Below are 138,707 nucleotides of genomic sequence, written 5' to 3' on the forward strand. Positions count from 1 at the left end.
CCCAACATCTCTGCTGGGGAATTCCTAAGTTTCACCGTAACTGGGACAAAATAGTGAAAAGCACAAAAAGGAGAGCGGAGAGCTCTCAAATTTGGATATTTTCCCACTTTTCCACACCAATTCGGTATTTTCTCCCTTGAAAAAATCACTTCAAACGTGGAAATCGATGTGAAAGTCATCTTGTTGGGTTGCACTTCTAGCACAGGGGCTGTCTCGGTGCCAGGCTGGGCTTTATGAATTCCCCATTCGCCAGAGAGCCCTGCTTCAGAGGCAGATGCTTTCCCGAAAACAACAGATGCCAGTCGAGAAAACCACCCCGTCTTGTGCTTCAACCGACCCCCGCGTCCCAGCCTCAAGGTGGATTGTGCCTTAGAGATGCAAACTCATCCCGCGCCCCAGCCCTCCTCCGTGGCACCCCGCTTGCATCCCTCCCTCCACGGGGCGACATCCCCTTTGCTCTGCCCCCGTGGCGGCGCCTGCATCCCACCATCCGCTGCGTTTTGGGCTGGCCTTGATGGCGCGCTGGTTTAACTGTCGCTACGGCACACGGCAAACCACCCCGTGCGTGGGAAGCCCTCGCTCCTGCCCTGCTTCCCGCCTTTGCACAGAGAGAAGGCGCCGGGAAGACGCAGGTTGCGGGTCCCTTCATCCCGGCCGTGCTGCTCATTGGTGCTCTGGGAGCCAAAAATCTGGCTCCCTGCTCCCCGTGGCCATGGGAAAGGCTTCAGTACCCACAGGCATCCCGCACCCAACCCTGGGCGTGGAGCCCCAGCAGCACTCAGCCTTGGGGAGAAGGGGTCGAGAGTGGGGTCCCTGCCAGCATTTCAGCCGTGATGGGCTCCCAGTGCTTTCCCCTCCACAGCAGGGAAACCACGTCCCAGCGTTACAACTTGCTGTGGCATGTCCAAACGTCGGTGGCAGAGGCAGGATTCGTCCTATGTCCCCATCCCCACCTCCTTCTTGCAAAGGGCTCTGGGGAGCGGCTGCCCCGGTGCCCCCGCTGCTGCCCCTGAGCATCACGTCTTGCCGTCCAGCCGCGGGACGGGGACCAGGACTTCGTCCCTGCAGAGTTTCTTCCCACCCTGTTCCCACCAGCGTCCATCACCATCACCCCGTGCTGCCCACCAAGGGGCTGCTCTATTTCTGGCTTCCCCTAAAAACAAGCCACTGGGAGAAAACATCCCCAGGGGCAGCACTGGGAGGGAGCCGGCTGTTTTGGCACCGAGCGCCGCAAACGGGCTGTGCCCAAAAGCAGGGACACGTAGGGACGTGCCATTGAGCTCTGGCCACAAGACGTAGGGACGTGCCAGCCCATCACCTGTCCCTTTGCTCCCGGGGGGGGATGGTTTTGCCACCCGCCTTTTGCCCCATAGCATCTGGGGGGGTGGGAAGGATGGAGGGGGGGGGCAGAGGGATTTTGTGCGCGCACTACTTATTTATTTTTTTAAAAAAATGCTTTTAAGTGGTTTTAGGTTCTTTTGAATAAATAATAATTATATATTAAAAAAAAAAAAGGTGCACATCTTGCTGCTGTAGGGTTCTCAGAGGGTTAATTTCTTTATAAATATATATATATATATCTCACAGTAAATATTTGTATAAAAACAAAAGAGAACTAGAGATGTCTTTAAGTAAATTATTGCTTTTAAAGAAACTTCTATGACTGTACAGTGTTACCTGGGAGAATAGAATAATATATACAGATGTATTTTTAAACTGGTGCGTAGGAGGATGTGAACCGGGCTGCGGAGTGCCCGTGGCCAGCATGGCAGGGGGTTGGGGGGTTCGGACCCTCCTCGGCCCCTGTTCACGCACCCCCTTCCCCGAACCCCGCTAGCGAGGATCTAGCTCTGGCGAGTTGTCGTATATATACTGTATAGTCCTTGTCCTGGCCATGGACCACGCTGGTACATAGTGTATAAATATTATTTTTGCCTACCTGTGAGTGCTCCGAGCTACTGGTCTTTTTTCCTGCCGTCAGGGAGCATTGGGAAAGCTGCCCAGCAGTGGTTTTGATCACAGGAATTGTCAAAGAAAGGGGGGAAAAAAAGAAAAAAAATGGTGAAAAAAGCCAGAAAAGTGGTGTTTGTTCGGCACTCGGGTTCCCCAGGGGGGCTGGAAAGGCACAGGGCTGCCTCTCAGGGTGCGGGTTTTGGTGTCAGTCATGGCAGGGATGGAGCAGGATCCCGGTGGGAAGAGGATTGGAGCTGAGCGAGGGGACACGTCCCCCCCAAAAGAGCCACCGGCCATTTCCTCGGAGCCGAGGGAGCTCCATCCATGGAGTTAACGCCAGCGTTACACTTGATCCTTGGAGGATGGCAGGAGACCGAGAAAGGAAAGAGCCTCTAATCCTCTTGGGCAGCATCCCGTAGGGACTGCCCTCGGCCGGGGCTCCGGGCAGCCTCCAGCAGCAGCAGCCATCCTGCCTGGGGACCGGGGGCCGGACCCGCTGCTGCTCCCACTTGGCTTCACCCCAAAAAACCCCACGCCGGTGACAGCAGAAAGCGGCCGCAGTCCCGCGCCCCAAAACCGCCGGTTGGAAAGAGCATCCTCCCGCGCTGTCCCCGCTCGGACGGGCAGTGGGTCCCCGGGGCCGGGCGCCGTCGGGATGAGCCTTAGCTTCTCATAACCGAATTTAGTGCACTTAGTCTTTTAGGGCTGGGACAATCACTTAGCGCTTAACCTTTCGCGATTCGGTGCCTGCTTGACCTTCAAACCTTTTGTAGGAGATGAATTCAGAGCCACCTTTTCTATCTTTAATAAGGCAGAACAAATACCTTTATTTTTAAACCCTCCTGCTCTTTCCTTTCCTCTCGTGCTGACAACCAAAACAGTCCCCTGTGTGTGTGTCCCCCCCTGCCATTTCTCGCGCGCCGAAACGAGGGTGTGGCAGCCGGGCCTGGCGCTCCGGCCGGATCCCTCTCTCCCACCCCCCCCAATTCAGGAATGCTGCCATGGGGGGGCTGGTGCAGGGCAGGATCTGGTCGCCTTCTGAGCAGGGAGGAGACATGGGATGGTGCCCAACCCGATGCCACCCGTCACCTTGCTGAGCTCCAGCGCCTGCCAGCTGTGCACATCTGTCCTGCTGCCCCCTCCCAGGGGCACCATCCTTCCTCCATCCACCCCCCTCCATCCAAAACACATCCCGGTGCTCCCCCAGGCTTGGTCCCACAAGTTTGGGGACTAAGACCAGGCACCAGTTCACACGGGCAGGTTGGAAACTGGGAGCACTGGTTTCCCAGGGGTAAAACGCCGAGTCCGTTCGCTGGGGCGATGGTGACGTGCAGCAATAGAGAAGATGATGGATGCAATGAAAGTATCTGTACCTTTTCCACCTCCAGTGTTTCTCTGTCTCATTGCACATATATTTGAGATATATGTGACAATGTATATATATATTTGTAAAATGTATTTCAGATGACAAAACTGGCCAATTTTATGTTATTTTAAATATATTATATATATTATATATAAGAGTCTCCAAAAGATATAAATAGACTAGAGAAAATAATATAAATATGTAATAAATGTATTTTGATCTATTTAAAATACCTCGCGTCATGCTGTATATTTTAAAGATCATAGGGAAGTGGCTGCCTGGAGCAAACTTCAAATGTGGTTTCAGCTCTGTCAGTTGTCACACATACAGTATGTATGTGCAGCAAACTTTGAGCAAGACGGGGGGGCCAGTGGGACAAACATAGATTTATTTTTTTTAGGGGCCTTGTAGCAAATGTCCATCCTGCTGCCTCTAGGTAGGAGCTGAAACCCCACAGCTGAATTGTCCCTATTGTCCTGCAGGAGAGGATGATTTTTCCTCTCTGCCGGGGAAGGGGCTGCAGGGATGCTCAGTGGGGCGTGGGGCTCTGCAGGGTCCCCCCCGCGCTCCCCGCGCAGCCCCGTGTGTGGGTACTCTGCTGCACTGCCCTCATGGGCTTTCTCCAGGGGAGCGCATCGCAACGGCTCAGCCATGCGGGGAGCCCGGAGATGGGAAAATGTGTCTGGAACCCAGGCAGGAAGAGCCCAGTCATCCAAGACTGGCCCAACAAATCTTCCCAGAACGACCTTGGTCGCCCTTGGGCTCCACGAGGATCTATTTCCTACGGGCATCGCCTCCTCCGGGGAACTCAGGGGATACTGCGCCGCGGCCAAGTGACAGTTTAAATGTCTTTAATGGTACGTCACGGCTGAAGGAAAGCAGAACGAGCGTGTGGGATGCTATTTACGGAGAGGTTAATGGCCTGGTAGACGCAGAGCCCCTGGATTCACCATCCTGGATTTTCCCGCTGGCTTTTGCACCTGGCTGCTGCAGGCAACGGGGCTCGTGTACCAAGATAACCTGGAGAAATGATTCATCATCACTTCTCAGGCTGGTCACGGGTCTGAATCCAGGTTGGGTGACCAGCAGCTTCTACCCACTGATGATGGTCAGCTGGGTCCCACCGGCTCCATCCCTTTCCCCATAACGGAGGTTTTTTTTACTCATGAAAAGAAAATCACCGCCAGCCACTCACTCTAATCACCAAAGATAGGGCCGGGGCTAAGCATGATTTAAGAGTGCAGCGAGTTTAATTTATCAAAGGGGAAGACTGAGAGGTGACTTGCTCACAGCATTTGTCATGAGGAGAATACACTGGTACAAAGGCGTAACTTAATCTACCAGGGAAAGGCATAATAACCACCTCTTCCTGGAAGCTGAAGCCAGACAGATCTATCTTGGAAATAAGGAGCGATCTTTTAATAATGATTAGCTATTAGAACAAGCCACCAATCTCTGTCTGTTAATGCCTTTAAATCTGGACCAGATGTTTTTCTGGAAGCTTTTCTCTCGCTGAGGATAGGAGCGGGGGTTATTGGGGAAGGTAATGACTTGTTACAGGCAGGCAGGAGGTGAGATGGGAAAAACCTCCCTGCTCTCCTCCAAAACATGGGCTGGATCTTGGAAAGGAAAATGCCAGGGAGGGCGTGGGGGATGCTTTTGCAGGGCCCTGCCAGCATCTCTCCTGGGGACAAGCACCAGCCCGTGCAGCAGCTTCCCAAATCTCTTGTGCCTCCGCTCCCGGGGTTTGCTTTGCCATGTGGCAGTGACTCCTCGCGCAGCAGCTTGCACTACGAAACCCATCGCTTCATTTGTGGAAGCATTTAATGATTCAGGAGCCGGCAGCTCCCTGGGGACAGTTTCCACTGCCTCCAGAATTCCTCCCTCGGTGGCTGCTTGTAGCAGAAATCCCCGGGGAGCCGAGCTGACGCTGGCACCGCGGGAAATGTGCTACCAGGACGTTCGGTCCTTGCTTTATTTCCACTCCTACCATCCTCCTCTTCGGGGGTTAGAGCTAAACTAACGGGCTGCGGCGGCAGCCAGGAGTGGCAGAGATGGGAAGGTAGAGGCTGCCTCTGCAGGGAAGGACCCGGCTCACGCCCCAACAGGGTGTTTTCGGCAGGGATGCCAGCTGATGGGCTGAGGTTGGGGTTGTTTCTTAGCTGACAACCTCCACTTTTAGTACTCAAGATGTCTTTAAATGCTAAAACGCTCTCTAAACTCAGCGTTACACCAGCCCTCGCTGACTGCTCTCTTGCCTTTTTCCCTTTGGCTTCAGGGGCCTGGGGCATCTCCCTTTGCCCTTGCAGAGGTTTCTGGCCTCCCCAAAAGCAGGATGTCTTCTCATCAGCTTGGATGGGTTTGGCTCAAACACATCACCGCTGAAATCTAGGTGGGCTGATCCCTCTTGATCAGGCAGAGGGTGGGCAGAGGGGCTGTGAGCTCTGGATTCGCACCAGGACGGAGCCGACGTGGGTTTGTGGGCTGTGCCACCCATCCCGGCTGCGTGCCCTGGGCCAGGGCTTGCTGTGTCTCGCTGGCCAAAACCGCGGTGCCACGTGGGGAAGGCACCACATTGGTCTGACTCGTGAACAGGTGTGGATCGATGCCAGGGGGAAATTCTCCGAACCGAATCCCCAACATTTCCTAACGAACCCTCCGACGCCGTGCTAAGGCGATGCACCACGTCTCAGAGGGGTGGAGGCAGGAGCTTTGCCCCAGCCCCACTGGACATGCTGCTTCTCCACCCAGCCTGGATGCATCATCTCTCCTGGCTGCTTCGAGAAGCTCAGACCCTACAAACCCCTCCAAATTTGTTCCCTTGCCCACCTGAACTGCCCCAGTGCCATTCCGGGTGGCTGGGAGCAGCTCAGGTACCGCAGGGCGATACCCAGGGATGATGCTTGGTTGTCTCTAGGGGTAACCATAGTAACGGAGCAGCATCTCTGCTCTCCTGCTGGCAATTTGCTTTTTCATTCTGCATTAAGGTGGACCCTCTCCGACTCCTTTCTCCCCCTCTGCCCACCCTCAACAGCAATGCCAAGAGCTCTCCCACCGAGGGGCCAGCTCTCCAGCTCCTCGTGTCACATCCCACCCCATCCCACCCCAGGTTTCACGGGATACTGCCGGGGAACCAGCCCCCAGCATCCTGCGGGGAGACTGGGAAGGCGGCAGCTGGAGCTTCTCCTTAACACAGATTTGTAAGTGTGAGTGGGACAAAATTAGGGGTTTCCTTACACTTGTTAAAAGGTCACTTGCCAAGGTTAAAAACCTTAAATACTTCTTTTTTTTTTTTTAAATTATAAAAGGCCTCCATCAGTAATAACATGCTGGCTTATTAATATGGATTGAATTTTTCAGCGCTGAATGTAATTATCACCTGTTAAGTACTTTGTTCACCTTTCACATTTCTCCCCACTCGGGGAAGGCAAACACATGAGTCAGCATCCCTTTTTCTGTCGGTTTTAGGCAGTTTTGGTGACAAGCCGTCGTGAATCAGCACAACGCTGCAAAGTTCAGGTCGCAAGCGCTCACCACGATGCTGCTCCTGGAGAAAAACGGTGATTTAAAGGAGGCGAAGGAGAGCCCCGTCCTGACCCTAGGCTTTGGGGACAAAACCCCAAATGAACAAAGTTGGAGCCAAACTGGGCACGGTGGTGCTGCTTTAAGGGAAGATGCGCAGAAGGGTTTCCGATGGGATATCAGGGTTGTGGATGGAGAGGGGAGATGCTGACGAGCTGGCAGACCAACACCCCTTCCCCAGCCAGTCGATGCTTCCCCTCCTCTTCCCCTGCAGCTGGCACATTTATTTTGGCAAGACCTCATTAGCGTGTAATTAAGCCTTCCCCTCTTTACCAGCACCGCCCGAGGACCCCAAGCATCTCCAGGATCCCTGCTCACTGGGCTGCAGCAGTCACGCAGGGCGCCGGACACTCAGGGATGGAATTGAGGGTGGGGGGGTGACCCCAGAAGGCTGTTATCCGGGGGCTGGCATCCCCACCTCGTGGGCTTGCTGTCCGTTCGGGTTCGTGGCTGACTCAGCCCCAGATGGTTGCTGCGAGCGCTTATATAACGGCGTGTTTTGGTGGGGGCCGGGGATGCTGTGCGCGGCGAGGAGGTGGGCGCGGGGGCGAGGGAGGGAACAGAGCTAAAGATAAGCCTGGCAGCTCTGGCAATGCTTCGCCAGGCCCCGCGGGAGCCGGCAGGGAAAAGGCTGCTGGGGATCGGGCACCGAGCTCGCAGCCACCGCAGTCGCAGGGGCACGGCCCTGCTCGCCAGCCCGACTGCCCGGTGTGAGGCCGGGGAGGAACAGCTTTGCCTCCTGTTTCCAGGCTGCTTTCTCCTCCCCGGTACCCACCGGGCACCGCCGGTGCTCAGCCACAACTCGCCCTTTCCAGGTTCACCTCCCTGCAGTCTCAAAACACACCCCAAACCACCCCTGTTCCTTAAAACAGTTAGTTTTCCCCCATTTTTTTGTGACCTGGGGGCAGGGAAGCAATTTTGCCTGGTTGCAGGACTGAACCAAACCGCCTAGAGCCTCCCCGCATCCTTCACCCCCATCACTCCCCTCCCTGTCCCGTACCCTCTGCTTCACTGGTGACTGCCGACCAGCACCAAAGCTCACGATTGGAACAGAAAACTGATGTTATCTCTCTTAAAGGGATGTTTTGGGTGACCTTTGACCTCTGTAGAAGTCTTCCTCTTTTGCTCAGTTTACGAATTCAACGTGAACACAAAGATGACCCTTGTTTTATGGGAGTTTTATTTTAATGCTCTGGAGATTTGCTAAATAAAAATGATTCTAATACGAAGGATGCGCTGGGTGTGATGGCTTTTCTCAGGCGGGGCAGCCCATGGGTTTGGGCCAGGTAATTTATAACTTGGCACCCTGCTCCATGCCTGGGTGGGTGCTGCACATCCCTCAGCACCGTGAACACCCGGGATGGCTTTCACTTGGCGGGAGCTGCCTTCCAGAGGAGCCTTCCCCAACCCCAGCGGTGTTGAAACTGGATTTCACCCCCAAACTCCTTCTTTGCCTTGCGTCAGGCCAAACACACGGGTGCGGGGGCAACCCCAAGAAGCCTCAGAGGCTACCTGCAAGCCCTGGAGCAAGGCAGTTCCCCGTGCCCTGGTGCGAGGTCCTGGATGGCCGAGGGTCCCCGCTGCAGGAGGGGTGGAGAAGGTCCCCGGCCGTGCCCTGGCGAGCGAGGCATCGTCTGCTGAGCGCTCCATACGGTAGCACCGTCATGACACCGGGTGTGGGGGCGACGGCGAGAACAGGCGCTCGGTGTCGGCAGGAGGAGCGCTGCGGGCTGGTAACAGCGCTCAGATGGTAGGGGGATGTCCGCAGCTCCTGATAATTAGGAGAAAGACGAAATAAATCCCTTTGAAAAAGACAATGGGAGGGGGGGGGGGGGTTGGAGAAGCTTGGGCCTGGGCTCCCGCCAGCGATGGATTTACAGAGCACTGCCGCCCACGCTGGATGGGAGCAGAGAGGGGCATCGTCCCCACAAGGTCAGGGTGGTAAGGCTGCGGGGACAGCCGGCACACGGAGGGCTAGCGGTGGCCGTGGTGCTGGCAGCAGGGTCGGGTCGTTGCCAGCCCAGGGGGTAGGTGGCTGGGTGTCCCCTCCCATGCAGGTCTCCGCATGCCCCCCTCCCGCCCAGGGCAGGTCTCCATCCCACAGCCCCCCAGCGCAGAGAAGACTGGATTGATGGGGAGCAAGAATCTGGGGATTACGCCGCCGGAGTTTGGCCAGCCAAAAATTGTTAAAAATCAGAATATCCGTAGCTCAAATCCAGCTTAAAAGTCAAACCAATCATCCAAACCATCTGCCTCGCCATTGAAGATAATACTACTTTTATTGTTTCCATAAGCTGCTAAGCAGCTTTTCAGCAAGAAAAACCTCCTCTGCTGGGACATTTGCTGTGGTGGGACGGCACGGTGGCCTGCCCGGTGGCAGCCAGGTCCTGCTGGGGTGGGGAAGCAGGGCACGAGGCAGTGACATGGAGGATGCAGTGCAGGGACAGGAGAGCAGGGACTGGTGCTGGGGTTTATCGCATCGCTCCATGCCACGGTGGGGACAACCGCTCACGGTCGGCTGCCGTTGCCTCCCCTGGAAACCTGCTGATGGAGGAGGGGTTGCAGTACCAGGTCTCCTCCAAGACATCTCAAAACTTTTCGGGAGGCTCTGGCAGCCAAGGGTGCTGTGTGACAGCCTGTAACGGGAGCTGCCCTTGCTGCTGCCCACCTGACCTTCTCCCAGAGGTATTATTAGCCCTCCCCTGCTACGGGCCAAGGAGAAGAGCTGTGCACGATCCTCCCCATTTCCCCAGGGAGATGACCCACGCTGAAGGCTTCAAGCCCCTCTCCAAAGTCTGCTCTCCGATACCTGGGGGATGTCCATGCCCAGCAGAGAGACCAGCCTGTCCTGCCTCTTCTAGACCCTCCCTGTAGTGTCCCATAGAAGCAGCTGCCACACAGCTCACCCTCTCCCAAACCATCACCCCTCTCCCAAGACCTTGCTCAAGAAGCCTCTAAGGTGATAGAAGCTGATGTCTCTATTCCCATCTCCAGCTTCTTCAGGTGACGAAAGCATCATCTATCACGCCCTTAACTGGCATCCTTCCCACCATATAAACACCCCCTTGGCCCAGGGATTTCAAACCAGGACATGTACAGGTATGAAAAAGTCTAAGTTATGTTATTTGCCCCAGCCTGAGAGAGCAGGACACATGCTTGGGTTGAAGATGTGTCTGGGGTGAAAATTCACTGTTTTCTGTGAGTTTAAGAGCACAAGCCCTTCTTAATGAAATCACCCCAGAGTCACTTACATCATACATTTGTGCTGGCATCTGGGTGCTCCTGCTGGCTCCACTCAGGATGAGTTTGCTGGGAGAGGTTGTTATCTCATGGGAAGACATACCTGAACCAAAACTGAGTTGTCCTCACGTGGAAATAAGGAAGGAGAGAGAGCTGCTAGATCAGCAACCAACAAGTCAACAGGAAACTGCCCTTCTAAAGATCATCTAGCTTTTACTTTGTCTTATTTTAAGCGGCTGGCAGCGAGCTGGCCATTCTTTCCCCCTGGGAGAGGCAGAGCCTTGCCAGCTCACACAAGTCTGTCGTGGGACTTGCTACCTCTGCTGCAGAGCCCCGGCTCCCAGCGCCGTGTGGTTAGAGGAGACTCACCATTGCCACCTCACTCCAGCTCAACACAACAACTGAGGGGCTGGGGCACCCCTTGGCTGCCCCACGTCTCTGGCAAGGTTGGCTCTGATCTCATTCCTCCTTTTGAGGACTCTCCTGGATGCCTGGCTCCTCCGCAGTACCAGACCATGGCTCCGCAGGGAGCATGTCGGGCTCCAGGGATGACCCCATCCTTCCCCGCTGCCCAGCCTCTGCCCAGGGCTCACCCGGGGGACCTGGCTTACAGACGCCAGAGCCACGTCACTGACATTTCATTAGGGAGAGCTGCAATTAGTGGAACACCAGCACAGTGAGAGGAGAAGCCCTGGCCTGCCAGTCTTGGCTGCTTTAATGCTCGGCTGTAAGGTCTCTGACACTTTCCCTAATCAGACACGTTGCCTTGACGGTGACAGTCCAGTGACTGGGGGATGTGTTGGACCCCCAGTACAAATCCTACCTGGACACACCTTGTATGCATTGCACCCAGCTCCTGTGGGCTGAACGTCCACAGAACTTCATCCAGCAGAGCAGCCCAGCCATCTTCCCCGCGGGAAGACTGATGGGTGATCGCCACAATTTTACTTCTCTATGTGGTTCTGTGTCCCTTCTCTGCACAGCAACGTCAGGGGTACACTGAGAGCGCAGAAGAGGACGGTACTTTGTGCCTGCACCCCTTCCACTGGGTGTTTCTAGTCCTGTGGGTAAACACAGGCTCTTTGATCTCAACATCAGAGATATCCAAACACGGTGATCCAGGGAAATGCAGCTGGGAGGCATCGGCAGGGTCAGCCCCTTGGAGCTGTGTTAGACTCAGTGCAGCTGTTGCCAGAGGGGTCCATAGGTTTCCATATGCCACAAGCCATAAAGCGTTCGTCATACACCCAGCGTCAACGTAAATCATCTGTCGCACACATGACAACAAGCCACAGAAACCTCCGGGAGCAGCAGTCGAGGCCGGGATCGTCACGCCCCTGCTGCACACGGGAACTCAGTCACGAGTTCCCACCACGGGAGCGGGTACTGCTGCCTCCTGCTCAGCGAGGAAGGTGCCAGGCTGGCAGAGGTTGCTGCTCCCATGCCGGTCATCCTCATCCTCCTGCTGCAAGAGGGATTTGCCTCTCCGAGCTGCAGAGAGCAGGTCCTTGACTGACAGCGCTGTGCCCGGGCTGCAGATTCCACCGGTGCCATTTCCGAGATGCTGGCAAGCCTCCCCTCAAGAGGAAAGCAGCTCAGCCAAGCCTGAAATGACCTGCTGGGGCAGGGTAGGCTCCTTCCACTCTCGCATCATGTGCTGGGATTTATATAAAAGGGGATGCTTTGTAGGATGGCCTGACCCATGGAGGGTGACGTTCGCAGTGTTCTGCTCACAGACCGTAGCTTGGATACCTCCGGAATCAGGGTGAGCCCCAGCCTCTGCCATAGAGCGCTTGGCTCCCTTCGAGGTCAGGCTGGACCCATGCGTGGACTCACAGGAGAGGGGTCTGGGCTACACAGGCCTCTAGCACTGTCTGGCCCCCCCCAGTTGTGGCACAGCACCCCGGTCCCTCTCCTCATCCCACACCTGAAAAATTGAGGTCTTGTTCCTCATGTTCCCACGGCGCCACTCGCTGAACGGACCCCCGGCCCTCCGCACACCCCGTCTCCCCAGATGCCAGTGCAGCTCTGCCCCCTCTCCAGCACAGAAGCCTGTGAGCTTCCTCCAGCCATGGCTGCCTCTGTGCACTCTCCCGACTTTGATTAACTCCAGGCTCCTCTCTCTTCACAGCCCCCTGGGAAATAAAAACCTCCAGCGATGCAGATGGTTTCCAGCTGATGGAGAAAGCAGGGCGTGAACCTGCCGGGGGTGGCCATGCTCACCTCCAAGAAGGGGCTCGGCTGAGGCTGGGGATGGAGCTGGGTTCGTTTCTTCTGCTCAAGGTGTCCCCGTGTGGCCAAGGATGCTGGCAGCCAGCAGGGCATACCTGAAACCCCACAGGTGCTTTCACGTCGCTTCTGGAGAACCGAGCCCAAGCCATGTTGCTGGGGGACGTTTTCATTTAGGGCATTGCAGATGCCACAGCCTGAGGTTGGCTCCTCGCTGTAGCTTCACCAGGTCCCTTTGGAAGAAGATATTTGGGGGTCAGGGGGAAGTAGGCTCCAAAAAGCCCTGCTCAGTGCCATGGCCAGTCTGGGATTGGTTCATCCTCACAGATGGCTCTGATACAGGCTTTGAACATGTCACAGTCCAGGGCTGGCATGACCTAGATTTTGGGTTGATTTATAGCAAAGGTTGGGAGGTTCAGCTCCAAAAGGCTTGGTTGCTAGCTTGGTCTGCATGGCACAGCTGACCACTGTGCACTGGGAATGCACCCCATGGCAGTGAGAAGGAGAAGGGGAGGAATACCCCACCCCAGTTTCCCTCAGACTGGGAGGGACTGTGAACCCAGCTTCTGACCCAAGCCCCTGTGTCCTGATGCTTTCTAGAGTCACCAAGAAGTTCAGGTTTCCTTAATGTGCCCCAGGAAACCTCAGTACTCTACTGTTGTGTCCAAGACTGCAGAGATTTGGCTACCTTGCCAAACTAGCCAACTCAGTGGTTATCTCAGCCACATCTGCCGGGCTGACTGCTCTTCTGGGACAGCATGAGGCCACCGGGGACAAACTGGGTTCTCAATCACTGCTCACACACAACCCAGTATGGAAACCGTACGGAAACGAGGCAAGCTCAGAGACGGAAGCATCGCACTGGTCCTTGGGAAGCTGGGCTTCCTCGGCTCTGCCACAGCCCTTTATGGGTCTCCTTGGTCACCTCCCTTAACGCCCATGACACAATTCCATCAGAAACTGGTTTCCAGGTCCTAATTCCAGTGCCAAAGAACAGGCACTGGTTTTGACTCCCTAGATTGAGTGGCAAAGCTACGAGCCAGGCCAAGTGGGAGCATCAGCGGCCCCCGCACTGTGAGAGAGCATCTCTTCTCCCACGAGCTGGTCACCAGAGCGGGCTCAGCCAAGAGAAAAGGATCCAGTAACGAGAGTGCAGCCACCCTGCCTGACGAGCCCCGCTCCATCATCCCGGCCTCATTACTCCCACGGACATGTGCACACACGGCGGCAGGACAGGCGATGCCAAGCACTCCTCGGGCACCGTCACCTGATCTCCGCAACCCGCTCCAAGCCCGGACAAAAATAAATCCGGGAGCGAGCGCTGCAGCGAAGCCGCTCTGGCAAGGCGGGCTTGGGCTGAGCCCATTGTTCCAGTGATAATGCTAGTTCCAGTGACTGATCGGGGAGAAATGCAGATATTCCCCTCGCGCCTCTCCAGCCTCCTGCTGCAGAGAAACCGTGGCTCAGCGTCCAGGAGCGGGTGGAAGCATTTGCTGCTGAGCAGAAAAGGACATGGTTTTTTTTCCTGACCATGTGAATTTTCTTGTTGATAGAAGGTTCCTTCCTTGTGGTTGAGACTAAAGTTTCCACACGGATTATTTTTTCCTCAGAAGTTTTTATTTGTTTAAGTAGAAGGGCAAAAAAACCCTCACCTTGTATCCTGAAAATTAAAAGCCTGAAGCTCTGGCTCCCCCCGTTCTGGCAGCATGCTGTGCAGCATCCTTTTCCTACGTAAAATTGGCACCTCCTTGCAGCTACCATGGTGTTTCCAAGCACGTAAAGAAATATCCATGGAAGGGCTCGCTGAGGCCTGCCAAACGCATTTCAGTCGTGACCTAAGTCGGTGCTGGGTTGCAAGGGTTCAAAGCCGATGCAGTAGCTGTGGCTCTGGCAGGAGCAGAGCTAGAGCTGTGTCGTGACCAAGGGGACACCACAGAGTCCCATTGCAATGTCTTCTTCAGCACTCAACCAAGACACACCTGACACGAGCCAGCCCTGCCATGGGGACTCACCACTTCCTCATACACGCTGGCCTTTCACATTCCCTTTGGGGGCTGTAAAGTTGCCATCACATCCCTAATTTCTCCTGTGATGCAGAAATACCACAGAGACCCTGCCCCGGAGGATCTTCACCTGCAGCCGCCCCCGCACAGAGCCTGGCCAAGCTCAGGACGCTCCCCAACCCTGCACGAAAAGCCCCATGAAGGCTTTGCTACAGGAGCCCCCCCACCAGCAGAACTGAGATGTGGGCATCAGCTGCATCTCCTCATGCTCCAGGTGGCCAAGCAACTTCCAGGGCCCTTGCCCTCAGCAGGAGACATCAAAGTCTCTCACATGCACACTCCTGCCAAAGAGCCCAGCGTGCTCACAGCCTGGCACGGTGAGAAAACAGGAGAAAAAGCCAGATTTGAGCAGAAAACTAAGAGAGGAGGCTGCAGCAATATGGCCTTGGAGAAGGCAAGAGCACAACCCCTCGGCTTCCCCTCCCTGCCCCTACCCTTGCTTTCCAGTGTGCCTCAAGCTCCGACTGTCTCGGCTTCGCAAAGAGCTGATCCCCTGGTGTTTGCTGGGCCACAGCCCCGTCCACATCACGTGAACGACAGCTTGAACTCTGGTGCATCCACCAAAGAGTCTCCTGCCTTTCCCAGCAACACGCCGGGGAAACCACAAGGCACCGGGGGAAGCAGATCTCCTTGTCCCAGCACGGTCCTGGGATAAAAACCCTGCTTGTCCCCACCATGCTGGCTTTTTGTCCCTCTCCCCCAAGGCTGACTTCACTCACCCTCTCTCCCCGGGCCATACCTGGTTCTTCTTCTGAAGGCGTCATGACTTCACTGTCTATTTTTATCCAGCCCACTGCTAAGTAAAAGCAGAGTTGACACTGGCTTTTGTAAAAAAAAAGAAAAAAAAAAGAAAAAAAAAAGAAAAAAAAGAGACATTTTTCTTATTGTGTGGGAAAAGATCCACGGGTTGGGTTTTCTTTTTCTTCCCCCTTAACTTGGAGATCTCCCAAAGCAAACAAGTGCGGTTAACTGGAAAATAGGATGATTCACCAGTCCCCTGGGCAGATGGTACCCGGGTCCTCTATTCTCCAGCTCCTGGCAAGGGAAAATGCCCCCTATAAAACTTAAAATAGACGATCCTGTATCCATCACGGGATCTGTTTTGCAAAGCCGACGTGTCTTCCACGGCCTCCTGCAGAGGTGCTCAGACCACTTGGTTCATTCTATCTCGGTGTCCTGCACCAGAGGGGCAGTTTGGGGTGTGCAGGGACAGATCAGGGGCACGGGAGGTTTCCAAAGGTTGCAGCCTGCCTGTGGATGCTGGAAGCCGAGCAATGTGCTGGGTTACATCCCTGAGTGAAGGGATGGAGCAGTGTTGGGCTGCCCCAGGAGCCGGAGCAGAGCTGTTGCTGTGTGACAAGGTGTCTCCTCCTCTGTGGAGCATCTGCCACACGATGCCCTTGCTCTGGGGTGGTGAGAAGATGCTGACACATGGAAAAGCTGGTCAGAAGATCCCCATGGGTAAGAAAACAGTGAGGCCAGAGCAATGAAGCAACATTCATCTCCCCTGCAGCCTCTGACATGTGCCACGGAGCCATTTTCTTTGCGGTGTGACGCAAATTCCATCTGGGTAGTGTAGGAATCTGCTGTCCGTTCCAGACACAAGGAAGGCTTGTTTTTAACTGTCCCAAACTCCTCCCTCCTGTGGGAAATGGGACTGTTCACGCTTATCCATCCTTATTACATGCCCCTTACAGATACCCAAATTCTGGCCTCAGCAGCAGCAGGGCTGTCACTGCAAGGTGGCCTCATCTCAGGGGCATCCTGAGCCAGCAATGTAGCAGTGAAGGGCTCTTGAGGGACGCTGGGGCATCATAAGCCCTGAAGCACATCCCACAGAGGAAGTGCTGTCCATCACCAGCATCCTTTCAAGGCAGGAGCTGTGACGGGGACAGCGGAAGAAAAGAGACTGGGGTGAAAACAGGAGCTGAGCAGGTCTTGGGGTGACCCGGGAGTGAACTGTTCCCTGCTGAGATGCCGGTTCCTGGACATCAGGAGCACGGCTGTGTTCAGGGTCCGCCCTTCCCTGCATGGGACATTAGGACACTAGAGGAGCCCAAAGCACAGGCTGAGAGGCCAAATTCCCAGCACTTTAAAATTCCCCCTCGGTAGCTTTTTGGCTGCTGGAGGCCTGGGTTATTTCTGTCCGAGCTCGGCAGGAGTGTTTTTCTCTTGCTTCGTAGCAGGGCAGGGATGAAGAAAGAGCTCAGCTCTCTGCCTCCGCAGGGACAGCCCCGCTGCCCTGGCAGCACCGACATGAGCTGTGCGCCTTCTCCCTGCTCCCCAGGCCAGGGATGAGCTCCCAGGGGTGGGGATCTGCCCATGAACTGCTCCCTCCATCAGCCAGAAACACACACAAGTTTCTTCCTCCCTCTCACCTTTAAATCAGAGCTTTTCAGCCCAAAATGGCCAGCAGCCCCCACTCCTCACAACAGGTCCTGTCCTGCTCCCTGGACTTGCTCCTGCATCACTGCTGGAGGCAGATCAGAGATGTTTGGGTTGCAGAAATGCTTCAGCTCCTAAGAGGGCTCTTGGGACAGAAAAAACAAGGTTTCTTAAGCAAACCAGAGAAGATAACCCTCAAAACCAGTGGCAGTCAATTGTAGTGTCACCTCATGGCCCACATTGCCACAGCTGCTCTGGACGTTTTTATCAGCTTTGCCCTCCTCCCATTGCCTCAGCATTTTATTCAGAAGCACCCACTCACCCCAACTCACACCTTGGGGTGGGCAGCAACCTGCTGTCTCAATACCCACTCCTCCGACTCCGACCAAATCTGAGGCTGTGACAGCCGCTAGGTCACCTCTGGGCATGCCTGGAGGAGGATTAAAGAGAAGGAATCCCATTTTTTATGCCAAATATCTCAAATTGTACTGTTATAGGTTTAGAAAGAAAACAGAGCCAGCGCCCGGGAGTTTGGGTTTGTCAGTGATGCAGGCACCCTGGGGGCAGGAGGCGTTTGGGTCTGCGGGGTGCGGAATGGTTCTAGGGCTCGATTGCTCCTCTGAATTCCCCGCCTTGCTCCCAGTGAGGAGGCTGGGAAGTGCTGGCTCTGCAGAAGGCTCTGATTTTGCACAGAGAGGTTCAACAGAGCCAGGATTGTCCTGGAAGGGTTAAACCCACCCAGTCCACCCAGCAGACTGGCCCCACTCCCCTCCCCAGCACCCATCGGTGTGGTGTTCAGCTGCAGCAGCAGGCAGGGGGTCGTAGCCCCTGCTCCGCACCACCCACCCAGCTGCCCTGCCAGCTCCTCCCAGCCAGCTGAACAAGCACCCAGCGCCGGGGGATCGTGTGCTTAGTGGTCCTGGGGGCAGAGCAGCGAGGAAGGTGGGAAAGGCACGGGGCAAGGGATGTGGGGGCGAGAGAGGCAGTAGTGACCTTAAGCCCTGGCATCCGGAGCGGGGCGGGTGGCTGGGACAAGGTGGGTGGTCTGTGGTCCACACCACATCCCTGGAAAGGGCAGAGATGTCCACTCTGAGCCTCCCTGCGTGGGGAGCTGGCAGAAGTGCGAATGTCCCAGAGCTGGGATTTGGGACTGTCAGGATTCGCTCTGGCCACAAACTTTTTTTTTGGCCTGGCTGCAGCTCAGAGCACAGCGATCTGGCACCCAGTTCCCAAACTGCCCCATAACTCACTTCAAACTCAGCCCCGTGGACTCCTCACTTGGACCTAGTCCCCAGCTGAGCCACAGGAACCTGGCAGACACCAGTTAACATCTTTCCAGAGGGCTCAAGGCAGCTGGAGGGTCCCTTTAGTCATACCCCAGCCAGCGCATGGTGGCAGTTGCCATGGACAGCAGGGACAGGGAGCCTCTGCGATGGTGGCTGCTGGGGTGGGAAGGTTGTGTCTCCTGTGCTGAGGGGTCAGTACAGCATCAGGCAGCCCCAGGCAGCTGCACACCGCTGTGATCAGCCTGTGGAAGCTGCTCCTTCGGCCCTTCCTCTCCCACATCTTGCTCAGAGGGATTAGGGGAGAGCAGGGGAGGGGAGAACAGCCCATTTTAGCCCAAGCTCCCAGCACAGACACACCTGGAGGAAGCCACTGGCTTCTCACAGACAAGGACCTTCTCCCTGTAATAGCCCTGCAAGTCTAAAACAGCGTCCAGCACCAAGCCCCCATGAGGTGCCAGAAGATATGGGCACTGTCCTCGTGTCCCCACTCCACCACACCTCCTGCCTCTGCCTTCAGCTGCTGCTCTCCATGGAAATTTGCTGTTTTCCCCCTGATAACAAACACTGCTCAGTGCTGGGTCTAACTGGAGCTCCCCTGCAGCGCTTCAGCCTCCCAGCATCAATCCATCTCCTGGACTTAGTGTCACAAGTGCATCATGGAAAATAGTATTGATCCAGCAAGGTGGTGACTTAATTTGAGGGCTCCAATGAGGCAGAGATTTAACCTTATTACACAAAGGTAAGCAGAGCTGCTGGGTGCCCTGTGCCGGGGGCGGGGGCAGACGTGGTTGTGCTGTTGTCCAGCTTCTTGTGCGGGAAGGTGCCTCCAAGGACACATCGGTGTTAGGGAAGGGCAGGGGTTGTTGTGTCCAGATGTGAGTCAGCACCTCGTTGTGCTGGAGCACCCAGGCTCTCGATGATGCCCAAAGTCCCAGGGGAATTCAGATCCAGCATGACCCTCCAAGCTGCATCTCTCAGCATTGCTCTCGCTAGTGCTCCTTTCCATCTCCTGCCTTCTTCCTCCCCATCCACCTCTAGGAAGCCTCTTAGTGTCGAGTTAATGTACTGTTTCAAACCAGCACATCCTGGCTTCACAAAAGGGTAGGAAACCCAGGGGAGAGCACCCATTAGGAAACTTCCAGCCAGCCACCAACCCACTTTACATCCCTGATGAAGTCCTTAAACTCAATTTCCCCACTAATGCATCACACTAACACGATCAACCCTTAGCTCAGATGTATTTGCCCTCCCTTCCCTCAGGCCATGCCGCTTAGCCGTCTGGACATCTCCTTCGGGTCTCCAAGGCCTTCGGGACACAGTCAGGACAGAACTGGGTGTCCCCAGGACTAAAAAGCACTGCTGTGGGATGGAGCCAAGAGCCCCAGCTGTGCCCGAAAGCAGCCAGGAGGGCGATGGCAGCAGCTAAGCACCAGCTGAGGTGCTCCTCACTTGTCAGCAGCCAGGCAGCAGGTAGTGCAAGGAGGGAAGCTACAGCTTTTACTGACCCATGGGCTGGGGAACATGTCCTCTGTGGCCTGGGGCAGCTCACACTTACACGAGCAGCTCATTTTTACAAATCATCAGGGTGATGGCTTTAATTCTGAGTCCTCTCCTACTGATGGCAATGATTTTTCCAACCACCCTGGCCGCAAGCTTGCAGTATCATTCTCTACCAGGCTGAGCCCAACAGAGCCCTGATCTTTGCTGGACTCCTGAGACACCACCACCATCCTCTGTTCCCTCCAGAAGCATTTCCTCTCCTCAGCTGGAAGCAGGTGCAGGCTCCTGATAACTCTTCTTTCTGTCCACAAAGGAAATGGGGCGTGAGAACAGTCCTGTACACGCACAGGGTAACAGCCCTGCTCCCACTGACCTGAACTCAGGCTTGCAGATGACTCTTCCCTGCTCTCTGCCAGGCCTGGGGAAGTAAGACACAGTGAACAGAAAACGAATGTTTAAATCTCACTAAGCCAACATTTCCATCGATGTCTCAGCACAACCTAACAACAAGGATCTCCTCCTCCTCCTCACAGCTGGTGGAGGCAGGGCACAAGCAACGCTGCTATGACTGTCCCTGCCTCCAGGACTGTTGCTGCCAGCTAAAAGAGGTCTCAGCACACGGAGAGCAGGCTATGGCTCTCGCCAGTCATGGCAGATGCTGGTATCTCTGGGTCTCTGCAGAGCTATATTGTCCTAGGAGTTCTTGGTCTAACCAAGTTCAGCATCATGTGAAGGTACTGTCTTAATTGTCTCAGGAGCAGGTGGCTGGAAACAACCTCCTGAGGTTCATATACTCTTCCCAACTGTGTATGAGCATCTTCCTGGCTCTCCTGCTCCAGGAGATCTGGGCAGTGAATGTGGATACCCACGGAGAAGTATAGACCTGACAGCCACGTGTGAAAACAAACAAACAAACAAGCACACAAACAAAAAATTTAAACAGAAAACCCAACAGCAAACCAGAAAAGATTCCTGGAAACTGGGAAAGAATCACAGAGCAAAGTGAAGGAGGGAAAAAGCTCTCTGTTTTCTAATCCTTCAGGCCTGCATCACGTGTAATGGACCCAGATCTCCTACAAAATCTGGCCAACTCCATCTCTTCTCACATGTGTACGCAGAAAAAGCAGACCACCAAGGAGAGGGTCAGGGAGGGATTGCCCCCTCCGCTCTTTCCTCCCACTCATCGCCAGCTGCGGCTGGTAAGTACAAGGAGCAGGGTTAGCAGGCTTTCTCTGGAAGCAGGGACTGGAGACACCATGCTCTCACCTGGTTAACCACCGAACCCAATCCACTTGTCTCTGCACATTCACCAAACAGTCACTGCTTCAGAGACACGTTCTCCCAAACACCCTCCCTCACCGCCTCCTGCGTGCAGAGACTCGTACGTCACCGCCTGTGGAGGAGAACCGGTGGGCTGGGGACCGAACTTTGGTCTGCGTGGGAAGCTCCCCGCATGCAGCAGTAAGGGTGAAGTTTAACAAGGATGTTCAACAGGATCCAACGGTTTAAGAAACCCCAAGGTCTCTCCCATGATGACTGGATGCTTTGATGCAGCAACAACTCATTAGCGGCAGAGGAATGTTGAAAGGAAAGCTGGGGGCATGTGGGAAGGGGGAGAGAGAGACTAGAAGAGGATAAAGAGGCTGGAGAACTGCCACCCTCTGTCCTTTCTCGTTCTTTGACATGCAAATCACTTTTCCCTTTCAAGGAGCAACGAAAAACCTCTACCTCTTGGCAGGGCCTGGAGAGACCAGGCTAAATCAGATCCATGGAGTAACTGCCCCCTGCAGCCAGCCTGAAATTGTACCCTACGGCGCGTCATACTCCTGCCTTCGTCCCCAGCAACCCCCATTCTAAACCCAGTCAGCACTGGGATTTCTTTGCAACTATAGGAGTTGCAAATAGGTTGCCAGGAGAGACAGATGCCAAGGGAGAAAGGTTAAACAGACATTGCACTCTGAGGGGGGAAAAAAGAAGGATCCAATTCAGCTTTGCAGTTTCTAAAACAGTCTCATTAGATCCTGAGTGAAGTGTGCGCAAGCAGTTTTGGCAAGGAGAAACAAAAGACCTCAGAGGAGTGAGAGAAAGGATGAATGAACAAAAGACAAGAAAGCTGCACATGTTTTCGGTCCCTGAAGTTCACTTGTCTCTCTTTTAATGCCCAAGCGCTTTTCTTCATGAGGCACCTTTGGGAAAGGTAGGAAATGAGGGGTGGGAGATTTACTACTACCGGTTTTCTCACTAGATCCTATTAAATAAAAAGAATAGGAACAAGGAGAAATTCCCAAGGCGAGAAAAGATCCATCATTAACTGACGGGCCCCTGGGGGGGTTGAAGCGGAGATGTTGAGCTGAATTCAATTACAGATCTGCTCAGAATCAGGCAGGAAGATGTGGCTTCTTTCACTGTGTCAATTAAAGAAGTGACTGGGAACGATAGACTTCTCTGCAAAGCCTCTGACCCATGAGTCAAAACATGCTTCCATCCGGCACTGCCTGATGGCTCCGTGGCTCCCACTGGGAACATATGGGCTCGTGGACAGCGCAGGGATGCCAGAAGGCATCTTTACAGGCTCGGCACTTGACAAAACCAAGCCTTGTGCCCTCTGCAGAAATTGCTGTTCTCTGCAGGAAGGTGGCATCATTAATAGTAATTAATTTGCAGCCACTGTCCTTTTCCTTTGTGTTACCTGAGGAGAACCGAGTGCACCGCCTAGCTGCATCACTGGGCTTAGCGCAGCGGAGCGCCCGCAGCTCACTCACGGGGTTTGGGTATAGAGCTTCTCGGGTCCCTGTTTAGCAATTCCCTTAGGGAACTAGGAAATAGCTGGCCACAGTCCCCTACGGCCCCGTGAAAAGAGACAAGGTGGAGAAGTTTTCCAAAGGTATCTGGGCACTAAAAGCACAGCATCAAATCAACACACACCCCCCTTCCTGGCTGATGGAAGCAGGTACAGCTCCACTCATACCAGCTGGGTGCTGCCCTGCTTGTATAGGGAAGTAAAAGCCAGAGGGTGCAAGAGCAAAAGGCAGATGCCAAGGAATATCACATCCTTTCCCCTTCACTGTCCTCCACCTTCGGCTAGGTTTGGGTATCCCCGGTTTTCAGCCTTCCATAATTTCTCTTGCAAGACCATCCCACAGTCCTAGATGTGCAGAACTGTCCTGGCTAATCCACTTAACTCTCTCTTCCTCCTGTGCCTTGATCTTGTCCCTGCGGCTCACCTTTAGCGTTAGAACAGGCATTGATAGAAGATAACGAACCAGCAGCAATCTGCACCTCAAACAATGCAAAACCAAAGCACATGGATGTGCCCAGGAAGGGGCTGAGAGAATTTGTTAGTCGATGTCTTAAATGCAAAGCAGCATGTATGTGTTGGGGGAAATAAGCAGGACGAACCATGGAATAGGAAGAAAAGCAGCAAGGAAACTCCAGGCTCAACCAGGCAGGGCTCTGAGAGCATGGCCCAGAGAAGAGATGGGACCAGAGACGTCTTTGCTGAGCACTAAAGCAGGGCAGAGCTGTGAGCATGGCCATGTCCCCTGCTTCCGATTCCTGCTGGGTACAGCAGAAGCGTGTGCTTTCTTTGCAGGACCAGAGCACTTCAAAGGAACCTCCACTCCATTGCCACTTTCTCCTCCTACGTGGGATAACCTGCGAATCCTCCCATTTTCAGCTAACTGCTCTCATCAAAGGAGTAACAACACTGTGTTCCTACTGACACCATTTTACACTTTAAAAAGGATCTCTCTTTCTCCAGATTCCTCTTCAAGGGCCAAAACCATCCTTTCTTCTACTAATTCCTGCTACTTTCCTTCTCCTTTGAAAACTTTGAGTTTATTGAACAGTCTCCACTGCAACACATACAGATTATTTCTTACCATCCTGGATCCCCCACGCCTGACCAGGTCACACTCCCTCTGACGAAAAGCAAGAAAACTGATGCCAGGAAGGTCTGATTGCCCTCTGCCAGCACAGCCTAGAATGCAGGACTCCTAGCAATAAGAAGGATATGGGCTGATCCTGAGCTCTCTGTGCACTGGCTGAAACCAGGAGCACCATAAAGTTAGCAAGAACAAAGAGGTCCTATACAAGCACTTTTATATCTATCTATCTATCTGTCTATCTATCTTGAGTGCTCCTTTCTTGTTGGTGCTCAAGTGGCATTGCCAGCACCTGGGGAAGGAGATCCCCAAGAGATGGGCTAATGGATGGAATTATTCATGGCCAGTTAATGGATAACTGCTAATTGATGGAAGAGGCTGAGCAGGGTGATATGTTGTTGGAAGAACTTCTCTGAGGCCTTGGGAGGGAGAAAGAAGCCAAGCACAAAGGATCTGTGCAGTGTCAGGCAGGGCCTGGAATGGGAGGAATTTCTATTTCTCATGTTCTTGGCTTATTTACAAAGATTCCCAAAACTCCTGTAATGAACGGATGAGCAGGATGAGCAATGCTTCATTCCCGGCCCCAGAGCACAGTCCCAGCAGCCAAGGGAGAGGTTTGTTTCAGTCAACAAAACCCAGCAGCATGTAAGAAAAGGAGCTTTTCTGCTGCAGCTCCAAACGTTGTCTCCAGCTCTACCTCTGCAGCAACCCAAGCCAGACCCTCACCTTGCCAGAGGCTGATGGTGTGGGGACCATAACTCGAGGTTTGTGAATTCCTCTGACCCCCACCTCTGGTGAAGTGGAAAGGGCAGGCTGTGGTCGTAAGTGAGAGCTCTGGGAAAGAGCAGGGAGGGAAAATGCCATGCCCCTTCTACCTGGAAGCTTTTTGGGCTCATGCCTGAATCACTTCCCAGAGGGCTGGGATAAGTGCAGCAGCGTGGGCCATCACCTCCTGCATCTCCCCATCTGGGGCGCCCAGGGGAGCCGTTTCAAATTCTTTGGTCTTACAGGAACACCTTGGTGTGGAGCTCCTCATCCTGCAAGTTTTTCTTTCTAGGACCAATCCAGTAAGGCCATAAAAAATGCGGCCAGAATTCAGATGTCTCAAGAGACTGCGGAGAGCGATGAACTTCTGAAGGGCTCAGCTTGAAGTTGAGCAAGGGATTGAGGACCAGCAGAGAGGTGAAGGCAGGCTCACCAGCTCCTTCATCTCACCCTTCTCTCCCTGCTGAGATGTCAGGCAGGACCAAAGGGCTGCCCAAGACAAGGAGCATTTTGGAACGACGAGGTAGAGAGCACAAACACTCCCAAACCCATTCCTCCAGCCCGGGAACTACCATGGCAGCAGCCGAAGCAGCAATTTCCCCTGTCAGGAGGAAGGGAAGGGGTGAGGAGCACTCAGCAGGGAGGTGTAAAGGGAAATCCTGTTTTACAAGGGCCCAGTCAGTCCTGCCTGTCCCAAGTGACACAGACCTGACAGGAGCACTTAGTGACAAAACACAGTGTCTGGCAGGTACCAAACAACAGTGGGGACTCAGCGATCTCTGCCCCAGCGGGGATTTGGATGCTGAGAGACAGTTCCCAGGTAACACGTGGGGCTTTTTATTTGAAAACTGCTCCTTTTATTATTAACTTTCCTCCCACCGCAAAAGGCAAAGAGAAAAAAAGGCAGGGAGAGGGAGAGTCGTTTGACAAGCTGAAAACTTTTATGGGGGGAAAAAAAAAAAGAATAAGTGGGGAAAAAAATGAATGGGGGGGGGGGAGAATTAAAAGTACAAGTCACTTTGTAAAGGGAAAAACAAACTCAAAAGGCTCAGGGCTGAGTCAGTGTGTTGCAGGGTTCGTGAGGGAGACTCTGCCTTTTGGAAATCAGTAATCCAAAGGGCTCTGCATGTGTGCGTAAAGTTATTGACTGACTGCATTACATCCACTTATCCCCCATTAAGCAGCAGGCTTCAGTTTGATCCCAAACAGCAAGGAATTAAAGTAACTCTACCCTGTGTTTCTAGAAAGGTTTCCATCTCAGAGGAATCCAAAGTGCTTCAGCAGCCCTCCAGGGAACGCAGGACTGACATCCAGATGCTTCTGGGGTGGAGGCTGGCAGTGGGACAGGCTGCTGTGTACAGCGGTGATGGGAGGGAAACCCTTGTACTGCTGTAAAAAGCTATAGGATCTCTATTATGCAAGCAGAGTAGAAAAGGGTTGGCTTCCAAGGACCCGGAATATAATTAGCCTATCCTCAGAACAACTAGTGATTCCTCCCCTGCTAAGCTTCTCTCAGTTCAGCTTCAAACAAATCATCTCTCCTCTCTGTTTGCTGGCTGTGTCTCCGCACAAAAGAGCCAGACAGCTCTTACAGTCTGGAAGGGACAAGCAGCTATAGGTCTCCATATAGTTACAGAACATTTCAGTGCTAGAGCTGACTTAGAAAGTTTTTGTTCCTTTCTGCCCCCACTTCAGTTTTCCACCCCCTCAGCTGTACTGATGCAACTGCTTGCGGATCTGTGGGGAAATCAGACCACAGAAATGATCTATTTCTTTTTTAAAAAAAATCAGATCCTTCTTTGTTGTTTTTTTTTAAGACAGATTCACTTGCATCACTTCAGCAGAACAGGTTCCTTGCAGCCCCCAGTCTCAGCGCAGCACCAAGTTTGGTGAAGAGGAGGGAAGAAGCTCCCAGGGGTGAGAAGGAAAGCGAAGGGGACCGCCGGGTCCCTCCTCCAGCTACTCCGAGGTGCTCTCCTACAGTCGCCTCTGGTGCCTTACCCTGGTGACCCCTGCAGCTCTGCCAAGCCAGCTCCATCCAGATGTCCCTGCAGCTGGCACAGGGGGACACTTACACTCTCTTGTTTCAAAGATGCTTTGATTTGTGTCTCTGGCTTCGCTGGCACGCACCAGCTAACTTCCAGTACGGCAAAGTTGCTTTGTAACGGGTGCCACTGAAACTGCTGCTTCTCGTGGAGCTAAAGAAGAACCGGGCAGCTCTAAAGGAAAAGGAAACTGCAGCTCCCTCCAGGGGAAACTGAGTCAACTGGAAGTGCAGGGTTTCCAGGTCATCCCAGACCTCTAGGCCAGAATTGGGGAAAGACCTTGAAGGAATAGATGAAATCAGAGCATTTAATCCCTGCTGTGACAGAAGCCAAGGTCCCAGCACCTGCATACTTTATGCCTTAGCTGCCTCCTCTCACAAAACAGCTGAGAGGCTTCACTTCTGCTGCAACATATAAGCAGTGGTCCTCAACTACATCCTCCGTCCTCCGTCCTGGACCACTCCCCAGATCCTCCAGAGGGAAGCTGGGGATGATTATGTTTGTTGCCTTGAAAACAGCTGGTGTCCCAATGCCAACTAGTCAAACAGGGAGCTGTCAAACTTCCCTGTACACCCCTCTGCACCCTCCAGACAGTGCATCTAAGAGGCACCTTGTTTATGGGCTTGACACTGGGAATGACTTAACCAGCTTTGACAGGGGTGATCCTATTTATAGGAGGAACTCCTAATGCCTCTCATTCAATGTCATGTTTGGGAAAAAGTGAAAAATGAAACAGAAATGACCCTCGAGTTTCTACCTTCAGTAATGGAAATTTCAGCTGCCAACCCGGCCAGGATGGGCAGCATTGAGCCAATTCCATCAAGGTCATCCAGAAGTTCACACACAGTCCAACTTCCCCTCTTTGAACGTCCTTCCCATCTTGGCTTGGCACTCCTGGTGCATTTCAAGTCTGGGCCCCTTGCATTTTGGAGCCTCCCAGAAATTCAACCCTGGCTCAGCTCATTCCATCAGGATGGGCGTGCGAGGAGCTGAAGGAGAGGTGCTACTATCATAGATGACAACTCAGGAGTTGCACAAATGCTTTGCTAAACACCCCTGAACATAGGCCAAGCAGAGGAACATCCAACCAACTACCTTTATTCCTCCATACTCACCAAAGACTCCAGCAGAGCTCTGCAAATGAGTGTCGTTTTTTTTTTCCTGTGGGTTTTTCTAGCTTCCCGAAGGACGGCCAGCCACCCAGTTGGCCACCAGTCCTAGCCCTTTCCCAAAGGCCTACGGTCAACTCCTGTCTCAGAGGACAGTATCCAGAACCCACCAAAGGGGCATTGCTCTGGAAGAGCCGTGCCAGAAGACAGCACGTGTGCAAGGTATCTTGAGCTCCAGGCGGCTAGGATGAGTCAGAGCCAGTCGCCTTTTTCCCTGCGGTGCAATTGTACCGGGGCCCTGACAGCATCAGCTGGCTTTTATCACTGCTCCACATCAGAGCTGTCAGTCCTGAAGACAATGGAAGGTGTGTGGAGGGGGAGGAATTGAGCATCTCTGCACTCAGTTGGCTTCCCAGAATGATGCCAAAGTGGCGAGCAAAGAGTTTTTGATGAGCAGCCTGCTGCCGCAAGAGGATTAGCGAGGACGTCAGCGACTGTCGCAGCACTGAAATTAAAAAGCAATACTTCTTGAGCTTCCTCTGCTATTGTTTTGTGGGGAAGAGCTCGACGGATGGTGACAAGAGCTCTGGAGGGCACATAGCCACTGGAAGGTTCACCCATGCTCATGGCCCCATGGATAGAGAGCACCCGTGTTCAGATCTACTGATCACGGTGGCGTCTGCAAAGGATTCAAGTCACCTCCTCAGTGCAAACTCATCTTTCCCTGCACGTAAGTTCTCAAACTCACATGTTGCTGTGGCAGTGACAACGAAAGAGAAGGAAATGAGCCTTGAAAAGCAAGGTCCAGGGGCATTTAGTGAACAAACAGAAAACCTGAAGTGAACAAAAAAGATCAAATCTTGCCAGCTGAGTTCTCTGCCAAGGAGTGGGGTGTTTGTGCCTCCTTCAGGCATATCACAGAGTCTCTTGTCCCCCAGGCTTGCTGGGAAGATCACCCACATGGATTCTCAAACCCCCTCCTTGTGTGCGTTGTCCCATGCCTCTCCCTCGCACTCGGGGGTAGCTTCCCGTGAACGCCCACGGAGTGATTCGTTCTCTCCCTGCACACCCCTGAGGAGATGCCAACGGAAAGGCTGACAGCAGCTAGGCAGCTGGTGGGCAAGGCCCAGGGTCTACTTGCCCGCCAGCTCTGCCTTGTTTCACTGCTTCTCAACAGACTCACACCTGCCTCTTGTCCCCGTTTTACACACTGAAGTCCCTCCAGCACAGAAATCAGCTTTTTATTCTGTTTCTAACGCACAGAACACAAGGGCTTTGATGCCATCTAGATACCACGTTCATCCTCCTAAAACCAGATGTAGGGAAAGTGTTGTTACGTTGATTATTTTCCAGATACAGAAGTTAGGTTCAAGGCAGGGTAAGTGATTTGATAAAGGTCTCGGGAAATCTGTGAACACTGGCAGAACAGGCTCTGTTTCTCCTGGATCTCAAACCACTACCTGAAGCACAAGTCCATCCTTCCCTTCAGAAAGGACTAAGAACAAGTCTGTTTCCCTGAAGTGCTGAGGCATTATGTAAAATAAATTGGCTTGGTCTGTGCAAGGCCAAGTACAATGGGTTTCTAAATTAAACCCTTCTAAATGGAAATAGTAAGACAGGTGTGAGGGAAGATATCTACAGGCTGGAAAGCTTAATCACAAGTGCAAGTTGCTGAATGGGCCAGACACAGCCATTTTAGCAAGAGTGGCGTGGTGTTGCTGCAAAAGAGCAATAAAATGGCTGTTGTTTGAATGATCCCCTGCAACCTGCTCTGCCCACGCTACAGAAGTACTCAGGCACTGTGTCTCACTATATTCCTTTGGGCTGCTGCAATGACAGAAGTGGCTAATTGTCCCAGGGCCCTGTGTGGTCCCAGCTTATGACTTTCCATCCAGCCCCCATAGGTAAAGCACCCTGTGATGGCTAAGTGGCATTTCGTCTCCACAGTATTCCTCTGAAAGTGACACATGGGGGAAAGAACACATTCAGCATCAGGACAAAAGCTACAAAATAAGCAGAAAGGGAGGAAGTTTAAAAATTAATCAGAGCTCAAAGTGCTCTCAAGTTTCTCTTCCTCTGTATGCGGACACACAGCCATCACCAGAGATTAAAACTGATCGACTGATCAGGTCAGGGCACAGAAGATGTGATAATAATGCAGTTTTCCAGTAATCGGCACAGAATAGTGCCCAGCATGCTGTGCAATGAACTGGGACCATATGTTCACCCTGTGCTGTGCTGGGACCAGGCTAGCTGAATGTAAGCTCTCAGCACAGGGCAGTCAAAATACAGGTTTGACTCCCTTTGATAGGACCATGCAAAGCCAAACCTGACCGCTCTCAGAGCACGGTGTTAGACTCTCCTAGAAGATAATTTACAGATCTCTTCCTCCACCACCACCCCCCTCCTCTGTAGCTCATTCCTGTTCCCTTGCTATGAAAAGTTTGGTTGTCTTCTCCTTTTTCTGGCTGAATCTTTCCACGGCAGTTAGCTGCCATGGTGATAGAAGTTACAGAAATTAGTAAGAAGAAGAGTCATAATTAACAATTGACTGACAGTCCCATCTGACCTGAGACAGTAGCTGAAAGCTGCCTCCCACTTCAATCTGCTTGCCACAAAACAGCCAGGAACATGCAGATTTGCTAGCCAAGGTGGTTTGGCTATTTGGCTACATTCCTACAGTGGCTGTCCTCAGCTGATTTGGTGCTCAGAGCACCAGTGAGGATGTGTCACCATTGCCCTCTTCTGGATCAGCAACCAAGTCTGCTCCAAAGCTTGGGAGATGTCACCGTCTGGTGATGGTAACACGTGGTGACTCCAAGGGGACTCTTTCATAGGTGACCACTGGTACCTCCTGCTTTGCACTATGTCATTCAAAGAGCTTCTGCATTTCTCCTTCCAGCATGGGGACTACACTGCAGTGCAGATTTAGAACACATAGTGGATTCAAATGGATGGAGAAAGTAGAAAAACTTTTCCGCTAAATAGATGGTAATTCAAGATCTTTGTGAATGTGTACCACTGCTAGCTAAAAGGTTGGTGTTCAAAACCTCCTGGGAACAGGGGGATTTCAGGCTCAAACGAAATGAGCTGCGTTGATAAGCTGAGGAACTCCTTGCCACAGGATGTTGAAGAGGCTAAAAACGTGTATGAACTTAAGGGGAATCTGGAAAAGTTTGCAGAAGAGAAATCCACTGAGGGTTACCAATTACATAGACCTTCTAACCATTTATATAAGTTATATTTCCAAATGAAGTACATATTTATGGAAGGAAAATCTTCCTAGTCCTTCCTAGGCACCCTCTTTGGGGCAATATATAAGACAGGATACTGAATCAGCCCTCAGCTGACCCAGTATGAGCACATTCCTGTTGTTATGAATATGGAAAAGCACACAGATCTAATCAGGGGTCAGGTCCGCAGCTTCTGCCTCAGAGTTTTATTCAGCGTGAGGCAGGCGGGGACTCAGTAATTGCTTAGCGGCACACTTGGGGCCTGGCCCACCATCAAGCTCTTGAGATCTGGTGTTTTCGTAATGCACAAAATTATGCAGAAGCTGCACTGTTTTATATGGGGAAGAAAATTAGCTAGACTCAACGAAGCACATTACTTATGGACTGAGCAAGGCAATTTTTCACACTCAGCTGGAAAGTATTTCTCCACTTGTCTGTCTGCTGGAGTACGTGCAATATGGTAACACGGAGCACCAAACCTGACACTGGAAATTATGGGGCTGTTGTCAGCGTCCAAGGACTGAAAATAGGCAGCAAATAGGAAACGGGCGAGGAATTTCAGCAGCTTGACCCAGCTCTGTAATGGACTTCAGAGTCAAGAGCAGGTTGATGACAGCTGTTAATCCCTTCTAGCACAACCCAGCCTTCCTCTCAGCTCTGCCTGCGTTCCCTACTGTTTGAATAATGTATCTCCCAAACAGGTTAAAAATGGGAGTGGGCATCTCCCCTTTCGCCCAGCGTGAGGGAAAGGAAAGATGGGGGCAATGATGAGCCCCTGACAGCAGGGGAGAAGTAGGGAGAATGATGGGTGAGAAAAACAGGGGAATGCCTGGCATGTGGAAGGAGTATGGTTGATCCCAGGTGAGTGAGGACTAGTGAGGACATAGCAGGAGGGCACATACACCCCCAAGCCAAGGATATAGGGGAAAGGATGGGATGCAGACGTCTTGATTTGAGGGATGGGTCAGAGGGCTGTAGGGTTTATCTGATATTGATCTGGCAGACTGGGACTATCCAGGAAAGTAAGAATAGAAAGCAAAGTACCCCTAGTCCAATGCAGTCAGTCCCAGCATGAAGCCCTAAGTCTGAACAGTGGGACAGAAGGGACAAACCTACAGCTGAGGTATCTCAACATCGTCTCCAATGAGTCTCTGCCAAATGAAGACCCAGGCACTGTACTGCAGAGGTCTAGAGAAGAACCTGTGAGATGGAGCTCTTCTCTGTCATTTGGCAAGGGTGATAAATGGGATACAGTACAACACACATAAAAGATCCTCTTTAGGGTCTGGATGATAGAGTGCCTGGCAGACAGAGCAGGGACTAAAAGTCAGGATTCCTGACCCCTGTTCAGACTTTGGCACATGCAAATCTACATTGGACAGAGGACACAGTCTGTTCCAGTTCCCTGCTTTCCAGTGAGCGCAACAGTCATTGCCTGCCCTAGCAAAACAGCATTCTCCATTCATGTTTGGGGAGCTCCTGGGTAGCAGAAACCATGCAAGTGCAGAGCGTTACCTCTTCAGCACCCTGCAAGAGCGTACCAGCAACATTCAACCTCCCCTCGAATCCGGTGGCAGGTCACAGCGATTGGCGGGTCTCGCATGTGTGTGACTGTGAGTCACCCAGTATTACTGATCTTCATATTAATCTATTGTTGTAAATGACTTGGAGCTGCCTACAGACAATCCTTCAGAATACAGAACAATGGAGAACCTGCACTTCTGAAGTAAGCCTCCTCTGCCTGGGAACTTATTGCCATCGTAACCAGCATAAACAAGAGCAATTAAGACAATTTCAGAGCATCACCTCCTCCCTCTGGGGTCTTAATGAGAGCACGCTCACAAGGGGGCAGGAGCAGAAGCAAGCTGGGAGTTAACTTGTGTGGGAAAAGAAGGGTATGAGAGTTACAGATCCAGAGGATTGCTTCCTCTCCGCCCCACAGCATAATCCAAAGCAGGAGGAGAGATTCAATCGACTCTGCGGTAGATAGAAAAGGCTCAGAGAAGCAGAGCTTTCTGCTGCCTAACCCTCACACCAGGGGTCAGGACCCTGCAGAAGTTTTTGCTGACATACTAGAAGTAGCTAGAATGGATGGGTGCCATGAGCACCACTCAGAAGTATAACAGGGTTCAGAGCCATACCTCTTGGTAGAAATCGGGGTTGGATTGGACTGATGGCCTTCTAGAAGCAAGGTGTTGAGGAAGAAGCTCTTCTAAAGACAATGATTATCTATTCCAGAAAACAAAGACAAGCATCAACACAGCGCTATTGGATTATATAGGTTGTTTGTGCATGCTCCTTAAAGCTTTGCTCTATGCTAGTGATCTACAAGCATTCAGATGACTGAAAGGCTGTTTGTGGGTGGCTATGCAGTGAGGAGAGAAGGAAAAATTCGGAAGCTCTCCTATGAGGAGACTGCCAAGAGATAAGGGCTTACGTATTAGAGGGGCTGACCTGCATCAATACTCCAGGGAAGGAAGGGAGACAGCTCCTGTCAGCTTGGTGATGGCACCTCTTCTGTTGGCCATCTGGCCCCTTGCAATGGAGGTGAAACGGATGGGGCTATAGAGCAGAGCTTTTGTTAAGGTTTTCATATGATCTAATACTGCATGAACTATATGATTTTCAATTGACTCTTCTTAGATTTAAGGCAGAAGTCAGAAACTAGGTTCCTGCGTTGTCACAGTGTATAAATAGCCCTGGTGGAAACATAACAGGAGCTCAGTTAGTTTTTACCCAGTACAGCAAATGATATATCATGGGCTCAAATATTTTGAAGCCAGACAGGACCACCCATCTGTTCTGATACTCTGCATATAAAAAGCCATAGGATTTTATCCAGCTGCTCTTGCAACAAGCTCACTAGCTTCTGTTTAATGTGTGTGGAATGACAGCTACCCATGCCTCAGGTGGATCGCAAAACTCACCCTAGAGCCAAAATGGTTCTTCCCATTCTCTGCAGAGACAATCTTTTCCTTTTAACTTGAAATTTGCTATCACAGATTTGATTGTCTACTTAAAAAAAAAAGAAAAAAAAAAAAAAGAAGAAGAAAAGCGGCACATTAACTTGCAGAGGAGAGGAGCTAAATCTGAGACCTCTTATCTGAATCTTCTCGATGCCTAAGTGCTGGATAATTAGAATTGCTGTCTGAGCCAAGAACGCTGTTTTGCTCAGACATTGCTAACCTCATATAGTCTTCTCCTTTCTGCTTTTCTAGCAGAGCAGAACCCTGGTTCTAGGAAGACACTGATGAAATCCGACCTTCAATGGAGAGAGATCCTGCAGAAACTTCCCATAAACCAGAAGGAGATAGTGCTTTGCAAAATGAGAAACCCACTCTCTCCGGAGTCAAGAGCTGTTCAGAAGTAAAGCATCACTCAGCCAAGCCACGTGGACCAAGTCTCCCTTAGCTAAGACTTTTGACAACCACAGTTCAAACCCTCCCAGCCAAAGGACTTCCTAGAATCCGGTGGGTCTTTAGGAGGGATGTGTGAAATATTGGCATTGTGGTTAACAGCAGTTCAGGAAACGGGGGCTATCTGCTGTGGTCCTCCTTGTCTTGTGCTGGTTCTGTGTGCATCAGGTTGGACAGGTGGGCAGAGCTGGGGTGCACCTGCAAAAGCATGTAACGGGTGTATAAAGAGGAATAACCACCAGCTGATATTCAAGACAAGACAGCTTTCCCCACGGATACCTTCGTTAGGTACCTGCCTGGAGGGGGACTAGTGAGGACTCGGCAATTCTGAACATTAACTTAAATATTTGGGAACCTCATGTTAGACGCCTTCTAAAAAAGTAGCAAAAAGGCCATTTGGCAGAGAAAAATGGGGAGATGTGAACAGCTGAATCTGTTCTCTTCCATTTACTCGCCAAGGGACATAGAGCGAGTCACCTTATTTCTCCATTATTCAAATACTCCCTTGTAAAACGAGGCCAACAGAAAAGCAGGTACAGCATTTTCTGTAGCGCCCTGGTTTGTACCTGCTGATGTGCGTGTCTGGGTGAGCTGGGTTGCACAGGATTTTTCAGCTCGGAAGGCAGGCCTGTAGAGAGACATCAGTGTTTGTTAGCTCGTGCTTTATAATGTTCTGACATCTGGAAGGGCAGAGCAGAATCATTATTGTTAGGATGATGACCACTGTTCCCCTTATTAAGAGGAAATTAAAAATAGGAAGTGGTTATAATTATCATTTTGGACACCATTCCAGTGGCATCATTCTCAACACGCTGTCGGGATTATAATGTAATAGCAAGTGAACGTCATCCTACAATTCCTTTGTTCACTGCAGCACAAGTGTGAGCCAATAAGATCCCTGCTATCTCCTTCCCCGACATCCAGCCGCGCATTTCCCCATATGGCTAGCTCCCTCTTTCTGAGGTCCATTGTAATATAAACAAAGGCAGCCACGCGGTATTGTTAACATCCAAATGATGGAAGGGGACACAGAAAAAATATACCCAGCATCTCTAGAGATGAAAACAATCAGCTTGCACCATTCCAGAGGGGAAGAGAAGAATTTCCCAGATAAAGATTTATCCCCGTCCCTGTCTCCTGCTCGAAGGTGAAGTGACGTTGCCTGTCCCAAGCTCCCCGGTTTTGCTCGCTGCTCCACACAAGGAAGAGAGAACCTGCCTTTGGAAACTGCTAACCTTTTCCTGCATGGAAAACCAAACGAACGCACTTTGTTTGGGAAAGGCTTGTGCTGGGATTCATAATAAGCCATCGTTGACGTGACAGACCTTGTTATTGACTTGGAGCCAAATCTTGAGGTCCTTGCCTGAAGGATCAGAAGGATTTGACCCCAGGACTGTTATTAGCCTTGACATCACCAGTTCCTGACATGGGATAGTTTTCCAGTGAACTTGCTTGAGAATGTTTAGAAATGTCAAGTGGCCGAGCCACGAGGACACAAGAACGAGAAGGTGTCAAATTCGCCCAATTGAACGGGAGAATTTCAGTCCTCCCCCTTGCTCTCGTTGGCGATGGCAGCGCTGCTGACAACGTATGTCAGGGTTACACTGCGTTATCAGACCTCCCCTCAGCCCAGGCATCCTTTGTCAGCACAGTCCATGTGTGAGATCCCTGCTAAGCGAGAGCAATGGGATCCCTACGTAGGCTCAGAGACCCGCAAGAGCCCTTTTTCCAGCACGGATTGTATTGTGGTGGATGGAGCTTCTACCGAACCTGTTTAAACAGAGGATGGGCACTTTGTAAACTGGAGAGGAACCTACAAGTTCTGCTTGTGGTGTGGTAGCATTTTGCCAAAGGATACCTGGTGTCACATCACACTAACTGATGGTTTTGAGGGTGGGGAAGGAGAAGGGCAGAGGAGACTTAAAGAAGCCAGATAGCTGTAGGCACCGATGTACCGCTCTTGAGATGCAATGATCACGTTTGCTCCTACTTTATAGAGGCAAGACTTCTGTGTTTGAACTCTAGCAGAGGAAAGGCTGTGTGCTAGTTAAAACCTCTGGTCAAACTCTTTCTCCATGCTGGGAACAGCTCCTGCACTCTCTAACACTTGCAGAACAGCTCAGCTCACCACGGTTTAAAACATACCTCTCAACAACCTTTTCCATTCTCCACCGTCTTCACCGTGTTCAGTGCTGCCACATCCACAGCCTGAATCACACAGTAAATCTTACTCCTGTGCTCATAGACTCAAGCCACCATTCTGGTTGCTGACACTAGTCAAGGTCTAACAAGATCCACGATTCATGCCTCCAGAAGACTTTTACCACCAAGATGCCATATTGAGTGATACTCACATTGTTTCATGCAGTGAAAATCGGTTCCACTAACAAAAATTGTAAGCCGTCAGAATCCGTATCAGTCATATATCCCTCCATCTATCTTGCAATCTCTCCACAATTTCCATAATCCTTGAGAGCACCACTTGTTAGTGTGCTGCAGGAACTCATCCAAAATGCTTTAAGATCCCTAAATTAATCATGGAGGATTCACCTTCCCTTCCATCAGGAAAAACAAAAGCTTGAAATTCAAGGGGAGGGCTGAAATCTACTCGGCTGATTGGCTGGAGGATGCCTTCTCGCCCACACATCCCGCTTGGTAACATTTCCAAATATTTTTGAGCAAGCTGAAAACAATTGTGTTGGAGGGGCAGAGAGGGCCTGCTAATACCCTATCGGTTTCACATTCTTAGGAGAGTTCCCAGCCCACCGATCCGCCGTCCTATATCAGGCAATGAGCCTTCAGCTGGAAACTTTACCCTGCCTCTACCTATTGTCCAACGTTTTCCTTCCTGCCAGATGATTGGAATCGCACCAGTTGTTAATTTTACACCTGCTGTTTGTGAATATCCCTGGGTGACCTTTCCGACAACAGCTAGCGCGGGGGATTTCTCGGTGGAGAGATGCACACACATGCATGCGGGAGCAGATAGAAAGGGAACAGGAAGGGGCCTCCCGATGAATGATGAGGGATTAAAATAGCTCTTGCTGGGGCCATAGTGGGATATTGGACAGCAGGAATGATGAACCGGATGTTTAAAACAGAGTGAAGTGTCGATCTAAGCACAGAGGGCAAAATAGTGTTATCAGATCCCTTCCTCTTTGCAGCTCCCTCCTTGTGCCCAGACAGCTGAGCAATGCCACCCCCAGAGCTTCTTACAAAAGAAGAATGTCTCCCTGAGATGCTGAAGCCAAGGGCTGGAAAGCCTGAAAACTTTTTCATTTGGGAATCTGAAAGGAGTATCTGCCCTACGGCCCCATTCAACTCTTCCTTACCTTGGTGTAACTGACCTTAATGCCATCTCTGGAAGGTATTAATCACCCCCAGAGGGATGTGTCAGTACAGCACGAACAGGAAAAGCCATTGGCTTCGCGGTCCTGAATTCTAGCTGGTCTGAGGAAGTCACAGGTGCTCAGATATCACTGTGACCAGCTTTAATACTCAGATTAGGTTTAACAGACCTAGCCCACATGAGAACTGCTGCGTTAAGAGCACTCTGGTTATTAAAAATGATTTATGGGGCCAGAGATGGATCAGAGGAGAAAGTGGCCATGGGCTGTAGCCAGGTCACCTCCACATTTCCTACAGCAAGCTGGTACTTGGTTGTAGAAAGTGGAGCGAGTATACTTGTAGGAGCAGGAGATGGCACATTTCCTTGTGAGGGAATACTGAATATTGGATAAATATCTCAACACAGTGGTGGGTGCCTGGTGAGTGGTAGCAGATGTTTGGGGACAGGCAAGCCTGACCCTAGCGGAGAAGAAATCACTGATGTGTGTACCAACACGATCCTGTGTGTCTGGTGCTCAGTCACAGGCTTCCATCCTTCCTGGCACAGCAGTGACCAGCGCTCCAAGCAATCCATCTCCCAGTGCTCTCAGCATAACATACCCGTTCACTGGAGAATGGTTCTGACTCAAGAACTGATTCTGTCCAGAGATGATGGGGCAAATCTCACTGTTTGCCCAGCTCCTCTGCCCTCTAACCTGACCAAGCACAACTCACATGGAAAAAGCCTTCTCATATCTGAATCCCAGGTCCAAATCAAGCTGAAAGAGCCTGGGGCAGCAGCCCCCAGCTCCTGTAACTTGTCACTACAGGATGAGGAGACCCCATGCTGTTCTAGATGCCACCTTGCAAGTGAGGCTCTCACCACATCTAAGCTAATGATCAGCCCTACTGTATCTTGTGCAAAACAGGAACTCTGCGAGCTGGCCGCTTCCCAAACTGAAGAACAACGCTCTCACAACCTAAGCTCGCACTGTAGTTTTAACCCCAGAAAACATGGCTCACATCTTCTCCTGATCAAGTGTGGAAGACAGGACCCTTTCTGCATAAAGCCTGTCCACAAGTGCCAGGTGAATAATCTCAACAGGCATGTGACAGGCCTCTCAAAAGAAAGGATGTGACTAATTGTTTTGCTGTGGTGGTCTCGTGATTCCTTCTTCTGAGACTGTCAGGCCAGCAAGCCACCACTTTCTGAATACTCTTGGCCAGAAACTCACTCAAATGTATGGACAGCTGCAAACAGTATGATGCACCGTGGGCAGCACTGGAAGCGATCTCCATGTCACATATCTCCAAAGCCTTGGAAAGCAGGGGAACAACAGTTGTTATCCCAAAAAAACAATCCCTCAACTAAGTGAAACCCATCTTTGAAGATCAGGGATGGCAGATGAGCTTCTCTCTGCAGCCTCATCCACATGCTAACAGCCATCTGCATCTCTGGATTCACTTCTGTCCTTGGCCAACTCAGTTTAGAAAAGGTTTTAGTTTTCTTGGGCTGGTTTTGTTTACAGCTGCTTGACCGAGGCAGAGAGTTCACCAGCAGCTGAAAGCAACCCAGGCTCTCCCAAGTGTACGTTCTCCAGTGAAACATCTGGTTACAAGGCAAGGTCAAACGGGCCTGAAATGGGAGAAGGCCACAGACTCTCTCCACAGAGATGGAGCCAGCAGGGAAAAGAACAGGCTTTTCTGGGTATGTTTGAGCATTTGGCTGGGAAAAGGAAAAAGAGAGAAAGAAACAGATACTGCAAAAAAAGCCAAGGATCAAGAGGCTGGTTCTTTTGTTGGTTAAAAATCAAGACCACCCTAGTTGCCACACAAAGTGCTGAGTCTTATTTAGCAGGAATTCCAGTTGTTCCCCAATAGACAGAAAGTCTCTTCAAGTTCCTCATTTATACATATTTACCAGTGTGCAGATATACGAATTTCTCTATTACCCACTATCCTGGAAGTACCTCGGATACACATTTCAGGCAGAAGACCTTCTTCCCACACTTACCTCTCACAATTGCACTAGAGCTGGAAGGACAAAGACAGACCTGCAGCACGCTGCAAACCTTGATGTCCTAAGCTCCTTAGGACAAGGGCCCCCCAGTTGCTCCGTGTTTGTACAGCACCTAGCATCGCTGGTGCCCAAGTCAATGTCCAGTCGCAATAATGATGCAAATACCAACGTTGTTTGTGAACAGCACAAGAGCTGCTGAGAACCAAAGAAACCAGTCAGGAAGCCTAAAGAATGAATCCTTCCATGCAGCCCCAGGGAACATGAGCAGCAAACTAACATTTAGGATTTCCATGGTTATTTTTCAAAAAAAGCCTCATTCCTCAGAACAAGAAATAGGAAAATCCCCATGTGAACCAAATGACCAACCAAGCACACAGAACACCTCCCAGGAGAGAAAGCTTACCCTGGTGACACAGCGGGAACTGTTTGGTGAACTGCGATTGATTTGTGGACTACCAAAAAACAGCAGAAAAGACTAAATTTATGTTATGGTGCTTCTATGGCGCAAGCTGATCAGCCGTAATAACACTAATCCTTAGCATCTGATTTTCAGAGAGAAACAAGGGAAGAATAATTGTCTGAGCATGGGACCAAGCACTATTTTTCAGCTCTGATGCTTCCTCCTTTAGAGACCTTCACTAAATCTCTCCACCTTTTTGTGCTTGAGCATCCTTCTCTGAAAGGATAAGGACAATAGCAGTCACTCACCTACTTCACTGGGTAATGAATGATTCAGATAGCTCTCATCGACCTCTTCAAGTCCTATACACAATATCCAATGTGTCATGCAGCAGTTCGCATCAGCCAGAAAGCTATTGTCTCTTAATGGGACTGAGTTTCAAGGGTGATGGACAGGGCAAAGCCTGTGGAAGGACCTGGCCTCTGAAACTTTTTCCTCTGGCATCTCTGTCCGAGCTGGTTTGCAGAAGGATCCACTTTCCTGTGGAGGGAAGTATGGAGGTAACGGGGGACAGCTTGCGCTGAGTGTGTGACTGTCGTTGCACCGGGTCACGCTGGAATCTGGACGTCAGGGGCAGAAGCATCTTTTGAGGCACAGCATGTCAGCTGCTGCCTCCATGCACCAGAAATAATGGACTCCAAATCCAAACCTGGAAGCCAACCAAAATACCAGAAGACCGTCATGGTTCGCATGTGCATAATCTGATGCCTAATTTGCATGCACTGCTTGTGTCTCTTAATCCCAGCTTTCCCGAGGATGCTGTTCCATCCCTGATCCCATCAGCAGATGGACTGCATCTGCCCAAATGAAAGCCACAGTTTCACCCTACTCAGATTTTTCCCACCAAAGTGCTGGATGCAGCTGCTACCCAGGCCCCTGCCTTATGCAGTTTTTGGTCTGAATGCAGAGATTTTCTTTCACAAGCTCGTTACCATTTCAGTCACCTTTTAGGCTCCCTGGACATGAGCAGCCTCTGAACTGGACTCACAGTGCTCTGATGAACCCGACCAGCACTTCTGAGCACACGGTACTGACTAGCGTTTGCCTGGCTTAGAGCACAGATCCTGTGCAAAAACCCACACAGAGTAGCCAGTTAGTCATAACAGCCTATAAAGGGCACATCTGGATTGGGACCTTACGTGTTTGGGACTGCAAATGCTTGCCATTGCTCACTTGAACAAAAACCTCACCTTCAAAAACTTCTTTGCAAAAAGCCAACCACGTGACTTTGCAACGTTCTGCACCCCTCACCCTGTAGGTAGGATGCAATGAAAACAGATGTTTGCTCTGACCCTCTGGTATCTGGAAATAGTGTTGGAGGGGTAAAATGGAACCTAGTCCCAGGTTTTTCCCAGAAAGTCTGGGGGACAACCCAAGATACATATTCCATCCCCTAAAAAACAAGCAATAACAAGAACACGGAGAATCACACCCTTATTCCTGAATTAGGGCCTCCCAAAACTGAGTCAGTGGCATTAGGAAAAGGTGTATTTGCAAGCCGACCAGACTTGGATTTACTAGGAGGAACGGAATAGTTTAAGGCGAGGTAAATCCAATTTAGAGCACTAAGCATGCACATGTAGGAACCCACTGTAGAAACCGGGCTTGAGAAGCAACATAGTAAAACGTTTTCATCCTCAGCCCTTTTTCTTCTGTCTTTTCTCTCACAACTGGGCACAGTCCCTCTAGGAAATCTCATCTTCTATCTCTCAGTTGTGAAAAAATTGCCTTCCAGCTGTCTACCCCAAAACTACCTGTGAGCGCACTAAGAGCAGAGTTTTGTCATAACGTCAAGGGTCAAATAGTTCCCCTCTTCCTCTATTTATTTACCTTCTTCAGCTGGATTCAGGTCCTTCCCATACTCTCCTGGGCAAAAGGGCTTCTTTGCATGTTGAAGTTGTACCAAAGTAGCCAGCAAGGTTTGGCAAGGCTTTTTCTCTGCTGCCAGAAGGGAGTGAACCACACTGACAGAAACTGTCTGGGACTCAGGCATTTTTCTTGCTCTTCCTTTAAGCAGAAGCGTTTTGGCTAAATTAGTAAAACTGTTCGTTTTCTCTGGCACTCCTCAACTTTATTTTTGTTACTTCTAGCCAGCTTGAAACATCCTTTCCTAGGTAACACTCACTACATCTGTCTCAGAAGCCAAACCTGCTGCCTCCCTGCACCCAAGCGACAGAGACACTCCTGTGCAGTCAGATCTGGTATCGGCCGGGGAGCAGCAATGAACCCATCCATCCCCACTTCTCTGCAAAGAGTTCCTGCTACCCTCTGGTCCTGGGAGGGGACATCCTCCAGCACCACATCCCAGCTGGGAAAGGTCCCTGCCCCACTCCCCGTGGCTCTCATTTAGGAAGCACCATCCCTGAGCTGAGAACAGGGAGTCCTGCGGGTGACACCTCCGTTGCCTCCCCGTACCCGTGGGTTAAGGGTGCTGACTGAAAGCACCCGCTGCAGCTGGGCAGCTGCCGAAGCACGTTGAACGCAAGCTCAGTGGCACTTCCACGGGCTAGGATCACACTCCGGGGTCGCCAACCCGTAGATTGCACTGGGCAAAACCCTGAACCAGGGAAACAGTCCTTAAAGCTCATTCCCTCTCTAGTTATTCACAGCGGGGATAAGTAAGGCCTCATCTATAATCACCTAAAACCATCACATGATTCATGCTCTCACAGCACAACAGCTGAGCACGCTGCAGGATACACAGCAACACACACTGGTGATGCACCATTACATCCTTTCCCATTGCAAGCCCTGTTGAAATGCTGCCATCAAATTATTTCAACTGATCAACGTCGGAAAAAAAATAGAATATTAAAGCCCCAGATAACAAATTAATAAGAATAAAAGCATGTAGGTGAGAATTAAGAAGGCATTAACATTCTGATGGCATCTGCTGCCTAAATTAAACTACAGGGAAAAAAAAAATGAGTTCAGCTGACGCTCAGGATCAGGACAAATAGTTCTCAAATGGAAATTACAGTTTTGAAAATTATGCACCAAAAAAGGATCCAATTTAGGACATTTCTGATTTGTGAAGTTCTTTCTCCAGGTGGGGATCTCAGGCTTGACTGGAGGGCTGGCAACATGATTGGCAAGATGCTGGAGCTGCTCAGTTCCTGCATCCCACAGCTGAACCAAACTGGCCCATAGCCCAGCTGGGCCAGTATCTTGCCACCTCTCCGGTCCCTCTGGGGCTCTCTCCCCTTTTGGAATTGGACCATATGGTTTGGTGTGTAAAGCGTGTTTCACTCATGCAGACACCAACATGGAAAAGGAGGAGGAATTAGGTCTGGATTTTCAAAGGAGCTCAGTGTTAAATTACGTGGATAACTGCATCCGTAATTTACATGAGCAGTTACTGTGACAACTAATAGTGAACGTCATAAGTAGCCAGTTGAGCATGTAATGACCTGGGTTATATGCACCATCATGTCTCTTTGGCACACCAAATTAGGTGTGCATACACATTTTGCATGCCCCAGAGGACTTCCACCTCAGCAAAGAGCCTTGATTTCACAGCACAAGCCTGATCTCAGCAGCCTCGCACAGCACAGGCAGCGTATGCAATGCAAAGAGCTGGCACAAACTCCACGGCCCAGGTCGAAATGGATCCTCAGACAGCTAATTAATTTTTACCGCTCCTTTGTGAACTGTAAATTGCCCTTCATTTCCTAGATTTCTGTCCCATTTTTTGCCTGCCTTTCTCTAGTGAAGCAGTAAAAAGGGAAAAGTGCCAATAATGGGTTCTCGTCGTGATGAAAGCAGCCACGACTCTCTCGCACTTTGAACAATGCTCTGCTTATGACCAGAATATAAAAGCAATTGGGTTTCAAGAAACTGTCCAGAGATAATGACTTTTCCTGGAGGTGGGAGGACACGAGGAATATTTTTAAAAAAGAGGGGCGGGGGGGAGTGTCTGGTTTTGCAGGACAAACACAACCAAGTTCCTCTCTTGCAGAGGGTTAAAAACAAGATAAATAATCTTCACTTGGAGACCAAGTTCATCAGTATTGCCTGCACAAGAGCAAAGGGAAACTGCTTACCACGCTGAACTGCTAACAGCCTCCCCTTCTCACTCAGACGGGAAAGAAGAGCCTCTCTCTGAGAAAAAGTGACCTTCAGACCACACACACACACACACCAGAGTCTTTAGAGAGCAGCCCCTGAGCAAACAGTGCCGGAGCAAGGATGGGCGGCTTTTTTTTCAATACTGCCCCAACCCTGTTCAAAGACTAAAGCTGCTGATTCTGTTGAATCGAGATAGCAACCCCCTGCCAAGGAAAGACCTACTAGTATCTACAAACCTGCCAAGACACAGTTCCAGCCTATGTTCTTTGCTGATGCCACTGATATCCAAACCTGTTACCTTCAGCCACACACCTATCAGAGGCAGAAGTAGCTGTAGGGAAGAGATCGTAACACATCTGAGAGGAACTTTGCACAGGCTCTGCTGAAATTCAGGACAGCTTCAGCATGGTGAGAACAACTTCACCCTTGTGTCAGGACACCAGTATTTGCATTAAATCTGTGAATAACAAAAAGGTATTACTGGAATTTTCATGTGGTTGCATCTACCAAATGCCCCGTGAAAGGCCACAGCCACAAGAACATACGGAAGATCTCCAGGTCCATGCTGTTGGGATGCTGCAGGAATGAGAACACAGCATTGCTGGGATGCGCTTATGGGGCCTTCAGCGTATTAGATACTTACATTGCAAAACACCACATTCCTCAGCTCTGACGGAGCCTCTTTTATCTCAGCAGCAGATTCCTGAGTCAAAATCGCTGCCAGATGACTGTGCACCGCGAGTTAATGGCCACAAAACCTGAGCTTCTCTTGCCTCAAATCATTTACCCATCGCGTCGATGACGTTATCATGTTCAGCTCATATTTACTACAGCTACAAACTGATTCAGAGAAACCTGGAGTGCAGGATTAATCATTACTCTTGGGATGTTGAAAATGGATACCAGAACGGACTTCCAAATTAGGTATCTAAAAGTCCTGCATCTCCCAGGAGAGCCCCATTACATCTCCCTACTCCTTCTAATGGAATCTATAGTATGTGAGCACGGCTTTGCCTCCCACAAGCCCTCCCTGCATAATTAGCCCCAGCTCAGGTTGCTGCTTTCTGTAATGGCTGGAGAACCACTTTCTTCAGGCTACTGAGATGTAAAGAGGAAATGTTTATTGCAAAATGCAAGTCAACCACAGCCAGTGGGTCTGGGCCATGGTGGAGGGATACAAAAATGGCTTCTTCTTCTTTTTTTTGCCTCAGAAATAGAACTCACTAAAAATAGCAGTTCCTCAGGAACAAGACTGCCTGAAAATAGCTGTTTCTCAGGAGCAGGGCTGGCTGCTTCTGAAAGAAGTAGCTATTAATGTATAATTGTCCCTGAGGCTGGTTTCTGAGAAAATGCTATACATACATACAGAGGGCTGTAAAGAGACATGTTCACAGGCAGGAAACACAGGCACCCCTCTCTTGTCAGAGGTCCTGTAAACTCCAATAGCTCACATAAGTGCACTTGGTTCACTAATCTTAGGCACAGTTAGATCCATCACAGTACTGGGAGGTATTTTCCTCTGTACTGGTTAAAGCAGCGCTCTGGGATGCTCTTATTTTCTAGACCAGTAAACGACAAAGCTTCATCAGCTCTAACCAAACCTACGCTGGTTCTTCTCCCAGGACCGAGAAAGCCTTAAAAGCTAGAGCCAGCTTTGAAACTCCAGCAGCCTCTTTCCACAGAAGGTCCAAGAACTTTGTTGAATCGCAGGTTGTGCAATCTACTTCCAATTTCCTGCTCTACTCAGCACTTAGAGCTTTCTCACGCAGATGCTGCAGGGCAATAAATCTTCTGAAGAACGGCCCTACATTTCTCCCACTATGGTGTTGCCTTATAATGAGGAAAGACAAATTGCTTGTGAGGTTGGTTGATTGGTCGGCTGTTCCCTAAAATGTCTCACTCATCCCTCTCGTATCACCATGGTTCAACAGCTCATTTCTTGTGTCTTCTTTCTCCTTCCCAGCACAGCCAGCCAGGATCTGCACAGAGGCCATTCTTCTCCTCTGCTTCTCCCCTTAAGGAAAACTCCAGCTGACCGAAAGAAGCAGAGCTCATAAAAGGTCCAGAAAAGGCAGATTTTACAAAGCAGCAGCTTTAAGGAAACGGTAGTGCAGACGGAGTACAGGGGGCTCTCACTGATTGCTGCCACCATTTCAATCCTACAACACCAGTGCCAGAAACCATAGTAGCCTCTGCTGAGAGCGTTGGATCCCAAAGGCTGGGTAGGACCGGGCTGTGTCATCACGGGGTGGAAATCTACAGACCACTTCTTCCAGGCTCTGCTTTAAGTGTTTGTTCAAGTTGTATCTCTCCTCTGTTCACCGGTGATCTGACGTTTCAATATTCCAATAACTTTCTGGAGGAAGTTAAAGGCTGCAGTTCTAGCCACCAAGTAGCCCAAGGCAGGTCTTTTAGCTCAAGAAATTATTTTTTCCTGACCAAATTCCAGCAAAAGGAATGGCACTCTGCTTGCAATTACAGCAGGCTGCAATTTTCATTATGGAAACTACCTTTAGATCTGTGAGCAGGCTTCCATTGCGGTGTGCAACAAAGACAGACATTCCCAGACTTCATTTTAACCTCGTTTGCTTGGGAGGGAATACCAGAGAAGCTGCAGCCAGGCTGATTTCACATACCCACCGCTGTGGATAAAACACAAAATACATGGTGCCAGAACTCTGGTGCCTGACATGGCCAGGAAAAACTACAGCAGGTAGCCATCCCCCTGCCACGCAGCCATGACATCTAGCCACGCTGTTAACTGGTCTTTCCCTTCCCTGTTGCTAAGTGGTATTGTAATACTATAAACTGACATATACATAAAGGGAAAGGTCTATCAAATACAGATATATACATATACTCCTTGTGCTTTAATTTTGTTAAAGTTTCAAAAAACACCTGGGGACCCTCAAATCAAACAGCCCACGAAAGACAAGAGTGCGTGGCTGTTTGATAGCAGCAGGGTGAGGATTTTTTGCAGCTCAGATCGGTTTGATTAAACAAGCGTTTTGTTGCAGCCGTCATACAGCGCTCATTAAAAAGTACTCTACATTTGTGTTGCATTTATCATCCAAGAATCTCATCATGTTTTACAAAATGTAATTAATTAGACTTTACAACTCCCCTCGGAGAGGGATAAGGAAAATGGAGAGTTGCCTTAATCCATCACGGAACTGCAGCAGACACTGGGTTAGAGGAAAGCAGCTGTTCACCAGCACGCAGCAGCACTAGGACAAGAAGAGAGGATCTCCAGGCAAAGTCACCCGGGGAATGTACTATGCACCTTGTGTTTGCCTGGACTGTGCGCTTCCACTACGGGCTAAATGCCACCTCTTGCAGATAAGAGGGTGATTTTTCTCCCCCACCTCGCGCCCTGGGTTTATATCTGAGGCACCTGGCAGTACAGCATTCCAGCTATTAAATCCCCAGCACCGCTAAAGGCCAGGGGCAGCCACAGCCCTGCCCAGAACTGAGGGAGGCAGAAGATATAAAGCCGTACAGCCACAGATTGCATCTCACAGTACTGGAATGCTGTGCAAGCTGGTACTTAAAGTGGAGGGAGGGTAAAGTCCCCTTAATCCCTCGCTCACTTCCCTCTCCCCTCCCCATCAGTAAATCCACACCTGTTAAAGGTCACCCTGAAATGAAATACGTTTGAACGCTTCCTGATGCAGCTTGGCTCCCCCATCCCAGTCCCCTGCAGTCCCTCCCAGTTCACGCTGCAGAGCAGGAGAGGGAAGGGGGGTGCCCATGTGGCCCGCTTGAACGTCAGAGTCGCCCGGCTGAAATCCCACCCGACTCTTAGCTGATCTTTAGAGAGGAATCCCTTTCTCACCCTGGCTTTAAGCTCCTTTCTTGCCGAGCGTATAGGATAACATGGCCAGTGGGCAAGCCTGATTAGACAGATTTGTTGTGCCACTTTCCCCACCTTGCAAAAAGCCGGAATTTGATCTGGTGCAAGTCGGGGAGGGGGCGCAAAGCATCGCTCGTTTGTGAGTGGAGTATGACACCACCACCACGGAGAGACGTGCGGGGGGAGGACGACGCAAAGAAGCACGTGTGCATCCACGCCGCACCACAGAGAAGCGCTGAGGAAAGGGAGAACAGATGGAGGAGCAGGTATCTTACCCACCGCCCCACCACTAACCAACACAGCCGTGAGTCCTGCCACGGTGACAGCATCTACTGAGTGGGGAAAGAGGCACGGTGTGACCCTCTGGGTGTGCCGTTACCAAACTGGAAGGCCTGGGGTACATACGTAGTGAGAGACAATGGGCTGGTGGGGGCTGAGCTGCGGCTCTCCCATTGCAGCCCCGTGGAAGCGGTAACGTCCCAAGCCCACCAGTGCCTTTGGTGTGAATCAGACCCGTGTCAGCAACGGAGCTTCTTCCAAGGGAGCAGAGGGAGAACAGCCAGCGACTGCTTCAGCTGGGAAGGTCACGTAGGCCACGTCCATGCAAGGCTGTGAAAGCGCTGAGTATTTTCATCAGACGTAAATGTGGGAAGAGAGGAAAAGCACAAGGATTGCGCTGGAGAAACTGGCAGTGGATTCAAAGATGGTAACGAGGAGATTTTTTTTAAGCCTCAGTCTCACTATTTAATTAGTCTCCAAATCCTCCCCCAATAACATGAGGCCCATTTGTACAACCCTCCTGCTGGGCCACTCACACTTAGCCAGGCAGACACGTTGATATGGTGGGATTCGTCACACCAATCTTCCCCACGCTCACGAAGGCAGATCTACTCGCACAGATGGAAGACGTGTTCAGCCCTGCCCTTCTGGATCGATACCACCATCACTTTCCCAGTGGGTACATGCTCTTCCTCTTTTTAGCATGAAGAAACTGGTTTTTACTGGTCCCTGGTTTTATTTTCATGTTTGTCTACGGGAAGCAGGCAATCTCAGATACAGCTGTCGCTGCAGCAGATTTATCTTAGTAAAATTCCTGCTTTGGTGTTGCAAGTGTTTTAATTAACGTAAATTATTTTACGACACTTTACTACTGATAGCATGTAATTATCTCCCCACAGGTATATATTTAGCTAACCAGCAGGCTGATCAAAGACCTACAGAATCAGGTACTTTTGCAACTGACACCAGATACAAGGAGAGGCCAGCACGATGGGACCCAAGGAGGAGGGAGGAATTCCCCCTCCCCCATCCTAAACACAGGGCTCAAACTTCCCCACTTGAAAAGATAATCATAACATTAACTTACACACTTTACCAGAGGAGCATGAAGATGCATCGATACTCAAGTGCTGTGAAGGAGAAAAGGACTATGCACATGCTAAACTATTAGTCATTGGTAAGCGATCTCCTTTGTGAAGTGTTTTGAGGTTGACTAAGGGAAATGGCTCTGTAATAGCACCGAGCGAGCAATCTGCTTACAATCACAGGTTAATTCTCTCAACTGCTTTTGTTGGGTCGATCCCTAGCCATTATTATCTACACAAGGCAATTCACCCTTTTCCTGAGGAAGTCTGGCCTTGGAAGAGATTCCAAACTCCACACCCCTTTCTCATCCTATTCGACTCGGGAGCCTGGTTTCCACGGCAAGCACAGTTTTAGATGAACGAGGTTGAAAGCTACGCTGAGCACCTGCCCTGCTCTCACCACATCAAACTCTTCACACGATTAAAAAGTAACAGACTGGGCCAAGCTACCTGGGACCATAACTTTTCTCCAAGATACTGGTCGATAAAACATGCCTCTCTCCATTGAGCTTCTGGAAGTGCTGGTAGCCCATGATTCCACAGAATCCCAGAATGTTGGGTGTTGGAAGGGACCTCGAAAGATCATCCAGTCCAACCCCCCTGCCACAGCAGGACCACCTAGAGTAGGTCACACAGGAACGCGTCCAGGCGGGTTTTGGATGTCTCCAGAGAAGGAGACTCCACCACCTCTCTGGGCAGCCTGTTCCAGGGCTCTGTCACCCTCACAGGGAAAAAGTTTCTCCTGATGTTCATGTAGAACCTCCTGTGCTCCAGCTTTCTCCTTCTCCTTGATGGCTGCAGCCACTTAACCTGTGCTGGTGGGAAGACATCAGATTGAAATGAGTTTTTAGGAGCCCAGAAGCATCCTATGCCAAACCACATGTTTTCAAAACCATATCTGTCCACTTGGGTAGGTTTGATCCTTTATTAAAAGCACCGGGTGCTTTGTCATCAGTTTCAGTGGGCGCAGGATCAGTTCCGTAAATCCTCGTCTCTTTGACCTTCGTGAAGGCCGCTCTGTGCTGCTTTACACACCTACGGACACGGTGTCTGCGTAGGGCTGTGGCGGCACTGGCCACCAGGCCCAGGTGAGATCCTGAGTTTTCAAAGGGCGGCACAGAGAACAGAAAAAATGATCCCAGCCTCTACGTGCTTACAGTCTGAGGGAGGCTGTGTTTCCACTTCAGCTTTCCAGAGACGCTAATGAAGAGTGTTACTTAACTTTTCGGGCCACAACTGAATCTTTGGGCTGAAAGCTGCAATATTATGTGTTACGGTCGCTACCAGAAAAAGGAAACCTCTTTCATATCTATTGACGTCTTTTGCAAAATACTCTGGGTTTTTTGAATGATGTACTTCTTATTATTTCCATGCCATTACTTATAAACTTCACAGCACTTTCTAGAGGGGTCTTCAGTAAGATGAAAACCTCAGGGCAACACTGCATTAGGCTTTTATTTTTATAGGTTGGGTTAAACCTTCTTGCAATTGGTAGGTTTAGCTGCGTTCCTTTATGTAGGGTAGCTGAAGGAGACATTAAGTCTATTTCCACCCACAATGCAGGACCACTCAAGTACCTGGAAGGCTCTGGGAGGACAGTTTTGGGTAGGATATTAAAAGGAAAGCAGGTTACGTGTGGATGGACAATGCAGCTCAGGTGGAGGAGGAGACAGAAAGACAGCATGTTGAAACAGGCAGGGAACGGAAACTTCAAAGAGCCTGAACAATCATTGATATAAAACCTGCGCTGCGCACATGAAACAGAGAGATTTGGGGTCATATTGCTGCCTGGAGCAGGTTTGGAGCTACAAGCAAGGCAACTGGCTCTCAACCCCGTGATTTCTTCTGTGTTCAGGAAAGAAGGGCTGTGAGCAAACAGAAATACATCAGAAATACCTTTCCTCATCCCTCCTCCTCCCATCTGGATCAATCAGCAAGACCCTGAATTTTGGCCAGCGCCAGGGTCAAAGGGAGGAAACGTGGGCTGCAAAACCTCCCGCCCATCTGTACCATTTAACTCTTCCTGCTTGGTTCAGCACCAAGACGGCACGAAGACAACGGCACTATCCCCCTCGGAGTCTACCAGAGCAGGGAGTTCAGGCCAAGGTTTGGGTCACTGCTGTCCCTAATCACCTCGGAGACGTACCCTTGTTAGGGACTTCCACTCCTACCCTAACAAACCACATCTCCCCAGACCTTGCTCTAAGCAGTTTGAGCGCTTTTCTGCTCTGCAGGGAACTCCTTAAAACAAGGCACCCGCCATTGGCTTTTTTCCTGTAGGTGAATTAATCTGCCTTGCATGAGTAATCCTATTTAAAACAATAGGTTGCCTTGCAAGAACAAGGGAAGCAAGTTTGAAGCATGCTTTTATGCAAGCACTGTAAAAAGGCCACGTAGTAGTTCATCAGGGGACACTTCAGCAATAAAATGACAGTTACCGGTAAAGTCCAATAATAAAATAAAGGATAATTTAATAAGGGGGTTTTTAACCCATTTAACAGGGACTAAATTTGGAACCCTTTCTTCAAGCGATCAGGCACCCTAGACTTTCCTAATCCTAATTTCTGTTAATAACTGAAAGGAAAAAAAAAAAAAGCAGGCAGCAATCTATTCCTTCTGCTGTTATTTTTCTGTCACGGGAGAGCACTATTCAATGTAAATAAATTAATTTCAGTAAAACAGCGGGTGAAGCGAGACATGCAGACCAGCCTCTGAGGAAGATGCGCTACAGAGTACTGTAACTCTTGAGACCACCAAGGTCCCACGCCTCAACTCATTTAATACCAGGGAACACAAACCCTACGGATTATAACGCAGAATCCTGGCAGAGCACTGGCAGGAGGAAGGCACGTGCGAGAAGACTCTGTGACTTAAGAGAAGTAAGAGCTGCAGAGATCAGTGGCTCAGAATCGATGTAGGACCCCCTGTGAGCCCCCTTCGGCATCCTTCATTTAGCCTTCACCGCCTCGGATCCGCTCTAACCGTCCTCTGTGGGATGGAGATTTAATATCTAGGAAATCCGGGGTCCTGGCTGACCTGTCAGAAACAGGGGTGGATGGCTGCTCCCTGTTCCCTGCTGTATCACTTTGCTTTTCAGATTCAGCACAATAAACAACAAAACCTGACACTATTTTATGAACCTGAATGATACGATTCGAAACCTCTAGAGGTCAGGCTAGGGGAGAGCATCTTCCCAGCAGCTGCATTCTGCTAAGTGCGAGTGACACCTGCTGGAGTCCTCCCCCCCATAACCCACCCTCGTCCCACCACGGCCGGCTTCGCAGGTGTCTGAGCTGCCCAGGGTGGACCTTCTGGGGGCCTTGGATCTCTACATCCCCCGGAAAGACACTTGGGAACATGAACTAAATCTGGGTGGCTCTTTCCTATTTGCAGGAAGGCGAAAGTTGTCTTGATCAGCCCATTATCTCTTCTGCCACTCTGGTTAAGCACGTTTACTTCCACCATAGACCGAGGCCCAGCCTCTACTTTTGCCTTTGACATCCTTCCACAGGAGCTGTAGTAAAACGCAGCATATTCCCGCATGGAGAAGTCCCGAGTGGGCACTGAAATGGGACCACACGATACATTATTCATCTGCCACCTAATCCCTGTGAAAAATACAGTCTAACAATCCTCCTCTCGCTTTGAAGCCACCTAAGAAGACCACAAGAGAGGGCAGGTGACCCCTGGAAGAGGTCTGAGAAGTCCTCACTTCTTACGTTACAATATATGATAACAAATTTAAATGTATGTTGGAGTATATACTACGTGTGAATACACCTTTACAGTGCTACGAGTTGCAACTTCTGCAGAGCCCACTGGAGAAGGTTCCCCCAAGAGACTGCTGATGAAGTCTCGTGACAGTGCTGATGAAGACTTGTGAATTTTTCTCTCTGCTGTGTTCCCAATCTGCAGGAGCCTTCACCTCTGAGCCCTGGCCAGCGCTGGCACCCGACATCCCTCAACGTACAGTGGGGACGCTGCAAGGCGCTGGCCTGCTCTGGAGTATCAGAGGACACCCTGCACAAGCCACCCAGCGTCGCCGGGCCAGAGCCTCCTGACAAGAGAGCAGGACAGGGAGGGAAAACCCCTCATGATGCCCCCAGCCCTGCGACAGGCCGCCATGGTGACAGGGCCCCACATGCACATGCCTCAACGCATTGCCTGTGGCAACTGAGGCAGCGTGTGCAGCCCCCACTGGGCAACCCCCCCGGTGAGGAGACGGAACGGGGACACGGCCACACCGGGGCCAACACCTCCTCACGGGGCCCGTCCGGAGCGGGTAGAGCCGCGCCACCCGCCCAACATGGCGCCAGCCCTTCGCCACCCGCCCAACATCCGGGTTCCCGCCTGACCTTCCTCCCGTGAGCCTCAGCGGCCCCCCCCCCCCCCCCCCCCTCCCCTCCCCTTCCCGCCTTCCCCCGCGGCGGCGCAGAGCAGCAGCGGCAAGATGGCGCAGCCCCCGGGTGAGTGCTGCGGGCCGCCAAGGTGACCGCGGCTCCCTCCTTCCCGCTCTCCCCTCTGACCGGGCTGTGTCTCTCTCTGTGCCGCAGTTCTCCTCAAGGACATGAAGCTGCTGGACGTGAAGCTGGGCCAGCTGCCCTCCTGGCTGGCCATGAGAGACTACACCCCCGGCGGCATCGTGGGGGCCATGCGGAGAGGTGAGGGGGGGGGGGCTGAGGGGAAAGCAGCTCCGCGGGCCCTCGGCCGGCGAAGACCTGGAGGGGGTGAATTCGTCCTCCTGACGGAGCCAGGCAGAGGAGTGCAGAAGCATCTCTGGCTGCCCGAGGGGGTGTTGGCGGCGGCGGCGGGGGGGATCCGGCGGTGCGGGGGCTGCTTCGGGGCGGTTTTTGCTTTCCCAGAACGCTGCCCCTTGCAGCGTCCTGTTTTCCCAGCTGTAAATTTGCTTCTCGCATGGGCTTTATCCGCCAGAGGTTTGTTTTCAGTGTTGCCTCTTGTATAAAGAGGAAGTATAGTGACCTTACTCCCGACTCCTGAACCTATTTGCTGAAAATCTTGAGGTTTCCCAGCATCGCAAGTAAACTTAAAAAAAAAAGCAATTGATCCCTAAAGATGATAAGAAGGGACACAAGGCTTTTGTAGAATGCTTGGCAAATGTTTTGACCTATGCCCTTTGTTATAGATACGGTGTTCACATAAACACAAAATATCAAATGCCAATGTCTACATCGCATATATACACTAATATAAAAGATTTAGATAATTCCAAAGCAGCTTGAGCTCATGAAAGTCACAAGAATGTTTAGGGGAAAATGAGAAATGGTGCTTTTTTTCCCCCCTTTTTGTTTTTTTTTAAGGCTTAGCACTATTAACTTGAGTTCATCTTGCTTAACTAACATGCAGATCGCCTGCTCTCCGACTTGCTTCTGAGACCCTCAAATGTTTCATTAGAAACAATTTCCTGAAGTTCTGTGAAACTGGGCTGCTGCTTTGTGACACAGAAAAGCCAGCAGCTCCTCTGGCTGCTGTAAAAACTTTTCTCCTACCCAGGTTACAACAGATACTACAACAAATACATCAATGTCAAGAAAGGCGGCATCAGCGGTGTCTCCATGATTCTTGCTGCTTACGTTGTTGTCAGCTACATCTGGGACTACAGTCACCTGAGTGAGTAAAAGCAGTTGTGGCTGAGTGTGTGTAGTGCAGCTTGGAAGAATGCTTGGGGCAACAAAAACAATGAATCTGCCGCTTTTAGAAATAAAATGAGACTGTGCCAACCATTGCTGCTTGAATCCGAGACTGGGGGCAAGCAAACTTCTTTTAGGGAGAACACGAATGCTTTTGCTAAGTTAGCAGATGGCCAGTATTTTTGTGGTGATGAAGAAAGCTTAGATCTTGTTGCCTGTCTGGCCTGACAGTACTTAAAAAATACATGCTTGAGGTTTTTTTAGAGTGCTTGCTTTCCTGTAACTTTGGGTGTGATGTCTCTTTTCCTTGTGACTTCAGTAAAATTAACTTGCTTTACTTTGAACGCTGCAGAGCACGACCGCCACAGGAAGTACCACTGAAGCGTGACTTTCAGAAACAGCTGGAACAGCTGCCCTGGCAGAAGACATCAGAGCTGTTGGTGTCCCCATCTGTACTGTTATGACCAATAATAAAGTGCACACACTTCACAGTGACCGAGCTGACACCCTCAGAACGGACTGGTTAATTGTGCAAGGGGGGTTCTCTTCTTAAGCGTTTCCCCCCTCAAGGGTAGGCTCCGAGACGGGTGGGAAAACATCTGCTACCTGGGTTCCCGTATGAGCTGGGGAAACTATTACAGTGGATCCCTACTGAACTGTTTGATAAAAGTCAAAAGCATGGGATTGCTTCTTAAGGGCTGTTACGTACAGGTTGGACAGCGGGCTGAAAGGATGGAACAGTCTGATTTGAAAGATCTGAGCTTTAGGTGGCTCTGATTCGGTGTGTTTCTGATTCTCGGTGAGGCGCTCACCCGGGGACTGTAGGTATTTGGGCCATTTTCCATCCCTGCAGAGCACTGTCAGAGATGAGATTGGTTTAGCTTTAAGGAGGTCTGCAAGTCACTGGGATCCTAATGTTTCTTACCTCTGATAACCCAAAATTTCTACCCAAACTCTACTTACTTTGAGTGCTGAAAGAAGCTGGAAGGTTATTCTGAACGGGTATATAAGATTAAAAGACTAAGATAATGAAGCTCCATGAAGCTAAACTGAAGGAAAACTTTGCTTTTTGACTTAAATGCAGCGGTGAGAAGTTTAACAGGAGACGCCCCGTGCATAAATGCAGCTTAAAGGAGCATCTGTGGGTTTGGCCCCGGCCACTGACCCCCCTCACGCACCCCCTTCAGCAAGTGCAGCCCCCTGGGAGGGCGCTGCGGCACCACCTGCAGGATTGGGAGGGAGAGGGAACGCCCCTTCTTAAGGGACAGGAAGAATTTCTCAAGAGCTTCAGTGGGAACAGGCTCCCAGTTTTGGAAAACATCTGTCTGGGGGGAGTGAAGACAAACTCCTGAACTAGACAGGGAGGCACCAGAGCGGTTCAGTTCCCTTTCCACGGGCCCACCTGGTAGTTTGGCCGCTTCAGCCTCTGGGGGGCACAAGGTGTCAGGAGAAGCGGCTGATGGTCAGTCACACCAGTTGCTCACAACTTCTCTTGGGACCGACTCCGCCTCCCCACAGTGAAATAACGAGTCACTCAAACCAACGCAGGCTCCCATCGTTCTCTTAATCTAGTCATATCACCTCGTTCTTAAAAAAAAAATAATAAATTCACAGCCAGCTTTTTTCCATCAGTACATTTCCATAAAAACAAAGTATAAAGGCAGTCAGCAAACGAGAGATGGGTTAGAATCAATAAGGCTCAAATTGTAGGTGCAATTTTTTTTGTTTTGTTTTGTTTTTAATTCACATTTGATCATTGGCCCTTTTGAAATAGTCTTTTCACCAAAACGAAGGGGTTTGGGCTTGCAAAAAACTGCTCTCGGAAGAATACCCTACCACTTTTAAAAGCAGTGCTCCATGCGAATACACATCTCCACTTCTGGCTCTTCTCTAGGCTACGGAAATACCTGCTCAGTGTGAGCTGGATGGGGGGGGCTGAGACAAGGCTCTTCTCCTCCTACTCTTGGAGCCGTGTTCCTTTCCCTCCTTGCGTTTTGCACAGGGAAAATGAGCACAGGCGCGGCTTTCCTACCATCCCTGTCCCTCAGAGATGCCAATTGATTCTCCCCTTGATCGGTTCTCACCCAGAAGATTAATCTCTAACCTTCAGTAAAGCAAGAAGCACAGAAACAAAGCAAGTGGACAAGAGTTTTACAGCCTGATGTACGTGATGCGTTTACGTCAGCCACCAGGACAAGCTTACCGACTACACCAGGCTGGACCTGGGAACGTGACTTTGCTTTTTAAGAGCTACAGGACAGAAGAATCCCTGCTTCCTCACTGAAGGGAAGGCATTTCAAGTATCAGTTTTCCCAGTCTTCCTGCTTCCACAGGGAGGGCTGAAACGCTGCAGGTTCTCCAAAGAGAAGTGGCAGAAGGAAAACACTTTAAAGAAACACTGGTGTTAGGACGCATTTAGGTGGAGTGCTGCACCGGTGAGGGGGTTGCATATCTATTGGCTTTTAGATCTACCTTTCAGCAGGGCTCAATGAAAATAGACGGAGGCCAAAATCTATTTTAAAAAGGTTAAAACATAAAAAAAAGTTGTGGACAATTACAAAAATGTTGCTTAGCAGCAGCCAGCCTCTGACCAGTTCTTTCAGTAATGGCATTAAAAAACAACCTGATTAATAGTTCAAGACATAGTGCCAAGCAGAAACCTTTCCTCAGTGTTAACAGCTCCCTCGCACTCTTCGTTCTGCTCTTTCACTGTCCACTGAGAAAGGCCAGATGTCCTTTGGTGCATCTGTTGGCATAATGACCTTTTTCACCACACTGAAAGAGAAAGAGAGGAATTATTACACAGTTATATCTTTTTTTTTTCTCCTCTAGCTGCCTTCATTAACGGTTCCAATTCGGAAGCTTTATCTGTGTATGGAAGGCGCAGCATTTCGCAGGTGAACACGGTGTCACAAGGGACACAATTTCTGGGGTGCTTCCACTCCCTGGAGCACAAGCTGCTCCTGTGCTGGGAGCAACCTCACACCCTGTTACTGTAACGCCCTACCAAGGAGGGAGCTCTCGGCGTGCCACTGCCAACAGCAAAGGGCCAAAACACAAGGAGAATTTCAACGGTTGAGGCTTCCAGGATAAGCGCATCTGCTACACGCTGCCTCAGAGATCTGCAGGGACTCTCCTGGTCAGCTGTCCTCAGTCAGACAGAGAAAAGGGCATCCGGACAAGAGAGTCATGACTTTGCACCTTGAAGCTGTTCCAGCCCAGAGAGAAATGCCACTATCTGGTGCGACAGACTCCAGATACGCGATTTACTCGCAGGTAAAACAATCAGCAGCTCTTAAAGGTTTTCAGTGAAACGAGTTCAGCTGCTTAACATCCCTGTCCAATCCAATTTTCACCCAAACAAGCACCTAAGGCACAGCAGTTGGCATGAACAACGATGTTAACTCTCAAAGCTGATGGGACAGGAGGAGTCTTTGCCCTTTTCCAGGGGCTTTTGTGGAAAAATAAACAGATGGAAACTCAGTTGGGTCAAAGTTTTACTGGTGCTCCTCAATGAGCAGCCGAAGTGAATGGCTCCTCCCTTGGTTTGACAGCAATGGGGTGCGTTTGCAGCTGAAATACTGAACAGTCTTTGCAGATTCAATGTCTGATACTGGCAAGGACCTTCCGGGCTAACAGCGGAGAAGAAAAATCTTTCTACAAGGAAGTGTAAGCAAATGAACTCACGAGACAGAACTAATATTAACTCTTGTTTTGGAGGGCACACTCTCCTTTAGCTGCCACCGTGGTAGAGAGCCCTGTTGATCAGCCGACGAGCAAAGTCAGCCCCTACAGCGGCCTTAACTGTCACAGCGAGTCCGTGAGCCGGCAAACCCGCGACCCAGAGGCCTCAGGACCCAAGGCCAACTCCCACAGCTGCACCCACCCCCCCGCAGCGCAGCGGCTATGGAGCATTTCACTGCGAAAACCCCCTTTTTCAGGACCAACGCCCCTCATCCCAACAGTCCGTTCCTTCCCCGGGGACAAGCACGCAGCAGCAAGGCAGCGTGAGGCAGTCCAGGGGACGGGCTCTCTGGACTCCAGCCTAGCACCCTCCGCCTTCCCTCCTCGCCCCTTCCCTCCGAATTACCTTGTAGCAGGTGACCTGCTCCAACGGCCGGGGTCCTCTGTTCCCAGTGTTGTTATTTTGAGACTGCATGACTCCAATGACTTGGGGTGTCCTCTGTTGGTTAGGAGAAGAATTCTGCCTCGTTAAGTGCATCGAGGATAAAGACTTTTATGGTTGTTCTTTTGTTAAGAAGGGAAAAGAGCACCCCATCTATCAAATGATCAATTTTTCCTCCAAATCTGTGTGTGGGTGCTCTGCCAGCTGGAGCATCAGAGAGAAGAAATCAAGCACCGAGGCTTACGAAGCCCAGAGATCCCACTTTTCTCTCGAAAGCGGATTTAGAGAGTAGGTTTAGGCTGCTAAAATATCATTGCCAGCATTGAGAGATGTCACACAGATGACAAAAACTGGCAGATTGCTGCACAGTCACATATGACGCGCTTCTATGTCACGTGGGAGCGTTCTGTGACTACATCTCCGTGTAAAGTTGGAGCAATCCTAGGGTTTTCATCACTACAACGGCACTCAGGGTTGCTCACTGCTCAATTCTCGCAGAGCACCCTCCCCTCGAGGCAGTGCCCCAAGCAACAGAACTGCCCCTGCTGGCCCCCGAGCTGGAGGACAGTGCTAACCACGGAGGTTCACCAAGGTGAGGGGAGAAACAGAACAAAGCAAAACACCACGGTCCCAGGACGAAGGCAGCAGCAGGCCACTGTGATCAGATGGGGGACATGAGAGGGCTGGGAGAACGGACAGTGCTTTGTGGCTTATTAGGATTTGTCTCCAAGTTCTTAATTACAAAAGAATATCACACCCTGTTGTAAAACAGGAAAGGTTTTCTCTCATTCAGTGAGTATTTCTCCAAGACTTTCCAGTGAGCCAGATCCAAGAGCCCAGCGTCCAGTTTTGACCCCAGGACAAAATACCCTCTTTTAAAGCACTGTGGGAAATGCTTCGAGGGTGGGCATGGAGGGGAGGCAGGGGAACTGTGTACCTTTTGCTGTGTTTGTGTCGGTTGAGGCAGTGGTGGTTGCTCTGTGGTTCCCATTGGCAGTTCAAACCGAGGGCTGGTTTAGATGGAAACAAGAAAATTGATTCTCAAGTCATATGGCAACACTTCACCATCAGCTCAGTCAAGTAACTCCAACGAACAAAACAAGCGTTCAGCCCGTTAAATCCGGCTCACGGGACAGAGACCTCGCCCCCCCACTTCTCTCTGCAACCTGACGCTCAGCAATTATGCATCCAAAAAAGGATAATCCAGCACGCAGCACATCCCTCTAGCTGTGAAGGCTTCTGGAATATAAACCCACGCGATCCCGCTGCACTGGTGGCATCTGACCACCCCTCTAGAGTCCTACTGGTACCTCCCTGAAGAGGCCCTGCCCCGTATCCTCAAATCGGTACCACAAACGAAACGTTGGCCAAATCTCCAAAGCTACTGGGAAGCACTGGAGCACCCTCGTTTGACAAATATGGATTACAAGGGCAACAGAAGGTGACAGGACAGGCCTGGAAGCATACTCACTGCATGAATTTACAGGTAGGCCCCTCCGGACAGAATCCGACGAGGTAATTCACACAGATGACTCTTCGCGTGTGTCGGTGTCTGCAGAGAGGACCTGCAACACAAAGCTCAGGAGTTCACGTTCCCCATACCCGTAGCCCAGCACTCCCCAGCAGCAGGTACACGAGCAGATCACGCAAAGAGGGAATAGCAACACCCTACCCTTGATTTACAGCCACAAAGGAGCAACCGTGCGACATACATACCATGTTTACAGAAGCCTCTGTCATACCAGGGACAGTCTTTGATCTTCGACTCCGGGTCAATGTGCAAGAACGGACATTCTTTGTTACTGCATTCCCCTGTACCAAAGGCAAAGACACTTCTCAGTCAATGGTGCAGGTTGGAGATCAAACGACCCTCAAAACGTTACCTGGATCATGTAGCTCCCACAAAGCTGTTACCAACATTTACAAGTTCAGGCACAACAGTCTTGCTGCCTGCCTTAACCTAGATGAAGAACACCAAGGACTCCCCCCTGGTGGGTAAAGTTCTACCAGACTGGATTATTTATGTGTGCTTTTAAAAACAATGAGGAAACTAAATCTGAAAGAGCAGTCATGATAACAAAAACCAAACATTTAGTGCACCAGAAGTGTAGAGAAACTACAAATTGCGCACTAACCTCAATCCAAGGAAACCTACAAGACTGTAAGTTTCTGACAGCAAGTTGCCTCATTATGTCCAGATCTCCAGAGCTGGAAAGCAAGTGCATAAAAGTTTTGCACCCCCATGCCCTCTGCTGCTCATCAACTCCCCAAAAATAAGAGTCATGCAAAGACCAACTGCTCAGCCTACTCATCTCATATACCCAAAACAGAACATAAGGCACAAAACCCAGTAAAAACTTGAACTTCCCCCCTCTTCCCCCAAGGGACAAGGCTCTTGAGAGAGAAGACATCTACAATACGTCACAAATTTAGGGGGATAATAAAGCCAAGGACTAAGCAGATCTGAAAATTACAATCTAACCATATCATCAGTCACAGAAGAACTGTAATGCTCTGAAGATGGATGAGAGGGAGGTACCAGGATCCTCTTCACCAGACTCCCACGCCAGCAAGGAACGCTCAGTAGGAGCTACAATGCCCCTTACCAAATTTAGAGTAGAAGTAACACTCAGGCATCTTGGTCATGTCGTACTCGTGCAGGAACTCGCACTGGTCTCCCTTTTTGCACAGCCCTCGCAGCCAGTGTTTGCAAACAACTGTCTTTTCCCCGCTGATGTGTCGGAACGGGCACATGCCACCTGCAGAAGGAAAAAAAGGCCAATTAAAATATGTGGCACAAGAAGGCACAGGGCAACAGCAACACTTTGTTCCCCTCTGCAAGAGGGGTTTCAGAAAACATCCCTCTTTCTTATGCATTTAGCCTTTAGCAGCAAGAGCAAAGCAGGGAGTTCCGGACAAGTTACCCTCTAACGAGCTGAGCAACGCAGCTTCCAGCTCTTAATCCTGGCAACCACGAACCACAGCAACTACTACAGGCCCACCCACAGCAAGGTCTGCGTGTGCTAAGTTCTTCCTTTACAGGGAGCTTTGCTCATTCACCTCCCAGCTTCTTAAAAAAAATACCATTATTTCACAATCGCTGCGGTTATTCCAACGTCCTTCAGTTTTATCCTCTAGCTAGGTTATCCCCTCATCTTTACAAAACACAAGAACGCTGCAGACAGTGCTAGAAAATCTAATTTCCCCCCCTCCACCCCCGTGAGTATCATTGTATTGGAAAGATTACTTGCCTTTTCCACAGGCCGCTTTTAAAAAAAATTCACAGACAGCTGCGCCTGACTCTGTAAAGAGAACAAAGGAACAGAATCAATTTTAACAAAGTTTCGTGGCAACTTTTAAAATATTTCCTTCCCCAGAAAGACAATCGGGTCCTCAACATCAAAAGAAAAGCAGCGTTTTTGTTTGGGGAATTTCCTTTCCCGCATAAATTCCTCGTTCAAGTCTGGCCCTCACAAATACCTATATTCTGGGGGGAATTTGCAGAGGTTTGGTGGTGCTTGTTTTGCTTTTCAGAGTCAGGTTTTGTTGACTGGGTTTTCCTCTGCTGTTAAGCTAATCATGTCAGTGAGTCCTGGCAATGGCAGTCTTATATTTTTTGACCAGAACAGCCTGAAGCAACAATTACCGTGTTACCCCTTGCTGCTCCTGACCCACAGGAACACAACATTCAAGGGAGTTAAACCACAAGTTTAGTTGCCTGGCCAGAAAATTTCAGCAAAGTACGAGTCTCCTGAGACTACCTGTGTCAGATTATTAGGTGAGAAGAAAAGGTTTAGAGGCCAGGTCACGAGTATACACAAAGGTGAAGTCTCCTTGCCATCAAAATGCCTCATCTACCAAAAAATTATAATAAATTCCTGTGCAGGAAAGTGACGTTTATTCACAATCACGCCTCAATGTTCATTTTCCAGCCTGGCTGGGCGCTAACTACAGCTTTCACTAAGTAGGAAAGAAGAAAAATCTGGATTGAGACAGAAACTTCCCAGGGAAAGCAGAAGTTGGGTGGATCGAAGGAAAAGACCTGAGCAAAGCGCTCAGATCCCCGGAGACCTCCCTCCCACCCACCCACCCACCCGCCTCAGCCAAACCCGTGCGGGAGCCCAGACAGGGCCCCGGCCCCGCCGCCGGCTCCGGGGAGAGGGGTCAAGAGCCGGTCCCGAGCACCCCGGGGAGGAAGGAGCCGCGCAGCCCCCGCTGCCCGCACGCACTGTCCATGCCAGGAAAGGGCAACGGCTGCGCCCCCAGCTGCTGCTCCACGGCCAGCTCCAGGTCGAACTTGATGTGGTCCACGCTGGCGATGAGCTCCTGCATGGTGGCGGCTGGGGGGCGGCGGCAGCGGGAAGGAAGGGGGGGTATGGTGGCGGAGGGGGGGCGGCCAGCGGGCGGCCGGGCCCGGGCTGGCCCGGCCCGGCCCGCTCCGCTCCGCGCCGGCAGCGCCTGAGGTGAGGGGAGGCGGCGGCGGCAGCACCTCGCCGCCCCGCGCCGCCCTCCCGCGGAATGCCGGGAGTCCCCTCTGACCCCAGCGCCCACCGCGCAGAGCGCACGCTTCCGCCAATCACAGCGCGCCGCTCGGTTTCGCTCCTTCCCCTTCCGCCCGCGCAGGCGCCGTGGCTGAGGTGAGGGGAGAGGGGTCGGTGAGGGCCCGGAGCTGGTCCCCGCTCCGCCGGGGGCGTCCCCTCCCGGTGGCCGCGGGCACATCATGGCGTCCCTGCGGCTCCTCGTGTCCCTGCGGCCGCTCGCCTCGCCGTGCCGCTGGGCCTCCTCCGCTCTCCCGGGACGGCGGCGGGCAGCCCCCGAGCAGCCCGGGACGGCGCCGCGCCCGCTCGGGACCCCAGGCCCGGGAGCGCTGCCGGGCTGGAGGCCTTTCTGCTCGGCCGAGGCGTCCCGCAAGCTGCCCGGTGGCCACCGGCGAAAGAGCGACGCTGGCAGCTGCGCTGAAGCTGTTGGGAAGGAGGAGGAGGAGGAGGAGGAGGAGGAGGAGGAAGATGATGAAGGCGTGGAGTTCGGGACGCTGTCTAATAAATTTTCTTCTAGAAAATATTACCGCAAAACCACATCGCGCTTTCAAAATTTAAAGCTTCAAGAAGAGGGAGAGGAAGAACCGGAAAGAAAACCTCGGCGCGGCCCTAGGAACACCCCGTACTGGTACTTCTTAAAATGCAAGGCCCTCATCCGAGAGGACAAGGTTTGTTCTGGCTCTTTGCTTGTTTGGTTTGTAACAGCATCGATGAGATGCGACTGCCCCGTCTGTGACGTCCTATCGCTCCGTATCTTTATAGAAAGAAGTAGAATAAGAATTTGTGAGGAATCCCGTGCTCTGTAGGGTTCCTACTGTTATGATCAGGTCTGAATTTTGAATAGCTGATTACTTTTCATTGATAATTAATTGCTTTTAATGAACAACTAACATCTATTTCATAATTTCCTGATTCAAGTAATTTACATTATAGTAAGAAATTCAATTAATTTACGTTATGGTAGGAAATATACGAAACTTCACTTATGCTCAGAGACAGCAGCTGCAGGCCTTGCGAAGACGGCCAAAGCTAAAGCTTCTACTGGTTGTGAAATTGTACAGAACAGAGAACAGGGAGACAGGTACAGGGGGTGAAATGGTACGTTTTCGGCTAGTTATGTTATGTGATGAAACCACAGAAACAAAGGAATGTTGCTGTGAAGACTCTCACATCCTCCCCATCCTGATTTGTATATCAGAGATTTTGATCAGTAAAATAACCAACGATTATATTAGTATAGGAGTATTAATAAAGTCATATAATAAGATGGACATTGTAAATGTCAAAATTAATAGCGGGCATAACATGCATGCTCACGTTAAAATATGTTAAAGATCATGACTTTGCAGAAAAAGGATATTAAAAAAATGTTGAATTTTAGATGTAACTCAAGCACATTGGGAGGAGCCATCCCCCGTGCTTCCCAGCGCTGCGGTACAGTGCCAGCTTCTCTGCCGCGACGTGGATAAGTCTGTCGTGATGGCGACACTGCCGCGACCTGCCCCCAGCTGCGTGTATTAATGTCCATTGTAATGGATTCTCTCGCGGCCTCATCGTGGATTTTCCTCCTCCCTGTAGCTGGCGGAGGCCCTGGAGCTGTTCGAGGTGCAGATGCTGAAGGAGGAGCGCCTGCAGCCGGCAGAAAGCAACTACACGGTTCTCATCGGCGGCTGCGGCAGGGTGGGCTACGTGAAGAAGGCGTTCAGGCTCTACAACGACGTAGGTTGATGTTCTCTCCTCTCAAACCTTCGTTATGTCTCTGAGCTACAGCCGTTTCCAAGCCTTTGCTCACGTTACTTTGTCTCCAGAACGCCTTTGTGTTGGTGTTTGCACCTTCTTAGCCTGAAACTTAAAAAAACAAGTATAAGAAATTCTAAAAGTCCTTTCCTAAAAAGCCGGTTCTAATTCTTCTCTTCCCTTAGATGAAAAAACGAGGCTTAACTCCCACCGAGGCCACTTACACAGCCCTGTTCAACGCCTGTGCCGAGTCACCCTGGAAGGACTCGGGCCTGCAGAGCGCCCTCCAGCTACGGCAGCAGCTGAAGAGCAAAAACGAAGAGCTGAACCTCATCACCTACCACGCGCTGCTGAAGGCCTGTGCCCTGTGCTCGGACCTCAGGCTGTGCTTTGATGTACTGAAGGTAAATACGTGACTTGTCTCACATCAAGTGCAGTTTGCCCTGGTTGAAGCGCCTGGAAGCTGCTGTGTTGTACAGGCTTTTTTATTGCGCTTCCAGCAGAGGGGGTTACGTGTTTATGTTTCATTGATCCTTGGTCTCAGACGACAAAATTGTCTTGGGACGCACCAAACCTTGGTCTCGGACAACGAAATTGTCTTGGGACGCACCAGACATTGAGCTTGAGTACACACAAGGAGGCAGCTGCAGCAGTTGGCTTTAAAACTCCGGTCAGATCTGTGAAAAGAATTAACGAAGGTTTTGTGGGGTTCACGGCTACTGTGTCTGTCTCAGTTCGTTTTGAAGACCCACCTATTGACACCCAGCTCCCTTCAGAGCTCTTACAGCAGCTCTTCTCAGAAGGACCGGTCTGGGAACAGCTAAAAGGATTGCTTTCCTGCCCCCAAATTCCCTGTAGCTCCCACTAGGGAGAAGCCAGGATCTGCTCACAGCACTGGGAGTTCACCCTGTGTGTCCCCAGCATACAACAGGTATTTGAGCTTCACAGCCAGCTTGGGGAACTGGGAAGTTTAATGCTCTCTCTGCTTTTTTTAGGAAATTGTGCACAAGGGCCACGTTCTGACAGCCGAGACCTTCAGCTTCCTTCTCATGAGCTGCATAAAGGACAGCGAAAATGGCTTCCGATACGCCTTACAGGTTTGTCTTCGTGTTCTAAGCGGGGAGGGAAAAGTGCTTCCGTGTTGTAGCTCGTCACGTGAAGGCACGGAAGGCAGCAGGTTGCTCAGAGCTGATGAAACAGGAGGAGTTCAGCTCCTGTTCTGTAAACTACCCTTCCATCAGGGCGTTCTGTGCACCGGTAAACCGCCCTGGATGGTCTCTTCACTGTCCAGGGGCATCTCCCTGCTGTAAACTCGCTCCTTTTCTGCAAGCGAGGTAACAGAGGTGCTCAGAGTCTGCTAGAAACACTCCTGGTATTTAAGGTCCCCTCCACCTGGTGTTCATCTTCTCCTCTTCAGGTCTGGAAACAAATGACTCAACTTGGAATAAAGGGCGACAGCCACACTTACAATCTGCTGCTGCGTGCTGCGAGAGACTGCGGCATTGGCGACCCGGCCGTGGCTTCTGAACTCCTGCTCAGACCCCCCCAGGAGAGCTCCTCCCAGCTGAGGCTTCCCCCCGGGGGGCAGAAGGTGAAAAACCAGAGGAAGAAGGAATCGAAGAGTGCAGCTCCTGTCCAGCTGGATGTGGAAGCCCTGGAAAAGCAACTATTTCAGGAGGGGTCAGCGCAGCCTGAAGAACTGATCCGACAGCAAAATAAAGACGTGACTCAGGCTGAACCCCAACCAGCGGCTCCCAGCAGCCCCAGCGTAGCTGCCGGCGGGACTGGGGCGTTGATGAGGAGAGGGCAGAACAAGGTGGAGCAGGAACAGGCACGTCTGAGCCAGAAGCTGCGTCTCTGCAACCTGCCCAACTTGCTGGATTCCAGGATGCCTGACGCAGCCGTGGTTTCCTTGGGGACAGTGGCCACCCGGTCCGATCGACTGGCTTTGATGGGGGACGTGGAAGGCTTCTTGAATAAAATGAAAGAGGACAATGCAGAACCCAACATTAAAACGTTCACGTTGCTGGCTGAGCTGGTGGAACCCCAAAGCCCCTCGGAGTCCTCTTTGCTGGCACTCCTGGCTGAGCATAAGGTGAAAGTCGATGTGACCTTCTTTAACACTTTAATAAGGAAGAAAAGTAAACGGGGAGACCTGGAAGGAGCAAAGGTGAGGAGAAACAACTCAGAACCAGCCCTGTCACCACGTCCTTGTCTCAGGCCTCTGGTGTTCCCTGTGTTTCACCGAGACCTGTTTCTGTACCCGCAGTAGAAACCGGGGATCTCACACCGGTTTCCACAAACCAGTGCTGGGTTTCTAAGTGTTTATGGATTCTGTTGTAGCACGTTCAGCTCTCTGGAAAGCTACCGTGAGACTTTTTGGAAGCTGATGTCAACCCTTGTGTCTTGCAGAGCGTGCTGCCAGCTCTGGTGAAGCAGGGGCTGTCGCCCAACATCCAGACCTTCTGCAACTTGGCAATCGCTTGCTGCCGAGAGCAGGATGGACTGCAGTTACTCTCGGATCTGAAGGTAATCAAAAAAACCTCTGCTGCTTGGGGTTCAAGCTGCAGGAAGAGGCAAAGTGAAGCGTTAATGCTTCTAAAACAACCTGCTGAGGGTTCTGTGGTGAGTGGGTGCGTCCTCGTTTCAAAACGGCACAGCTCTGTCCTGCAGCTGCACGGGGACGGGAGCGAGGTGATGGGGAGGGGTGTGCTGGCACTGGGGGAGCTGGCACTGGGGGAGCTGGCACTGGGGGAGCTGGCAGGCAGGTCGCAGAGCGAGCGCTGTGCTCCCTGTGCCAGAAGCGCCCAGGCGCCTTCTGCTTCCACCGGTCCCGCGCCGGGCGGCAGACGAACCGCGGCGGTTCTTGTCCCCAGCGGTCCGGAGTGACCCCCAACAAGCACATCTACAGCACCCTCATCGCTGCCGCCGTGAGGCAGCTGGATTACAGGTACCTCACCGAGATCCTGCGAGACATGAGGAACAACCAGGTGCCTCCCAACGAAGTGATCATACGGCAGCTGGAGTTCGCAGCACAGTACCCGCCGAAATTTGACAGGGTAAGCAGCCACGCCCGGTCCCAGCGCAATGGCATCGCGCAGGACACCACCAAGGGAGGGGGAACGTAGATGTCTGCCTAAATCTTCTTCCTTTGGGTTTGTCTGACACCACCAAGGGAGGGGGAACGTAGATGTCTGCCTAAATCTTCCTTTGGGTTTGTCTGGTCTGGCCGAGTTCCTTGGTAGCTGTTTCTTCAGCAGCAGCCTGTGGCTGTTGAACGCTGGGGTGGAAGCAAGCTCTTTTCTCATCGAAACTTGTTTTGTTGGATTTCTCTTTGCAGTACAAGTCAAAGAACGCATACCTGGAGAAAATCGATGGTTTCCGTGGCTACTACTATCGGTGGTTAAAAGTCATGGCAGCAGAGGAGACCCCCCACCCCTGGGAAAAATACAGAACAGCGAAACGGGCGGGGGATGACTGCAAGGACGAGGCTGTGCGGGAGCAGCCAGGGCAGACGTAGCAGCGAGCAGGAGGCCAAGTCCTGCATCTTCCTCGTGCTGGAAGAATTCGGAACTTGCTCCCTTAAACTGGCTTGTAGTAAAGCTGCTTTAATTTCCATGAACTCAAGTTCTTGCGGTAACTACATAATAAAATACTTGTCCTTGGTTTTAAGGAGGAGCAGCTAAGTTTTCAGGGAGTTTCCCTAAACTGCAGAGGATTAGACAGGCTGTAGTTTAACAAACCCTGTGCTAGAAAGAAGCAAAATCAGATGTAACAGTGGTTTAGCTCAGTGCTAGTTTGGTCTCTTTCCTGTGTTCTGTCTGTACCTGGGCATTTAGTGTGTGACCTGTAAGTCTCTACAGAGTGGCTGGCGTTCCTGAACGGACCTACGCACCAACACCTTAGCAGACTTGCAGTGACATTTAGCTTCCTTCTACTCTAGAACAGGGGAGAGTTTGTATCAGACTGGACGTTTGAGAACTGTATTTCCTTTCCACACAGCCTTTTGAATTCAGTTAGTGGAGAAAGAGGGATAAAAGCTGGCTGAAAACCAACCCACACTTAGAACACCTCACCGTACGTAGAGCAACCCTCCAACACACCAACCAAAACACGTCAACGGGAGAAGGGAGGCGCAGAAATGTTTCCCCAGAAGATGGCACCGCTCTCTCAGGAGGTCAAACTTTATTTTAAAATAAATGGCTACACAAAAACCTACTCCGAAACAACCACCGTGGTATATATGATCCAGGGGAATACGTTGCTGGCTTCATTGCTATACAGAAATATCCCATCGCACAGAAGGTGGCTGGACCTGCACCAACAGTCCGTCGTGTAGGATGAACCCCTCAGGGTTCAAAAAGCAGTCCTGTGGCTAAAGGCTTCACCCAGAGCAGCCTCTGCACCCGCAGTGAGTGCACTCAATGATCCTCCCCTGGAAAAGAAACACGGGGAGGGGGTTTCAGCCAGGCTACGTGAGCAGACAGAGCAGCAGGCTCGGACCTCAAGGCAGAGAACGGGTCTGCGTGGGAAGGGCTTCTACCGGCTCCGTTTCTCTTGTTCCCCCTACTTTAACAGCTTTAAACCACCCCGTGCCCAAGCTGACAGTAACTTCAGAACCAGTTAGGGACCAACTCCACCAGCAAAGGCAGAAAGTGTCAGAACTAGAGGAAATTACCAGGAGGAACAGCGCTACCTCCTCCGCTGACCCTGACCTGGGAGAAGTTAGACCGGGTACCGCAAAGGTCCGGACAAGTAGAGGAACAAGCTGAAAACTCTTACCACTTCCAGCTTGCTTTTGGGGACCCTGCAGATGCAGTTGGTGCCAAAGTTGGTGTCCCGGGTCTGGATACAGCGCAGGCAGCAGAGGTTCTCGTAACCCTGCTTCTTCCACTTGGCAATCAGGTTTTTGTCAGCGTAGCCTTCCTTGATGCAGTACTCGTAGAGCTCTGTCGAGGAGCAGACGCCATCGCAAGTAGCTCTCGGGAAGCGTTAAAGACTCCCGATCAGGAGTTACTAGCTGTAGTTACTAGCTGTAGTAACTGGCAGTTCAAGCCAGGCAGCTGCCAGCCTTCCCTCCATCCTCCCTCCCCCAAAACCTGACCCTTCCCACCAGCACCCCCGTTCAGGCGCACCCGTGGGCGGACGTTTTACTCCGTTCTGTCTTCCCCTGCCCAGGGGAAAGCCCCTGCGCTCCTCACCTCTGCTGATCGCTTTTCTTTTATAGAAGAGATCAAAGATGTAACGGGTTTTCTGGTGATGAATCCTGAAGATAGGCCAAAGGGATTCCACTTTCCTCTTCCCTTCGTGAGGCTCGGTCTCCGCTGGGAGGGAACACAAACACAGAGTTTCAGCTGATCATTTCACACATCCCACTTACTTCCTTTGTCACTTTGCAACAAACTGTGCCAAGAAGATTAGACATGACAGAGATAAGACTGAGCTTAATGGGAGAAGATTCAACCAAAAGGGACCTGACCTGGAACAGCTCCTTTAGGAAACAAAACCAGAATGACAGTGGGAATGACGTGACCTGCACCAGGATGGCAGGTGGCTTCGTGGCTGCCATGGTTCATCGGACCAGAGCAACGGCACGGACGGGAACTACCAGTCCCTCCACGCACACCAGTGAGCTTCAGCCAGGGCTCGGCCCCAGTGTGCCCTAAACCAGCTGTACAGCAAACCCCTGGGCTCGGTAACCAGTATAGGCCCAGAAAAAGCGACCAGTACCGGCCCAGTCTCAGCCTGCAGCACCGCTGCCACGCAGAGGTGTAAAAAAGGTCAATGTACATTTGTGGGGGAAGCCGTGGTTCCTGAGGCAGTTGAGATCAGCTTGTTTGAGGGTCACATCCCTGAGAGCACCCAGCTCTGCCGCTTACCTTCTCGCATCTTCTGATCCAGCTCATCCAGCGTTGGCTCGATCAGCTCCCAGCCATCCGGGGGAGGCTTCCTGCTCCTCTTCACCTTGGGCATGGCCTCAGGAACGAGGAAGGTGAAAGGCGAGGGAAGGAGGCTTTGCCAGCAGGAGCTTCCACGTCCTGAGAACCACTGGAAAAATCCCGAAAGGAAAACCGTTGTTACAGATTCCTCCTAAAATTGCTGTGGCCCTTTTGCACTTCGACGATAAAAAGGAGCTTTGTGGAGCTCGGGAAAAAGGTCACATCTCGCCCAGCGCGGCCCTGGGGATACCAGCAGGCCCTGGGGGGAAGCGCTGCATCCGCCTCACCCTAAAAAACCCGGTTTTTTCTCCTCAGCAAAGGGAGCCGACAGCCGCCCCTCCCCCGCTCCGGGCTGCCCCCAAGCGACAACTTCCGTGAGCTCCTACCGAAAGCCCGGGCGAAGCCGCCCCGGCCCGGCCCCACCAGCCCCAGAGCGGCCCCCGGGCCCCGCCGGGGCTCGGGCCGCGTTGGCGGCGGGGGAGGCCGCGGCCCGCGGTCCCGCTCACCTGCCGAGGGCCGCAGCCGCCACTTCCGCGCCGCCGCCGTCACCCACGGGGCCTCTCCCACCCGTAGCCCCGCCCCCTTGGGAGTGCCCGCCGCGGTGCCTGAGGGAAAACACACACACACACACACCGTGAGCGGCCCCGCCTTGGCGGCGCAGGGCGGAGAGCACAGCCCGCCGGGAGGGGAGGCGGCCCCGCTCTCCGCTACGGGGGGTGGGGGGACCCGGAGGGGCGGCGGGAACGGCGGCGCGACGGGCAGCCCCGCGGCGGGGGCCTCGCTGGCGGCGGTGGTGACTGGGCGGGCGCCGCGCGGCGCGAGCGGGGGGGGAGGGGGGGGTGGGGCAGCTTCCGCTTCCGGGTCGCCGCTCGGGGCCGCCGCGGGGGGGGGCGCCTCGCTGCAGCTGCCGCAGCCGCCATCGCCGCCGCGATGCCGAAAGGAGGTGGGGGCCGGGCCGGGGGGATTCGTCCCTGCGAGAAGGAGTCGGGGGGGGAGAGGGGGGAGGGGGCTGAGGGGGTGTTAGGCCCCTCGGGGCCCGGGGGGAGAGGAGGGGTGTGGGGGGAGGCCCCGGCTGCGGAGGCTCAGGGGAGGGGGGGGGGGCAGGGCTCATCCTCCGCCCCCATCTCGGCTGTGGAGGTGCTGGGGGGGGGCAGGGCTCCTTCCCCGCCCTCGGGTCTGAACCTCGGGTCTGAAGGGAGGTCTCATTCCCACCTTCCCGGCCTTGGTGGGGGGCGTCTCCTTTCCCCGTTACCGGCCGCGGAGGGTCTCGGAGGGAGGTCCCCTTGCCGCACCCCCCCCCTCCGGCTGTGGATGGCCTGTGGGAGAGGCCTCGGTTTCTTCCCCCAGCCCGCTCCTGGGGGACTATGGGGGAAGCTTCGCTCTCCTTCTCCCCCGCCCCCCCCCCCCCCCCCCCCGAAGAGGTGGCAAATTCTCCACGTTTCTCCCAGAGCTGGGCGTTGGGGGCTGCATTCTGCGCCCCCCCCCCCCCCCCCCAGCAAGTGTTGGGCGATCGCAGCAGCCCCTGGGGATGTCCGAGCCGTGGGGTGCCAGGCCTGCCCCCCTCCCCGCCGTGGGACCGGGAGCGGACCGGGAGCGCGCCGGGGCCCATGTGCTCCCCGCTGGGCTGCAAACTGCAGCCGGTTCCTCCGGGACAGAACTTGGGGCACACGGACGCCCGGGGAGGGGAGTTTACAGCTACACCGGCGATCCCGGGGGGGGGGGCATCCTGGGGGGCACAGGCGGTGCGTGGCGGCTGACGGCCCTCCCGTCCCGGTGGTTCAATGGTGGAGGCTTTTTGGGACTGGGTACGGGCGATCTGAGCGGCCGAGCAGAGGGTCCAGCCCTGAGGGGCAGCGCGGGGTGGGGTGGGTGGAGGTGCTCTTGGGTTCAGGGGCTCCCAACGCGGCTCTTTTCACGTGGCTCCGGCAGCTCCGAGCGGGTACTGACTTGCTGGTGTGATTAAGGAGAAGTAATGAGGGACTGACAGACCGTCAGGGCTGAGCTGGATCCACCCAGAACCTTCTCCAGATGCACCATCTGCATAATTGGCTCTTGTGCGAGCGTCAGTGCAACCCCAGCCACGTACATTAGTGTAAACCAGCCTTCGTCACTCAGCTGCTCTCTAGTTTGCTCCACTTTATTTCACCAGTGTTTCCTAAGCTTGAGTACGAAATCTGTTTCCCCCTCTAGTTTTTCTTTAAGCACTTTATTTGGTGTCCTCTTGCACAGTGGTAGGAGACAGAGGTGAAGCTTTTGCTTGGTTTTTGTGGTGGCAAAGAACCGTGGGGGGGTTATAACCCCGGCTGCTGTATTTAAATGCCCCGTAACTCAGGATTTCCTGCTCTCTATTTCGTTCTACAGTTTTAAAGGTTTGTTTCAAACCTTATACTTCTTGGGAAAAGAGGGATCTTTGCTCACCTCCCTGCCTCGAGTCAGGAGTTACTGTGTCGTTAGCAGAAGAGTGGGGTTTTGCCCTCACAGTTTAATAAAAAATGGGGGGGTGGGTTAACCAGACGATAATAAATTTTGTTACAGGATTATTTCTGATTATTTTGCTCCTTTTTTGAATGCCCTGATTTAAAAGAAGCGATTCCTTCAATATTCTTCTGTTCTCTTTGATCTGAATTCCATAATGATGCTGTTTAAAGGTGAAGACAACCACACTTGAAAGCGTGCCTGCTTTAGGCACCAGTGCTCTTTACTGCAGGTGAAATCTGCAGGTCATGATGATACGTTAAAAGTCCCTCACAGAGGAGGGTAAGAACCATTATCCCTGTTGGACAGATGGGGAAACTGAGGCACAGAGCTGACGTGAGTTGTGCAGCGTGGTGTGGCAGGTGTAGGACCGGCGCCCCGCTCGCCTGGCGTGCGGTTTGAGCTCCCTGGGAGGAGCAGAGCCCCGTCCCTGCCCGGTCCTGAGCTCCCCTCAGCTCCTCCAGCTGCTGCTCCTCCTCAAAGGGGCCTTAATTCTCCGTGTGCAGGCTGGAATAGCAATGAGACCGATTCCCTCTTCCATCTGCTTCTTTTTAGGCATTTAATGCAAGATAATTTCTCTCGAGTTGCTTCCCCCCCTTTTATTACTGCTGCTAATTTGCAGTGAGGAGGTTTTTGTGTTCTTCAGCTCTGAGCCCAGTGTCAGGCTCTGAGCCCAGCTGGGCAACAAGGCTGCCTGAGCTCGTAGCCCAGCGTTGGTTTGCTTTGGTTGGGTTTTCTCGGCGTTAGGTGGTGTGTCAGGGGTGTTGCTGCTGGTGGTTCAGAGTGATGTCACTTGCTGGGTGGTGAGGGAATGTCTCCTGGGCTGGAGCGCTCCCATGGCGGGTCTGGTTCCCAGCGGGGGTCAGTGTTTCCCCAGCGGGGGGTGGGGGGACAGAAAACACACCTCTTTGGGTGCAGCAAAGCTTTTGGGGGGCAATTGTGGTCTGGCTGCCCACGAGCTTCCCCACTTCACGTGAGAACGCTGCCTCTGTCAGGCTCTGCAGGGGCGGTTTTGGCATCATTTATTGCCCAGCTCAGCTATTCCTGAGCTAAAACGTGTGAGAGTTTGTCTCTGCTGAGCCAGGAGGGCTGGGCAGAAGATGGTGAGTGTCTAAAGCTGGCAGCCCACGGAGGTGCCCCCTGTCCCCCCAGGCACCGGCGTGGCCATGGCCCAGCAGTGACAGGTCTCTCCCGCGCGTCCTGCACAGCCCGGAGGAAGGGAGGGACCATCCCCTCTCCACCCCCCTCTTAAGGTTTCCCTCATCCTCAGCAGGTGAAGCGGGGTGGGTGAGAGAGCGTGAGGGTTTCCTGCTCCTTCCCTCGGACTCCAAAGGCTCCTGCAGCCGCCGGGAGCTCCCTCCCCTCAGCCCGCTGGGGTTTTGCCAGCCTCGTGTGCCGGTTGCACCTTGAGCTCCCTAGCTGGAGGCTAGAGCTGACTCTTCAGCTTGCTTTCCAGCAGTTCTTGCAGCTGTGGGGACATAAACGGAGCAGTCCCTTGCAGGAAGCATTAATGACCTCCACAATTCATTAATCAACAGAATTTTGAGCTTGAGAGCAAATCTCAGCCAGCTGAGGCGGCGCTCTCTCTTCCTGCTTCCTACAGCTTGCTTCTAGTTTTCCTTATAAAGCAGCAAAACATGGAGGCTCCTTTTAGTAGTTCTTCCTCTCTCATTACAATTCCCAAAGCTTTGGTCCTATTGGCTTCCTATTTTCTCTTGGCACAGCCTCAGCAGAGGGAAGGGCTTAAGCTCCTCCAGAGTCGGTTGTCACCACGGCTGGAACTTACCGGGATTCCTCCCGCGCGGGAGACGCCGAGAGCGACGGGGACCGAGCAGCCTTTGCCAGCCCGGGCAAGGGATCAGGGAGGCCACCAGTGTCAGGGGGGGCTTGGCAGCTGGATGGCTGGTGTCACGGCTGTGCCATGGCTGAGGGAGGGGGGAGCCCCTTCGGGGGGCACCTGCCTGGCTCCCTCGCTGTAGGACAAACCTCGTTTGGGAAACGCTGTGCGGCTGACGGGCTGCTTTCGGTTCTGGGGTCTCCAAAACCAGCCCAAGGGGAAAGAAGTGATTCTTCTAGTGTCTTTCTGTGAGAAAATGATCCCAATTCTCTGTGTAACTCACCCAAAATTCTTGGAGTGTTTCGCTGAGACTGGCAAGTTCGACGTGTCCTTTTGTTGTTGTTGTTTAGATCGCGGCAGAGGAGCTGTTTGGGTTTGTCCTTTCTGCCCCAAAGATCCAGGGCGAGTGCTGCTGCAGGAGGAGCAGACCTTTCTGGAAGCTGATCACTAAACCATTTATTAATATTTTTTTTAATATTTTTTTTTTTAAACAGGTAGAAAAGGAGGCCACAAAGGCCGAGCAAGACAGTACACCAGTCCTGAAGAGATCGATGCCCAGCTCCAGGCAGAAAAGCAAAAGGCAAGGGTATGTGTTTGCCCGGGTTATGTGCTCCCTGCCCTCAGCCCTGGCTCGCACCGTGTCCTTAGCACGCTGTTCCTGCGAGCTGGCAGCTCAGTCAGGCGCTGCAGGTCGTTCTCTCGGGGATCACAGTGTGAATCCTGAGTATCTCGGCCGGGGAGCCCACAAGGCGCCATCCATCTGGTTCCTCACGGAAGCGGGGCCAGGTGGACCCTCCAGTTCACGACGGGGAGGTTAAAGGATCGGGAAGATGACAGCACAGCAGCTCTGGACATCTTTTCCCCCCGTATTTCATCATTTTAGTGTCCAGTGTCAGCTGATTTTTTTTTTCATCCGTGCTCTGCAGCTTGGCTGTGGAGAAGAAAGGCCCACATCTCGAAACTGCTGTGTTTGCCCCCTTTCTCTTCTCTCTGAGAAGACCAAACTCCTTTGACTTCTTCCCGTGCACACGACTGGCTTGTTTGCCTCTGACTCGGAGGGAGACACCACAGAGGTTTCTGGCGGGAGTCCTTTTGTGGGCGGGTTTCTGTGCCCTGACACAGGGCTGTCAGAGCTCCCCCTGCTTCCACAGCTCCTGCCTGGTGCGGTACAAGGCCCAGCAGCTTTTTGCTGCACTTGCTCTCTCGTGTCCCCAAGTTACCACAGCCGTGGTGGGGCTCTGCTGGTGTTCTGGGATTCTCTGCAAGTGCTGCCTCAGCCCAAACACAGCTGGAGCCTCACAGCGCTGACTAGAGGAGGGTAGTTATACCCCACGTAGGAAATACCGATGCATAGCTCTGAGAAGGTTCCTCGTTCAAGCAGTTACGAGCCGTGTTGTTGACTCCTTTTGAATGTTCTGACCCGCTGTAACTCGAGAGGATTTTGTGGTTTGCTGCTGAGCCACATATTCCGGCTTCGTGTTGGATTTCTCCTTCCAAAGGGTGACTCCTCTGGGTTTGTTTCCTGATTCCACCTTCTTGGTTTCACGCCATCTTTCCAAACGCTGAAACCACTTACGGGTCTGATCCTGCTTCCCAAAACAATTCCAGCTCCTACTGGTGCGATGTCATTCGCTCGACTTCCGAGTTGTCGATAAAAACACCAACGGGAAAAGGAATAGAACAAGCAGGACCCCGCTTGATCCTGCTTCGAAACAAGCCAGAGAACTGCTCTTTGAGAAGGATTTCTTCCCTTTCTCGTGCCAACCCACACCACAGAGCGGTGGTTACATCTCAGGCTGCTTTGTCAGGGGCAGCTTCAAAAAGACAACGAACCAAATGACCCCTCTCGCTGCCCGGAGCTCCCCCACTGCCGTGCTGTGAGGAGGGATGTTTGGCAGCGCTAAAGCAAACTCTTCACACCCACGTTGGTGCTTCTAATCTTACCTTCTGATGATTCACAAATCCATTCCTGGAGCTCTGACTGGTAAAAGCTGCGCTGAAAAGGCTGCGATTTCTTGGATGATCACGTTCTGGTGGATGGTTGTCAGTTTGCTCTTCTCTAGTTTTTTAAGCTAGCTCTAGGCTGGGATCCAGCTCTACGCTACATCCCTGTAGTTTCCAGTCGCTGAGATACTGTGCACCGGAAACCCGGGCCAAAATTTCTCCTGGAGATCTTTCATTTGGGGAAAGTAAAGTGCCAGTTCTGTCTGTTAGAACCGTTTTCCTGGTTTTGAGCTGCTGGGGCAGGTGATGCACGCTTACGGGTGGAGACTGAGCTCTTGTTCTGTGGCAGCCAGGAACACCAACGCTCTCAGAGCTTCTCTCGTCCCGCCAAAATGACCTCATTTAAGAGTCGCTGTTGGATTTGGGGTTTTTATTGACGTGCATTTCATTTTGTGATTTTCTAGGAAGAAGAGGAGCAAGAAGAAGGAGGTGAAGGAGCAACAGGGGACCCCAAAAAGGAGAAGAAGTCTTTAGATTCAGATGAGAGCGATGAAGATGATGAGGATTATCAGGTACTGTCATTCTCAGGGCCCTTAACGCATTTGCAGCACCCAGATTCTTGGGGCAGGAGGGAGAGGCACGCTCTGGACTCTTGAGTTTTCTTTCAGAGCTACCTATAGTAAAATTTTTATGGAAGAACTGGTTTTAGAAGTCCAAAAACCCTTCCTTGACGGGGTTTTGGCCTCAGAATGAAAGCTTGTGTCTTGTTAGAAGTGAAATGCAAAGGCCAGAGGGTTTCAAAAAAGGCTGAAGATGCCTGGTGGTGTCAATCTTGGTTCACAAACGGTTTTGCTGTCTGGTAGTAAAACCGTCTTGAATTCTGCTCGTGGGATGTGTGGCGGCGTGTTTGACGAGCTCTGACGCACCCAGCGTTGGGTACGAGGGAGCTTCTTAACCTTCCTCTTGTTGTTGAACCGTAGCAAAAGCGCAAAGGAGTGGAAGGGTTGATAGACATAGAGAATCCCAACCGTGTCATTCAGACCACCAAAAAAGTCACTCAGCTGGACCTGGATGGACCTAAGGAACTCTCGCGGCGGGAGCGGTGAGTCTTCCCTGTTCCTGGAATTCCGTCCTTGCTGGTGGCAGCAGCTTAACCCGGGGAGCTGCTCCCCTGCTGGCGTGGGGTGGTGTTTCAGGGAAGCCCTTTAAATGCGTTGCTGCCCAAAGCAGACGCTGAACGGCAGCAGGCTGTCAGGCAGGGCTCACTGTCGATCCCAATGCCTTTCCTTGCGAGCTTTGCAGAAGTTGTCTGTCCTCTGGGAGTAGCTGGGGCCGTCCTGGAGCCAGGCAGCTTGGCCAGGTGCGCTGAGAACGTGAAGTTTCTTGCTGTGAAGCAGACATAGGCCGTTCCTTTCCTGAAGTTTTATGCCAAAAATGAGACGTAACTGAAATCCATTAACCGGAGGTCACCTCGGGGCCCGCTTTAATCTTGCTGCAGAAGGTGCCCTAGTGACAGGTAGCGGTTTCCCACATTCCAGGGGTCATGGTGGACTCTTATCTGAGCAGGTGAATAAGATGAAAACCAAAGTTTCATCTTCTAGTTGCGTTTAGCAACGGAGAGTTTCAGAATGAAAGATTTCATCTCGCTGCTTGGGGATAGATGGCTTCAGCAGAAGGGCCCCTTTAGGGGTAAGGCTGGGAGAAAAATATGTCCTGGTGCTGCACAGTCCGGGGCTAATTCGTTGGACCTCGTTGTCTGCCAGTGGCCTTGTTTAGCTGGACGAAGGCAGAAAGAATCTCATCATCTCCGTTCAAACCCTGCGATGGCTAGACCCTGTGCTTGAAAACTGGTGACGGGGCCCCCCAGTCTCTGTGGGCAATCCCTCTCTGTCCTCCCCCCGCTTCCCGGTCAGAAAGCCTCCCCCTCTCTGCCTGTCCCTGCGTGCTTCGCTGGAAACTCCGGTGACTGGTGTGTTTCCCTCAAACAGAGAGGAAATAGAGAAACAAAAGGCAAAAGAAAGATACATGAAAATGCACCTAGCTGGTAAAACAGAGCAGGCGAAGGCAGATCTCGCCCGACTAGCCATCATTCGGAAGCAAAGGGAAGAAGCTGCCAGAAAGAAAGAAGAAGAAAGGAAAGGTGAGAGAGTCATCAATCGTACCGTACCGCTCTTCGCGAGGGCTGCGCTGCCAAGAGGCCTGGTTTTCATCTCCCACGTGGAGATCCCTCCTCTCCCGAGCCTGCGGGGTGTGGTTACAGCTCCTCTCGTGAAAACCCGGCTTCGCTCTTACAAAGCTCTTGCTTTATAAAGCGCTGGGACACGTGGGCACGGAGTGGGGAAGGAGAGGCAGGAGTTGCCCTTGATAACCGTGCTGTCCTCAGCCTCCCCGGCAGCGCTTGCTCCAGGGTGGGGGTTTAGCGGGTTCCTTGGGTGTGATGTCCCTGCTTTGGGGATCCAGGCTGCCCAGGGAGTTTGCAGAACTCCTCCGCTGCCTGGACGTTCTCCTCAGCTCGGGGACGTGCGAACCAGGAGCCTGCAGAGCGCGTCCTCTCGGTGGCTTCCATCAGCATCACCACCAGGGTAGTTTGCGGACGCCTGAAGAGAGGCCAAGGACAGAAGGGAACATGCCGGGGACGGAGGGGCGGCTCCTCCTGACTCCAGAGGGGATCTACCGTGGATTGGCGGGGAGGGTTGGATTTTTTTCCCGTTACCCCGCTGTACACAGCAGGATTCCAGTCGCCGGCGCTGTCAAGCCACCACCAGTCCCTGGTGTGTGCTGTGAAATGACAAACCCTCTGTTCTTTTCCCCCCGCAGCGAAAGACGAAGCGGCTATGGCAGGTAAAAGACTGCAGTCACTATCCCTTAACAAGTAAGCACAGGACATGCAAGAGGAGGAAACGCCAGGGAACTGTGCCTGGTGCCTGCCAGGACCTCCGTCGTGTCGCCTACCATCGCTGCCACGTAGGGTGCACCGCGGCACCGACGTCACCTTCACCTCCAAGAGACACTGACGATGTGTTTGTCCTCATCCTGGCACAGATTTCCATTTGGGGTTAGGGGCAGCTGCTCTCTTCGGGCAGAACCGTGCTGAACAGCAATTCTCTGTAACAGTTTGGAAACCTGAATGTTTTTGCTGGGTTTAGGATTAAAAACTGATAGGGGGCGGGGGGGGGGGGTGGGGGGTGGGGGGGGGGAGGGAGCTGTGCGGGAGGGGAGGTGCTTCGATGATTAGCTTGCAAGAAAATAGATTGTGGGGTCATTGTGGGGTGGGGCGTGGGGTGGGGAACTTGGACTTGCTAGTGAAAGCCCAGAGGATCATGTATCTGAGGAGTCGGGTTTGGGCAAGTGGCCCGTCAAATTTTGCTGCAGGGTGTTGCAGTATACGCTGGGAGCCTGACTTCATGGACATCTGGAGTGCCCTTCCTTCCCGGTTTCATCCCTCCTTTCTTGCAGCCAGTCTCCTCTTTTCCCTCCTCTTCATTTTTTTTTTTTTTTGGTGTTTTTTTTTTTGGTTCTCCTGATTAGGGATAGTGCCAGTTTTTAACCACATCATCCTTTGTTTAAAGGAAAAAAAAAAAAAAACCCAACGACATTAATTGTATCAGACCCAGATGGAAAAAAAAAAACCACAAACTTGACCAAGTTTAAGACCCAACAACAGAACTTGTATATTTGGCTGATTAAAATGTAAGTTATCATAACTGCCCCGTCCTTGTCTGGTGCGTGTGTCAAGGAGCAGGAGTGCCCAGGCTGCAGCGGCGCGCGGGTGGCGTGGCGGCTTCTGCGGCCGCAGCTTTGCTGTTCGGGTGGTGGTTGCGGTGTGGAGTTTGGCTCCGGGTTCAGGAGCTCCGTCAGGAGACGCAGCCTGAAGGCAAAAAGCTTTTCCCGCTGTCTCTGATGGCACAATCTGGTGGAGAAAACAGTTCCCCTCAGGCTGCTGCCTGACCTCGTCACTCTGTCAGGAGGCCGGTCCCCAAACTGTCACCCCTGTCAGATGTCCTGTCTCGCAGCGTGGGGCTGCTGGGGCTGGAGATGCTCCCAGGAGGCCCAGGGAGGCCTGTGCCAGGGACACCAGCACTTCCCAGCCTCGCTCGCCAAGGCAAGGCCGGAGGAGATTCCGCCCCAGAGCTCTCGGCGTCACCAGCAGAGAGGTCACAGTCGGTGCAGGGTGACAAATGTTGGGAATTTGTTCCGTGGAATCTGGTCCCTGCCTGATGGGAGGGTGTGGCGGAGGGATGTGCCGCAGGAGGTGTCGCTGGGAGCTGCCTGCTCAGGCCGTGGGGGGGAACTTGCTCCCCTGGTGTGGGAATGCCGTGGGAATGCCGGGTCATCTCCCCTGTGGGTAAAGGCCCTCGGGCTCTTCCCCCGGCCTGTGCTTTTGTGCCCAGGGTGTGATTTGGGAGAGGAAATACCTTCAGGGAGCTGGTACAGGGAGAGGTGCCCTTGCTGTCGGCTCCGAGAGGGAGGAACTGGTACGGTGGGGCCAGAACTGACGCAGAAAGTTTGGGTGGAGCGGGGGGGGGGCAGTGGGCTGATGCCTGGGACGAAGCAGGGCAGGAGGGGGAGAGGGATGGGGCTTGTTCACGTGGGGTGAAGACAGAAACGGGTGGAAGAACCTCCCCAGTGGAACACACCTCCCGCTAACCCGTGTCTGGAGCAGAACCCAAATGTCCCCGTCCCTCCCCGCCAGCCAGCGCTCCCCTCCCGGGCCGCAGTCAGGGTCTGCTTCGAGGGGCGCCACCAGGAACGGGGTTTAACCCCAGCTCTCGCGGTGAGGTGTGACCCCGGGAGGAGCAACCGTGTTACACGGCACAGATGCCTTTTCCTTTTGGTGACAAATGCAGGATTTCCCCTTCAGTTTAAGACACGGCAACGCTGGGGAGGTGGCTGGGCACCCTGCCTGCCCCGGCACACCTTGCCGCTTACTGGTTCTTCTTCTGCCTTTGCCAAAGCCCTTATCAAGCACTTCATCGTGGTTTCGTACCCTCTGTGAAATGTGTGACCCTGCCCATTGTTTACCACACGCAATTAAACCCTGCTCTGAAACGTGGAAGGATTTATCCACTTTCTTACAGCTTCTTCCGAGGCTCCTGGGAGCAGCTTCGTCCTCCCAGTGCGGCTGTGAGTTGGGACTGCTCGTACCCGAGTTAGAGGTGAGGAAGGTGGAAACGGGAGGTGCTCTGATCAAAACTGCCCGGCAGCCTGCGGTAACGGGCTGGAAAGGGGCAGGATTGGTTCAGCAGCCCAAGGTTTCCAGAGCTGGCTCCCAAGGTGTGGAATTGCACACCCGATGGGACTCGGCTGGTGGCCAGGAGGAGCTCGGTGCCAGGAGCAATGGAAACCTGCGCTGCCTCGCCACCTCCAGCCTCGCCCCTGCCGTTCCTCTAGTACCGATCCTGTTTTGAAACCGTGCTGCAGCGGGGAACGGGAGGTGACGTTCCCCTTCGCCCCACGGTCCCGGTTCATCCTCAGAGCTGGTGGCAGAAAGGTGGTGGGAGGCAGCGCGGCGGCCTGGAGTCACGACGTGTTCACATTGAACTTGTTTTAAAAAAACAAAACAAACCAAAAAAAATCACTGGATTTATACCGGAAAATCTTTATTTTTGATTTCTTTAAGCGATGTATGACCAGCATCAGGTAAGATGGTAACAAAAATAGTAAAAAAAAAACTGTTTTCTTTGTCTGAGAGCAGCCGCCGGGGCTGGCTGGCAGCCGGGGAAGCGCGTTGGTGGCATCGTGGCCGGCTGGCGTGGGCTCGCGGGGGACAGCAGGCAGGCAAGGCAGAGCAGGGGCAGGCGGGCAGGCGGGTCACCCTTCCCAGATGCCTCCTTCATTTGATCTTGAGATCCTTCAGCGCCGACTCCAGGCTCTAAAAGGTAACGGGAGGTCTTTCGTCATCAGCTTTTTGCTTTCCAGGGCAACTGGAGGTGGTTGGGGAGCTGAAAGTGGGGGGACACAGCTGGGGGGGAAGCTGTCCCCTGGGGCGCCAACCTGTCCCCTCTGGGAGGACATCCTGGCTTTGGCTGGTTTTGGCTCATTTTTCCAGCCATGTGGGCAAGCTGAAGCCAGGAGAGGGTGCTGGATCCCTGCGCAAGGCTGGCGTCAGCCCCTCCTCTGATGGCGAGACGTGAAAGTGCCACCCAGGGGTGTCCCCCACCCAGCCCTGGCTTAAAGAAGATCCCACCCAGGACTGTGGGACCCCCGTGGGCAGGATGGGCCCCACCACCCCAGCAAAGAGCTGCGCAGCTGCAGGGTGAGGGATTGCAGGTAGAGCTGTGGCGAATGAGGGTTCGACACTGGGTGCTCCCAGCCCGGGGGGACCGTGGCACCATGGGGACACCTTACCTTGACGTCCCAGATGCTCATGCCGCCGTCCATCCCCGTGGTGCAGAACTGCGAGCAGTTGGCCTTCCCGCCCGCCAGCACCGAGATCTGGCTGCGGGGCACAAAGGGGTGGCAGGGGGTCAGCCCCGGGTCCCTGCCGAGCCCTTGGGGCTGCCCGGTAGCTGGTGGGTGGGATTGGGGCTGGACTACTTCATCTCTCCCCCACACGTGTCTAGGAATGCTCGGGGGCTGGACCTCTCTATATCCCCCACCCACAGGCAGGGATGCTCCAGGGATACCCAGGGATGCTCCAGGGTTGTCCCAGCTCCCAGAGCTGGAGCCCTCCATCTCCCCCACCCGCACCCAGGGATGCTCCAGGGTTGTCCCAGCTCCCGCACCAGACAGCAACGCAGCCAGGGGATGCTGGGGGGCCAGCACCCCCAAGCAGCCTCCAGGGCGGCCCAGCTGAGCCTGTCTCTCCACCCACCCACCCTCCCAGTACCTGATGCTGTTCTTGTGCAGGGTGTCCAGCGTGGCGTTGGCGGTGTCCGAGCTCGCTTTCTTGTCCAGGTTCTGGAAGCGCTCGCGGGCGGTGAGGCCGCGCTGGGAGCTCTGCTTGGGGACATCCAGCTTCCCCCCGAAGGTCAGCGCACCCTGGCTCTCCTCGTAGGTGAACAGCATCGGGTAGCAGTCATGGCCCTGGGGAACCAGCCCGCCCTGCTCAGCACCCTCCTGCCGGCTCCCGGCGTGGTGCCCAGCCCGTGTCCCCAGCCCGGACTCACCGCGGCCACCAGGCTGTTTTCGGTGATGAAGGTGACGGCCAGGAGGGGCAGGGTCTCGGTGCACAAGGAGGCGACGCTGAGAGGGAGGGCAGAGCTGCGCTTCAGCCTCTCTGCCCCGAGACCGGCACAAGCTCGTGACAGAGGTGGAAGCCACAAGACTACAAGGCGCGGACGCCCCACCTCCTCCATCCACATCTCCTCGGCCCGACCCAACCCAGATGTCTCCATCCCCGGGTCAGTTTTGGGGTCAACTCCCCCCGACAGTACGGCCACCCCCAGCCCCCTCCTCTCCCCAGCCCTGCTTACGCCATCTTCTTGTTGGCATCGGCCAGGCAGAGGGTGCTGTCGTGGCTCACCCAGGCCACGCGGGCGCCGCTGGCCGAGAAGCAGATGCTGTGCACCCACCCGCCGCTGCTGCTCGATTCGAACATCAGCTCCCCGAAGGGCATCTTGGAGCCCCACGGCGTGGGGCTGGGCCGCTCCTCCACCTCCTTGATGTAGGCTGAGAAGATCCTGGGGGTGAGAGCGTTTTCGGGGAGCCTTGCCATGTGTCCCTGGATGCAGCACCGGAGCCGCCTCCACCCCGGCCCCTTTGCGTGCCTCAGTTTCCCTGCCAGAGTCCGGGGGGGTGCCCTGCTGCCTCCCGTCCCCGCTAGGTGCTGTAACGTTGGGATGGTCCCCAGGGCACTCCCCAGCTCTCCCCACACCTCCCCTGTGCCCCGTCGCCAGCTCCCAGCGCACACAGAGGGATGCAGCCTGCCCCACGGGCAAGCCAGGGTGCCAAGCTGCCCCCCCACCCCGTTGTGTTGCACCAGGTTGGGACCCCCCAACCCATCCTTGGAGTGTCCCACCACCTCAGTGCCCCCCTCCCCCCCTTCTTCACCCCCTCCCTGCTCCTCTCACCGGCACTTGAAGTCGCAGGAGCCAGCGGCCAGGAGGACGTTGTTGGGGTGCCAGTCGAGGCTGAGCACCGTCGAGCGGATGGGCTTCTTGATGTGCTTGCAAACCCACCTGCGTGGAGAGCGGTTGGCATCGGTGCGGGGAGCATCACCACCTCGGGGAAGCCCCTGGGCTTTCGGGGCAGCTGGCTGAGGGTGGTCAGGGCTCCAAACTGCCCTGGGCCACCATCCTGCAGGAGCAGTGTGGGCACAGGGAGTACTCCCTCCATCTCTCCATTTGTCTCCAGCTCTTCTCTGTCTCCCCCATCTCCTGCATCACCTCCAGCTCCTCCAGCCTCCTATCTCCCAATCCATCTCGCTTCCATCTCCCCATCCATCCAACCCTCCCTCCCTCCATCCATCCATCTCCCCCAGGACAGACCCAGTGAGGCCATGGCAGACCCTCACCAGTCATTCTCCTGCTCAAAGTAGCAGATGGAGATGAGCCGGGAGCCGCTGCCCACGGCAAACTTGTTCTCCTTGGGAGACCACTTGACGCAGCGGGCAGCCCGGTTGATCCGCAGGATGACCAGGGTGGGTTTCCAGATGTTGCCCTTCAGGGTCCAGACATAAGCGTTGCGGTCGGTCCCGCACGTCACCAGCCGGTTGCTCTCAGGGGCCCAGTCAATGCCTGGAAAGGCAGAGGGGGGTGATGGTGGCCCAGGGAGCCGTGGGGATGGGGAACAGGTCATTTGGGGCTGGAGGCCATTTGAAGGCAAAGCTGTTCTGTGTGGTCTCTGCTCCAGAGTCCCTCTTTGCTTTGCCCTACTGCCACATCCATCCCAAATCCTCCGACCCCATCCCTTTCCATCCCAAAGCATTCCATCCCAACACATCCCACCCCATCCCATCTCACCCTATCTCTTCCATCTGTCCATATCCCTTCCCATCCTTCCATCCCACCACACCCCATCCCACCCCATCCTACCCCACCCCATCCCATCCCACCCCATCCCATCCTTCCCGCTCCTGGGTGCCTTCTGACATTAAAAGATGTCAGGGCTAGATCAGGGCCAGGAGAAGTAGACATGACCTACTCCCTCTCCTCTATCCACTGCTCAACTCCCACCCAGAAGCTGCCAGTGTCACTGGGCGGGCCTGGGACCAGCTCTGGTCCAGGGAAACCTCCCATCTGTATCCCTGTCCCCTCTGTCAGCTGGGACTCACCCGTCACCTGCCCGTTGTGCTCCTTCAGCTCATGGACTTTGCTCCACTTGGCCCCGTCCTTGCGGTAGATGTGGACCTCGTGGTTGTTGGGGCAGAGGGCGATCTCTGCGGGGCGAGAGCAGCCAGGGCAAAGCCCTCCCCTGGGTCATGGGCTCTGCTGGGCGGGGGGAGCGGGGCCAGCCAGCACTGACCTGCCCCTTCCTGTGCTCCAAGCTCAGTGGGGCACGGTGGGACCCCACTGAGCCCCATCTGCACGGTGAGGTCCCACCGAGCCCCCTAGTCCCAGCCCCACGCTGCCCGAAAGCTGTCCCTGCTCCTGCAGACTGTCCCTATGGGGAAGGGAGAACTTCCCCCAGCCCCGACGGCTCAGCGCCCTCCCCTCCCAGCGTGTGGTCCTGTGGGGCTGATGGGATGATGGGATGGGACAAGAGGGGATGGGACAAGAGGGGATGGGATGGGATGGGATGGGATGGCTGCGGGTGCTCAGCTCCCATCCAGCCCCGCCTGCCCAGCCTGCCGGCCGGAGCAGAGAAAGCCCTTTTTGTTCTCTCCCACATCGGGAAATGCCATCGGCCGTGAATCACCCGGCTCAGCGCTCCGTGCTTCATCCTTCCCTCCCCACACCGGCAGCCACGGTGCCTCGGGGCCAGCCACTGTGCTGGCACCCCCTGCGGCAGCGGCACCGGGGGGGTACAGGGGTACCCGTGCTGCCCCAGCCCCAAAATCTGTCCCTGTCAGGACCTGCTTCCCCAAACCCAACTGCCTTGTGCCGGGGGGCATCACCCACTGCGGGGATGTTCAGCCGGGACAGCAGGTGCTTTGGGCCATGCCTGGGGATTTTGGGATGGGGTGCCCTGGCTGTACTCACGGGTCCGGTCCTTGTTCCAGGCGTGGCAGCTGATGGGCTCCAGCAGGAAGCTGTGGTAGGCCATGGCTTGCGGGCTGGGGATGGAATGAGACCCCCACGGCTGTCAGGAGCTTCTGCTCCAGCCACGGGGACAAGCCCCCAGCAGGACCCCCATCTCCCAGCCCCACCAAGCATTTCCCTCCCACCAGGATCAGCCCCGTGTCGCAGCCCACTGCATCCCCTCTCCGCCAGGGAAGGGATTTCCCTGAGGATTTCCAAGCTCAAAGACTGCCCAAGCTCAGGGTGGGGGGCAAGGGAGGGTCCAGGTGGAGCTGGAGGAGACGTTCCCCATGGTGCTGCCCTGTGGCTGGGCACCCCACCCTGAATGTCCTGTGGTTGGGTGCCAGATGGGTGCCCATGGCCAGACAGCCCACAGCTGGGTACCCCATGGCCAGGCACCCCATAACTGGGTGATACACGGGTGTCCCACAGCCAGATGGGAAGCAGGGACTGCTCCCAGGGACTTCCAAACTGGCTGGCTGGACCTTGGTGGACATGGAGACCCCAGTGCTGGCACCTCCAGCCTCATGTGCATCCTGAGGGGCCCCTCCATGGGCAGCACCTCCTCCCTCCAGCTGCTCCCACCAGCCCCGTGGGTCTGGATCCAGTCACTCCTTCCCCACTTCTCATTTAGGAAGAGCCAAAGCCTTGCAGGGGCACATGCATCACATCCCATCTGCATCCCAGCCACATCCCATCCTTTCCTATCCCATCCCAATCCGTGTGTCCTCAGCTCCAGCGAGCTGGTGACTGATCCCTTCCCCTGGCGGAACTCCCACCACTCCCACCAGCACCCACCAACCGCTCCAGTGCCGCAGGACGGAGCAGCTTCCCGCAAGCCCTCTCTGGGTGCCGCGGGACCGGGAAGGGCTCAGAGCAGCGGTGCAGCCCCTTGGCCACCCGGCTTGAGGTAACGCACAGATGTAGGGAAACACCTCGCCAGGGCGTGACGGACGCGGGGATTACTCACAGTTTGCCTCTTGGCTATTTTGGGAACTCCCTGAACGCTGCCCGTTTTCTTTGGCAGCTAAAGGCGGTACAGGGGAAGGAAAAAAAGTCCCTCCCAGCAAACCTCTGTCCCCAGACTGGTGAAAAGAAAATCCATGGAGCTTTTGCATGTGGAGAAATCCCAATGCCAATGCACGGCACTGCTCCACACTGAGGCTCTCGAGGGAGGAAAACAGGGATTTTCCGATGGCCACACAGGGCAGGATCGGGATGTGATGCAGCTCCGTTACCTCCCTGGCCAGCCCCAACGCTCCTGCTGCCACGCACCCCACGGCTGAGCCCCCGCCGAAACGCCCAGCCCCACCGGCTGAGCAGGCAGCTGCCCGACCCCAGCCCCACCGATCCCACCGGGGTTCGGCACGGGGTGACCCGCAGGAGGGTTTCGATGCCGCCGCTGCCCTGAGCCCTGTGGCCGGATCCACACCGTGAGCACCAAATAAAATCAGCAGCGAGGGGGGACGCTGCCGTCGGCGCCGCGAAAGATGGGGAGCGGGAAAGCGTGTGAAATGGGGACCCGGCTGGAACGGCTCCCGGGGAAGGAGGAATGGCAGGCAGGGCACGCCGTGCTCCAACATTCGCAAAGAAAACAGAGATGCTCTTTTTTTTTAGGTGGTCTAGATGCTCAGAGGCCTGGACCCCCCTCCCCAGGGGGTCTTGCCAGTCGCCCATTTAATGCCATCCCCTGAAGAGACGGGCTTGGCCACCGTGCCGGGGCGTGGAAGCCATCCCCCAGCCGCTGCGGTAAGAAGCGAGGGCTGCTCGGCCGCTGGCGCTCCCATCGCTCCCTGCAGCCGTTGATATTTCGTTTCCCCAGCAGCCGGTTTATGACCAGCTCCCTGCTGACGCCCCGTGGGCTGAGCCGAGCTCCTGCCTGGGGTGGGGGAGCCATGGGGTGACCCACCGGGAGCTCGGCAGCCCCTTTCCCAGCAGGGAAGAGCACCGGAGGGGCCATGGTTATCCGCCCGCTCAACACGGAGGCTCTCGAGGGAGGAAAACGGGGATTTTTGGATGGCCAGACAGGGCGGGATTGGGACCCGACGCAGCTCCGTTATCTCCCTGGCCAGCCCCAAGGCGCCGAGCAGTTCGGAAACATCCTTGGAGGAGATAACCAAACCTTGGCAGGAGCTGAGCGCTGGGGGCTCCTCCCGGTCCCAGGAGGAAGCCGCGCGCCGGAGGAGCTGTATTTTCGGTTTTGCCAAGCGTGGTGGGGCAGCGAGGGGTGGGTTTGCACCCACCAGCGCAGGGACGTGGTGATGCTGGGAGCCGTAGGGCCCCATGAAGCTATCCCCAGCCACCGTGGTGGCCTCGTCCTCCTGCACCACCGAGCTCCCGGCACAGACCCACGGGACCCCCTCTGCTCCCTGCAGGGTGTCACCCCCCACCCCAGTGCTCCTGCCGGCCAGTTGGGGACACCCAGCCTCCGTCCCCATTGTTGGTGTGGGGTACCCCAGGAGCCAGCACAGCCCTGGGGGGACATTACTGCCCCAGGGCAGATGGAGGGCAGCTCTGACCCTCCTCTTCCTCACGCTGGGCAAAGCCCGAGGCAGTTGATGCTCGAGGAGAAGAGGCAGATTGCAGGCAGCTCCGGCTCTGCCGGCACCAACCCCCATGAGAACCGCAGCCAGGGGACCCTTCCCAGCACCCCGCAGCTGCCAGGCCTCCGGCACGAGAATAAAACTCAAACTTGCTGCCAAAACTGGAGAAAACGAAAAAAAAAAAAAAAAAAAAAAAAGCCCAAAACACAGCGACGACCAAACCCACGAGCAGCGAGGCACTGCCTGCACCCCCTTCGGCCCCCAAACCAGCCCCAGCCGGGGGGTCCCCTCCTTCCCTCGAGCAGGGTGGGAGCGCCAGGAGAGGTGATGGCCACAGCCCCCCATGGGACAGACGCAGCTTCTCGCCGCCGGGGTGGCAGAGCTGCCTCCCCAGCTCCTTACCTTCGCCGGGCAGCGCGGGCAGGGCAGGCAGGGCGGGCAGGGCTAGTTCATGGACTCTGGGCAGTCGACACGAACGGCAGCCGCTCGGAGCGAGCGGCGGGAGCTGCTGGCCGCCCCGCCGAGGCAGCCCGACTTCCCTTTTCCTCTCCGAGAAATGCAACCACTTCCTTACGTGGGCGTTGGGGGAGCGCAAAGCAGCTCGGCGGCCGCCCTGCCCCTGCCTGCCTGCCTGCCTGCGAGCCAGGCCTCTCCGCCATCGCCGCACGTGGATGGGCCACCAGCCCCGGGATGCTCCCGGCAGCCCCCGTTGCCCGGTGGGATGCGGGCAACTCGCCCCGGGGAAGGATGAAGCCAGGAGAGCAGAGGGGAAGGATCCCCAACCTCTGCCCTTGGCAGCGGGAGGGTCGCTCGCCCCCCTGGGTCCCCGACGGGTTTTGGGGGGGGGGGAACGGGTGCAGGAGGGAGGCCCTGCCGGCCCGCAGCAGGCGAGAGCTGCGGTCGGAGCCCGCCCGGGGCGAGACGTGCGTCGGCATCGCCTCGCACCGCCGGGGAGATTCGCCGCGCGGCGGGAGCCCGCGGTGTCTGGATGCCGCCGCCCCGAGCAGCAGCTGCTGCTGGTTCCTGCGTCCCACCGAGCCCAGCGGGACCCAAGCCCAGGCTGGCAGCCCTGCTCGCCCCAGCGCACCACGCAAACCCACCTACAAGCCATGCACCCCTCTATTTTTTTCCCCTCCTGCTTCAGAACATCTAATTTTTACCCCGTTCCTGACCAGGCAGGGTAACTCCTAGGAGCTCATCTCCTGCTGGAAGTGCTGGGAAGGAGAGATGGGCTTTGGCTTCTCACTCTCCGACTTCAAGCCAGCTGCAGCGACGCGTGGAGGGACGCACTCCCCCCTTCCCTCCCTGAGTAACCACGCAGAAGCGGGACAGCAGCACATCGGGGTCCGCAGCACATCAGGATCCCGCACAGGGAGGTGCAGGACGTGGATAAAATAACCTCATGTTTGTTCAGCTGCAGAATTAGTCCCCGTGTGAGGGGTCAGCTGTAGGTAAAGGCTCTGTGGGGTGGCACTGAGGGGGCAGCTCTCCTCAGGTCCGTCAGCCATGCGGCCCTTCACGCGCATTGCCGTGACCCCAGCAGACACGCGTGGAGATCCCGAGACATCGCTGGAGGGTGGGGGGTTTCTGCGGCTCTGGTCAGGAGTGAGCCCCTACGGTGGGAAAAGTCCCTCTCGGAAGCAGTGAGTTGCCCCGTCCTCTGACACCAGTTTGCCCATTGCAGCACCCACCCTGGCTGCTGCCCCCAGCGCAGCAAGAGGGACTCAGCTCCCGCATGGCCGAAAGCTGCAGCTTTTCCAAGCTTTTCCTGCTGCCTGCATGTTTTCTCTAATCCTCCTTTGGCTACGAGCTGCTCTGCCTCTGCTCTTCACCAGGAGGGTTCAGGCTTTCTGACCACCTCCTCCTGCACCAGGACGAGCCGCTCTCATCCGCGTGGGACAGAAGGACACCGGACAGGAGGCCATCCCTCTGCTCATCCCTTCGCATCAGAACCCTTCCAGGCGGGGATGCGAACGAAGGGTGGGTCAGTTTAACTTCTGCGGGAGGAATCGGGGTATGTTTTGAGGAGGGAGAGGAGAGCGTCCCCCCCAGCGCTGCCTGCTGAGAGGTTCCTTGTCTGCCATCGCGTTTCCTCATCGCTTCTGGTCTCAAGGCTGCTCCTGCTGCGGCTCCTCTCTGAGCCTGCGCTAACGAGCGCAGCGAGCTGCCTCAGCCGGGGACACGCCGGGTTTGAACGCTGCTTGGGTGTCCCCCGGGCTGGAGCGCCCACGGGGAACCAGCCAGCGCTGCGGAGGTCGGGGACGAAGGCTCAGCACTGCTGAGTCTCTTGCCAGATCTGACTCAAGGTTTGGCCAAATCCTTTACCCGCTCTTGCCTCCCTTTTCTTAAGTGGAAAGATCCTCCCGCACCCACGGCAGGACGTCTTGTAACGCTCGGGGCCTCTCCAGAAAGGCCGTAGGGGATCAAACCCACTGCACAGACGCTGGGGACACCAGGTTTTTGCTGGGGTTTTCTTCGGAGGTGGGGCAGAGGGGATGAAAAGCAGCAGCCATGCTGCAGCTTCTTTTCGTTTAGAGGCTGGGGAGTTTTTCAGGCAGGCTCCAGGGAACGGTCCCTGGCATCCCAGCTTGCGTAGAGCCCCATTTCTTGCCCCCAACAGTCCGTTAACTGGTGTGTAAGGTCAGCGCGTGCAGCCAGCAGCTATCCTGCCACTGAGACCGCCACCGGAGCTCTGCTGTGAGCGCGGCTTTCGGAGGCACCGCCACCCCCAGCGCGCACCAGCACGGGCTGAGAAGCCTGGTGCTGCGGTCAGCGAAACGACACCAGTGAATTCTCAGCCACGCTGGCCACGAAGGGCAGTGTTAGAGACGGGGGAGGCCATCAAGGAGACAGTAGAGGCAAAACAACCACCGACCTGGCGCAGGTGGGACAGCAGCAGAACGTCCTCCCAGGGCGGAGCGACGGCCTGGAAACCCAGGAGCCCCCGTCCCCCACCCTCGGATGGGGCAGAAGGCGCAGAGGGCAGTTTTAAGGTGAATTACATTCCCCTTGCTTCTACTCTAAATATCTCCACTCTGTTTTTAATCTCAGACTTCTCGCGTACATATCTCACTGGGACAGTCACCCAGGGCAGTTTCTTCAAACCTCAGTTTGTTGGCTTTTTGGAGGGAACTTTCACAGTGACTTCAGAAACAAAGTCATCGCTGTCTGTGAGATATAAGCCTCAGAGACGGACAAAGCCAAACCCACGCTCCTCTGCCCAAGGCTGGCAGGGTCACTTCGATCCAGAAGACACTTAGCTCCTTCAGCGCCGTGTTCAAGCTGATAAACCCAACCCCACCACGAGTCATCGTACACATCAGGTCACCAGGCTGCAGGTTAAATAGTCGATTCTTTTATGTTTAGAAGGGAGAGAAAATTGCAAAGCCACACTTGGCTGCCAGGGGAAGATGGTGGGAGACAGAAGAAAACCTGAAGGAACTGGAAAACCAGTTGGTTCTCTGCACGCGGCCAACATTGCACCGAAAACGGTGCAGCTCTGAGAGGGACACAGTTCGCTTGCAGCAGAAAGCGGCTGTCAGCTTTGTGAGCTCACCTCAGCTTTGTGAGCTCACCTCCCGCCCTCCCTTTGCAATCACTCAGAGCTGAGAAACGAGCAGCGTATGAAGCAACTCTGGTTCCAGAGGAAGTGGTAAATTTAGTCATTGGGGTGGGGTTTGTTTTTTAAGACACTTCTGCATTTTCAACAGAAATGACCAAGTCTTAAACCTTGCTAAGCAATCCTGTGAGCCAGATAACCCCCTCCAGAGCACAGCCTGCCTCAAGGCAGCGATACCGTCCAGAGTAACTAGACCCTGTGAATAACATAAGTTACATGTAAATGCCTCCGTGAGCTACCCAGGCTCAGAACTGAGCTTCAAAAGATACAGTCACCCGGAGACGGAGGATCTGCCCAGCACCAGACCACGGACACCTCTGCTAAATGCGCCCCATTTCCCCACCAGGACTATAAAGACGGGATTTCCCAGGCCGAGCACTCGGCTCCAACACGGCACGCAGGCCCGTGCAGCTTCATGGACTCACAGAGCGATTTGCTTTTCATTCGTCCTCCTGAGAGCTGGGCAGATTTTTGCCTCTCTTTCCACCCCGTATCCCAGGCACTGCGCTGTGGGAAGTCTTTGTTCAAATCCTAAAAGGTTAACTACAAATAATTCTGATCATTCACCTTTGGAAAGCCACGACCCACGGAACAGCCAATAAAAAAGGCATTTGGGTTAATCGGCCGTTATTACCGAATTAGAGGCAGGCAGAGTAAGAGGAGAAGCCAAACGGTTCATCCTCCAAAGTCATCCCCTCAAGGGAGCAACTCCCCTGAAAGACGCCCCACTGAATCTGCACACCCAGATCACCAGAACTCCAGGGCTTCATCTGGCAACTTTAAGAAACGTGCAGTTAAAATGAACTTTTCCTGTTTCAAGGCCATAAAACATCAGTGTAGGGTTTCCCCGCTCTCTCTCTCTCAGAGTTAATTCCCTTAACATCCCTTTTTTAATCCCTACTAATGAGCACCAAAACAAATAATCAGTTTTTCTTTTTTTTTTTTTATTATTATTATTTCTAGCAGACAATTTACATAAAATTCCCCTTTTAAGTTAGTGATTCATAACTTCCTGCAATAAACTACTTAAGGAGCAGCTTTGGTAAAGAATGGAATGAAACAACCAACCAAAAAAAAAAAAAAAAAAAAAAAGAACAATCACAGCTGATTTTGAAACCAACACAATTCACCAAATTTAGATTCAAAAGAAAATCTGCCAAGCTCTTATTGTCTCAGTGTTTCCAAATATTCCACCTTTCTCCTCCCTTTTCGGGTTTGTGCAGATGTGGGAGCTGCGTTCTGTCAAGCAGTTTGTCCTGCTAGATCACGGCAATCCACCTTTACATGATTCGTAGACCTTGAATAGAGGACTCTAAGGTCTTGAAAGAGAAAAAAAACCTTAATCACAACCTGCTACAGTATCCCGTGTTAAATAATTCACTGTAAATGCTGACTAAGGGGAAAAAAAAAACAAGTAAAACCCCTGAATACCTGAGATTAGACTCACATTCAAGAGCCAGAGACCACCACAGTCATTCATTTCCAACTCATGCATATATAGAGCAGCGATTCCACCCCCTTCCCCTGAAATTGCATTCAAGCACCTTATAGATCACCTCGACTTCTCGTTTGGCCCCCGGCCCCACCAGAGCTTTCTGGCGTCACAGAACACAAACTGCTCTTCCTAAAGGCACCTTGGCGGGGCCGGCAGAGACCTCTGTTGGCCAGTCCTCAGCAAAGCAAGCGCTTGCATTACCAAATAAATCCTTTCGGGGTGCTCCTTACAGCCCCGACTGTATTTTCTAACTGTTCAGAGGGAACTTCTTACTACTCGGATCCGTTAAGGACGAGAGGGCAGGCCCGTGTGCTGCAGAAAGACTGAGCAGAGTCCAAAGGGGTGGGAGCAAGGAGAGGCAGCAAGTCATGTCGTACCAACGACCATTCCAGCCCGAGGCTGAGGTAGAGGTCGGAGAAGGAAAGATTTAGTGGGATTCATTCCTACAGGGACACCAAGCGATGCCATTAAACAATTAAGTCTGGATTAGCACCATCTGCTAAGCAAATCGAGGCTGAAATCTTGGAGCTGTCTTCCTTGGAGTTCAGTAACGGCCTTGAATATTCCAGCCTGGATTTCCTGCTGCCCATAAAACCCGCATTAGGGCTAAGCCCCCGGAGTTGATGCTGGAGATCAGAAAGCCCCACCACCGCACCCGGTTCACATCAACACGGTAGTAAAGGCGTACCTTGAAATCCCAGATGGTCATTGCTCCATCAATGCCGGTGGTGCAGAATTTCCGACAATCTCGTTTGTCTATCTCATAAATAGACACTTGGCTGAAAACAGAGTGATAGCTGTAACACAGACGCCCATTCCAGAGAGCCAAAAAGCTGGGAAATTTGGGTTGAATTCAACTCCTACTCTCTCAAAGGGAGACGTGAGTATAGCAGAGCTTATGCTAGGTTTTTTGGTACAATGCTTCAGAAAAATAAGCGAAGAAAAGGATGCTGGAAGCTCTTTTCTTGCTTGGGGGCCGTAGCCTAAACATTTCCCTTGAATAAAGACAAATTGCTTCAGAAATGTCAGCATCCTCTGGGCTCACATACTTTTTTAAATGCAAGGATTAACCTGAATCAATCCTTTTGACGAACAAATACACACGGAAATAACATCTGAAATAGGAAGCTGGTATGTGAATTCCTGTTTCAGGGGAATTTTGCTGACTAGATTTTGCACAGTGCTCCCCCTCTTGTGAGCTATCTACGTATTCGATAAGATAAACGGTGTCCAAGTTACAGAACACATTAAACAGGAGCAAACACCAGTAGCATGCGTGCCACGTAATGATTAACTTCACCAGCTTCCATCTAAGTTCCAGAAATAGACAAAGAAATAGGGAAAGAGTAAAACGGGATACCAGCGAAACCCATCTGGGATAGCAAATCTGAGCGCACACAGGTCTGCAGAACATCCTGGGAAACCAGAGGGATGGGGAGAGCATTCCTTCCCCTCGTACCGGCGGCCAAGACACTCACGTTATACTGTTTTGGTGCAGCGTCTCCAGGGTAGTGTTACGATCTTCTGTAGTGGCTCTTTTGTCCATGTTTCGGAAGCGTTCCATAGCGGAAATGTTGCGCTGGATGCTCTGTTTGGGAATGTCTAGTTTGGAAACGAAGGTCAGCAAGCCACGGTCATCACAGTTAAAGAGCATCGGGCAGCAGTCATGGCCCTGCAACCCAACATGACGGAGGCGCGTCAGGGAACACAACCAACACCATCACCATTTTGGTTTTCTGCTGCTGTTAACTGCAGAAATGCAAAGCCTGACCCTACGGACAAGCTTGCTTATTACTAACAGGGTAACGTAGGGTGTTTCTCCCTCTCCAAAACGCTACCACACTCTACAAGGAGAAAATAAGCCACTTACAGCTGCCACCACGCTGTTCTCAGAGACAAACGACACACTCAGGAGTGGGAGGAACTCTGTTTTCAGCTGCGAAACCCTGAACACAAGAACATTTGTTAGAGGACTTCATTGAAACCTCTCATCTTTGGCTCCAACAAAAAAAAAATAAGAGACCTTTCCCAGACAAGGACTAGCGGAAAAGAAGTCAGTGTAGCTCAGTTGTCCTGAGGTGACACCAGAAGGTTGTAAATTGTAATAAACAGTTTTGACCTAATGAAAGGGTCCCGGAAGGTCTGTAACAAACATGAAGTACCCCAGGTGAAAGGCTGACGTTATCCAGTATTGTGTGTGAACAATGGCAAGAGTTTAAAAGGAATACACCCCGAAAGGTTCAAATTGATGAAGCTATTAATTTAATTTGCATATTAAAAACACTTGAAGTTTTAGTGCTTGCTATCACTTTTTCAGGAGGAAAAAGCCGGTATGTTAAATGAAGTCAGCTTTTGTGATTTCTGTAACAAACGAGGAAAGAGTCCCCGAACACTTTGTCTCAACGCCATCCCCAGGCAGGTACTTATAGAGCTGTAGCCATCCGAACCGTAATTCTGAACGAAGCACAGCACTGCCTGGGTGAGCCACCAGAAATCTCTGCTACCAAAACATCCGGGGAACCCCCTTCCTCTGGGGTGGAAAGCCCCGGACACTGAAAAGTTACTCGGTTCAAGAGGAGGAGCAGAAGGAGGAACTGCTAATAAAAACGTTTTGTGGGGTTGGAAGGCGCAAGCTGACGCCCTGCAGTCAGCGTCCTCGCTGCAAGCACAGTATTCCACACCCTGCCTCCTCCCAGGTCAGGCAGCTCACAGCCAACCGAGAGAGCGTACTTACATCATGTTTTTTGAGGCATCAGCAACCGACACGGTACTGTCGTGACTGACCCAGGCCAGGCGGTTACCGCTGGCAGAAAAACTGACGCTGTGCACCCATCCGCCGCTTCCAGCGCCCCCGAACTCTGACATCAGCTGCCCAAAAGGCATTTTGGAGCCCCACGGCGTGCTGGCTGGTTTTTCATCCACTTCCTTAATGTAAGCAGAAAACACCCTGCAAATAAAAGATTTCAGCATGAACAAAGACAGAAAAAAAACCTCCTGGGAGCTTCATACACATTTCACACTGGAAGCAAACAGATGCATTCTAGTTCTACCAACAGAAACTACTACGGTGTCTTTAAACAGCAAGTCACTAGCGGCTGGGAAGCTTCAGTGTGCAGAGAGAAAGCCACAGTACAAAGGCTGTAATGCATAGAAGTTTCTCCTAAATGCCATTCTTGTATTTCTTGTATCTCCTTTATTTTTTTCCAGAAGATGGCACAAAAACATACATTGTCGTTGCATTTTCCACTGTGCTAAGATTTTCCTTTCAACCTTTTGCAGTGCTAAATAACTCCCAGAGTCAATTTTTCAGTTAGAGAAAAAACATGGATTCCACTATAATTAGAAGCTAATACAAACACCTACGAAATTACCCACTTTTAAAGAACATTCACTTTTTAGTGGGATTTCAGAGAAAGGAACCGATGTTCAAATACCAAAGGGGCCCCCTGAGCCACCTTATTCTGGCTCATTACTGAAAGAATGCCTTGAAAACCTGAAATACCACAATTTTTTAATAGTTTTTTTTTTCCAGCACTAGAATTTTCAAGATATGTTTAAACAGAAAGCCTCCTCCTTTCATCAAATTCCTTCTGCATGATTCAGACATGCCACAATATGGTGTTCTTGACTGTTACCATGGAAGTTACTGGGACCTCGCAAACATAGGATTAGAGTCCATTGAACAGGAGGAGCAAGCGAGCTACGCCATACTACTACCAGAGAAACATTGCAGGATAAGCAGCAAACCGTGATCAAATATTCATGGTGGCAGTCAAACACCAAAAGGAATTATTTTATAGTGAGTTTAAGGAAACGTTGCTCCCCCCTCCCCGTTCTTTAAATCTTTTACATGTGTGCAGAATGCACTTCAAAAGGTGCCCATATTCAGCTTATTCGGCTAAAGCTGATCATTTGGAACAAGAAGGGTTTAACTGCCGCTATATTAGGTACAGATTTTCAGAGAATTAAGTATGAATTTATATTTGGCTCTATCAGTTTAAATATAATCTAATGATAATCCTTCAACAAACTTAATTTTGTTAGAGACATCTGAAAGGACGGTTCTCTTAATGTATGGAAATAGGACAAGATGTTTAAAGCAACAGCCTTTGACACAAGGCAGAAAAATCGTTCCTAAGTAGTGAAGACCTTGAAAATAACTGTTAGTCAAAAAAAAAAAAAAAAAAAGCAGCTCTTTTCCCTTAAAAACGTCTCCCTTTCTTTTAAAACCAAAATCATCTCAGCTTGAAGGCCCCCGCCTTCAAAGAACGTTGGGAAATGACTTTGATTCCCCCAGCAACACTGTTCCAGCAAGAACACAAACCTCACACCTATGCGGGGCCGTTAGCTATATATATATTTCTAAAGACGAACGTAAGAGGAGCTCATCTAGGCCAGCCACCAAAACCACTCTGCTGAATACCTATCGACCTGGAGCCTCTTCTGCCCCCCATTCTTTTTCCAAAATGTCTCCCACTTAGCTGCTTATTAGCTGGCAGTGGCTCCGGCAGATCCATTTCTCAATTTTCCTCAGAACCACCTATCAGAACAGATGCACACTTCAGGCCCAAGTATCTTTATTATCTTTAATAGGTAACTGAACATTCCCTACAAGTGGAATTCTAGAGACCTGTGTTCATCGTTTCCCAAAGCGAATATTCTGTCATGGTTTTGGGGAAGAAACAGAAACGTAAACCCAGTACCAATCTCCACTACTTTTCCTTCCTTTAATGTTTCTACACGGAGTTTTCTACAATAAAAGCAGCAAAATTATTAAATGATCCATCCTAAAGTACGATGTTAAGGAAGAGCAGAAAGTTTCCCAAATGTTTTAAACCAAGATCTGTTTTTTTTTTTTTAAATATTTATAGTTATTATTATAATTATTTCAGAGCAATAAGATGCAGGACAGAATGAGTTTTCTGATGGGAAACAAAAGACTAAGCAAGTCTTCTACAGAATGCTCCTGGGAAACAGACTGCACCACACCTTGACTTTCTTCCAAAAATAAAATAAAATAAAATAAAAATCCCACCAAACAGAAAACGATGGGAATCTAACCCCTCGGCCAGAAGAAGAAAGAGAAGATAATCAGGGATGCAATGTACCTAAACAAGCACCAAACAAAGCCTGGAGACAAAAGAGCTCAAGTCCAAAGTAACAAGAGACACAGAGACATATCTCAGCTGAGGCAACGTCCAAGTCCTGAAACGCTTTATGAACATCCATGAAAAACTTTCCACGTGTGAAAAGCAGCTGCTTCTGGAAGACGAACGCGTACGTTTTACATCATGGTTTTTGTGAAAGGAAGCAAACTGGCAGAGTTTATCTAATTAAAACTGGAGATGAGGCAGGAAGGGGAAACAACTATCCTCTTCTTCCCAGCCTCCATTTAACGTCTCTCCTTACATCAAAAAGGTATCAAAGGATAGAATTTAGATGCATGGGTTTCATTCTGAAATAAGGAATGTAATAGTCGGTCCCACCTCCCCTCCCACTCCTCCTTAGTCATTTTTAGTACACACTTTGAGGCTTAAAAATTGCCCTATTACATAAAGAATTTAAGAAAAGAAGCTTTCATTAATATTCAAGGTACAAGTGATTAAGTAAAATCTGAATTAAAGTCAACCACTCTGCAGACAGTTCCCCACGCAGACTTCACTGCAGTGACCCAAATCACTCAGCACAGAGCAACCTGCAGGACCTATCCCTCACAGTCCAAGTTCACAATCAGTTTGAAAAGCTACACCATCCCTCTCACAAGTCAATCTGGTTTTACCAGCCTTTTTTTATTGGTTTTTAAGGCTCTTCAAAAACGTGTTTTGTTGCACTGAGTTTCAGGTGGATCAATTCCTTGACCCTGCTCACCGCAGGGCTGCAAGAACAGCCCCAGCACAGGCAAAGGAGGGAGAAAAGCGACTCAGTGAAGACACCGCCTGTGGAAGTGCCAAGTGACTCTGAATTTTGGAACTGCACCATTAGGTTGTTGCTTTTTAAACTCTAACTAGCAGTGTTGGTGTTCTCCAAGATAGCACCTGCTAGTCTAATTTCAGCCTAACAACTAGATCTCAGCACTCAGTGCATCATAGTAACACCACTCCTGTGTACTGCTAGTAAAGCAGCCCACCAGCCCGTTCAGTTCAGGCGTGTTCCTCGACAGATCCATGTCAGTACACCAAAGCCCACATGCAGCAGCACCAAAGCCAGAGTTTGTCAAGCTGGATATTTTATTTTTGTAACAACCACGGTATGCAATGAGCCATCTTCTATTCTGACAGCGAATGCATGATCAACAGGCTCACGCTACTAACTTGGGCCAAGAGTCCAGACTGATTTACAGATGCTTTATTTTCTCTCACCTGCACTTGAAGTCACAGGATCCTGCAGCCAGCAAAACATTGTTGGGGTGCCAGTCCAGGCTAAGGACAGTGGAACGAATGGGCTTTTTAATGTGTTTGCTCACCCACCTAAATTAGAAAAAAAAAACAGTTATATGAAAATATTTTACCAGACTCTCCCAAATCCGTGAAACACTCCTCAAAAAGATCACCCCTTGCCAGTGACTACACACAGCAGTTTTGCAAAACACACGTTATGCCTAAATCTTTGAAATTCCCTTGTGCAGGCTGTGAACTTTATAAGGTTATCTTAGTTAAGATTTTCAATACTATGAACAAACTCATGTTAAATATGAATCTCTTACCTGAGTCCTATTCCCCATCTAATTTTCATAATGCATCAGACAGAGCTCCTTAATGTGGATTTTGTACAGTAATTGCCTGATCCCCTACAGCCTACGAATAAGAGCTCACCTTTGACTGGGATATTGAGCTAAGCAGCACTGTTTTCTTAGATCACTGAGTAAAAGTCCTCTCCAGCTCCTTCCAGTGAGTTTTACAGTCACCTCTCTTGACTATTGACCTTTTTACTGTTTAATAACACAGTAACTACAAAATGCATCAAGCAAGAGGGTGAACTGCCAATGATACGACCAGTGTATACATCTCAATTATGTCAAGTACAGTGAAAAGTGGTCCTGATGTTGAATGCATCAATATTGGCCTAAATATGTCTCAGCAGATTTAGTTTGTCTGAACTATTTACAAAATAGTAATGAAATCTGTTATTCACTTGACGGCCTTTGGGATGATGGTGCTTTTCCTTTGCATTTACTTCCATCAGGCACAAGCAGTTTTAAGGATCGTATTAAATTATCTGTCTTCAACATACACCATTTTCCTTCTTCTGCAGACAAGTGAGGCAGACAAAACGTTAATAACTGACTATGCTGGAAAACATAAAAGTCCTCAATAATCCTTAAAATGTTATTTTGCAGATGGCCTCACTGTTTGCCATCTCCACGTGGAAGACTGCACACGGAAAGTAGGCACAGCCACCTGTGTTTCTATGCATGTTTATGCCACCCAAAGTAAGAGACACTCAACAGACTGATTTCACCTACAGACGATATGACAAATGTAGCTCCAACACGTACAGCTACAAACTAAATCCATTAAAGATCAGAAGCACCAAGTTTAGATGCCAAAGAGAAAAAAAATGTTAATGGTGGAAATATTTGTGATAGTCCTGTCTGAAATCTAGAACTGTGACAAGAACCTATGACAGAATACAGAACAGGCAGATGATCAACTCTAACATCTTCTAATAGATCACCTCAGAGATAAGTGACAGACTTAAATTCTTTAGTGACAAGAAATGGCCCAAAATAATCTATACGGAAGAAAAACTCAAGTCAAAGGTTTCTTCATTCATTCTGGAAGGAGGTGGGGGGAGGAAACATTTCTCTTTTTTTTTTAACCATTCAGTTGTGGTAAAGGAATTTTTACTCTGCAGAAATTCTTGCAGTTTTTTTAGAAAAGCAACATACACTGGTGGCAGTTATACACACCAACATGTACAACCTGAAAAGATGCCAAGTCCAAGGCCTTTGGGTGCTACACCAGAGTAAAGAAGTAAAAGAGGGAACCCTCTCCCTAAGATGTAAAAAGTCCATGAAGGAACTGATGAACCTATACCTCTACATTTCCTGAAGATTTCGGGAATTAGGAAAATAGTGACCTAGTTACCACCATTGAAATCCAGGCTTCGGCTTCCCCACACGGATGTTAAAGATATAAATGGAAATTAAACAGCTCACCAGTCATTTTCAGATTCAAAGTAGCACACAGATATAAGCCGAGCTCCGCTTCCCACAGCAAATTTGTTCTCCAAGGGCGACCATTTGACAAAGGTGGCTGCACGGTTGATTCTCAGGATCACAAGGGTTGGTTTCCAGACACCATCCTTCTGACTCCAGACGTAGGCATTACGGTCTGCACCGCAAGTTACAATGCGATCGCTTTTGGGAGCCCAGTCAATACCTGCAATTTAGAGTTCTCATTAATAAACGTTTCCCTTTATATGCTGCTTGCTCTACAGTAAGCCAGAACAGAGACAATCTCACAGCCTTCTCCCACAGAGCCAGTCAGCGCTGCTATGTTACTGTTCCCCTTGTTCACCTATTCTCCAGGCACCATTTTAAACTGTCAGGGATATCAGTTTGTCCCTCTGGCTTTCATCAAAACTGCGGATCCCAAGTTTCCAGGCTCCCCTGAGACTTTGCCCGCCGAGGAAGCCCGCTCCGAGGGCTGCCCAACAGGGGGAGCCCTGCAGACCGGCAAAGGCCCGTCCGCCCGCACCCTTCAAACCACCGACTTCTGCAGCAGACCCGACTCAACAGCTGAAAGCCAGCAGTTCTCAAACTCCGCACAAACCTCGAACCTAGTTGCTTGCTTGTTGCCAGGCTGCAGTCGTGATCTAAAAGTTTATACAGCAGGGTTTTTTTCTGCTTAGAAGTTATCAATCTTTATGTCCTGATACAATCCTTCTGTTTTTCCCCATGCCTACTTAAGCTGTGCCACAAGAAAGAAACGTTAACAAGCAAAACCAACAAATTCAAAGAATAAAACAAAGTCTTTGCTAAGCCTGCCACTGCTCCTTTCCCCTCCTATGCAAGGAAGGACTTTCTCAACTGGAAAGTCTTATGGCAACATTATTTTTCATCTTTTCTTTAGCATCCTTCTTCAAGATGCAGAGTGCAATCCTGAGCTCTCCTGCCACAAAATTATATTTCAGCGGTTTTCCATAACTGTGTTCAGTATTAAAAACATTCCTTAAGCACACAAACTGAAACCAGAATAAAAGATATGGAAAGAATTTGTACTAATTTTACCATACTATTCATACATGGTCTACTTCAAAAGAGGCTTATACTTAAAAAGCTCAGTTCTGCAGAGGCTGGTACTCTGAAACCACAGTTCCACAAGCCAAGCTAGCACTGCTTTTGAGAAGGACCACCCTGCCTCCCTTTCTTTCTTTTGTCCACCACCTCCCTCACACCAGTAACGGTGTTCTTCTGACCCATGGCAAGCTCAGCATTTTAGCTCACCAGAAAACTAAGCCAGCAAAAAGAGTGAATAATGCTTTTCCTCTAAGTGAACGGAAGCAGCTCAGCACAAATCTCTGAATCAAGACACAGAAGACAAGACAAGGGACCTGGTCCCTTGCGATGAGAAGCTGGAGTGGCAGCAGTTGAATCACTCCCATCAGAGGCAACGAGCAGTTTGATCTGTCTGTCACCTCTGTCTAACCGCAGTTCAAGTCTCCTCTTCACGACAACCCCAGCATTTAGTATTCCAAAGGTATACGCCGTGCAGGCAAGCAGGGAGAGCTCTTTTCCCAAGTCATGAATATTTGGCTTCTAACACTAACAGGTACAAGTAAAATGCAGAGAAAGGTCTTTGGGGAACAGCACGTCATTTGTAAATTCAGCCCAGGTGACTCTTTGCAAAAGAGCATGTACAGTTGTGCTCTTTGACAGCAAGAATCAGATAAATCGAATAAAGTTCCTGCAAAACGCTGCTGGGCAGATACTTTTGCCCATTAGCGAGTGGAGAACAGAATAAAGGATACTGCTGGTTTGGGCAAGTGCTTGTATTAATTACTTTTATTTCCTTAGAGAATAAAGCCTTTATAAAAGCATCACCATGGAAAAAAAAATAGTAATAGAAAAGACTACCATAGGACAAGCACATTTTAAAAATAACACCTTGTGACTCATCGTGGCAGCTCTTCTCACATTGTCATTGCGGACCTACAGACACTCTGGGCCTGCAGTAAAACTCGCTCACTGACAGTCTGTCATAAGTCCAGGACTGACCACTTCAAGTCTTTACGCAGTCCTTAAGAAAGGATATTTATTGCTGTCAGAACCCACAAACCAACGCAACAGCTGCATACTGGATGAAGTTTTAATACTAGCACTTGAAAGGGAGCAGCATGTATCACCAGGAGAGCCTGTGACACAACCAGATTACTTCAGTAGCCTGAAAATTCATTCTCATTATGTCATTACGGATGACAAATAAGCAATATATAAGAAAGAAAGGCTCAGTGACTCTACCAAAACGCCTGGAAATGAAATAGGGCTCTTGCTAACATTCCCTGCACACAGCTCAGAAAAACACTGCAAAGCTCTCCGTCAGTGGGCATGCCAGCCTATAAAAAGATCTATTTACTCAACACTTGCAGATTTCCTGTTCAGATTCTCGACTGGGGAAAACAGGGGGCGGGCAAACTTCCATGTCTGGCACAGCAGAGTCTTCTCTCACCTGTAATGTGTCCATTGTGTTCCTTTAGCTCGTGAGCCTTTACCCACTGGTTCCCGCTCTTCTTGTAGATGTGGACTTCATGGTTATTAGGGCTAATGGCAATCTCTTGAAGAAGAAATAAAACAATCCAATAGTACAGAGGAGTTTTTAATACCAAATGCTTCACTTGGAAAGACTTTCCAATCTCAAACCTGTACTCTCCAATTTCAGAGCATTACATGGGGTTTTTTTGGGTTTTTTGTTGTTGTTGTTGTTTTGTTTTTGTCTTTTTACACAGGGCCAACATCCCCGGGTAATCCCAAATACAGTAAGATGTTTGGAACCCAACAGGCCACGTTACAGTAGCAAACCAGGCTATTAAAAGAAAGGGCTGGTTTAGGGTATGGAAACAGAGGGTCAAAGAGGGTAAGGGCCAGGTCATTCTCACGAGGTGCAGACCAAGAGGCAGAGCTTTCTGGAACGCCAGCAAGACTAGATTTGCTCATACGCCAGAGGTCCAGTAATGGGTTCGGGAAAGTTCAGATTTAGAAGACACGTGGGTTTTGGATCATAAGTGGAACATTTAACATGTAGCACTACGTATTTGATCATATCTTCCCTAAACTTGATCCAGACGTTACGAGATCACAAACTGACAGCAAAGAGAAAACAGCAATTGAAAAAAAAAAAAACCTAAAAATTAAAACTAACATATTACTTACGAGTACGGTCTCTGTTCCATGCATGGCAGGTGATTGGCTCTAGTAAAAACTGATGTAGAGACATTCCGAGTTAAAGATATTCCTATGTTGTAAAAATTGAAAAAGCTGAAAGGCGTAAAATTGAAAACAAAACACTTCAAAATTAGATCATTATTAAAACAAAACCAGCCTTCAACATTTACCAAGGTTGTTTCGGTCCATTAATTTAACTGTCCTGCTTACTGAAGCCAACTGCAATTGTCCTCAAAGCCGTGTACACTTGCTTCTTAGTGCATCCTCCCAGACGAGGGGAGAAGTTCTCAGGAAATCTAACAAACCTGATCATTTTACTATGGAAATAGAATACTTGGGGAAAAAATATCTAGGGGCAGTGAACTGATTCAAAATCCTGACATGTGTCAAGGCTCACAGGCAGCGTTAGAATAAAATGTTTTTCTTTTTCTTTTTCTGGAGGTTAAGTTGGCGTGTCCCCAACACTGACACGGAACTGCAATGTGCTGATGTATTATTCGCTAAAGCCATTTATGCATATCCTAGGGAAAAATGATTGAGATTAGTAATTAACTAACTACTAATTTCTTCAAATTAATTCGAGCACAAAACTGTTTTATAGTTAGGCTTTTGCCCCCATGAGATTCAAACACTAAAAGAACAAGCTGAATCGTTCTAGCCTGTAAGTATTTTAATTTTTTTTTAAAAAAAAAAGCTAGATCCCTAGCCCTTTCTCTATCTTATGGCTGCGACAAGAGATGGTGCTGAACATCTGCAACTTGAGGTGCACAGACCAGCAACTACAAAGTTGTTTAAAATGTTATATCCTACTCTATGTCCCGTATTAACCAAGGGCAGCACACTGGGTGGAAGACACCACCACGAAAACTCCAGGTCACCTGTAGTAATTCAGACGTGCACAGTTCAACAGACATAACTTGGATCTGTCAACTCCATCCCCATATTCCACTCATTTTCACAGCAATTTACCCTTGGCTGATGGATCAAAGGCTTTTTACCCCTACATATACATCTAAAAAGAAACATATCTGTGATGTCATTCCAAGACATCCACACCCATTATAGCCCGAAATTACAACATACCCAAGTATGGCCATGTTAGCAGAGGGTGGAGACTCCAGGACAAGGTAGGAATTTGGAAGCAAACAGGAAATGAATGGCTGCCCAACAGAAACTCAGCAGTGAATGAAAGATGAGTACGTTCGTAGGGAGCTTAGCAATGACTGTCACAGAGCTAGTTTAACAAACACACTGAAAGTGCTCAGTCTTGGAGCAGATGACACAGTATTTCGCCAGTGCAAATAACTGGAGAGACTTTTTCTCCCTTTTTTCCCCCCAAGAAATCAAGCACTGTTATTTTAAAGAAACACAACTCATGGTTACATTTCAAACGTAACACTTCAAATGTAACTTCTAACTATATCAGCTTTAAGTCCCGTTCATAATTTTAACCAGCATGATTTTCATGGTTCTTCTAATAATCATATTCTACCAATCAAAAGAAGCCATTAAATATAAGTAGTCCTAAGCAAAATCATTAATTGGTTTTCATTAATGCTAAAACATGACATAATCCAAGCCACCTTTGACCTTGAACAGCTGTGATTTGAGATTCCATGTATTAACATAAGCAAAACCCAACTGCAAACTGCTTTTTCCACGATCTTGCTTCAGCACATGCCAACATTCAGTAGCAGTACATTTCCATATACAGGAAAAGTTGAAGAGCTGTTCTACCAACAAGGAATGCTCAGCCTTTTCTACTCTTTCCGAAATAAAATGTAAAAATACCCAATCTCCCCTCCCCAAGGAACGCAGCTATTTGGAAACGCTTTCTAATACGACCCTGGTATTTTCTTCACCGACTGGCACTCACACAGGGAAGATATTGTTGTGATAACTCTGTTAGCCAAGTACTTAATGCAGCTATCCCTGACGTTTTTTTCAAATGCAAAGTAATTGCCATCGAGTTTCAGTAAAATTAAAAAAAAAAAAAAAAAAGACAAAAAAAAAGAAGGAAATCTTGCACCTTTGTACAGCAGGAGTTCTTTCAGCGTGTAGACTGAAAAGATCAAGGTTGGGAAGCACAGGGCTCAGCTGCTGTCATCTCTCAATGGGGTGACAAACACATGGTGTAAGGCCATCCCTGGACAAGCAACTAGCAAGGATGCAGACTCAGAAGTGGAGATAGCATGTGCGTGTGAAAGAGAGAAAGGGATCTTTTTAATCCTTGCCTATTTTCAGAGCACCTACATCACTTTCAAACATCTGGAAGAGAAGTGCCTATAATTACGGACTGCCTCCTACTACTGTCATTCCCTTCCAAGTCACTCAGCGCAGCTTTCCCAAGAGGGTGCCTTCTCACAGGCAAGCCTACCGACACAGGACACCATTAGCATTATAAAGCCGACCGGTTTGGGATGGATTGCGGGCTGCGGCCCTGCCCGCGCTGATAACACAGGTGCACCAGTGCTGCTACCGAGGCCACGGCGGGGCAGGAGGCAAGGCAGGGGCTGCTCCCTCCCCGGCCCCCTCCATCCCCCCGTGCGGCCCCGTCCCTTCAGGGCAAAGGGGCTGAGGGGTCCCCGTCGCCTCCCCCTCAGAAAGGTGCCTCCAGCCCCGCCGGGTACCGGTAGGGCCGCGCACGGCCCCGCACCCCCGGGCAGACCGGGGCTGAAGTGACCTCCCTCCCGCTCCCCCCGCCCCCCATGCCCTCAGCACCGACGGGCCTGCAGGCTCCCCCCGCCCCCCCCATCCCTCTCGGGGCGGGGACAGGCCGGCCCAGCGGTGCCGCGGACAGCCGCCCCCGGCGCTGGGACTCACCTGAGGCGGCGGGAGCGGAGCGGGACTCGCGGACTCTGGTCAGTCAACGCGACTCCGCTCCGGGCGGCGGGAGAGGGAGCGGCCGGCGGCAGAGGCCGAGGCGGGGGGGGGGCCCGGCACTGACAAGGAAGCCAGGAAACGCGCTGTGCGCCTGCGCGCTGCCCGCGGGCTGCGCCTGCGCCACCGCCGCCGCGCTGCAAGGGCGGGGGGGAATAGCCGGGGCGCGCCGGGGAGCAGCTTTGCGCCTGCGCAGCGGTGGCGGCGGGGGGGGGAACGGGACACCCGCGCGCCGTGCCCGTGCCTCACACAAAGGCGACGGGCGGGCGCGCTGTGGGGAGCGCGCATGCGCAGGGAGGCGTTCGCGCCCCCTCACGGAGGGGTGAGGAGGGGAAGGGGCCGGGGTCTGTCAGGGCGCGGCGGTCTTGTCGTTCCCGGCGCTTCGTGGCCCTGTGAGGTGAAGGAGGCCGTGGCTGCCTCTGTTGGGAGGGGCAGGAGCTGGGTGTTGGGGGGCTCTGTGGGTTTGGGGAGGCCCAGAGCGCTGCTGGAGGGGCTGGTTTGAGGGAGGGCTCCTGAGGTGGGGGTGGGCACGGGGGGGCTGTAGGGTTGGGGAGGAGGTTGTGAGGGGCTAAAGGGAGATCGTTTGGGCTGCTTCAGGGTAGGTTAGCTTAAGAGAGTTGGAGAGGTACCATGGTGGGAGTCTTTGTGGCTTTGCTCCCTTTTGAAGGCTGAAGGATGGCGGGAAGGCGCTCGCTGCTGCAGGAGGTGACAATCCCACCCTGACTCGTTCAGATGCTGTAGGACCTTGCCTCCTATCTGGCTGGAATGTAGAACAAAGTGCATTTGCAGTGCTTTGGCCTGCTCTTAGTCCCCTTGAGGAGCTGCTTGCTGTTTGGAGTCTCATGGTTTTGCTCCTGTAAAACCTCAGACTTCATTGCCTGGGATTTTTTGTGAAGTACAGAAAAAAAAAAAAAAAAAGGCACATCTGAGGGAATGGGGAGAGATTAGTGACTCCCAGATACACTGAGGAGCAATAGAGTAGTGATTTTAATTTCAAGTCTGAGAGAAAATAAACAATTTATAAGCATCTAGAAGGAAACAAGAAGGTGAATGCTAGCCAGTATGGCTTTGTTGTGAATGAATTGTGCCAATCTAATTTCCTTTTCTGGCAGCATAACAAGGCTTGCAGATAAGGGAGAAGCAGTATATGTCATATATCTTGATTTTTAGTAGAGCTTCTGACACTGGCTTGCAGGATATTCTAATAATAAACTGGGAAACCAGTCTAGATGATACCGCTCTAAGGGAGTTGCAAAACTGGTTGAGGAAAAAGGTACTTGATATCAGCTCTTGTACAGGGAATTACCCTGGGTCCATTACTCATCCATGATGAAATAAAGAATGTAATTACTGCACTTGAAGATGAGATCAAGTTTGAAGGCAGAATAAACACAGTCATGGAACTAGGTTTCAAAATGGGGGGTCTATGGGAAAAACAGGATGCAGTTCAGTAGCAGGTGCACTGCTGTACACTTAACACAATTTCAGGATTACAAGGCTGGGAAGAATTGGGCAGCTGGCTGTGCTGCAGGAAAGGAGAGGGGCTGCCATGGGTCGTAAGCTGAATCGAAGTCCCTAACGGCTTGGCTGCTGCAGAAGAGGCAAACGCCATGCAGGTCCACATAGGTGTGGGGGCTTGACCCTGGCCAGGTGCCCTCCAAAGCCACTCTATCACTCCCCCTCAGCAGGACAGGGGAGAGGAAAAAAAAAAAATACAACAACAGGCTTGTGGGGTTGAGATAAGGACAGGGAGATCACTCAGCATTTACCGTCACGGGCAAAACAGACTCAACTTCAGGAAAATGTAAGTTATTACCAATTCACTGAGAGAGGAGTAATGAGAAATAAACCCAAATCTCAAAACACCTTCCCCCCACCCCTCCCTTCTTTCGCAGGCTTAGCTTTGATCCCGATTTCTCTCCCTTCTCGCCCCCAGCAGCACAGGGGGGCAACAGGGAATGGGGGTTGTGGTCAGTTCATCAGTCTGTTGTTCCTGCCGCCCCTTTCTCCTCAGGGGGAGGACTCCTCACACACTTCCCCTGCTCCAGTGTGGCATCCCCCTCACGGGAGAAAATCCTCCATGACTTCTCCAACATGAGTCCTTCCCATGGCTACAGTTCTTCACGAACTGCTCCAGCATGGGTCTCCTCCATGGGGTGCAGTCCTTCAGGAACTGACTGCTCCAGCGTGAGCCCCCCCATGGGGTCACCGGCAGCAAACCTGCTCCAGCGTGGGCTTCTCTCTCTCCATGGGCCAAAGGTCCTGCCAGGAGCCTGCTCCGGTGCAGGCTTCCCACGGGGTCACAGCTTCCTTCAGGTATCCACCTACTCCGGCGTGGGGGCTCTCCACGGGGTGTAGGCAGTCCTCTGCTCCACCGCCCATGGGCTGCAGGGGGACAGCCTGCCTCACCATGGTCTTCACCACAGGCCACAGGGGAATCACTGCTCCGGCGCCTGGAGCATCTCCTCCCCCTCCTTCTTCACTGACCTTGGTGCCTGCAGAATGTTTCTCTCACATATTCTCCCTGCTCTCACTTGCTGCAATTCCTGCTGCACAACAACTTTCTTCACTTTCTTAAATACGTTATCACAGAGGCGAAAAACGCTGTCGCTGATGGGCTCGGCCTTGGCCAGCGGCGGGTCCGTCTTAAAGCCGGCTGCCGTTGGCGATATCTGACATGGAGGAAACTTCTAGCAGCTTTGTACAGAAGCCACCCCTGTAACCCCTCCGCTACCAAAACCTTGCCACGCAGACCCGTTACAATGGGTAAGAAAATGCTGATAACACATACACGGGAATCCTGCTCTGCTGAGCTGTGCTGGAAGAGTATGTCCAGTCCTGAGCTCCGCCCAAGAGAAATATGGATGATTTGGAGAAAAGTGGTAATAATGATCAGAGACTTTGAACACATGACTTTTGCTGAGCCTATTGAGAGGACAGAAAACTGAGGAGAGATGTGGTTAAGTCTTCAAATAGATAAAAGGCTGCCACTACGAGGAAAGGAACAATTTGTTCTCTTATGTCCACTGAGGGTAGGGCGAGAAGTCATAAGTGAAGATGACGGCGAGGCAGATGTAGGTTACAGTGAAAAAAATTCTCAGGGATTCCTTTGAAGTAGTCGAGCCTTGTGTTGGACTGACTTGACAGGATGTAGGGCTCTTCTGAGAGGTTTTCAAGAATGGATCAGACAAATATTTGTCAGAATGTCCAAAGTGCAATAAAAGCCCTTGCATTCGGGAAGGAGGCTAGAGTCGATGGTCTCCTAACTCAGTGTTACTACGATGCTGTAACTGCGAGAGCTGTAATCATCGCAGCCCTTATTGGCTTAACAATAAAACTAGATCAGCTGCGCGGATTAAAGATACACAACTAGGCCAAGTGGAATTACGTAACAGGAATGAAATTCTCTTTAAGTATGGTTTTACGTTTACAAAATTATTTTCACCAGATGGAGTGAAAGTATCTAAATGAGGAACTCTGCAGAGCTTTTCAGCATTAAAAGCTAAGGCCCTGTCTCCAGCGAAGCTTTCCAGAGAATTTTCCACCATTGTTCCTGCTGTATTGCTGATACAATTATGCGGTGCTAATCCAGAAAGGATGCCGATGGTTTTGAGATTAAGGCCTCCAAAGCAAGACTGAACTGATCTTAGTGAAAGTAGTTTGGACTTAAGATATATATGAAAAAAAAATTGAGCTGAGACATCCTCATGCAGCGAATACGTGCAGATGGGTAGCAGCTAGTCAAAAAGAGGTGTTTTGGAAGCAGGCTGTTATAAATACAAATAGGTGATTCTAGATGAAAATACTTGCCTTGAGAGGCATTGTAGGTGTGCATTGGTCACCCCAGGATTTGAAAATGGAGCAATTCCCAGCACAGCGTCCTATTAGGCCTGATGTTAAAAAGGAAGATGCCACAAATGTCGTTTTTTCCCTCAATTGTATTCCCTGCTTCTCTAGAACTGCCATCTAGATCACAAGTCAAAATCGGTTTTCATCAGTAATATTCCTGAATTATCAAGAACACTGCCTTAAGATTAGATAAATTCACTGATGATCTAAACAACTGCAAATTTGGGATTTTTAAGCGGGGAAAGACAATGTATCCCAATGTCCTGCTTTTTTCTACTTCATACTGCGTCCCCCTTACCAACTCCTATTTTAACATGATATGGAACGTGTGTAATGGCCATAATACAGAGCGAGAAAGAAGGAAGACTGCTCCCACCTGCGTGCAGCTTGACCAGACTTCTACTGTGCAGTCTTCTCGCGTGCTGACTCTGCAGGTAGTGATGAGCCTGGTGCTGACTGCTTTCCCCCGCCGCCAGAGAAGATCTGTGGTGCTGCAGGTAGGAGCCTGCGTCCTCAGGCCAGCAGGCCCCAAGGCTCGGGCTCTACATGCCCACCTTCAGAGCAAAATGTGAAGTGTGTGACATCTGGCAGCATCTGTGCTCTGTCAGCCTCCTTTTCCAACGCTGTTTGCCTAAATGCATTTCATCCAGTTGTCCAGGCAGGGCTTGGTGAACAACAGCAGGGCCTTTGGATGACAGCAGTGTTTTACTCTAGCCCCTACAGAAAATGATCACTAGAAAAGAAACCGCAGCAGCATTTATCATCGTTTTTTTAAGATTATGGCCGCAAAATTGTACATTGGTGATGTTAACATTGGCTGGCTCAAGGCATTCCCCAAGGATCAGCCCTTCTAGTCCCAGAATAATTCTCCCACAGCAAAACAAGCCTCATGTCCTGCAGACTGTACCCTGCTGCGCTGCCCCAGGAGCTGTTTCTGCCTCCCAGCTTGTTTGAATTCACTCTTTCTGTGCTGTTCTGCTATGTCTAGCATCTTAACCTTGAGCAGCAACCCCCAACGCTACGTTCTGCTGTCGCGCTGCAAACAAATCCAAGTTTTTCCCCGTACGATAAGCGTTATTAAGACTGTGAATGAAGGCTATTGATGAGAGGAATTATTTGCAAGAGATGGCCCAGATTGCACCTTCTCCCCTTGACTTGGAAAAGTCCCAAATCTCTGTTAGCATAGATCCTTTCCAAGTAGCGTTGGATATCCTCTGTCATTCCAGGTGTGCTTGAGAAGTATATTTGCAAGTTTTCGGGTCTGACACACAGATAATTCTATCTGCAGATCATTGCACGCTTTTTCTGTCTTTTTCCCAGGTAGGCCACTTCTTGATGCCTCAGACCTGTGGTTTTAATCAGTACCACAGCGATTTTTCAATGGGCAGCTCTTGGCAAGATACAGGGTACTCTGGAGGAAAAGTGCAGATTGAAGCTGTGTTGCAGTAGCATCTTATTTACCTTTCAAATCCTTGCTAAGAAAGAAGGTAGAAATGCTATAATGCCTAGGCACATTTGATAAGCGATGATGTGCACCCCCTTGTGTTTACCCCGGGGGAAGGAGGAGAGGGAGTCAGAGATGGGTGGTACTTGCTTTGTATAGTTTTGGTCCCTGTCTTCCCTGCTGGACTGCTGGAGTGTACAGAAGTGTCCTGGAGTACCGTGCCAGGATGAGGTGGGCCTTTTCCTAAGAGGTCCTTGCTGTGCAATTCTGGTGCCTTTGAGGAAAGATTTAGCCCTTAACGTTCATCCCTTTTGGAAGCAGAAGGATGCTGCTCTTTCCCCCTTGCTGTTTTACCATTAGTGAAAATACATTCACCATGTCGGAACTTAACTCTGTGCGTAAAGAGACAGGTGGAATATCTCTGTTCCCTTTTGTAGGGAACTGCGTGAGTCAGCTGGTGTTGAGAACACACCTATGTTTTCCTCATCTCCATCCCACACCCTTTTCTGCTCTAATAAATTCATGGCAGGTGGGTTCGAACGTGCAAGCTCCAGCTTCAGCACCTATTCCTGAGCCACTGACACAGAGGAAGAGGATTGAGGCGCTTGGATAACCTCCCCAGAAAGCAAGCCCTTTACGCAACGCCTGGGGTGCAGTTTGTTTAGAGCTGATTCAGCCATCACATCTCCTTCTCCTTTGCATCATCCGCTTGATGTATGGTCTTCCTTTACTTGGCCACGCTCTGGTTAGCCTCCTGTTCCTGTACCAGAAACAGTTTAACAAGAGAAATCTTTGCACTGGAAAAAACTGACGTGGAACATGTCCTGTATCTGTGCTTATGCAACATCAAGGTGAAGAGTACAGTCGTGACCCTGAAGAACAGTAGTTAATTGGTGTTTTTTAAATTGCGTGTTCATGTCTGCGCACATACTAGAGACTGTATTTGAGGACAGGAAGTGGCTGCGAAGAAGGAAGTGGAGAAGGATCCTTTGTAGAGAGCGATGCACCGTTTCAGGTGACTGTCTCAAAAGGCGCATGCAAGTCTACAATGGGCCACGTGTAGGGATGCTGTCAGTATAAGTTGGGGGGGTGCTTCCTGCAGCATGTGTTTTGGAGAGACAGAACGTCCTTGGTGGGCGCAAGGTGCGATTGTGTGACCGGAGAACATCTCTAGTTGGAAGGGACCCCTCAGGGTCATCGAGTCCAACTCCCACGTGTTGAAACAGTGCGCTGGAGCGGGGAGTTCGTACAGCCTCCTCGGTTTGCCTCTTCTCAGTCTGTTCTGTATATTTTCTAGTTGCTGCTGCATGCGCTAGTTGGTTTCATAGCCATCTTTTGTGGAAGACGGGCTCCTTTAGAGGCCTCTTGTGCAGGATGTTCAGTCTCCACATGGTGTTTTGTTTGGAGTCCAGCTCTATTTCCAGTTCCTTAATCTGAAAAGGAGCAGAAGGATAATTGATGTGCAATTACGAGGAGCAGAAGAAGAAGATTGTATCTGCCCCAGGGATTTGAAGCTACTCGTGCTCTAGAGTTTTGTTGCAGTTGGGAAAAAAGTACAACAAGTCATGCTGCTGCTGACAGTCCACCGTGCAAATTCTCCTTCGTGGGTGTAGATCAGCTGCAGATACCAGTGGCTTGTTACTGCTGTACTCAAGCACCACAAAGGCTCTGATCGATGAGTTCTGCACGGTGCACAAGGTGCTGAAGTTCTCTTGCACTTCAGTGGGCTGAGAGTGTCCTGCATGCATCTTTTCTGGCCAGTCTGGATTTCCTTAAATTAGTGCCCTCCCTTTGGGACATGTTGGTTGTTAAATGAAAATATTCATTTTCAGGTGTTTGTGCTGAATGTGGAAGCTCAGGTGCAGGAAAATTTCATAGCTGCTCCGTTGGAATGATCTTTCTAATGTATTTGAACATGTTTTTCTTACCTTGGTGTTTCACGATAGTGCTTTTTCCTCCTCCTTTCAGGGCTAACTGCTCAGCCAATTCCATCTTGGCTTACAGGTCTTTGGTTGCAATTTGATGGTTCTTCTTAATCTTTTTCAGGTGCACGTAATGATCCTGCTCCTGACACGGACCTTTTGCTACACAGGAAGGCTGTGAGGGAGGTATGAAACGGATTGAGAGCACAGCTACTTACACAGATCATTGAAAGCTAGGATATGTAGACCTGATATCTGTATGTTAGTCTCTAAAAAATTTTGCTATATCTTTAATTTTTCTGTGTATCATAGGCTGCCTTTCTAAAGACTGGATCCCCAGCTCACTGAAGTCGATGGAAGTAATCCCAGCTGACGTGGAGAACTCTAGATTGAACCATAAACCGGGTGGTGGTGTGCTGGCTTACTACCACTGGACTAGTCAGAGGTATTCTCCCCACCTATTATTAAGTTAATAGCTTTAGTTCTAATGACACTTCAGGCTTTTGTTTCTACCCTTCTGTGGGAAGAGGGTGGCTGGGAGTGTGCTGTAGATGGAAGGTGACGATATTGTCTGAACATGCAGTAGCTGAAAGCACAAAGGTGGCAGAAGGCTCTGCCTCACTCTGGGAGGAAATGCTGTGCATTAAATCCACAGCTAGCTATGATATTTCTGAAGTGCCAGTTGTCAGCACAGTGCCAAAGGAGCAATCTGCTCAGTGCTGGCAACTTTTCTCCCCTCTGTGCCAATTACGAATGCCATTGACTAGCTGGAGAGGGAAGTCGGCCTACTCTTTGTTGGAGGCCTGATAGGTGTGATGAGTGGAGTTGTGTAGTAAGTGAAAGAAAGGACAAATTGAGAGGAAATGGAGGAATTCCTCAGGGTGCCATCTGTGATGTAGATTACCAGGGAGGCAGAGAGGAAGTGGATTTCTTCTTTTGTGGATTAATTTTGCCAGGCTGCAATCAGTGAGCTAACATGCATTCTGCTTTTCAGGATCGTAAAAAGCAGTGCAAGTGCTCACATGTATTATTAACACTGTGCTTTCAAATCAGCACTGGGGAGAAATAATGGAATATATACCTTAAGGTTTCCAGCTACCAGTGTAAAGGGCAGGAAGGTGAGGAGGTGACTTACATGAGTCACAGCTTGCTTTGCCCTCTCGTCAGCTGCTCAGTACTCACTGATGAGTTCCTCATGCTCATTAGTTGTATCTTGAAGGTCAGGCTTCAGCTTTCATTTAATAGTAAGCAGAAAGAAGTCTTAGAGACCCAGAATGCCTTATCTGCTCAGCTCTTCCCTTTGGCTCTCAAAGAGATGATTTGTGCATCGCAGTTTTCTGTAGAGTTTGGTTTTTTCTCTAAAAAATTGTACACTGTTAAGTCAAGTGGGATTTAGCCCACTGGATCTGCATTACAAAACGTTAGGACCTGTGTATTTACTTGCATGCATGGCGAGACACCTCTGGGGCAGAAATGGACCCTGCTGTTTATGAAGGCCTTGAGTCTGAATCTGTTTTCCTGAATTTCTGTGTGTATGGATTTGAGTTTATATACCACTATTATTTATTTCAAAGTTATGCTGCAGTAGCAGCAGCTGGCTTTAGATAGACCCAGCTGAAACTGTATTTGATGGCATTCTCGACAAATACAGTCTCTGCTCCACAGTTTACAATGTGTATGTGTCTTTTTATCTCACGGAAAACGGGAGCCCCACAGCTCATTTAGTGCTTACTGTTTACTGATATGAATCATTGGGAGACTGTTGTTGCTGCTGCTGTAAAAATAATAAATAAATAAAAAACGCTCTAAGGAAGGAGAACTACAAAGGCTTTAATAGAAAAACAGCATTCTAGTGACACAAGCAGCTCTTCAGCAAAACAACATCATGTAAATGTGCCATTGTGTTCCAGAATGCTGCACAAGTTCTGTGCTATGTAGGTTTTGTATAACAAATAAGTTTAAAACAGCAATTTTGGTATGGAGATAGCAGTTCACCTGCTAAAAATGTATCCTTTTATTATCAGTCCATTGGAAGCGAGTGTATTGGTTGCATTCTTTAACCGACTTGAATAAAAGCCACATTTACGACTCAGTTTTTATAACTGATGTCTCATAATTGCAGCTGAGAAATGCTTCTTGTATTATCAGTCCTTTCCAGAAGCTACAGTCTTCTCCTTGGAAATGTTGGCGTATGTGGTCTTTATGGAAAAGAACTGCAGGCTGTAATGGCGAGTGTTAAAGCAGCTCCTTAAATCTATGCACAAAATGAAATGGCAGGTAGATTATTTCATACCGCAATCTGTAACGCGAGGATGCTTAAAATTTCACTAAAAGGGCTCTCGCTGTGGGCTACAGTCTATGGAAGAAATCTGAGCACCATGGAAACAACTAGTAAAACTGTAGTTTCAATGGGGGCAGAATTTTACACTGTCCCTTTCTAGGTGGGTTTTTCAAAAGTGCTCAGGACTGTCTTAGCTCTTCCCACATTTGCTAAAAGTCTTTTCATAGGCCTTGCCTGGAGCAAAGCTGGGCCAGGATGGTGCTTTTTTAAAAATCCTGCTATCAGTGTAGTATCTCTACAGACTGAGCTCTTCATGTTCCATGGAATTACCAGACCTGTCTTATAGACCACAGGTATATTTATCCATTATTGGCCTAATCCTGCACTTCTTACCCAGAGTTAAGGTCTAATGATAAACCACATACACATAAACTCTCTGACCAAAGATAGCTGTTGCATAAATAGTTCTACTTGCTCTGTACATGGACATTGAGTCATTATGTCTTCTCCATGACCCCTGCCTGCTCCTGGAGTTTGTGAGAGTGCTCACTGCCCTCCAGGCCAGTCTGCACTGTTGCCAGCTCTGTCTGTAGCGGGCTGAGGCGGCCTGTACCGCTCCTGCAGCTCCTCCTCATGCTGGCGAGCATCCTCATCTGTCTGGATCCGAAGAGGAAAGATTAATGTAAATAATGAAAGGCAAGAAGCTGAAAGATGTAGGAGCTCTCTCTGCAAAGCTGTTCTTTAAGGTGATGCCAGATTTAAAGATAATTTTAAAAAATAGCACACCCACCCCCAAAAGAAAACCCGTCTCTGGATCCCAGTATCATATTGTATGTCAGTCTTGTGTCATTGTAGCCGCACTGACTTTAAGAGAATTAGTTCTGACTGAGATTGATGTAACTGAGGACAAGTTAGGTTCGAGTGTGTGTATATATATATATACATGTGTATAGAGAGAAAGAATCTTTGTTGCTACTCTTTAAGTTACTAAAATTGGATTTTTGGCAGCAGTTGTATCGCTTTATTCCAACAAAAAGACTAGCCTTTTACTAATTTACTTAGTTTTATTTTAGAAATGAAGAGCAAAGGAAGCTCCTTAGTCACATCTCTGTTAGTTTCCAGTCCATTTCTTGGCTATCCTGTTCAATCAGCAATTACAACTTCTCTTAAAAGCAGAACTTTTTTGTTTTAATTACAAACAAATAGTCCTTTGGGTTTCTAGTTTGACAAAAGCTGATGGTAATGCTTGTCTTATATAAGGCTGGTTGGAACTACTGCAGATTGAAATTGGTATGAGTGGGAGAACAGGACTTTTGCAGGTAAATCTCAGTTTGTTCAAGATGTCTGTCTAAACAAGAGTACATCGTCTACTGCTTTGTTGCTTAAGCTATAAAATAGAATTGGTGTGCTTTTCCGTCGAGGGACCTGCTCCGACCCTCGCCAATTTACCTTGACGTGCTGTTGCAGTTTATTCACTTTATTCAAGCTCACTGTTGTTCCTGTGGGCACGATGCAGGTGCATTTCCATGCTGGTCAGGTCAGTGCCCACCTTTTTGAGCGTGAGAGCTTCAGCATCCCCTTCGCTTCAGTCTCCAGACTCACCTGCAGAGATTCAATTGCACGCTGGTGATTATTTCTGCGGAGTCCAGTGAAGCATATGGTTCAGCATTCTGTTATGTTGAGTCTGATCCAGCCTTTGTATCAAATCATTGCCCACCAAGTAATAAAAATAGAGTAACTTTGCAAACCTGTTTAAAACTGAAATAGCAGGATTTTGCACCAAGCCATTCATTAATACCTTCTTTTAAAACATTGAGCTAGGAGAGCTTGCAAGAGGTCATCTTAAAAATCTACTGCCTGCAAGCTGGATCACCTCCTGCTAAACCAGTCCCACTAGACAACGTGTGACCAGACTGCACTTCACTTCCAATAATGGAGGCTCTACAACCCCCAGACAATCAGGTCCATGGAGTAATTCCCCTTAATGACTATAAAACTTTCCTAATGTCTAACTTAAAACCTCCATGCTGCAGCCTTTGCCTGTGGCTTAGTGTCACATCACCACTATACCTGGTTGTTTCAAATCCTTCCTTCTCACGTTCTCCTGTCAATGGCAGCTTTCACCTGAGCCACTTGGAGCTGAATGCAAATCAGTTTACTTTCTTCAGCCTGCGAGGAAGGGTGCAGCAGATGGAGGAATAAATGCCCTTTGTGGGGTTATACATACAAAATCCGTCTGATGGAATGTGGGCAGCAGGCAGCAGGCTGGCATGCAGCTCTCACATCTGTAGCATTGGTACCTCCAGGGAAGACTCTGCTTCCTCCAGTGCCACCTGCAGTTCATCCTTCTCAATCTCCAGTCTCTATCTTTTGCAGCTCATGAATGCTTTTCCCTCCCACCCTCCCCCAGCTGATTGATTAGATCCTTAATTTCCTCTAGGGAAGAAAACTGATATTTCATATGATAGGTTTATTTCAGGACTATGAACTTTACCAAGTGCACCAGGCAGATTCTTTGAATGGAAATGGCATGAAATGATTCCAGTCACTTCATATCAGCTGCCCTTTTCTTTCATCGCTAAATATTATCCTGGATTTCTGAATGAGCCCTGCTTGCTGCATGTGTTCATGGAGGTGGAATAATGAAGCCTATTAAATCAAGAGAAATTTTTTCTAGTTTTTATCCAGCTTTCCCCTGTCCCCCTTTCAGATGGTTGCTCTTACCCAATGAAAAGGGGACACCACATCATCTCTCTGCGGCAGAATGGGGCGCTCTGCCAGCTGATGTGGGCCAGAGCAGAGGGTTGGGGGAGATAGCCCAGAAAACACTGGGTCTGTGCCAGGGAGTCCATCACTGTTTTCTGTTGGTTGCAAGGGCAGCAGATTGTAGCATCTTCTAAATATTTACAGTGTTATCTTCCAGCCTCCTCTAAGAGATTGATTTTTGCAATTTACAGAAGTGGTGTTTTTTTTTAAAAAAAAAAAAGAGGAAAAGAAGAGCCAAGGCAGCTGGTCTGCCTGTACAGCCAGTGGGGGAGAAGTGATGCCAAGAGAGAGCCTCTGAGCAGGAGTTTAACTGACTTGCTCTGAACTGATTCCTGGAGATCAGGAATCTCTGATCCCGCCACTGAGGTTAAAGGGAATGTCATCTTCCCAGGCTAAAGCTGGCCATTGTTAATAGTCCCCTGAGTGAACTGCTCATCATTAGAGAGAATGCTGGTGGCCAGAACTGGGACTGCAGCCTGTGTCTTATTTAAGCCTAATGCTGTCACGAGTCCGTTATTCCCTTCTGCGATGCTCTAGTGGTGATACCTGGCCCAGCCTGGAGTTACAACCTCCTAGTGCGACAGCGAGTGCAAGCAAGCTGCTGTTGTGAGGGTTCACAAAGGACCTTGATCCCGAATGTTATCCCCAGAGTTGGTTCCCTGGAAGCAGTACGCTGGTGCTAGTGACAGTCATGGGTGATCTGATAGGGGTGGCGTGTGAGTGAGCACAGACTCTGTCCCAAGCGCAGAATCTAACCTGTGACTTTAAGTGCATCAAATGTATGTCCCCAGAGAGCGAAAGCACTGCTAGAAATAAGAAAAGTGGATTTGGTGCTGGAAGGCACCACGAGACATCACTCACTACGATTCCAGGGGCTTCTGATTTGCAGAATTTTTTAACGGCAAACCAGTCCTTACCCCGAAGGGCCCTTGCTCTCCTTCTTCACAGATTCCAGGTGCTCCAAGGATTCGTCGTAGGCAGTCTGAAGCTCAGAATTTTCAGTTGTGTACATTCCTTCTGGAAACTATCCACTTCCACCTGCGGCTCTTTGCCTTTTTCGTTGCCATTCTGCTAGCATCTTATCAAAGGCTCTCTGCTTCTTGTCCAGGGCAGCACAAGCAGCATTGGCCTGGAAAGATAAAGCCAAGCATTCACTGGACACAAGTTTTCTTTACACTTCACTTCTCTGCATGTCCTGCCAGCTAGTCACAGTTAAATTGGCAGCCACTCTAATGACTGGCAGAGTTTCTCTTGGTCACTCTGAATGGATGATTAAAATGTTTACGAGGCTTTCTTTCCTCACCATTAGGAATTTAACAAGATCACCCAGTTCCCATCAGTGTGATAGTCTGCCTTGCTCCTGCGGTTATAATGATGCTGCTGTGGAGCAAATGTTTTCCACTTCAGATATTCCTTGTGCAGATGTGCTGTTAGTAATTGCCTGGGTTGATTAGTGTGGTTCTTTCTATCTCAAAGACGATTCCGTTACAAACAAGATGTTATTCAAGACTATTTTAGATTGTGTTTAACTGCTTGTCGTGAAGGGAACGAATAAAGGTATATTTTTCTTTCCTAGGAGCTTTTAATCACAAATATTCTACATACCCTTATGATCCGCACGCGTGTTCAGATACCATGGTGACAAGCACACCACAGGAACCATCAAATAAAGAACTGCTTTATTAAAGAAAGTGATGGTGAAACAGATTTTTTTTCCAGCCCAGTAATATAATGCTGTATGTGGGATTTTCGGCTCTTGAGACCTGTTCTAAAGCCGACTGCAGTCACTGGCAGATACCCAAGGACTTCAGTGGATTTGGAGCAGCCTTTGTGCCTATTTTAAGTAACATTTTTATTCAAATGTCCCACAGTTGCACTACTATTCATGCTCTTACACTAACACTAGCAAGAGTAGAAATACTAATTTGATGAAGGAGCGTTCGTTGCTAGTGTTTAAACTACATATTGTTTAGATCTGCTTTGAGTATGGTAGTTAATAACCAGTGGCCAACCCACTGGTACTGCAACACTGAAAAGTTCAAAGCAGGATATCATTATCCTTAAAAAGAAGATGAATACCTTGCCTTGCAGTAAAGGAGGGCTTTTGCTTTAGCTGTACTCTTGTTTCTGGAAGTCAGCTAATGAGCTTACGAGAAGCACGCTGTGTGCTCCTAGGAATTAGCTGCAGCTCTCATCTGGGTTTTCTCTTGATGTGGTAAATCTTAGGCTTGCTTTTCATGGCCATACAGGTTACTTGACGTTTAATAGAGAGATCTTAAAATCTTAAGAAATAAGGGATCAGTCCGAAGCCAGCCTGAATTAACAGAAGGACTCCCAGGGCTTCCAGGACCAGATCTTAGGTCTGACTGGTCAGCCTTGTGCTGGATGCACTCTTGAATGGCTGGATTTCTTGCCTTCTCAAGGTGAACAGGGAGGTCCTCCACCTCATTCTGGAGACTCTGCTTAGTTTTCTCCATGTTAGCAACCCAGGCTTGGACTGACTCGGCTGTCTTCTCTGTCTCCTGGAGCCTCACAGCCATCTTTGTCCTGAGGAAAGGAGGGCAGAAATACCCTGATGAGTAGTTCATGGAGTGAGGAGTGGTACGAGGAAGCAGTCCTCATCTCAAGCACCATCACAGGTTTCACCAGCGAAAAGGTGAAGTCCTGGCAGCAGTCTCAGAAAAGGGACTGTAAAACCATTACGAGGATGTGGCTGGTTCTTCCCCTCCACTGACAGATAGGGCGTATTGGGCTGCAGCTCGGGTCTTTATTGCTGGATTTTTACCTGGTGATAGACACTTCCACCTTCCATCCAGGTAGGATATTGTCTTGGAGTGAAGTAGCCTCCCTCCCTTGTGAATGTCCCTGGGTCTCAGTACAAAGTCCTGTGGAGATCTAGTAGCTTATTCCGTTTGTCTCAACTTGTTCAGGTGCACAGTGAAACCCTCCAGATGCCTTAACTTTTGTGGCTGTTGTGTGAAAGCATCTTTATGTTAGCTCTGTTAGAGAGGCTGCCACAAAGGCTGGCTCAACTTCTAGCCTGTAATACCAGATCTCAAGGACCAGATTCTAAGGGGGTTAATCTGATTTGGTGCTTGCTTTATTCTTAGGAAATGCTAATGGCTTTTGTAGGGCTGCTGCAAGAGTAAAGTCCTTGTTGGAATGAAGAAAGGCTATCCAAATTCAAGCCTTTATCAGAAAGGATCAGTGTTGGTTTTCTGTTGTCAGTGTACAAGTATTAAGGTCTCAATAGTCTCTGTTTATTATTGCAAGTATTACTTTCTTTCTCTTGGCTGGAGCCCTTTGTTTTCTCTCTGTCTTACCAAATTGAGTCCTAACAGATCACATCTATACACTGTGAGTCAGCAGCCAAACTAAATAATGAGACTGCTCTAAGTCCCATCCCAGACTCCCTGAAAGCTGAGTGCTCGCTTGGTTTCTTCCAGCTCTTTGGTTCTTTCAATGGCATCAGTCCTGTATTTAATCCTCCAGATTGTGACTTCAGCATTGAGTTTAGAGACCAGGCACTGCAGTTCAGCTTTGCTCTCCTCCTCTTCCTCCAGCTGCTCTTTCATCGCGTCCAAATCAGGCTTGGTGTTGGCCAGGCTCACTACAGCAGCCGTGCAGGGCTGAAGATGGCACAGCCATCACTACGTGTCTGTCCTGTTGGGAGGACGAATGCACTCACCGTAGCCCAGAGCTCGAGTGCTTTGCTTCAACAGCTCCGTGCTGGACCAGCTAGAAGCATCTCAGGCTTTAAAATATCTTGCTGGTCAGGAGCCAAGTTTCTGTTCTCTGTACCTGTTTTTTGCTGTACTGCAGTGAATTGAATTGAGCTCATACAACTGAAAACAGAACTTGGCTCGTCATCATCATCACTGTTTTCTCTCAAACAGCGTTTCAAAAAAATTATGACAGTAAACCCGTTTGGTGACTGTTCTGAACACAGAGACAATTCTTGCCAGAGCTTTGATATACAGGTGCAGCACGAGAATTACTCTTTGGAGATAAGCAGAAATTTCCATGGCAGAGGTATCAGACAGAGAGCTGGAATACTGGTATGTTTTGAGCCAAACTTCTGTGATCTACGTAAATAAACTGCTGTATGACCCACTGAATGGACAGTGGACTGAGAATCAGGAGGCGTGTGTTCTGCTCTTTGCTGCTGACTCATGGAAGATGCTGTATCTCATTTTCTTATCCATACAAGGCTCAAGTCCCCCACACCACCTCCAAGATCGGCTGGTAGCAAGCCCAGAGGTTAATTTGGATGAGAAAGTTTTCCTTTGTGAGAGCTAACACAAAAGAGTTGTTATTCTGAAGTGGACAGCGTGCAAAAGAGCAGGCAGTGCATGTCCCATGACAGAAGCAACCTCTGTAGGCAGTTGGTGTTCCCCAGTACCTTAGACTCTTCATCCAGCTGCCTCTTGAAGTCTTCTGCTTGTAAGGTGAGAGAAATCTTTATGTGGACAATCTGGTTAAGCCGACTCAGCCAGCTGGTTTTGGCTGGGGGAAAAGTGCATAAAGAAGCAGGAGAGGAACTAATTCCACCTCGCTGGAGAGAAAGAGAAGTGAAGGGTAGGAGGATTGGGCACATTGGCTAGAGGAGACAGGGCAGGGCTGCCAGAGCTGGATGAAACGTAGGGGAGGAGGAGGATCAGAGGGAGGTAACATTGCGCAAAGCTGTCAAGGAATTTACCTTGAAGCCTGATGGCATTATTTTCAGCTTGGCTCTTCTCCACCTCAGCCAGCTGGGCATTGGCTTCAGACAGGTTATCTTCTGGCTTGTGAGCATGAGCATCTGAGTTCAGCTGTAAGAGAGAAGTCGGTCGTAAGATGCTGAGTAAGGCTGGAAGGGCCAAAATATCCTCCCTCTCTTGCAAACTCATTTTTTCCCAGCTGGTTTTCAGTGCAACGGGATGACTGTAATAGCCAGGGGGAGTGCAGGGTGTCCTGATCTTTAGCCAGGGGGACGCCCGCTCCATCAGCAGGGCGGGCAGTGCTCAGCACCACCTGCCAGCAGCTGCTTTCTGCTGTCGGTTAACTCCCGCTGCAGCGGGCTGGACTGTGCCTTGCACCGGTGCCTGCACCGGTGGTTTGTTGAGGAATTCCTTGCTGGCCTCTCACCTCAGATTTCTGCAGAGACTCCATGCTTGCACTGAGGTCATCCATCTCTGCTTTTGTGACCTATTTGCCCATCTCCAGCTTCGCTTTCACTCTGGGGCTTCTCCACGAGCTCTGCCGTCTCAGCCACGGCCACCACGTGCTTCCTGCGCAGGGTAGAGGCCGTGGCCTCGCTCTGCAGGGCTGCCTCCTCCAGCCCAAGGGGCAGCTTCAGCAGCCCAGCTTCTCGCTTGCAATTCTGTCAGATCTGAGGAGGGGCCAAGGACGCGTTGTCAGCTGGGATCTGGCAGACCTGGAGTCTCAGTAAGGCCCTTGGGGATGCTTTATAAGAAAGGCTTCTGGAAGCCTTTTATTTAGCTTTAATAGTCTCTTTATTTGGGACAAATCCCATCTTTGGTATTAATCCATTAGAAGGTCAGTGGCTGGTGTCTTCCAGAAAGTTTAACCATCTCTAGGCCTCCCTGCTAAAGCTCGGAGTCATTCTCTGGACTGCAGTCTGTGTATTTCCCTTGCAAAACAATAGAAAATACACCCAACAGTTCTGCCTCCTCTTTTTACTCTGTGCTTCTGAGTTAGCAACGTTCTAATGACTCTCTGATCACCTTCCACTCCAGCTCTATAGGAATAACAAAGCTCACAGTGAATTTCGTGGAGCCTTGGTGCTTTGCCCCTTCCAAGGACCGCCGTGTGAGGGGAAGTCAGGTAAGGTCTGCAGGATCTGCCCGCTTACAAGCTCGGAGAAACTGCTGAAGAAGCTTCTCCTTTGGCGAGTCCAAGTGGCATTTCTCATTCCCTGAGGAAAGAGACAAGATGCTCAGATGCTGGGAAGGTGTCTGACCTGAGCAGCTGTGGCAACACCAGCTTCTTCCAGGCAATTTTCCTTGTTTCTCCACCCAGTGGGAAGGAGGGGAAGAAAGTCTTGTTTCATGCCAAAGAGCCTGTGTATAGCTAGGAGCACAGCCATTTTGGGAACAATGGTAACAAGTGTGAGGTGTAATCAGAGAGGGAACAGGAATTCCCAAATGCCATGCTCTGCTTTAACCGGTGTTGCTGCTTTTGGTGTCACTGGACAAGTTCTTCTACCTCTGTTTTCCCACCTGTGCAAGGTGTCTAACAGCACTGACCTGTCTCCTGATATGGTTGAGAATTAATTAGCTGGCATTTCTAAAGTGAATTGAAATGGAAATGTTACTTATTATTGATGCTATCAATTTGTATTAGTCATTAGAATGTGTTCAGAGCGTTCTATTAAAATGCAACCTTTTTGGGGACTAAATTATCTTCAGGCTTTTCCATTGTTAATGAATCTGATTATATATTTAACAACCACATCCTGGCAATTTACATAAGATTTATTAGAGTACATCCATCCATCACTACAGAACTGTATAAGGTGGGTGGAGTGATGTGATAGCTGAAGCACAGGATAGAGAAATGCCCATTTTCCCCTGCCTGCTACTCTGTGGAGGACTGCCCTGTCAGTAACTGGCCGCTTCAGAGATTTCTACGAAAGGAGTGGTGTATGCAGTTTGTAACGGTGTGTTTGCATAGGCTAAAACTAGAAATCGAGATTGTTGTCCACGTTACTACTCTTTCATGAGGCATTTTGGTTTTTAATTAGTAGTTTAATGTCTTCAGGTCTTTTCAGGTGTGTAATCACTCCCCTGAGGAGGAGTTTTTTCCTCCTTAGATACTGTTACCTGTGTTGTTGCAGCATGCTCAGCTTCCAGTCTTCTTCCAGCTCTTCAATATACGGGCCTGGAGGGCACACACAAGCACAGCAGTGTGTATGAGCAAGAGATGTGACAGAAAATCGTGGAAATACAAACAAGCATCTTAATTTCTTCCCTCCCTTCTCTCTGTTTGTCAGCTCTACTGGATTTTCTTTTCTGGGAGAGATCTACGGCTGGGAATACTGAGCCAACAAAGCAGGAAGGACCTGGCCAGGTGTCTCAATAGATGACTGATGTTATCTGCAGGGTTAACTTCCTCTAGCATGTTGGAATTTGGCCTTCAGGAATGTAATCAAACTGATTTGGTTACTTGAGGGAAATAGAGGCTCGTTCATAGACATAGCTGCAGTCTAGTTTGTGGCTCATGTTTTTCTTGAAATGCTGAGGTTTTAGTTAAATATTTGGGCACTGAAACATGTTGGGTGAAAGAAATATTTGAATTCAGAAGAGTAACACTGTGCACTCTGTGAGCTGTGGCCTCATTTCTGGTTTTATTTACCACCTTTCCTTCCATAGTGAGAGGGAGAGTGCCTTGCAGGAGCCTTTGGCATTAATGTGGATGAGGAGGCCTAGCAGCCATCTTTGCTGGCTGCCTGCAAGCAGAAGAGGAGGTCCCTGCAGCAGATCACCTTTCTTCTGGCCGCGGCAGCATGGCAGGAGCTCTGCAGTGAGCATGCAGTTCCTCAGACTTCAAAGAAAGCGGAGTTTAGAGTGAGTGGATAATATACAAGACAAGCTGGATCTCAGAGCTGGCTGAACTATCGATTCACTGGAAGCTGAAAAGGCAAATGTTTCCAAGCCGAGGCATTTTGCAAGCTTGTGGAGAAATAAGCAGAATCTGCTGTAGAAAAAAAAGTCAAAATCTACCTGGGGCAAAATAAATACTAGATCTCATCTGGATCTGTTATTTAAGGGTTTAAAAAGTGATGGGCACCAGACTCCATTTTAACAGGGTAGGTTTGAAAGGTCTGTATTAATCTTTTATGCTAACTCAGTCTTATCCAAAAGATACAAGCAGGCTGCTGTGGGGTAAGAAAAGGTAGGATGTTACGGCAAATGAGCTAAGCCAAGTAAGTGTTTCTGCTCTGTAGTGAACAGGTTAATCTTTGTTGAAAGTGGGTTGAGATCTAGTGCCCTGTCTCCTTAGTGGGACTGGCAGGACGTTTAAGTCCCTTTTTCCTTACCCCATCATTAACTTGTCTGCAAGTTAGGCACAAGCACCTCAGGAAGTTAAGTCATCTGTTTGCAGCTCTGAAGAACTAACACTAACACCAGCACTTCATTTTTCTTCTGTCACTTAAGCGTCCCAGTGGCCTTGCTCTGAAGCACAAGTATCTTGTACTCCCAGTGGAGCGCTGTGTTAGAACTTGAATTAGCAAAGCTTGCCAGTATTTATTAATGAATGTACACATTGCCTTAGCTACTTAGCTCTTTGACTAGGTAAATTAGTGGTTTGGATAATATAGAGTTGGATATTTGTGTTCTGGGAAGTTGATTTCTAAGGGGAGGTTTGTTGGAGAAGTGCTGGCAGACCCATCACTAAAGTAGTCAATAGTGACGCTAAAATAAAGTTCTAATTTGTGATAATGTTCTGCGTTTCTACAACAGTTTTTATCTGGGGATCATAAGGCCTTACATAAACATGAATCATTTAAACCTCCTAACTTCCTGGTGATTGTACACGTTTTATATGTGGGTGAGTGTGGAAGATGAATTACAAATATCAGACAATGAGTCAGAGAAAGACTTAGGAAACATAATCCTGTATTTCTCATTCTGCTTGCCTGAACTACTGAACTGTACTTCTGCTTGTCCTCAGGTTAATACTGAAGAGCTCAGGGTATGACTGTGGATTTTCTCAGTGACTTTATGATCAAGTGGCTTTTTAGGTGTAGCTAATGCTGTCAGAGCTATGATGTAGCACGACTGCACCCAGTAGGATCCTCTGCCCTGGGAAATTCTGTTACAATTGATGCTTACTTCCTTAGAACATCTTCCGAGTTTGCCTCATTTCATCTCACTGAGGTTAGCAATTGCCATTTTGAGGTCACTCTCTGCTTTATCATGAGCCTTTTCCACCTTGCCATAGATCTTCTTTTCTTGTTCCGGGTTGTCCTCCAGCTAGTTGAAAAAAAGTGGAATCACTGTGAAAAAGAACTTTGTAATAAACATATAGGTGGTGTTTATCAGAAGGGCCCAAGATGTCAAAAACAGATCAAAGAGGGCCATCTAAAGTACAGACCGTAGCAACTGCACCTCACCTCATGCATCTGAGTGGCAGGTTTGCTGCTGTTCTTGGTCAGTGGTTCACCTTGTCCTCCTCATCTTTCAGTTTTCTAGGAAGGGAGAGACCCAAGACTAGTGCACAGAGCTGGGTGAGAAACTAACTACCTTGCCCTGGAAACAGACTGAAACCCCAAAGAATAGATTCATCTGAGGTGCTTCCTGAAAGCAGTATGCACTTCGTGTGTGCATTTTCAATGGGCCCGGAGGGATTTGGTGCAGCATCGACTCTTACAGAAGAATCCTGCTCGCCTGAAGCAGTTCACATAGCTTTTTTGGGCAGTGGCACAAATTGGCAACACTTCACTGTGCTGCCATGAGCTAATAGCTCAAAAAACACGGCCCCCTTCCTGTTTGTGCAGCACACTGTAGTCTCTCAGTATTTAAGCAAGCAGACAATGTGGTTTTTTCCTTTCCCCAGACTGGGAGAATGAGAATGGGAGAAAGTAAAGAAAAATGGAGCAGTTATTTCTGCCTGATGAACTTCCTCCAAAGCCCTCTTCTCCTTTTGGAATTTAGTGACTGAGTCATTCTGAGCAGAGAGACCTGAAGTCAGGGTTCGAACTCTGTGGCCTAATGCCTGCAGACAGGAAAGGGAACATCACACGGTTTTGTGGATCACACAAGCCGTTAGCAGCATCAGGACAAAATGTCACTGGAAACTTGTATTTCTTTAGAAGGAATCTGAGATTCGGTTAATAAATTCTGAGACATGTGAGGCATCTGTGAGTTTAACATCCTGTGGATGTTAACACTGACTTCAGAAGAAGCAGCAGACAGCCACATGGCTGCCACAGTACAGATTTAAAACTTCTCCAATTACATTAAATAAAAAACAGTTCAGGTGCAGGAGAGGGAGAAGTGTTCCCCAAGGCTAGGTGGAAAGGAGTTACATGGCTGTGGAGGCAAGTGTTTTATAAGTAGAGGCCTACCAGGATTGCCATGGAAAAGTAGATATAATTAATAAAGAATGTAGAGGAGATGCAGATGTCTTTATGTAGAGGGATCCCTAGAAATTGCTGTGAAATTACTGTTTCTGTGAGGTAGAAGGGTGAAGTGTAGAATTAAATTCATCCCAGGTTATATGAGATGCTGGAAGACAGTGTAAGAAACTGGGGGGGAGATCAGCTGACTGGAGGAGCTGTAATGGTTGTCGGGGTTCATCTCCCTGAAGAATAAGGCAGAAAAAACCCCTCTCTGTCGTGCTTCATACCTGCTTTTACTTCTCAGTTTTAGCCAAGGTAGTGCCCAGCCCTTTCAAGTCACATTTCGAGTCGTTGAGCTAATCCTCCAGCATCTGCTTGCTGGCGCTCATGTCAGCTCCTTCATATCCAGGATCTGTCTCTGTAGGTTCATCCTTGATTTCATTATTTGGGCCAGGCACTCCTCAGCATCCAACAAGTTCTCTTGTTCCTAATGAAGGGTTCATTAATTCTTGTTCCTAATCCAGTGTTCATCCTGCTGCTACAACTCCTGCCTCTTGTGGCAGCAAACTTCCATTTGCAAGAAATGCAAGATTTTGCCTTTCTGCAGAGTTTATTAAGATTCCTTTAACATACCTGTTGTTGTGGTTGATCTGAATCTCCATGACTCAGGCCTCAGGTTCTTAAAGTAAAGCATCAAAAAATCTGTTTGTTTGTACACACACAGATCCTTAAAGAAAAGTTTACATTTTAAAAAGATGCCACCTTGGTTTGCTGTCCATCATACTGAGCATCAGTGGTTGACCAGAAGGAGAACTTGGGACTTGTGACCACAACAGCTCCTTTGCTTTAGCCATGAGGCTTTTCAGTCTGCTCTGTTTTCTAAGGACTGTCTATTTAAGATACAGTCAGGCTGCCTGTGAATCTCGTGCATCATCCCTATATGCTCTTTATTCATTACATACCCTGAAAAGGAGCCTCTTGTGAGTCATTTAAGAAAGCCGATGCCCTGCCTGAATGAATACTAAGCCCTTAACCTTCCCCTATTGGTAAGCCTCACCCTGCAGTCAAATGGGGAGGTCATTCTTCTCCTGGCTGAGGGTGGCTGTCTGCTCTTCTGCATGTTCTGTGAGCTCCCGAGTCCTTGCCAGGATGCTTCTCCTGTCCCATTCCTTCAGTTACATTTTCTTCTCCTGTTGGGACACATTCAGCAACAGCTACACCTGGAAGTAAGGAGTTCAAGCAGTGAAGTTCCCAAAACAAGCCTTTTCTATTATAATGGTCCCTGAAAACCCTGAGGTGGTCCTTTTATTATCAGATCCTAGAGTTTTTTGCATACCAGTGGGAGGCCTGGTGTTTCCTGAAGTGCCTGTTTGGTGCAGAACGTTTCATATCCATAGTGTGAGTAATACAACTCCTAGAAAAGGTTGTTACAGTGCACAGGAGCAGCTCTGTGTGCCAGCATAGAAATTTGCACTGTATTGCATATTCTGAACTGATAGAAATGCAGAATGATTCTTACAATCATCTAGATTAATACCACTCCAAATAGGACCAGAACCCTTTGAAAGCTCTTTCTTTCTAAGGCTGTGGAAGTTCATTTGGTTTGCACTGGAGTTGGGAAGATGTGTCCCCAGGTAAAAAGGCAGATTTGGTTTCACCTATGTGTGGAAAATGGGCTTTAAGATAGTTTTGTTTCACTTAAGCCTGAGTATCTTGGTCAGCACTTTCTTTCCTCTCTTGCCAGAAAAACAAGTGCATTATCCATCCTGGGATAAGTGAAGAGAGCCTGAGCTGGAACTGCCCCTTCATGCTGACAGTGTGGTCCTGCTTAAGAGAAGTGAACAAGCAGCTTTGTTTCAGCTTTTAAATGTTAATGAATAGTGAAATCTTGTATTCCCATGCTCATAATCTCACCACTTCTTTCCATGCTACTTTGAGAAGTGGGAAGTCCAGGTCTTGAACTTCTGAGATACTCTCTTTCCACTCCCTGGGGGTAGCAGGCTCAGACTCAGATTTCAGGGCTTTCTCCATTTACTAACTTCTCTGGCATTGACTTGGAAAGAAATCATTCAGGCCCCTTGCCCTATTAATAATTAACTAGAAAGTCACCAGCTTTCTCAGTGTCTTTACTTAAGTGAACAGGGCTGTTATTTTTTCTCCCAGCCCTTATCTTCCCTGCCCAGACATCCCAAGGTTCTCAGTGCCTGTAATTGCCACTGTTTAATTCTGCAGAACAGGACAACCTCAGAGTATTTTCCTCACCCTAATGTACAATTTCCACCCTCCCCAGAAAAGCAGCTGCAGAAACTTCCGGATATTCCTCTGAATTTCCATCAGGCCTAGCCTGGAGCAAACAGAACGTGGGGCTTAGAAACAACTCTGTTTCCCAGCAATGTGTGTAGGGGAACTCAAGGTGTTCACGCTCAGTGGTACGCAGCAGAAAGCTGGAGTCCGTATGCAGTCTCCATCAAAGGGGGCAGGCCTCGATGCCCCACAATTTTTTGACATACATGAAGAGTCATAGCAGTTTGCTGACAGGGGAAAAAAGGACAACAGAATTGAATTTGTTTAAAAAATGCTGCTGTGGATGTAGAAATGGAAGCTTTTGTGCATTAGAAGAAACAAATACTGCTAGAAATATACAAATAAAAATATACAAATAAACCGAAAGCTAGTTGAGAGGATGTTTCTGCCTCCCATCTTTCCTCTCCTCCGTCCTGCAGCCACAGATACTGTAGACAGTGACAGAAAAAGTGCACAGATTGAAACCAAAGTCTTTGTGACTCATAAGTATCGTGGTTGAGTTCCAGGAGACTCACAGCATCACCATGTGAGTTAGGGATTCTTGACAGGGATAATGCTCACTGCCAAATTACAGAGATCCTCCCGCTGTCGGTCTTTGGAGTGGATGCCCAGGAGGTAACGGAGCTACCCAGCTGTCTGGCTGCAATATCGTTCTCCTGGATGGAGCCACGTGGAAAAAGCAGGAAAGCTTTATTGCTTTTCTATGTGCTGGGATGTAGAACTTGGAAGTCCCAGTTTCATTTCGTGGTTCTTGATAGTAAAGGAGTTACATCAGTGATTGGTTTCTAATGCCGCCTTGGATTCACAGAATAGTTTCTATTTTTTTTCCCCAAGGATACCTTCTTTCCAGCATTTTTTCGTACTCAATCCTCACCAGGAAGCCATGAGCACAACATTGCAGCATGGTCATGATCTCTGCCAGAGGTTCGTCTCTCGTGTCTTCCAGAGAGGCCAGGATCCCCGCACAGAAAAACGTGTTGGAAGACAGGAGACTGTGAGAACCTGGATTTCTAGGTCACCTTCAGGACTATGAAACTCTGGACGTGACATGTGTTAGCACTTAGAAATGTGGATATTTTACTTCTTTGGTCTTTACATGTCGATTTATTCCGTTGTGACCTTGTCTGGTTCTCTGGTTACATTTACAAAAAGGATAAAGTCTGGGGAGGTTATAGGAATGGAAGGCTAATATTTAGGAATTGGATTCCATTCACCTTTAGCATGGATTTGCGTGGAGTTCTTTAGCTTTTTCTGTGCCCAAGGTCTCTAGCTATAAAAAATAACATCGGGATCATCGTAAGATCTAGCTAAGTGGCACATAGTGAAGCAGGGGTGAAGTCTTTTCCTTGATGAAACCCAAACATACCTTAGGCTCTTCTGTGACAGGACACGCACTAAGTAGTTTCAGTAACAATTAAAAAATAATAGTAGTAATCTTGGGGCTGTTGGCTTTAAAAGTAAGAATGGGGCAGTGTCTGGCCCACTTTAACCTCCACCCATAAGTTGAAATTTAAGGATAGAATAGGCTGGAGGAGTGATGAATGTTGTGTAATTATGATAGAAGTTGGGAAATGCAGATTTTAGGTTCATGCAAAGAACAGAATGCTCCCTTTTGCGTGGCTGTTACAATAGCTGCTTTCATTATGTTATGACAAAAACATATGTGCAAAATTAATGATATATGCTGCTAATATTAGACAGCTACAACAGTCTCTCTCCATTTTCCTTTCCAGTCTTAAATTGGATAAACGATCAGTTAGTAGGATTTTTGCCTGACTAAGGAATAGTAAAGAGCAAGTGAGATTTATCACATAGCTTAAGGTGCACTTCATTGGCATTATATTAACTGTACTGTCTGATTAAAAGTCAGTTTGGGGAGCATGTGTAAGAGAGAACATTATATGCATGAGGAAGAGGGTTGCTGTAGAAACTCTAACTCTGCAGCTATATCTACACCGAAGGCATGCTGAGTCATAACTGCCATCGGTTTATTTAGCTCCATTTGGCAGGAGTAAACACTACCTCGTTATGTCCAAGTCTACTCTTTTTCCCCCAGGTCAGTAGAGCCAAGCAGCAACTCTCATTGTCCACAAACCCTGGAGGGATTTTCCTGGGATTCAGGCTTTGGTATCCAAAATGAGAAAGACAGGTATAACGATATGAGAGCTACCGTTAGCAGCAGTGCAAAAAGGCTAATCACTGCTTAAGATCTCCGGTTTAGCTCCCTGGCCTTACAGGCGTGGCGCTGAAATCCTGGTGGTGAGGAAGCTTGTGGACATTCCTACCCATCAGTGCAAAGGCGAAGTTCTTGGAGGGGGGTGCAGAAGTAGAAGGAGGCAATTGTACCTGTTCCCTCGGATTCCTCATGGACAGGATCACTGCAGAGGGCACACAACTCCATCATCTGAAAGAGGAAGATGTGCATTCAGTAATAGTGTTGGAATTCAAACAACATGAGTAACTGCCTATTCGTAGCAGATCTGTTTGCTGTTCACCGCTTTCCATTACTTGCCCTTCCATTTTATTGTATACCATACGTGAAAACAAATGTTGCTCTTCCCCTCTGCAGCTCACAACACGTTTCTGTGGTTGATCCTGCAAAAACAAAGGAAGCAATGCAGCCTAATAAATAATGGTGCCAATTTGTCTAGTTCCAGGTTGTGTATTTCCTAATTCTTTGTGCTTCTCTCACGAAACGAGAGGCTTATTAGACATCCTATCTCTAGCCCTGGTGCTTGGAAGCGTCTCTCAGACTAACGTTCCCTTGAAGGGGCACAAGGTAGTCTGTGAAGTGATGACCCAACTTCTTTCATTCCTGACTAAAGATCTGCTGTTCAGCCAGCCACAGCTTGTGCTGAAGGCACTGTGTGGCTTTGCCTGAGGATTGCTTTACCAGACTGTTCGAATTCATGTGGAACAATGCAGCGGATGAAATGCGGGGATGTGCTGTGCAAAGCGGTCGTGAGCTGGTTCGGCTGCTCCGGGAATGAGGCAAAGAGGAACGGAGTGAAAAAACAAACAGGAGTCACCAAGTTTGGAGAGAGAAAAACCTTCTGGTTTATAAAGTCATTTGCATTTCACAGCTGGAAACAAACAAACCAACCCCAAACCCCTCACAACAAAGTAGGAAGTGAGCCTGGTCCTACGTAGCCCAGGGGAACAAGCTTACATGCACGGAAGCAACCTTGGGCGTGGAGTGAACCTGAAACGATTTTTGGTAACTTGTTTTGTGATTCTGGCTTACAGCAGTATATAACTATTCCTTCGTCATGTGAAGAGTTAACCATGAAAGTCCTGCTCTCCACCAGCCAGCCTAGAGCAATAGCTCCACAAACTGATAACAGCAGTTGGCTTTTATTTGCCGGGTGGACCAGCCCCTAGAGACAGAAGCATGCTGCAGAGGCCAGGCAGCACACAGTAACCTCACTGAGGCTTATGTGAGAACCCCTGCATGGCTGTCGGCGGTCAAGAGTGGGTGAAATGGCAGCACGGTGCGTAACAAAAGCAAACGAGGGTGGATTGAACCCATCCATAACCGTATCAGCTGGCATTCAGCTTTGGATGCCGCAGAAATAGTTACACAGGACTTTCCCCTGTGATGTATTTCCCCTCTTGATTTGTGACTTTCAAGGCAAAAAACTAGCAGGCTGCTTTAGGCCTTTCTTGTCCTGTTGCTGGCACTCGTGACAGCTAATGTAGGTACGGTGACACCAGCCTCGGAAAGGTGCACCACATCCTCTGGGTGCTGGCCTGCACCTCAAGAGACTGGGCTGTAATTCTCGGCCCTGCCGTGTCTTTCCTGTGTGACCCTGTAAGTCTCTTCGGGGGTTTCCGTTGCCTAAACGTAGTGACATTTTAGATGCGTTCATGCATCACCAGCCACTGCTCCCAAAGAGCACAGGTCTCTTCTAAGCCCTGAGTTGTGTCTTTTTGCCCTTTGTGGGTGTCCCAGATACCCAAGTGCATTTTAAATAGCGCCAGTGACACTAGAAGACAAAGTTTCTGTATCTGAACACCACCCTTCTTTCTTTTAGTTCTGCATTGGGAAAATCAGGGTAACAGCATTAGCCAGCCTTGGGCAGGGTAGAAGATAAACTAGGGAGACTGAGCTGCTGCTGGAATACAAAGGCATTGATGGGAGTTTAAATACAAAGGCATGGATGATTGCTTACCCTGTGGAAGTTGGAGGCAGTCACAAAAGAGGACCCTTTCCTGCCTCTTGCTGCCACCAGCTAAAATCAATATTATTGCACTGAATACGTGAGAGATGCTCTTGAACAGGAGCCGTGCTGAAGTAGTATACTGTAGCCTCCAACATGAATCTGTCTTAACTACTTAAGTTAGCAGTTTGGTGTTGTCTGGATAAACTACTAACCAAATAAAAATATGCATCATTTTACCTGCATTCTGCTTTGGTTTAGAGGTTGTTCTTTCACTGGCGATTACTCTAAAGAAATCCTCAAACCAGAAGTGAACATAGTCCTTGGGAAAGAAGAGAAGAGAAGCTGCATCCACGGTATGTTGGCATACACAATTTTTTGCACTCTAGGTCCGTCTCCTCTCTCTTACGCTCACGCTGCTTTGCCAGTTTAGCACAGGCTGAGCTGGGGTTGCACATGCAGGGAGTAGAAATAAGATCCGA

The 138,707-nt window shown here is 50.5% G+C and overlaps 7 protein-coding genes across 11 annotated transcripts; 3 read left to right on the plus strand and 4 right to left on the minus strand.

Moving 5' to 3' along the window:
- Positions 1-53,581: 53,581 nt before the first annotated feature.
- ATP5MF (ATP synthase membrane subunit f) lies at positions 53,582-55,300 on the plus strand. 2 transcript variants are annotated; one of them, XM_086473276.1, is made up of 4 exons: positions 53,582-53,614; positions 53,702-53,809; positions 54,660-54,776; positions 55,149-55,300. In XM_086473276.1, exons 1-4 carry the CDS (start codon positions 53,599-53,601, stop codon positions 55,175-55,177), a joined length of 270 nt encoding a protein of 89 aa, XP_086329402.1. In that variant the 5' UTR covers positions 53,582-53,598; the 3' UTR covers positions 55,178-55,300. The 2 variants fall into 2 exon arrangements, with proteins under 2 accessions (XP_086329402.1, XP_086329403.1); XM_086473277.1 differs by lacking the exons at positions 53,582-53,614; positions 54,660-54,776 and having other exon boundaries at positions 53,695-53,809.
- A 2,161-nt stretch (positions 55,301-57,461) lies between these two features.
- Positions 57,462-63,254, minus strand: CPSF4 (cleavage and polyadenylation specific factor 4). Of its 2 annotated transcripts, none has more exons than XM_086473273.1 (8): positions 63,152-63,254; positions 62,174-62,224; positions 61,529-61,681; positions 60,639-60,734; positions 60,394-60,487; positions 59,860-59,932; positions 58,887-58,979; positions 57,462-57,571 (listed from the first exon to the last, which is right to left on the minus strand). In XM_086473273.1, the coding sequence occupies exons 1-8, from the start codon at positions 63,252-63,254 to the stop codon at positions 57,503-57,505; spliced, it is 732 nt and encodes a 243-aa protein (XP_086329399.1). In that variant the 3' UTR covers positions 57,462-57,502. The 2 variants fall into 2 exon arrangements, with proteins under 2 accessions (XP_086329399.1, XP_086329398.1); XM_086473272.1 differs by having other exon boundaries at positions 58,887-59,000.
- A 388-nt stretch (positions 63,255-63,642) lies between these two features.
- On the plus strand, positions 63,643-68,869 carry PTCD1 (pentatricopeptide repeat domain 1). Its single transcript, XM_086473271.1, has 8 exons — positions 63,643-64,128; positions 65,039-65,179; positions 65,383-65,601; positions 66,193-66,294; positions 66,615-67,367; positions 67,610-67,726; positions 68,074-68,256; positions 68,538-68,869. The coding sequence occupies exons 1-8, from the start codon at positions 63,643-63,645 to the stop codon at positions 68,715-68,717; spliced, it is 2,181 nt and encodes a 726-aa protein (XP_086329397.1). The 3' UTR covers positions 68,718-68,869.
- A 494-nt stretch (positions 68,870-69,363) lies between these two features.
- BUD31 (BUD31 spliceosome associated protein) lies at positions 69,364-71,683 on the minus strand. The gene is made up of 5 exons (XM_086473274.1): positions 71,643-71,683; positions 71,077-71,245; positions 70,399-70,521; positions 69,980-70,146; positions 69,364-69,632 (listed from the first exon to the last, which is right to left on the minus strand). Exons 2-5 carry the CDS (start codon positions 71,168-71,170, stop codon positions 69,582-69,584), a joined length of 435 nt encoding a protein of 144 aa, XP_086329400.1. The 5' UTR covers positions 71,171-71,245; positions 71,643-71,683; the 3' UTR covers positions 69,364-69,581.
- A 343-nt stretch (positions 71,684-72,026) lies between these two features.
- Positions 72,027-80,551, plus strand: PDAP1 (PDGFA associated protein 1). The gene is made up of 6 exons (XM_086473013.1): positions 72,027-72,079; positions 75,943-76,034; positions 77,857-77,964; positions 78,373-78,494; positions 79,381-79,532; positions 80,210-80,551. Exons 1-6 carry the CDS (start codon positions 72,067-72,069, stop codon positions 80,266-80,268), a joined length of 546 nt encoding a protein of 181 aa, XP_086329139.1. The 5' UTR covers positions 72,027-72,066; the 3' UTR covers positions 80,269-80,551.
- A 2,420-nt stretch (positions 80,552-82,971) lies between these two features.
- ARPC1B (actin related protein 2/3 complex subunit 1B) lies at positions 82,972-90,551 on the minus strand. Its single transcript, XM_086473311.1, has 10 exons — positions 90,459-90,551; positions 87,475-87,548; positions 86,607-86,711; positions 85,848-86,070; positions 85,405-85,512; positions 84,808-85,014; positions 84,502-84,577; positions 84,222-84,418; positions 83,741-83,831; positions 82,972-83,264 (listed from the first exon to the last, which is right to left on the minus strand). Exons 2-10 carry the CDS (start codon positions 87,536-87,538, stop codon positions 83,226-83,228), a joined length of 1,110 nt encoding a protein of 369 aa, XP_086329437.1. The 5' UTR covers positions 87,539-87,548; positions 90,459-90,551; the 3' UTR covers positions 82,972-83,225.
- A 4,047-nt stretch (positions 90,552-94,598) lies between these two features.
- ARPC1A (actin related protein 2/3 complex subunit 1A) lies at positions 94,599-109,466 on the minus strand. Of its 3 annotated transcripts, none has more exons than XM_086473309.1 (10): positions 109,377-109,466; positions 106,542-106,623; positions 105,841-105,945; positions 103,329-103,551; positions 101,530-101,637; positions 97,905-98,117; positions 97,041-97,116; positions 96,649-96,842; positions 95,859-95,949; positions 94,599-94,994 (listed from the first exon to the last, which is right to left on the minus strand). In XM_086473309.1, exons 2-10 carry the CDS (start codon positions 106,603-106,605, stop codon positions 94,956-94,958), a joined length of 1,113 nt encoding a protein of 370 aa, XP_086329435.1. In that variant the 5' UTR covers positions 106,606-106,623; positions 109,377-109,466; the 3' UTR covers positions 94,599-94,955. The 3 variants fall into 3 exon arrangements, with proteins under 3 accessions (XP_086329435.1, XP_086329434.1, XP_086329436.1); XM_086473308.1 differs by having other exon boundaries at positions 106,542-106,646; XM_086473310.1 differs by lacking the exon at positions 109,377-109,466 and adding an exon at positions 108,583-108,644.
- Between the last annotated feature and the right edge of the window lie 29,241 nt (positions 109,467-138,707).

The sequence above is a fragment of the Leptosomus discolor genome, chromosome 14, assembly GCF_034619465.1.
Source record: "Leptosomus discolor isolate bLepDis1 chromosome 14, bLepDis1.hap2, whole genome shotgun sequence".
NCBI lineage: Eukaryota > Metazoa > Chordata > Aves > Leptosomiformes > Leptosomidae > Leptosomus > Leptosomus discolor.

Bases quoted from the DNA above. Each gene is read 5' to 3' on its own strand.
- ATP5MF (XM_086473276.1), top strand. The intron at 53,810-54,659 runs GTGAGGGGGGGG...TCTCCTACCCAG, and splicing joins CGTGGGGGCCATGCGGAGAG to GTTACAACAGATACTACAAC. The intron at 54,777-55,148 runs GTGAGTAAAAGC...TGAACGCTGCAG, and splicing joins CTGGGACTACAGTCACCTGA to AGCACGACCGCCACAGGAAG.
- ARPC1A (XM_086473309.1), bottom strand. From the start codon at position 106,605: ATGTCTCTACATCAGTTTTTACTAGAGCCAATCACCTGCCATGCATGG. The intron at 101,638-103,328 runs GTGAGCTGTTTA...TTTCTAATTTAG, and splicing joins TTTGAATCTGAAAATGACTG to GTGGGTGAGCAAACACATTA. The intron at 94,995-95,858 runs GTACGCCTTTAC...TTCTCTTTCAAG, and splicing joins TGACCATCTGGGATTTCAAG to ACCTTAGAGTCCTCTATTCA.
- PTCD1 (XM_086473271.1), top strand. From the start codon at position 63,643: ATGGCGTCCCTGCGGCTCCTCGTGTCCCTGCGGCCGCTCGCCTCGCCG. The intron at 65,602-66,192 runs GTAAATACGTGA...TGCTTTTTTTAG, and splicing joins TGTGCTTTGATGTACTGAAG to GAAATTGTGCACAAGGGCCA. The intron at 67,368-67,609 runs GTGAGGAGAAAC...TGTGTCTTGCAG, and splicing joins GAGACCTGGAAGGAGCAAAG to AGCGTGCTGCCAGCTCTGGT.
- BUD31 (XM_086473274.1), bottom strand. From the start codon at position 71,170: ATGCCCAAGGTGAAGAGGAGCAGGAAGCCTCCCCCGGATGGCTGGGAG. The intron at 70,522-71,076 runs GTAAGCGGCAGA...GTTCCCTCCCAG, and splicing joins GGATCAGAAGATGCGAGAAG to CGGAGACCGAGCCTCACGAA. The intron at 69,633-69,979 runs GTAAGAGTTTTC...TTTCTTTTCCAG, and splicing joins CCAAAAGCAAGCTGGAAGTG to GGGAGGATCATTGAGTGCAC.
- ARPC1B (XM_086473311.1), bottom strand. From the start codon at position 87,538: ATGGCCTACCACAGCTTCCTGCTGGAGCCCATCAGCTGCCACGCCTGG. The intron at 84,419-84,501 runs GTGAGTCCGGGC...CTGGTTCCCCAG, and splicing joins AAAACAGCCTGGTGGCCGCG to GGCCATGACTGCTACCCGAT. The intron at 83,832-84,221 runs GTACTGGGAGGG...TGTGCCCCGCAG, and splicing joins CTGCACAAGAACAGCATCAG to CCAGATCTCGGTGCTGGCGG.
- PDAP1 (XM_086473013.1), top strand. The intron at 77,965-78,372 runs GTACTGTCATTC...GTTGAACCGTAG, and splicing joins AAGATGATGAGGATTATCAG to CAAAAGCGCAAAGGAGTGGA. The intron at 78,495-79,380 runs GTGAGTCTTCCC...TCCCTCAAACAG, and splicing joins GAACTCTCGCGGCGGGAGCG to AGAGGAAATAGAGAAACAAA.
- CPSF4 (XM_086473272.1), bottom strand. From the start codon at position 63,254: ATGCAGGAGCTCATCGCCAGCGTGGACCACATCAAGTTCGACCTGGAG. The intron at 61,682-62,173 runs GCAAGTAATCTT...TTCCTTCTGCAG, and splicing joins AAAAGCGGCCTGTGGAAAAG to GTGGCATGTGCCCGTTCCGA. The intron at 60,488-60,638 runs GTATGTATGTCG...TTTGTGTTGCAG, and splicing joins CAGAGGCTTCTGTAAACATG to GTCCTCTCTGCAGACACCGA.